Source organism: Tachysurus fulvidraco, chromosome 5 (assembly GCF_022655615.1).
Source record: "Tachysurus fulvidraco isolate hzauxx_2018 chromosome 5, HZAU_PFXX_2.0, whole genome shotgun sequence".
Taxonomy (NCBI): Eukaryota; Metazoa; Chordata; class Actinopteri; order Siluriformes; family Bagridae; genus Tachysurus; species Tachysurus fulvidraco.
In genome coordinates this window covers 17,960,613-18,104,791 of record NC_062522.1, presented here as the reverse complement: position 1 = coordinate 18,104,791, position 144,179 = coordinate 17,960,613, and the positions used below count along the sequence as shown (strand labels likewise).

The window sequence follows — 144,179 nt, the reverse complement described above, 5'->3', positions numbered from 1 at the left end:
CCCTTATTTCCTGAATGACTGCCCCTGTAAATAAATTAAAAAATATATGGATAAAATCTCTCTACATCTGCCATATCATCCTGTAGGTGCTGCTTGAAATGTAAACATCCGAGAAATTTGGTCACAGAGCTCTTTTATCAACCTGATGGGAGGTGATTTTCTGTAAGCAGACGGGCAATCTGCACATCATCAGTCAAGGGTAGGTTGCTGAGGAGCTGGAAGATACATGCAGTCCCCACAGCCACAAGTTGAGTCACTGCATCAATAACTTTAATGCTCTGAGCACAGAAGCAACGTTCACAGCCTCACGTCTTTAATTGACACAATCTAATTTCAGATGCGCCAGCTGATGAGTGTTCAATTCTCAGGCGTGCACAGCAAGCCTGCATCTTCTTTCAGAAAAATAGTTTCAACATTTTCCATTCGATTACAAACAGGAACACAGTGAGTTTATAAAGCTGTGAAATGAATAGGTGATATATTTGCAATCAAAAAATTTCGCCTCCATTCCCCCATAAGTGGAAAACTTAATACACACTCAATATATGGTGCAAATGTTTGTATCTGGTTCTACAATTCTTTTCGTTTCACACACATTTCAAGCAAATATGATCTCAACCAGTCTAATAAAGATTAGTCAGGCACAGCCTAGGGAAAATTATGCTGTGATTTCCATATTCGTGTTAAATTCACAAATAATAGAACCAGCATGCCGTCACCTCTTTACAACATCTCATTATGTTTTTTATGTATAGGTCATTGTGATTACCAGAAGGTCTGTTAATAAGTGCAGTGTGTGTACAGTGTAATAAAAATGTTGCTTGTTATTGATATGCTTATTCCATTTGAATCATGGCTAATAAGTAGAAAGAAATGCATTGTAATGCAATGTTTCACTGTCAAATGTAGCCTGAAGATAAACAGTTTTTGTTTTTCATAGGTTATGATGTTTGAGCTTTAGGCAGCTGGCCAGGGGAGGCAGCTTTGGAAAGCATAATGCAATCTATTGGTTTAAATATGAAGCAAAAACATGCATAAACACACAAACACCTCTATCACAGGCATTCAATTCAATGGCAGACACTGCTAATATGAGGAGAACTGGAAATAGAGCAGAACATTGGCCATGATTTTAATTCAGAAACCAGGGAACAAAAAAGGTCCGTCTACTGTAGCTATCTGGTACAGTTAAATCAATCAACTGTGTGTAATGTTAGTCTTAGAAAATTTTCTAAGCACAAGCACATTAATAAAAACATCTATACATATAGAAATGAACACTTTCTAGGAAAATGGAATTTTATAAAAAAACTCTGCATTATTGCTATTTATTGTAAACAAGATTCCACAGCAACCTTGCAACAGATCCTCGATCCAGCCATAAGAATGATTTCGATATGTTATTCTTTGTCATAGGGATTCCTAAAGGCTACCTGGAAAGAAAATATATAACAGAGTAAGTATGAAGAATTGTACAAAAGTGTTCATTTTGTGAAAAAGTGTTAATGTTGACTGTTGGGCTTCTCATGTATATATATATATATATATATATATATACATATATATATATATATATATATATATATATATATATATATATATATATATATATATATATATGAGAAGAATGATAAACATAATAAAGTATTCCAGTTCATTTATAGAAAATAATAACGTTCTTGGAATGTTGCTAAACCAAACCACCTTGAATGTTATATTGTACACAAATATACAATACAATTGTATAAATATGAGCACTTTGTCAAATCGTCATAGCATGAATTCAGCAAGATGTTAAATACATTCCTATAAGATTGCATCATGCAATTCCTGCAGATTTTACAGATGCACTTTTATAATGCGAATCTTCCTTTCAACTTGTGGTCCAACTTCTGGGTTTTCATACCACTGATATGCTGGTGACACTCATTCTTTCCTTCCCTCCCTCCAGCACTGCTGTTTCTGCTCAGCTCTCAGAATGTCTTGCAGACATCTCATCATGGAAGGCTGCCCATACAGTAAAATGTAATCCCAGCAAAACTGAATTGCTGTCCATCCCAAGTAATTTATCCCTATATGTCAGGATGTTGTGATCTCCCGACCACTCACTGAACTCACGTTTGCTCACTGATTTTTTGGTCCCTTGTCATTTCAAAACAGGAGTACTGCTACATGTTCTGGCAGGTCTACCTCGGAGTGCTATTTGACCTCTTCAACTGACCCAGAATGTATCTGTGTGACCTGGTTTCAACTTTCCTAAGTTCTCCCACACCACCCATTGTTATCTCCCCCATTGAGTTCCTGTAGCTGCCCACATTAGATATAAAACACTAATGCTTGCCTATAAAGCCAGGAATGGATCAGCACCCTCTTACCTCAAAGCATTTATCACTCTACACACTGCACCATGCTACCTACAAGAATCTAGTACTGCTTGACTGGTCCCACCATCTCTCAGGGTACACAGAAGCTTAAAAATTCTACTCTGTTCTGGAAAAAGAAACAATTGCACAAATGTGCTCACCCCTGTTACTTTGTTAAAGCACCTTTTTTTTTGTAATGCACCACTCAGAGTCTACCAACATTGCACACCATGACTGGGCAATATTATTCCACTCTTCCTTGGATAAATGCTTCAGATCTATCCAATTGTGAGAGGAGCTCCTGTGCACAGTTCATTCACTCCACAGGTTGTCAAAAGCATTTGGCTTGGCTCTGACAAAACATGGACCTTCTTCTTCTGAGGAAAAGCAGCCCCATATCATGACACTGCTCACACTGTACTTCAACATGTATAGTGATAATATGATGTTCTTTGGGTGATAAATTTAGTATTGAATCAAACATATCTTTATAAATTGTGCCCGAAAAAATCTACCTTGGGTAGACCTCATTAGACCATAACATATTATGACACATGTTTTGGGATGATTTGGGCTGTTTTTTGGATGTTTTTTTTTCATGTGCTTCTAGCCACTCTACCCCAGGTGCCTAAGAGCTTCTTGTCACATGCATGGAGTGAGCAGATATTTCTGCAGCTACTTTACTGTTGCTATTGGTCTCTTGGCAGCCTCCCAAACAAAAAAAAAATGTTTTTTTGTTGCCCTTTATTTAGCGGTAAATTATTTTTGAGGTATTTCCTGTTCTTTGTAATGTCACTATGATGGCCCATTTTCTCCACTTGTTGATTATCTTCACAGTGTTTCATTCAACAAAAGAACATTATTTCAATAGTACTTTTATACTCCTATCCTGACGGATATCTTTCAACAATGAGATCTTATAAGTGGTTTGTAAGCTCTTTGTTGACCATGACTGAATGAAACCAAGAAAATCATTACTTTTTAAAAAAAATAAAAACAAATGTACAGTTTTGTTTGTAAAGGCTTCTTATGTCTGTGGAACAACAAAACCATTGTATTGCTATTTTCTTTATCATTATTTATCAGAATCCTGCAATTTAACAGGGGTATAGAGTGTTTAGTTCAGTCTGACACTGACTTTCTAATACAAGTCCTGCCAGAAACACATAAGAGGGTAGTTAATAAGACAAAAATGTTAGAATTGTATTTATAGATTGCAGGATCATTGGGTAGAATTGGACACTTTTATTTCAGCCAATTAGGTAAGAGCTTCACTTGCAAATCCCCATTATCAAGTCCATGCAATTATCACAGAAACTTTAACCAGCAGTGAGTAGAGAAATCATACCAGCTGAAAGATTCTGAAAAGTTTTGCATTAAGATCCTTTCAAGAACAATAGATTACAAAATTGAAAACAACTTTACCAAGTTAGAGGATGAGTGACAGTTTAGAGGCACTAAGAATAACCATAAGGTATACTTTTTTCCATCTTATAACAGTAAGTCTAAGATTGCATTATTACATTGCATAAGACCTTTTTTTTCCCCACAGACAATGTGATACTGGACAATTGGAAGGGCATCTAGAATAGACATGGAAACAGAACCAAACATTTTGTAATGAACTTTTGTCACAATACTTCCACAATTATAAGAACTAGAGACATCATAAAGTACAAAAAGCAGATTTTGAGAATTCAGTTCATAGAGTCATTGCAGAATGCCATAAATTCCACTGGGTGAATAGCTAAATGAACTATTACATAAAATGCCCTTATTACCTATGAACACTGATAATTTATTTGGCTTGTAAAGGTAATCAATAATGCTAAAAATTCATAAACTTTTCTATCATGTCTTTCTATCATAAAGTTTCTATCATGCATAACAAAGAGTAGATATTTCTCTTTACTGTCCTTACTGCCTGCACTGTCTGCCTTTGCATTTCCCCCTGTCCAGGCCCACAGAGAGCCACCTTACTTCTGCCAAGAAACAACACCCCTGTTAATGAATTTCTAAGACTTCAAATCTACCGGCTCAAATAAATCATCATAAAACTGCATCTCAGGCCTGTCATTTCCCAAAGTGTTGCAGAGACTTGTGGGAGTGTGAAGGGGCCTCGGCCATCACATGACTCAGTGAAGCAGAGCTGACAGAGAGAAGCATGAAGGAAGGCTGCAGGCCCAATGGGAGAGCTGCAACAAACGTTTCAAAATGGATTCATATCGGCTTTTGCTGCAAAAGAGCTTTCATTCAGCCAAATGCCCATGACAGCGGCACACATGTGAATGAGCACTAGATGTTGTTTGGTATGCAGAAGATTTGCATTATCCTTTTTCTTCAACAGAATACACCTGGGTGTCAAGATCATAGGAATTTGAGTTTCTGAATGCGTAACTTAGTTAAGTAGCTCAGTGAGAGGACCGGATTCCCATCCCCTTGAGAATTAATGCAGTTAGATTTTCAGCTTCTGCATAATTCGAAGGTAAATCTGCAAGTCATCAGAAACTCTGAGCATCAACATAAGCTGCATTTGGCCATCTTGATGCAGTTTGGAAGCTATTGATCTTTAGCTCATTGAAATATTCATATCCCCTACAAAGCTCTGAGCTGTTATTACAGTTCAGTTCTACAGCCTTTTTTTAGAGGGAGAATGAGAGGCTTTTGCAATTCTTTTCACACTTTTGACATTCCTCTCTCCAGCTGAGACAGATGCACAAATATTTCATAGCCTTGACACCATTTTCATGTTATTGATTTTCCGATGCAGCATCAATTATTCACATTGATGACACAAGGTGAAATAAATAGTGGCCTCTTGAATTCAAAGCATTAGCTAGTCTTTCGTTTCACAAAATAATATATAAAACCCTTCTCAGGAAATTCCACTGAACTAGGAGATGACGACCGTTTCATTTTTAAAAACATGCCTTTAATGATGCCATAAAGGTAAAAGCAATAGATTTTTATTTAAACACATTGTTTCATCTCTCAAAAGCAGATATCCAAATATTATTATAGTATGTTCTTGTTCTAGAGAAGTAATAGGATTCTTTTGAAGATGTTTTCTTTCTTTTTTCTTTTTCTTTCTTTCTTTCTTTCTTTCTTTCTTTCTTTCTTTCTTTCTTTCTTTCTTTCTTTCTTTCTTTTTTATAATCTCTCTATTTCTATTTAAGTGTGTCTCTCTGTCTGTCTCTTTAAAGAAAAGAAAACACTATTTTGTTTGAACAGTGAAGTGAAATATAGAGTAAAAATGTCTTATTTATCAAATGGGCTAAAACGGTGCTGCATGCATTCGGTAGCGTTCTCAGTCTTTCAACTTTTGGCGCAGGATGTGGGTTGTCTCGCTGTTACAGTAAAAATGCTGCATCCTCTTGACAGTTATTTCTGCAAGGCTTAAGGCACATACTTCCTATTTTCATCTTCAGAGCAGGGTAACTGAGCTATAACCAATAAATGACTGAAATAGGAAACTTTAGCAGTACACCATATTTAACACCACACCTGCACCAATGATTATTTTTACTCATGCATGGACCCCTAATGAGTAATGTAATTAGACAACAATTGCAGTTTAAACTTCTGATTTAACAAAAGACATATAAGTAAAGACAGAATGGAGAAGAAGGAGCAAAAGAGCCTCTCACACCTCCCAGCATACATCATGAACCTTTTCCCAGGCTGATCAAGCTGTTGAGCCTCTCTGCTCTAGGAGTCCTTTGATATGTGAGCTGGTTAGTCCTAGCTGCTCCTTAGGCCGCCATGTCTTCATCCTCCCATCCAGGTGCCCTTTTATTAACCTTTGACTCTCTGCAGCTCTCTGTTTGAAGAAGCTGGCATTATACTGGCTTATCACCCTGGCTACAGAAGAGCCTGTGTTGCTTTTTCTCAGCCATGTCTCGAAACGTGCTTTGAGTGTTAGCAGAGTCTGTGTTATGAAGCACTTCTCTGCAAGCTCATAAATTTTGTGATAAGATGCTGCATAATATGGACTGTATAAATGAAGCATCAGTCATTTGCATTGCTTACATTTTTAGTTTTCAAAACTAAGAAGTATCTGTAGATTTTGCATTAGCTATTAAGTAGATGCTTTGTTGTCATCAAATCTGGAATTACAACCTCCTGAGACATGGGAGAAACAAGAACAGTGAGAGTCTACAGTCATTCTTGGATCATATGGATCACTTTTAGTGCTGCTGCTGACTTTGTCCACCCTTTTTTTCCCTTTGTCACTAGACATCTCTCCTCTGTTATATAACAGCTACCAAAACAGAAGGTTAGGGCTAGAATGTGCCTACACTAAATACATGTAGCCAGCCACATACTTTCAAACTGCTGCTCATGCTGAGATGCATGGCAGCATAACACACTGAGATGAAAGTGCTATCTGACCTCTTCCAAATACATGAGCTCACAGATGCCCATGATTTGCTAGTGTTCTTTCAACATCTCCTAATGTGGCATCCAGATTTATTAGCACCTTTTATAAAAATGAGCAAAAATTGATAGAAAAAAGAAAAGCACATGCAATCCTGCAATATGGGATACTATGAGTTCAAAATTACACTGATAATGTATTGCTTTATCTAAACAGTACTTTTCATGCACTAACAGTTTCCTGCAAATCAGATTGCAAAATTAATGGCACTGTTATATTTTAAGACATACACTGAAGGCAGGCGTCAATGAGTAGCCAACAACATAATGGTTCAGCCAATACCGAAACAATTTGTTAGGGCACAGGTGGCACTCTTTGCCAATTCCAAACTGGCTTGCTTAATGTGGTTTCAGAGCTGAAAAGTATACAGCTTTTGTATGGATTTCCACCTTTACTGCTGATTCTGCCCACACTGTGCAAAATTAATTAATCTGACTACAGAGTCCTGTTTACAGCCTCAGAATGGCCTGCAAAGCCTTGGTTTCCACCACTCCTCTCAGATGCTTTAGATCTGTCCCAAATGGATGTAACAATTTGACACCCTAAACCAGGATACCTGTGAAGAACAGGCTACCTTTGGTGTGAAAAGCAAGAGGATGACTGTGACCTACAGTACATGTAAGTGACACATTTTAGCCTACTGGTGGGGCAGATTCTCTTCACCTATCATGAAATGTCACCATACAAAGAAACATACACGGACTGTGTCCTCCTCGTGAGCATTATTTACAATGGACTGACGAAGAATACTACTGTAGTCATGTATGCAGGGTACATTCAAAACCAGTGCAGAGGCAACAGGAACTCCGGGTTCAGGGAAATAGCATGCATATCAAATTACTACTATTTCCTGACTTTGTTGAAAGTCTCAGCAGCATGCATGCACACCAACAAGAAGTTTCCTGAGTGATTGTCATAATCCATGGCTTTAAAATAGTTTTCAATGAACCACAGTTACAGATATAACTAGCAGCTAGTTCCTTCTCTCAATTTATTTGCTATATGTTACTCGCTATTTTTGGTGCTACTATTACACTGTTAATACTTGTCATACTTGCTATAAGTCACACCAAGTCATGACAAGATGACAGCTTTATGCCAGCAAAGCGCCCCTTCCCTTGGGTTTTACATGTTCACTTCCTTATGTTCTATATCAGGAGACTCATCAGACGTGTACACTATTATTAATGTAAGCTCTTTTTCATTGTGTTATTCTTATGTCAGGATTGAACTTGGTTTTGATATGTACCTGCTTATCATTTTTGATGATTGGATTCTGTAACCTCCAGCACACAGAGCTTACACCAACTCAATAATCTCTGTTACACTATTTTTATAGATGTAATATTGCAGTTGTTCAAATATTACATCTAAATGTAGACACAATCAAGCCAGATGCAAGTTTGGTCATAAAGATATAATTAAACTGAAGAACCTGTTGTTGGTGTATGCCATTTCCTGATCAAATGTGTCAGCAATTTTGATAAACAACCACTGTGTTCTATTCAAGAGCAGAACCAAAACAAATTCAATATAACCTTTGTCAATCTGCCCCTTCCCCTGTTCTCTGACCTCCTCTGTAGCTCCACACACAAAGGGAATTACATTAGTTTGACTCACTGTGCTCATGTTCATAAATCAAATCCAACCTTGTAAGTGGAGCTCTCTCACTCACTTTCAAAATCTGTGCTCATTTTATAACAGCAAAGTTAATCAACAAGCTTATTAGGGCTCTCACTCGCTATTTAGAATTGCAGATTGTCTGGAGTCCTGGGGAATTCAAATAACTTTCCCCTCTGACCTGTCCACTACCTCGCTTCTTTCTTGAGCACCATCTCTCTCTAGCACAGTTATTTTTATTATTCTCATCCTTTAATTTTTTCCCCCAGTGATGTGAATGAATGATCCCTTTCAAAACAACAAGGAACATGAGTATGAGAAAAACCTTTTACCCAATGTATCATTATCAGATCATGCCCTGTAGACTAAATATGGTATGGGTGAGAATTGGCATAATAATATTAATATTGTTAATTCTATTTTTATTCTTTTGCCCTTCACAGTATTGTGACTGCACTGTAGTTCATTATCATACAAATTAGTGGATCATGAAAAGCCTGAATATTTCTCAGTAATAACAATTTACACTTTATTTGATTCCATGTTAAATTGAATTGTGAACTGTAAAGAACATGTTCAAAAAGTTTAATAGCTCTTTATTAGATATAGAATGAAGTACACATAACACAAAATATTGTTTAATTTTCAGTTCCCTTTTACCGTATATATGGTCTCCCTCTCCTCTACCTTCTGTCAAATTCACACATTCTCTCTCACAGAAATCTATAACTGCAATGTTTTTCTAATCGTGTTCACTGCAGGAGTTCAAAGAGGGTTGACAATGCATTTGTAATGAGTGCTCTTGCTAATCACATCATTACGTAGCATGTTTCAGAAAAGCCACTGGAGAAAATTCAGCTAAGTTCTTCAAAGCTGGGTGCTTAAGCATCCCACAATCCTCCTTGGGCGAACTGTTGTCTGGTCTGTTAAAACAGAATCCTTTCCAAAGGCTTTTGTTTACCGTACAACAAGAATTTGGAGAATACTGTGTGTTTCCATTTGAGATCAAAGGATGGTTGTCATGTTTTCTTGATGATGATGATAATGATGATGATGATGATGATGAGGACTAGATAAGATTAATAATAAAAAAATAAAAAGTGCACTTAGCATGAATACACTATGTAGGAAATATATGAAGATTAAGGTTATTGTTGGGGCAGGGTTAGAGTTCCAACCTTTTCTTACTACTGCATTCGCATGTAATCAAATTAAATCCAACCACATTAACCATAGTCATTCAAATTTGTAAGGATTTCTTCACACACACACACACGCATGCACGCATGCACGTACGCACACACACACACACACACACACACACACACACACACACACACACACACACACACACACACACACACACACACACACACACACACACACACAGATCATTCTGTCATAATAAGTGATATTTGTTTAAATGTCTAAGCAAGTGGATTTAAATAAGAAAGGAGTTCTGTCAATAAATGAGCTTTAATTACAGTAGCAGCAAACCTCTCTGATGTAACAGTGCATATCTTGTTCCTGTTCCTGCTGTGAGAACACAGGTTCAGACCAGCACTCTGTAGGAATATGCCTTGACACCAATTAACCTTGTATTCTGTGCCAGTGTCTATATAATGCTAAAATGACATGCTTGTTCAATGCAGTCTCACAGACAATGATTTTTGATATGCAAAAACAGCAATCACTCATAAAGCATGGTTTTATTATTATCACTTAGTATTTCACAGCATGTCTCTCTGTGTGTAGAAATGTAGAACATTAAACACACACACACACACACACACACACACACACACACACACACACACACACACACACACATACTGTATATATATATATATATATATATACATATATATATATATATATATATTTATATATATATATGTATATATATATATATATATACATATATATATATATATATACATATATATATATATATATATATATATATAATGTTTGCAATAGATTTATTATTTTTGTTAAATTGTTAAATAATAATAATAATAATTATTATTATTATTATTATCATTCATTTTAGCGTTGTTTGCAAACACTTTCTAAAATGTTCTTTTGTTAGCTTGATTAGGCTGTCTGTAAAAAAAAGTATATTAAAAAAACAACCACTCAACAGCACAAGTAAAGTTAAATCTTTTTCTGTGAATAATGGTTTCTTTATGAAACATTCTTGGGATCCAGGGCTTCCTTTACAGGATATTACAATCATAGTATTTTGGCATATGCCAATATCATAAGTGAAGCTTTCCAGTTGGAGGATCGTTTACTCTTTTCTTCTCACACCTTTCCAGTAAAATACACATTGGTGGGTGATGTAAAACATAGCAACTCAATGTGTCTTAAATCATTCATCATTTTGAGTTTTTGTGGTTTTGAGATTTAAGATTTAAACTCTAGTTAATTTGAAAAGCTTCAGCACAACAACCATTTGTTATTGTATGACGCTGACTAGTGAAATACCTTTCAGTGCAGTTGATCATACAAGGTATTTTTTTGTTCTTCTTTCTTTTCCCCAGCAATGTTATGCTCTTTTTATTATTCACATGGTGTAACAGGGCCTCTTTTTTCTCTTTTTGAATATTCTAGATTGTTATATGGGACACTGCCCCCTAGTGCAAACTCTCACTTTTATGTGCAGGTGTGACAGCTGGCAGACCCATCCGATCATTTGTGCATGATGCCTTGGTGTGATTTATGGCCACAGAGGTAAAAAGCCATAGACACCTACAAGTGCACACAAACAAGCATGCGTGTATCATGACAAAAGACAGTTAACTCTGTCCCTGAAGTCAGTTATGCAGTAAAATATATTGGAATGTGTCTATCAGATAGGATGAAGTGCTCCCGGTTCTCCTCTCTTACAGACTAGATTCAGCAACACTATTACCCCATACATCATGTGAAATTAGCAGCAGGGGCCACAGTCAGCCCAGACATTGGCACTTAATCTTGACTTTTTGGCAGACTGTTGCCATAACGGGTCAAATGACAGCCATTAATCAATTGTCCCTGGAGCCATGGGAGGGAGCATTTGAGTGGAAAGTTGGGGGGTGCATTGTGTTGCCAGTGTGTAGAAGGGATGAGGGCTGAGGGGGTTTGGAGGCATGAAAACAAAATGGAAGCTTCCCCTAGAAATAAGCCCACTCATAAACCCTAACCCGAGGAAACAATCCAGTCTATTTCATAAAAGATTAAACCTCTTAAAGAAGATGGATTGCCTCATTTTCTTTATTTAGCAGGCCTAATCCTACGTAGATTATGGAGAGACTACTTGAAGTTGGGAATTTGCAGTAAATTTGCAGGGTCTGGAGAACAGTTCATGTGGATAGAGATCGTCTTTACACAGTGCGGCACAAGAGGTTTATTTTGTTTATCATTCCTATTTTGCATAAATGGAAAGTTTGTATTATACAGATTGGTAACAAATTAAAGGAAAACCATAACAACATAAAGTGTCTCAGAAAGTTATTGTACCACAAGCCCCCAGGGCAAACTCAGTGCACCTTGGCATTGAGAATATTAGTCTCTGGAGCAGGACTGCAGGGATGGACACAATTCTTCCAACAGATTATTGCTCAATAGGTATTTGGTGCTAGTGGAGAGCGAATACAGAACAACTTTGTATTGATTTACAGTGACTCTTCCCTCTAAAGGGGACAAGTGGACTGAAACCATGCCAGCAAGATGCCTCCCAAAGCATAATAAGCAATAATTTTCCTGGTCCAATAAACATTTTCCTTTAACTTGTTACCCAAATTTTTTAAACAAAAATTTTTTGGTCCATAATTTACAGTATACTATATTTCTGATAAGCCAATATTCACCAAAACCATCACCCTTCTACACAGAGTGACACACGTTGATCTCTGTGTTTAGCCGTCCTGGTGGCTGTCAGGCTGTTGACGGACAGTTGCTGTCCCCTGAATGATTAAAGCATGGAGCCAAGTGAACTGTGATCTAGTGAACTTTATTTCTAGTGGCAGCTCAGACGTGCCTTGAATGCCTGTTGCAGTGGCCATCTTGAATCATGAGTCTGCATAGCACAGCAGCTGTCACTCCTACACATCAGTGTAGATGAGTTAAGGGTTCTACTTAGCATCAGTTTTACAGCAGAATTCTTTTATGATGTTTGTTAAAAGTCCCTTAGCAATATGTGCAATTTGAAGTCTGTGACTGCTACAGCAGAACAAAAGTCTTTTAGGGCCAGCTCTCTGCCTCTTCCCCACTGGCATTTTAGAAGAGGCATCAATACAGAGGAATCTGCAGTGCCTTTGTATACTGATAAAGAAGATGTCAATTGTGAGACTCCACCCCGTCTGTGAATAAATCCCTCCAGTCTGCTGGATTTTACTCCTAACTCCCTCAAAATCCTGCCCTGTGCAACATCACAAGAGAAACCATGCTGGGATATTACATAGTTCATTAGAGCCACACAGCACTGCTGTGCTCTCTCTCTCTCTCTCTCTCTCTCTCTCTCTCTCTCTCTCTCTCTCTCTCTCTCTCTCTCTCTCTCTCTCTCTCTCTCTCTCTCTCTCTCTCTCTCTCTCTCTCTCTCTCTCTCTCTCCACTTTTCACATTTGATATCTTAAGTGCAGCAAATTTAATCAGTCCCAAGGGAATTACTTCCAAACTTAAAGGTAAAGTTTTATACATTGATCAAACCAGGGCAAACCATTATCTAAAGTTTTAATGTATAATTTTTCATTCCACAGATGGCCAGTGTGAATCATTTCGAGTTAACAAAACAGAACGTTTTCATCAGTGATAATTACTTTCCTTGATAATTTTAATGAAAGCATCATAAAACAAGCAAACAGCATTACTAATGTATCACACATAAAGTTGCAAAAATACTTTTATTTACTGGCCCCTAAAAAAGATCATGAAATTGACAGGACATACGGCTAAGTACGGTGACCCATACTCATAATTTGTTCTCTGCGTTTAACCCATCCAAAGTGCACACACACAACAGTGAACACACACCCGGAGCACTGGGCAGCCATTTATGTTGCGGCGCCCGGGAGCAGTTGGGGGGGTTCGGTGCCTTGCTCAAGGGCACCTCAGTCGTGGCCGGCCCGAAACTCGAACCCCCAACCTTAGGGTTAGGAGTCAGACTCTCTAACCATTAGGCCACAACTTCTCCAAGAAGTAACAAAAGACCAAGCGTGTATTGTGTATTGTGCATAAATAATTACATATATTATTGTCATAAATGTAAGAAGAGAAAAACAGAGAGGAACCATGAACCTGATTGTGTATGTGGATGTCAAGCTGTAAGTGTTTGTGTGTTATGTCTTAGAAAGTACTATGTGACATTATGTGTATGTGAGAAAGACTGAAAGAGAAACACTAATTTGGAGGCCTTCAGCATTTGCTCACATGTTCCCTCCTGGGTTTGGATGCGTAGCATCTGGCAATTCATTGCTGGAGGAGGGAGGAGAGATGAGAAAGCTTTGATTCCTCCTCAGACCTACAGCAGATTGCAGGCTGTGTGTGTGTTGGGGGTATATAGCTCTGCCAAGCTCTCACAAGTAATGCATCTGAATATTTCTCCAGTACTGTGACAGGTACGCAGGGATGTGTTGGGTGGATGTAAAAACACTAAAAGGAAAATGAGAAAAAATGCTTACCGTGACATAATGTTGTGATTCCAGTGCAGACCGGTTGACAAATCGTCTGATGTATTTCCTAACATTTCTGGAGAAAATATGTCAGAATGAAAAAAAATTATACAAAATTTACAGTGCTTTCTAATACCATATTATTATTAATACAGCTATAAAAAACCAAAGGGAAAAAAACAGTTTAGTTAAATACTATTTTATTTGTATACAGTAGCACTTTGAAGAATATTGAGACAGTGGCAAGGCAAAACTCCCTAAGACAACACAAAAAAGGTTTAAGGCAAAGCAGACTACAGTAGAATGGTTACCCATACTCTGCTGGGTGACATTTAATGGGATTGTAATCTATCTTTAGAATGGACCATCATATAGAGAATAGGATTGGAGGAATCACATTAAATATGAATCTAAGCATAAGCATGGCACAGTTTCTATGATAACAGCAGGAGTTTCTTTGGAAGCTGAAAAGACACCAGGACAGCTCTAGAGTTTGAAAAAAGCCACAGTTATCTCAGCCACAGGTTGATAGATTCAACATATTAGGAATAAATATGCAATATAAAATCGGGGTGCTTTGTGATCAGAACTGTACATACTTGGCAAAGCCACTTAGTGCCCTGCCACTCCAGAGTTAAAAAAGGGCGGGTGTGAGTGGTTTCAGCCAAGCTATATACTATATAATTTTGTTACAGTTAGGTGATGCTGCTTATTTTTGTCTCTTAACCTGAAGTGAAGAGTGTTATTTTCATAAAATGGCAAAGAGGAAACTGCACTCCAGTGTGATCAAGATAACACATTAAGGAAGGAAAATGAAGATATCTAAATTAAACCGTTATGAACATCTTGACTGAATAATTCAGTGCAGAGCTCAGCTTGTATATTTGAAAAAAATGTTTAAACTATTGTAAGAGCTACAAAAGATAATGTCTAGATTCTGCTGTAAGCATTATTGGACATATAAACATTTTGGTCATATTTTAGTAGTTTTTCTGGAAAATAAAAAAGATGATTAAGGGGTCAGCAATTACTACAGCAGGAATAAATGAGCATATAAAACTAAAAGGGTGTTCCTCTATTAAAAAAAATGTAAATTTGTTTTTAAAAAAGGTCCTAATCCCATTCTTATTACAACAACACTGCTCTCACAGGGTAGTGTGAAATCAAAACAAAATTTAAAATGTCAGCTGGCTATAGCTTTTTCTGAAATAACTAGATTTTTGAGGATATCCTCAAATCTAGTATAGGACTCTGGTGAACTGAGAATACTAATTAGTGAGAATGAAGTAGCTCTTGATTAGCCCTTAGCCAGGACTGAGGTCTGAGGAAATGGCTTGTTGCCAGTCGTTGCATCCTCATATCTAACCTTGCCTCTGGTAAGAATGGCACAGGGGACAACAGCAGCTGCAGGAAGTCTCCATCTGTGTGATTAGATAAAACAAGAGAGGGTACAAGGGGGAAAAAGCACCCAGTGCCAAGACGGCTGAGCACAGGGTCCCAGACTGAGTGAATTTAATGAAGCCTGTCACTCAGAGCACCGTTTGCGCAGGCAAGGAAATCAGCAAGTGAAAAGCCCATCTGCTGACACTGAAAGATTGCATATGTCCTGTCACTGTGAAATGTTGAAACTTGTAATACATAGATAAAAATAAGTCTCCTCGCTCTCTGTATAATGCTGCACATAATAAATGAGTAGGTTAAGTAGCAATGCAAAATTAAATTATCCAACTAAAATTCAGATATTAGTGGCATGGTTAAATCCATAAGTCTGTTTATAAAAGGTCACCTTTTGCACTTTGCTCTTCTTTTTGCACTGCTCTGTTAAAGCACCTAGCAAGTCCCTTTATTGCTTACCTCTCTGCATTATTGAGATTATATAAAGTATAACACACTATCTTTCTGTCTCATAGAATTTCCACACTTTCTCGACAAACAGCAGGGCTTTGGCATCATACTATGCAAAGACAGGTCTGAGAAGAATTGCCCTTCTGTTTGCTAATTAATTAGCACTACTTTAAATCAGTTCATGCTAATCTCATAGCCGAATTTGTTTTCATTTTGGAGTCAATGGAAATTTGCTTAAAGGAATCTGACTCCCTCTTCCCCTGCACATTCAGACTGACTGTGAACGATTTGCTTGCCAGCATGACTTTAAACAATTTCTCTTAATTTTAAAGGGATTTTATAGGTTAAGCTGGGACCCGCTTAGTAATATATCTCCTGAGTTACCCAACAACATTCAGAAGACACTATTGGATTAGTGGAACCCCAAGTAAGATGATCAACTTGCTCAAATCATTACAGACACAAGACCTGTATTATGTATGTATCATAATTATTTGAATTGTTTCTAATTATTTCACTACAGTATTTGATGTAGCTGTGCCAGTAATAACAAAAACAGTAAATATCTGTTGATTGTGTGAATAATTTTTAGAGCAATGGATGGAAGTATTAAGCCGGTCAGTAGTTCCTAGAAAGATAAAAGCTAAATCTATGTTTCCTCTCACAGTTTTTATATACTTGAGTATTCCATTCGTTTCCGTGAACAAGAGAAGCTTTTTGTGTGTGGTTGTAGGGTTTGCTCGAGCTCACTTCATTTATTTAGCTGTGTCCTTTTTAGAGATAATATGACAAATAGCTGGAGATAAATTATATTTGACAGTTTTGTTTTCAAGTGTAAGTATCAATTTCCTACAGAGGCGGATATCAGCGAGCAAACCAACTGCACACACTTGGCATTCTAGAAAGTGATTACCAGCGCTTTCTCCGATAAAGCACTATATGCTTCACCCTTGCTTTGCTTTTTAGAATTATTTGCCAGTGATTTGTCATGTTGAGGGTGAATTACTACATACATTTACACTTTATAATCAATGGTGTCTTAATATTTCTTTTTATTACATGGCTTTAATAAAGAAACAAGATTATAACAGTAAACAGTGAATATTTAATCATATTCTGTGTAGTACAATAGTCTTGCTAGGAACCAGGGAAACTTAGTCAGGATGTTCTGCAAGGTTCTGTTCAAGTCCCAATTCATTTTCTACTCAATGCTAAAGTCATGAACAGGATACGGCCAGAGAATTATCCACCCAGTATTTATCATGATAAATGACAAAGTGCTAGCATCAATAAGAGACTGTGGTGAAACAATCTAATCAAGATTTAAAACTGTGAGCCTCATTAGTGTGGAGATTCATGAGCACACTAATGAGTTGCAGGTGAGATCAAGCCATGAATATCAATTACAGGTTTGTGTCACTTTTCTACAGGTAAGTCTAATCAGAAGGAACATGTTTAGCCTAACACTGACTACAGGTAGCTCAGACTGAGTGAATAACAAAATGGAGAATAACAAACATCCACAGAAATAATGTGCAATCATTTTTGAAAAATGCCTATGACAAAATGATGGGGCTTTTTGTAATCCCATTAAGACATTTGTTCATTCAGATTTAGTCTTCATTAGTCTTCATAAGGGTGGCAATGGGTCTGGCACATATCCAAGGAACACTGGATGAAACATGCGTAACTTCTTCACAGTTGGGATGGTAGTGTATTGCCTCACACACACACACGCACAAATACACTCATTCACACTAGCAACCAGATTAGCATAGTCAGTCATCTTGCATGACTGTTTTGGGAAGATGCGAAAAGCAGAGCAAACACACATTGAGACTGTGACACTAAGTATAACCTGAATTCAAGACAGAAGCAGGACCCTGGAGCAAATTATCTGAGATCTAATTCATAAGTACATGGTGCCCAGTGTTGGAGTGGGCTTTCATCCAGGGTGTATTTCCACTGCACACCTAATGACCAGGACAATGTGGTTACTGAAAGTAAGTGTTTGAGGATGTACATAATTACTAAAAAGAATAGTAAAAAGGTTTTAAAATGTAAAATATTTGAAAAGGTTCGTCTAGAAATTGTTGATGCTGCTCATTATTGATCAAATTTGCTCAAAAACAAATAAAACAAAACATTTATTCACTTTTTTAATTATCACCATCATTAATACAGTACCATCAACATTATGTGCATTTTGACACTGATCTGCCTATTTATTCTTTTTGATTATAGTTTATGTTCTTTCTCTTGCTTAAATGATTTTGAACATTTGTCATCGTAAAAAACACTGTGAAACCAGTTGGTTATTTTTTTATTATTCTGCTACAAGGCCAGACACTCACTTCACCTCCACACCATCCATTCCACCAATCCCTTCAAAGACATGCGACATTAATTAATATTCAATAATCAACTAAAAGCCAAACTGTATATTATTATTTTTCTCACTAATATGGTCACCTGACAATTCAAAGTACTCTTTTTTTTTTGCACCACACAGGACCCCCTCTGCTAACTGCACAGACCTTTAAACATAGCATGGAAGCTCTTTAAAGTTTAATAATGAATGTTAGACACAATGTCTACAACAGCATCTGTAAGGTTTTTCCTCCATGTTTACTTTTGGCCTCAGTAACACCCGATAACAAGTTTGGATCTGTCTGTACTATAACTCTATGATTTAAACTATACCAACTCTAAACTAGCTGAACAGGATCGAATAGTGATTTGCATCATGCAAATCTTAATGCACGCTTTCATACTGCACTGGTCACGATGGAATGCTAGCTTTTTATTTATACAGTATTTTATTCAGCTTGAAATTACAACAATAATTTTAAAGTATCAAATATTCATGGTATATTAAAGCAAAAGAAAATAGAAAAGTATTTTCCTAGTGAATTAATCTAAATTGAAGTAAATTTAATCTGTTTTTACCATCAGCCTGAGTCTCCTGTCATTATGGGTTTTTTTTTCACACCACCCTGTCTAGTTGACGGCTTCACCCGTGAATATATTAAACAACTAGTTGACTAGTGTATGAAAGCCCTAGTACAAACGATAGTAAACTTAACGTACATACAGTATGTGCCACATTATACATCACCATCTTATTATTAGTTAGCAGTAACTCAAAATTCTGGGTAAAAATATCTTAGACTAATATACCATTCCTGCTGCCAAGAGGCAACTAAATTCATTGTTTCCATAAATGAAAAAAATTCAAAACTCAGTTTAAAACAGCTACAGGTTACAAACTACAAACTTCAAAGCAGATAGCTAGTTGTTTTTGCATGCAAAATACATCTCCCTTCATTTAGGAGTCGATTAGCAAGCTAATGAATAGTAATGAACATTAGGGTCTGATATATTAATATTAATGATGTCAGTGAAATCTGGCTTTGAGTGCAAAAAATAATGCTGACTTTTTGGGTAAAAGGAAACTACAAAACTTATGATTCTGTATTTTATAGTACTACCGTAAACATACAGTATCTACTGTATTTCTAATTCTCTCTACTTTATAATTTAGTGAGTTTCCCACAGGAAAGAATAAAGGGTTTTCTTAGTAACCAGGATAACATCATGATTGCTTTGATTTGAAACATGAATGGTAGAAAGATAAAATTTATGCATATCTGCTATATGTATACAGTACCTAATTACCCCAATTTCTGTTATATAGTGGTAGACAGTGGTGAGACAGACAGACAAAAGCTTGCGAGGAGGACTGCATTTCCAAAAAAAACCCCAAAAATGTTAGGGTACAGGTGCTGGGCAACAAATAATCAACGAAAAACAACAATATGATATTGTGCATGACGAAGACCTGACGGTCGAAACGTTGCACCATTAAATTTATTGGAGCAGTTTATCAGTGTGCAAGCTTCTTCTGTTGTTTTTTTGTTGAGATAGACAGACATATAGATAGATAGATAGATAGATAGATAGATAGATAGATAGATAGATAGATAGATAGATAGATAGATAGATAGATAGATAGATAGATAGATAGATAGATAGGTAGATAGTGTGTTCTGTTTATGAATTCATGCTGCTCCATCTTTGTCACCGGAATATAGGATGCATTATTACATACATTGTTCCTATATGTGAAATGAAATTCTTCAGTAATGTATAATGAATGCACCTTATTGTATTGTTAGTTATGTAGCTTGTGCACTGTATACTTGATGTGAGAGAAATCCTGCTGATTGTCATGAAAGAGATAAAAGAAAAACCCTGGGCCAGTGTTGTTATTGTATATATAAAATTTGGAAATTCACTAAATAATGAGTCTATTTCAAGTTCATTTCAAACACTTTGAAGTTTCAGTTCAGTTAAATGAAAGCATAGCAGTCCCTGATTTCCAACCCAATGCTCTTAGCTTTGCTTTTCAGGTAAGCAAACATTGGCTAACTGGATTTTTGGCAGCGGGGCACTTTACCCTAGCATGGAAACCTTGCTAACCTTGCTTTGGTCTGTCACATCAGTCAGGATCTATTAACCTGCTATGAGATGTAAACTAAATCAAAATAGTGAGCATTGATTATTGGAAAATAAAATGTTGAATGAAATAAATGCGACCCATGAAAATGATCATTCTGCTCATTAGTTGCAATGTTTAGAAATCTCTTGTTTTACAGTAAAATAACTGAGGTGTCTATCACCATATTATTTGTAAAAACATTCTAAACCATGCCCTAGTTAAAGCACCAGTAATAAGCCACTTAGAATGGAAGTTACATAAAAAGCATTAACCAGTCACATATTTATTTTACTAAGTAAAAATAGAGCAGGAATATTCATTGCTACCATGTGGCTGGCTTTGCTAAGGGAAGGCCCAGCTCTCTAGGTATTCTGCAGAGTTGTGCAACACCTACACATGAAGGCATACTTAGGGCATGAACATACTGCAGGATGTGCTAGCTATTATGAGGTGCAAACCTGCGGTGAAAAACATCACATTCACTCTGCTCAAGAGGCTTTGAATCCACAGGGGAGGTTAGTAGATGAAATGTAATCTCACAGGTCAGTGTATGTATTCATATGTGTTTAAGTGTAAGCGTTAAAAAGATTAGGTAATGCTAAAATTTTGCTCTGAGCAGTAGCTTGGAATGTATATGTGATGATTTTAAACATATTTGTATAGCACTTTTAACAATTGACATTGTCTCAAAGCAGCTTTACAGAACATACACATAAAACAAAAGGTTAATATAAAGATTAATGTAAATATTAATATAATACAAAAATTCAAGATTAATATTAGATATATATAAATGTGTTTGTATTTATCCCCAATGAGTAAGTCTGAGGTGCCTGTGGCAAGGAAAAACTCCCTTGGATGGTAAAGGAAGAAACCTTGAGAGGAACCAGACTCAAGGGGGAACTCGTCCTCATTTGGGTGACCCTGGAGGTGTAACAATGTACAGTCTGACAATTGTATTGATGAGGAGGTTGTTGTCCTCAAAGATCACATGGAGTTGGCATCTCTTCCAAGTATGTCTTCATGAAGCAGGGCCCAGCTGGAGCTGGTAAATCTCTAGATGCCTCAGGAGCCTCACATGGTTGGCCTCATCTCAGTGAAGGTTCAAAATCTTCATGGCACGGAAGACAATCAGAGCTGGTACAATTTGTAGATGCCTCGGGATGGGTAGAAAGAGAGAAGCAGTGGAGCGGAATTAGCGTAGCTGCTGTTCATAATATTATCAAGCACTAGCTGATAATATGCATTTGTGCATTAAAATTTAAGGAAATATGGTCCACTTCAGCAGAGGAGCAATTTCAATCTATTACTACATAAAGGGCATTTGAGACCCACACAATATTAAAGGAAACTTTGAATGTAGAGCAAAGTCGATTCCCATTTTTTCAATTTTTTGAGCATCTCTTAGACTAGTCATTAGAATTCTACAACATGACCTGCCTCGTAGTTAACATGTCTCCAAGGTTAACATTTTTAATTCAAGACTGAGGGGTTCGGGAGAGCTGCTCCTTTGAAGTTTCTTGTATGAGTCAGAAGGGAAGCTGCAAGGCCACTGAAAGACCGTCTACAATATTGACATTAAAACTCAACACACAGAATGGTGCCGATTGAAATTTCATATGCCTCCCTTAGGGTGAAGAACAGAGTTGGGCAAGCAAGTGTGAGATGAATAATGAAACTCTATCTAACTATCTATCTATCTGCCTGTCTGTCTAATGATATACTTTTGTAGAAATCAATCAATCAATCTATCTATCTATCTATCTATCTATCTATCTATCTATCTATCTATCTATCTATCTATCTATCTATCTATCTATCTACAGTACTGTATATATATATGAGAGAGAGAGAGAGAGAGAGAGAGAGAGAGAGAGATAGATTGATTGATATCTACATTTCTATATATCCTCTATTTTGTCTATCTTCCTCTATTCTCATTATTTATTTAATGTGAAACACACATGTATGGCAAAGGTAATTTACTGTAATGAAATAGGTGTGTGGATAACCCCTCAAAGTACTATGCAATGGTTCTACAATGGTTCTCTTTAAAACGTGTTTTTAAAATAACTTAAAGGCTTAAAAATAAAATAAACTTCAAGATCTTAAATTATGAATTGAGCAATAGTATGGCTATTTTATGGCTATTTAAGGATACATGCTACTCATATGACTGCATTTCTGCACCCCTTTTGTCAGTCACACTTTATATAAAGATTCCAAATGGACTGCAGCTGAATGTACAGTAACAAGCTGCAGAATCTCACAGTGTGTTGCATCAGAAAGTCAAATTAACCGTCAAATTTAAAGCTGTAGCAGGCATCAAATTTCGAAAAGAGTTTTTTGTGGAGGAAAGTGTAAAATTCTGTTTAAACATTTGCTATGTTCTACATTCTATTGTTAATAAAATATCGACTCATGTTATTTGAAAATCTTTTAGTTTTCATTTTATTCAAATTTATAAAACGGCCCATTTCCAGAATTCGGGTTGTACCATGAATTCAGAAATTACGCTTATGCTCATATTTATAAGCTGCTTAAATGTTCCCGGTTACACAATTGCACTTAACTATATAATGAACATTTATAGAAAGGAAATTATTAATAATTGCACTATCCACACTCACCCAGATGAGGATAGGTTCCTTAAAGGTTTCTTCCTCATACCATCTCAGGAAGTTTCTCCTCATAATTTGAAATGTAAAAGTTTATAATTTATATTCTGAATTTTTTTTTATATATATATATATTTCTGTAAAGCCACTTTACGACAATCACCATAGTTCAAATTGCTTCAAATAAAATACATTTGTATTTGTGCAACACCTCTTGTCTTTTTAATGGCTGCTTTACTCTTTTTAGATGTCTGTTTATGCATGCAATTCACTTTCTATGCACATAAGCTATGAAATGTCAAATATGGTGAACAGATAAACAGATTTTGTTCTGCCAAGACAAACCAAATCATTGTTATCCTCTTTACTTGAGTCATTATTTTACCTGCAAACTGTCCTTACTTTGCCTCTAAAAGAGGCTATTTGTATGCCTGTTTGAAAATATCAATCCTTTTTCATTTTCCCTAACCTCCTTACCCTTTAGTGCCTTACACTCTTTCTTTCTCTCCCACTAATAGCACCTATATGGAACCCTTCTGAATTACCGGTCAGATCCATCGCATCTTCTGTATCCCTCCTTTTTGCATTGGCCACTCACGCTCCCATCTTGAAAGGTTAATAACCTGCTGAAATGTCAAGGGCACATCCAATATACCAGGGCCTTTGCATACTGGGGAAAATGATGCAAAATACACATGGCAATCAACATAATAAATCTTTGATTTAAGAAAATTTAGATAGAAGTGTTGAAATCTTGTTGACAGGAATGCAGCCTATATAATTATAAAAAAAAATAATGAGGATTAAAGATTGATGTTTTTTTTTTGACCTTCTACGTCATGTCTGTGGTTTGTTATGACAGGTGTGTTAGATTAATAAGTTAGTTAATGTTCTTCTTGAGCTTTTTGCTGGCAAAGAGGTGCTCTCGGTTTATAGCCAGCTGTTAGACTGTGACAGACTTAGAAAATATGTATGCAGAATGATATAGCTATATACAGAGTGATTATAGTGTGCGTGGGTTTAAACTGTGGAAGAGCTTGAGTGAAGATGAGTAGGGATTCTGCAACTCGTCCTTGAAATGGACCCATTGTCAAATTGTGATAGAAACTTGACATGTCTAACTTTGAGCATGACAATGTGTGGTGGAAATCTAGTATGACTTCAAGGTCTAGGATCTCTTTAGCTGATACCCAGTTACTATTCAGTCTACCACAATTAAGCACTACATCTTTGAGTTACACTGTTTGAAGAGTGAGTAGGCCAGGTTACAATCCATGTCCAACAAAGGAGAAAGTGCATCAATGGAGCTCCCGTTCATAGGGCACCAGACCTGTTGGATTACCCTAAAAAGGAATGGATAGAGGATGAACAAGTTCAGACAAGGTCACCTGACTAGTAGATGTGGGTTTCTTTCTCATCTGCTTGTTTCTTTAGTTGGTAAACAATACTTTATATTTGTGTGTGTGTGTGTGTGTGTGTGTGTGTGTGTGTGTGTGTGTGTGTGTGTGTGTGTGTGTGTGTGTGTGTGTGTGTGTGTGTGTGTGTGTGTGTTTTCCAAGATTTTTTCTTTGCTTTGCTTTATCCAGTCATCCACTGCAGAGCACATCTGTGGGAGAGTAATCCCAATGGGTTATGCATAAACTAGAAGGCACTGAAAGGGAGTCAGGACTGAGAAGGTATGGTTTATTGAATTTGTGCAATTTTTAAGAACACAAAAAAAAACTCATCTTTCTGATCTGGACAGATATGTACACATTTTCCAAGGCACTGATTAATTCTTTGCACTGGCCATTTGTGGATGATATCCTGAGGTTACGCTGACATTTCATGGAGCTTCACAATGAAAGATCTCATTACAATAGAATTAAATTTGTGATATCTTCTAGGATGGCTTCTATTCTAAAGACATTCTGAAAGAACCTTCTGAAAGACCATTCTGAAAGTTTTCTGTGGCTTCTAATGTGCGATTTCAGACTTCTGTATTGGTAGACTTTCTGATGTGATGTTGTAGACTGGAGGTCTTCTCCAGAGTGTGTGTGGTTTAGGGACATTTTGTGTGATGCTGAAAAGGTCCTGCTTTGGCTTGGCCCATTGGCTCCTGGGCTGTCAGGGGCAGCTGAGGCAGAGAGACTCTGCTTTACTGGCTGAGTTAATGATGTCGTTCATCTTGCTCAGGTTGGCTCTGTCTGTGCAGGTGCATCTTAGCATGAATTTTAGCTCTAGGCTGGTTCTCTTAAGATTTTCATGAGGCACATTACAATTCTGAAGGGTTAAGAGTTATACAAATGTATATCAAATACCAAGGTTGGGCATTTGAATTTATAAAAGTGCATGGTATGGGATTTTTTTTAAATTACATTTTTATTACAGTGGGAGTTTATACATAAATCCAGTGTGTTAAGCTCAGACTCTGTGAGTTAAACACAAAAAGTATATTAGGGTTTTATAATTCTATTTCCTGTTCATTTCCTGGTAGGCTCACAATCCTGTATACATGATGTAGTATTTCTTTATTTCTTTTAAATACAGTTTTCCATATAATCACAACATATTCTCACCATTAACTATGCAAAAGCAAATACCTCATAAATACAGTACATGGGTCTCAAAAACAGCTGGGTAATATGTTTTCTAGCAACAATTCTTAATTATAGAAAGCAAATAAAAAATACATTTCACTGTTAGTGAAATCATTTATTAAGAGATTGGTGTGATCATAACTAATCATGATTAGTTATTCAGCCTTTTCAATTTTCAATGAAAAAAAAATCCTGAAAAAAAAAAATTAAGAAAAAAATGAACCGTACTGCATATACATTGTCTCAGACTGCAATGCATCTAAGAATCCCAGCTTAGAAATCAGCATACCAACTCTTTTTCCTTTTTAATGATTAGGTATTTTCTTATTCTGTCAAATACCCAGAGATAATTTACAGGTTATGATAACTGTAATTAACTCTCTCTCTCATTTTCTACCGCTTTATCCGAACTATCTCGGGTCACGGGGAGCCTGTGCCTATCTCAGGCGTCATCGGGCATCAAGGCAGGATACACCCTGGATGGAGTGCCAACCCATCGCAGGGCACACACACTCTCATTCACTCACGCAATCACACACTACGGACAATTTTCCAGAGATGCCAATCAACCTACCATGCATGTCTTTGGACTGGGGGAGGAAACCGGAGTACCCGGAGGAAACCCTCGAGGCACGGGGAGAACATGCAAACTCCGCACACACAAGGCGGAGGCGGGAATCGAACCCGGACCCTGGAGGTGTGAGGCGAACGTGCTACCCACTAAGCCACTGTGCCCCCCCTCTGTAATTAACTATTGTATATAATTTTTCTTGAGTGAATACAAACAGATATAAATGTGCTGTCCCATGGGGAAAATCTTTGTTCAACCCATTCTTTTAAAGTTTAAACTGTAGCTACATTATTGTCTAACTAGTTTCTGAAACTGAGCTAATAGCCTGATAACAGACATAGAACATTGTTAAGCTTTATGGAATTGCTCTCAGAATAACAACTGATGGCATCCATCAGATCATTTTATTTAAAAAAAAAAACATATCAGTGAATGTTCTCTGTGTGATCAGAGATTGATCAAGAAGCTGATGGCAATCTGCCCCCTAATCTGTCACCAATAAATCACAATAATGTTGGAGTGTTTATGTAAATGAATTATATTGGTTACCTATAATTGAAGTAAATCAATAATGAAGGTACAGCATCAGAATACATAAGGTCTAATATACAATAACTCTGAACTTTATCATAATGTCTAAGGTATATGGTACACCAAATCTACACCTGTTTATGTGGTCTTTCTTTCTTTCTTTCTTTCTTTCTTTCTTTCTTTCTTTCTTTCTTTCTTTCTTTCTTTCTTTCTTTCTTTTTGCTCCATTCATTTCTGTCCACTTAATGTCTTTCACTGATTGACACCAAAAGTAATAGGGCATTTTATGACTTCAGCCAGTTGTTCCACCCACATACATCTGGCAGGTAATGACCCTGCTCCTGAGCCAGCCATTCCTTTTCTGGAGTTTATAAAGATGTCTCACTGAGATTGTGCTGAACTTGTGCTGAATCATGAAATCGCATTCAACATGTCTTGGACTGTCACTCAAGAATCATTTCCAGCCAAGTATTCTCATTTTATTGCATGGTCCTCTCCATATACACAGATCAATATCCATTTCAGCTCACATCGTCTCCTCCTGATAAGCATCAACCACACATACATACACAGCCAATGCTCCTGCTGAATTCAGTCATACCCCAATTGCTTTCATTGTGAGAGTTTCTTGTTAATAAGCAGATCTCACTGAGATTGCTAGTCTCAAGTGACATATGCTCAAGAGCAAGATGTGTTGAATGCTATGAAGGTTTCTGTTATTAATTCACCAAATGACTGCACAGCACAGATGAATTCTGCATGATAAATTGACATTTGTATCTAAAGGTGTGGGTAAACATATTTAAAGTTATTTGTTTATCTATTTTGTGCAGAAAACATGCTGTGGCAAATCTAATTTTTCTACCCATCCTCTCATTTCCATCTTTTTATTCACCTTGCTCCTGTGTAAAGATGTTTATCATTGTAGTCTCTCATATTGGTTCTGTTAATTATTTCTTACGCAGACAAGTCAACATTCCATAAATCATCAGGTGTGGTTAACTGATTACTGCACTGTGTTTAATATGCTTTCAGAGTTTTAATAATTGATGCATAATTAGTTGTGAGTTATTGTCATATACTGTGGGACTAACAGACTTTCGGTAATTATGCCCAGATGGAGCTTGTTGAGCAGTTGATGTTCATAGAGGGAATGTCGCGACAGAGAATTCAGGGGGGAAAAAAATCTTTTGCAGTAATCAGTAATAAAAGACAAATCTCTCCACACTACCTACAGTGTTGTCTGGAAGCCTAAGAAGTTTACATTCATATGCAGAGCAGAAAACAGTGGCAGTGCAAGCAACAGTAAACAGATATTGTTCATGTGTATGTGTATAGCTATTGCTACAAATAATTGGAATTTAATATTCTGCATTATCAGTGGTGATTTGTATGCAGTTATTCATGACAGGCATTCATTTGATTCAGCATCAACATACTGTTTAAGCTTGGTAGTTTTCTGAAGTTGACAGGCATATGAATCACGATAGCCTTTTGGCAGTGTGTACTTCTGTCTGTTGATTATCTTTCATTGGATCGCTAAACCTTCAATTTCTTGCCAAAATTGCCCTTAGGACCACACAACTATAATATCTTTGACTCACAGAGGAGGAACTGCTACAATGCTAAAGCTATTAATCAATAGCCAGAAAAACTTACATTGTGATTTTACCCTTTTACCCCTCTCTGTTTCTCTGTGTCTATCTTGTGTATTCTGATGTCTGCACTGCAAACAGATTTTTCTTCACCCCACAATTTCTGTTATGTGCAAATTAAAAGCTTTATTGTACTGAAATTAATTTAGATGCAAAGACACACTCCACTGCAGAAAGCAATGACATGACAATACACAGTTACCCAAGGATTACTGTATCTAAATGGGTTTGATTTACAAGTTCACATTAAACACATTATATCTGCTGTTAATTTCAAAACATTATTGCTTTGTTATTCAGCCTGTCAAAATGCTCTTGAATTATTTTTCTGATGTGTGTGTACTAAGGGAACAAACTCTGTATCAGATTAAAGGTGCCCTGTCAAATATTTTACTTCTATATTATTTCATGCATTGTTTGACAAGTGATTATTCACTGACAAGTGAATAAATAAAACTCACTTTAATTTGCTTGTGAAAAGCTTTAGAATTATTAGCCAAATTGTCTGGATATCTGATTCGACAATCTGAATAGAGCGTTATCATTAAGGTTTACGTATGTTTGTGTGTGTGTGTGTGTGTGTGTGTGTGTGTGTGTGTGTGTGTGTGTGTGTGTGTGTGTGTGTGTGTGTGTGTGTGTGTCTGTGTGTGTGTGTGTGTGTGTGTGTGTGTGTGTGTGTGTGTGTGTGTGTGTGTGTGTGTGTGTGTGTGTGTGCGTGTGTGTGTGTGTGTGTGTGTGTGTGTGTGTGTACTGAATGTGTTTGTTAAATTCAGTTAAAGTTTGAAAACTTTAATTGAAGGTTTGGTAATAAGTAGTGTGCGAATAATCAATAGACTATTACTAATCATTACTAATTTCAATTATATATAGTTTATTATGTTACTTAAGTTATGTTAACATTTTTGCTAACATAACATATCTTAACATAGAACTGTTCACACATTATTTTATCAGTATGTTTATTTGACAGGATAAATACACATCTTTATAACAAAAGTGTGTCATTTAATGGCAGATGTCCTTTCATTTTCATTTATTCTAATTACTCCTGTCAGGAAATGAAGATGATTGCTGTTGTAGGTGACAAGCAGACAATCTAAAGCTTGAAGCAAAGTCAGTGTCAGAAAAACAGTATGTAAACAGTATGTAGTGTTGGTAGTGATGAGTAATTAGTGATCTATTGATTTTGTACATGGCAATGCAGGGGAGTCCTTTGTATTTCGGTCCACGGTATAGAAATATTCTGCTATAGAATCTCACTTGCTTTTCCCTTTTTTCAAGCTTCTTTTTGATTTTAAGCTAAGTACCCTTTATCATATTAGTCAACCCCAAACCAGGCAACTGTAATTTTGTATGCCACACTCTCTAATACAGAAATTAAACACATGCATGACAATTATTCATAAGCTAGCAGTGTAATTTAGCTAAAAATTTCTCCCAGCAAGTGTCTGACTAGCATAATTTTCACTCTGTGAAGTTTTTAGGTACAGGGCAAGTTGTGATAGAATTAAAAGTTATAGAATTTGTATTGTATTTTGCACTGTTTTGCCATTGTTTCACATCCCTTTATATTCCTTATTCTGGAAAGATTGTCTTGACTCCTTTGAAGCTGATTAATAAGCCTAATAAAAGTAGTTCCTTCCAACATTTAAACCATGTGCCCAATGTGTGTGAGTAAGGATTTAAATAAGAATATCTCATGCAAAAGCATTGAAAGATTACCAAATTGATATATGACCTAGCATATTTGGCTTAAACAAACGAGAATTGTGGCTTAACCAAGTCAACATTTTTTTGATTTTTCTGTTTGTAGGATAAAATGACCGTTATAACATGCATTATGGTGACTGTTTTATCAACAGAATCATGAATTGACAGGGTTTATGTGTGGCCTAAACAATAAAAGCAATGTTGATTCAGAACACAAAAAAACAACAACATTTAACATGGTGTTGGATCTTGGAAAAGAAGAGATTATAACTAAATGACAAAGAGAACAGAGAGACCGAAAGAATTAAAAAAATGAAGAACAAGTTATCTTAACAATGATATTGAATCTTTTTTTCTAGCACTGTCTCCTGCCATTTTTAAAGTTAAACAACGATTCCATTTATACAGAGCCTATAAAAATGAAGTCAAACACTTCAAATAACGGTGATTTCATGTTTCTACACCAGCTAATCAATGAAGTCCTCTGGTTGGGTGTTAGTCATTGACATTGACATCACTGCAAACCCAGAGAAAAATGTAATTGCTTACAGCTTACAAACTATGGACTTCTTGCACATACCTGTATATATATATATATATATATATATATATATATATATATATATATATATATATATATATATATATATATATATATATATTCTTTTTTTAACAATAATTTACTGTTATAATTGTTTAGCTAAGAATCAGAAAATATTATCATTATATTTCTATTCATCTAGATAATTTCATGGTTCATCATATGATCATTTCTTTCTATACAGTAGGAGTATCCTCAGGGTACTGTTGATGAGAAAGGTAATGCTCCCAAACCCATTCTGCATTACAACTTCTGTCAAACACTTCCCACTTAATTGTTTTCATTGGGCAAATCAGTATTGGTGTGATTAATGTAATTAGGCTTCAATCAAAGCACTAAATTAAACTGAAGAACAAATCGTTGCATTGCTAAATGTTCCCCTTATAAAAACGGCTTAATTCATGATTGGGGAGTATTACACTAATGTATGTGTTAGAATTATGCTAGAATTAGGCTGTTCTGTGAAATCAATTCCAACCAAAACTACCATAAAACAAACCAGAGCCCTAATCTCAAGTGATTAAAAGTAGTTTTCACCCATTTTGGGTGGCCGAAGAGATTTCATAGGTGCACGTTATTATCGGGGTTTACATAAGATTGCAAGGGGTCCTGGGCCTGTAGCAGTAACAATGCAATTAGAAAAGCCCACGAGGGAGAGGAGAGGAAATCAGGGAGAGGCTGTCTTGTACCTGTAGTGTAATTAAGTATCTCTCTCTCTCTTTCTCTCTCTCTCTCTCTGGTAATATAAAAGAGTTAAGGGTGATGAGTCAGCTCTCTTCATTAGTACAGCAAGAAAATGTTGCTGTAGCTCGATCGTCCTACAGGAAGCTTCAGTCACGCCTCGCCTCTCTCTGTTTCAAGGAGTTCTACACTGTTGCTGTCCTCTGTGGCTTAACTCCATGGCTTGGCAGATTCCTGCTAATTGAGAGCTAATAAAACTCATGGATTGTTCACACAAAATAGTTTATATTGTTAATAAGGATAGTTCACCAAACCTGTCTGATTTCTTACTATTTATACACAGGTATCCTTAATTCCACATGTCCTAAATATGGAGAAAATAATTCATGTGAATGGATGTGTGCAGGATTCTGTTACTAAATACTCGGGCTACAATTAGCCATGTTCAAAATGCAGTGTTTATATTCAGAACTAGAAATGCAATATGAGGAGTATAATCTGTTGCATAGACAGATTATCCCTTATGGTTAGACTGCTGCTTACGATAAAATCATTAAAATGTGATAAATGCATAAGGCCAGCAATATTAAATGATCTACATTTTCAAGACCCACTAGAAATGTGGATACTATTGAAAGGACATCTCTGTTAATATCTCTTTTAAGAGCATCACACCATTTCCATTTTCACTGGTAATACATTTGCTTTGATACACACACAATAATGATAGTGGGCGCATTTGACCAGACAGGGAAGAATAATGGTTCTAGTTGTTGATAGGTTAAGACTATATTTTCTAATCTCACCTCTGCCCCACTCATCCACTCTCATTTTTTTCTCTATTTTCATGCTCAGGTGTTAATTGGCCATGGTGCGTGACAGTGATAGATTTTTGCAAGTGCAATTACTCAGACAAATTGCCCTTTAGAGGAGATGTAGATTGCTTAGCATTCCTGTGTCCTCTTAGATTTCAATCCCCAGCACTTTGATCATTAATAATAGTGCAAGGGGGAGACAATTTCACATGCCATTTAAGAACAGAATGCTTTCATTATACAGGAAATTTACTGCGGCAAGATTGTCCTCAAGCACTGATCAAGAAGAGCATCCAGTTGTGATTTTAAACATGACCAAAGAAGGGAATAACCTGTTTAGGATGTGCCAACATCTTTAATGTGACAGGCACATACAGCATAGCTCTACACGTCCATAAAACTCGTGATTTGTTTTGAGATTTTGCAGTGAATTTACAGTGTTTTTTTATATTGTGGATATAAAAAGATTTATATCTTCAGGATTTTCTGTCCATGTGGGTTTCTTCTCAACTCCAACTTCCAAATTTGTGGGTTTCTTCTCAACTCCAACTTCCAAATTCCTGATGGTAGGTGGTTACTAGCCTAAATTGCCATTAGGTGTGGTATATTGCTATTCCGTTCATGATAGGTTTTGGTTCTTTGGAAACTCTGATTTTTCGAAGTGTTTCTGAAGATGAACAAAGAAGATGATGACTTTACAGTTATTTAGCAAGAAAAGCTGTAAATTAGAACTGCAATGAATTGTAAATTAGGACTGTTGCTGTATATTTATATAGTATATAGTATATTTATATTTATTTAGCTTCATGAAGCTGTGTTCTTATTAAATGTGCTTATTCTGGACTAGAGGTTTCTCATTTATTTTGTTGTTTTTAGAACTTTAGAACTAAACAATTTATTAAAAAGTTACTGTACTGAAAAATCGATCTCACCAGCCTGTAGGGCACGCCTTCAGTGTCCCCGGTTTACAATAGCCATACATTGCTACAGTATCTGGACAGGATTGTTTGTCTTTGACACAACATTGATTCTAGGGGATTTAAAATACACCAAATGACCAAAGATCTTTTTGAATCTGTCCCTGTATAAAAACAAAACAAACTAAAAAAAACAGGTGGCATGAATGCTGGGCCTGTTTTCATTGTGCTAGTTAATCCTCTCTCCTAAATGTATTATCTGTAGGACTGAATGCGCTGATGACTTATTGACTCTTTTGGCATTATAAAAGCATTGGGTTCCATCTGGCAAGAGGTGTTTGCCATCGAATCAGACTTAATCCCTTTTTGCTTGCAGATATCTTAAACCCCCCCCAATCACTCTCTACCATTAGTTTCCCCTGTTCCCTCTCTCCCTTATTCCTTCTTTTTCTTTTATCCTTGCTGCATATTGTTGATGAGCTCCAAAGCACAGACAGACTTTTGATATTCTTGTATTTTACAAATGGTTTTATAGAAAATATGATTTTTTTTATCCTGCATGCAAAGGGGATAGGTCTATTTTTCATAACAATCGGCTGGTATAATCCATTTGCTCTGTCGTTTCTCTGTGTCTGTCTATCTGTGATTAGTGCAGTGAGCATCGTCTCTGCCTCTCTCTTCTGCAAATTTCTGTGGCAGTGGTAAATCACCTGTGTGTGTGTCATCACGTCTGCACATTAGTCATTAAATGGCAAGCAGTCAGTCCCACACTATTTCCCCTCAGATTAATGCAGACACACACCAATGCACAATCATTACAGCTGTTATTACCACAGAGCCATGTAACCGTATATGTAGATGTGAATGTGGCATGGAGTTATAATTCCCAGTGCCCTCTACATATTAAAAATAATTTGCATCTAGAAATAATAATCACACAAAATAATCAGACCATATTTTAACATTATAATTGTTATTAGAACATGCAATTCTTTTAGCAGATTATGACATATAGTGAAGATGTAGCACTTGGTCAAAGTGCCTGCTATTGAACAGAGAAAAGAAGATTGATTTGGTCATATTCATACTATGTGCAAGGATCAAGTACATTGGTGAAGTATTGTATACAAGTCTATACCTTTTTTGTAATATTTAAACCATGATTCTTGGGGCTAAATATGATAAAAATAGATTTCTGGTCATACTTGTTTGAGAGTAACTTATGTTTATGAGTACATACTGGCTTGTCATACAAAGTGAAATGTAAAAACTTCCTGATACCTTCCTAGTCTGAGCTGTTTTATGTTTTTAATTTTGTTATAATCTTCACCCCACCCCCCCAAGAATGTATATGATTCATTTGGAGCTATTGCACTTGGAAGTTCAAGGCCTTATGCTGTATCTGAAAAGTTTGCTGTCCCATCTTTCACAGCTTTGCCCCTTTGCATTCAGTTATAAGGCTATTGTCCCACAATCCATCTCCATAGCATTAGCCCTAGAATGCACTTTATCTGCATTATGGTCCTGGCAGACACTGTCCCTCTAGAGGTGCCGTAAATGCAATCTCCTCCACAGTAAAACTCTGTTTCCCAAGCTTTGTCCTCAAATGCAAAGGAATGAGTTTCCTTGGGCTTGAGGGCACTTGAAATGCTCTGATTGGGATCTAATGAAGCCATCAATTAGTTTGACAAAATTTCTGGACATCTCTTACCAAAAGGGCAGAGCTGGCTTGAGTTTTTTATTCCGTATTTGCATGAAATGAATTATTGCAGAGGCAATTAAAGACAGAGTCTAGGCACTGATTCAGGTCTTTTGTTTATTACTTGTGCAGTGTTTACTACTACTACTACTACTACTAATAATAATAATAATAATAATAATAATAATAATAATAATAATGGGGGGGGGGTGGCTTTGTGGTTAGCACGTTCGCCTCACACCTCCAGCGTTGGGGGTTCGATTCCCGCCTCCGCCTTATGTGTGTGGAGATTGCATGTTCTCCCCGAGTGAAAGAGAGTGTGTGTGTGTGTGCCCTGTGATGGGTTGGCACTCCATCCAGGGTGTATCCTGCCTTGATGCTCGATGACGCCTGAGATAGATACAGGCTCCCCTTGACCCAAGGTAATTCTATTAAGCGGTATTAATAATAATAATAATAATGATAATAATAATAATAATGATAATAATAATAATAATAATAATAATAATAATAATAATAATAATAATAATAATAATAATAATAATAATAATATTGCAACATGATCTTATGACCTTATAACGTGGAAAAGCACGTTTGTTTACATTATTGTAACTACACTGTTTAATATGAGAACTTGTGTCTCCAAAGTTTCCTGGATTCATTTCTTACAATGACCTTTCCAGCTGCCAGCTCAGATGTGGATCCTGTCCCTTGTCTCTAAACCTATCCAACACTCTGACATCCGGACTGCTTTGAACGTCTTCAGCATCTGAGTCTCCACTAGACAGCCCCAGTGGACCATGACATTTAAATAAAAGCTGGCATAATCCAGAGAAAATGCTAGGCTGTGAGCACACAGTCAAAATCAGATAGCATGTGGTAGGTAACACAGGAAATTAACCTCAACCTTTAAGTGCAAACCTTATTTTTATTCCAACAAATAGCAATAACCCTCTCCCATTTATGTTTATTTTTTCCCTAAAATTTACAGTGTTTACCAGATTTATTTATTTATTTATTTATTTCAACTGAATACCTTTGCTCATTTCTCTGCATGCTCTTTCCCTCTATTTAATTGTTTGACCTTTTTTTAAAACCTGAGTCTCTGTACCAGTGGCATACTGAGAAGAACAAGCAGAAATCATGTCAGATAAAGTGTGTGTGATAAAGGCTTGTGGCACCTTTGTCAGTTTAAAATAGAGACTATTATCATGTCTGCTCATTGGTAGAAAGTATTTTATGAATACTCCCTTGCTATCTACTGCGTACAGTAATACACAGTGAGGGAGAATAAGCAATATATCAGTACTGTTAACTACAAGAACCCCATTAAAATACTTATGGTTTCAGTCTCTAAGCAATATGCTGGTTCCCAGCACCCAAATGTGGACAATACATTAGAGCTCTGAATTTAAGCATTTGCTGATTTACGTATTTGAAAGCTGGTCCTGAAATATTGCAGCCTCTATGTGAGAATGGATGAATGAATGATGTGAAGTTACTGTGAGATAAACAAATGTCACACTGCAACCATCTTCATTGATTAGGTTTGCCACAGAGTGAAAGTAACCACATACTGCCACAGTGTTTGTAAGAGTTCCAGCACCACACTGGTCTTTCTGAATCTGCCATTGACTTGCAATCTCTGTCTCCCTCTCTGAAGTACCTGCACATCCCCTATTGTGCAGAAGACCGCTGTTTGCCATTCTAGATCTGTCCCTCCGTGAGTGTTGCCGACCAGGTAGCTAAACAAATAAAGAACAGACAAGGCTCAGGCAAACCCCCAGGACAACTTCTGTATTCATGTGACCTGGCCACCTCCAGCATGACACATTCCCAAAGGCTTTCGGCCCTATACACACCATTTGCTTTGGAATTTACTACCTCCTGTTCCTCTTTATTGTGTTGCTCATACAGGGTGGTATAGCAACAGATGTTACATTGAGTTTAAAATGGTGCAATTGTGAATAATTTATAACATAATAATAAGAATAATATACTGTATGGTGGCACAGCAGGTATTATTCAATCCAGAGCTTGAGTTACTGTCAATGTGTAATTTTCAATATATGCAAGAATTTCCTTTGTCTACTCTGACTACAATAATTTATTCACAAAACTATTACAAAGATACAACAGGTAGAAGTAATTACTTTGGTAAAAATTTCTCAAATATTTTAAATAAACTGAACATGAACTATAACATGTCTATCCCATGTTTTTGTTCTCCAGTCATGACCAGCACATATCTGAAAATTCAAATATGACATGTCATACCCATCAAATCTTGTATATTGATATACAGTACAGTATTTCTGTACAATGCAGTATTTCTGGACAAATGTCAATTCCCTTCATAAACCCTATAAACCACAGCTACTAGAGTGGATACACACATCAGTATAGCTAACATCTATTTAAATATTTTTTGCTCAATTCTATATTCAGAACAAAAATGCACTTTATTTCCCTAAGGATATTAAAGGAATGTTGATAACTATTGAATTTATTTATTTAATGCTGTTTTTATAGAAAACCTGTGGAATACACATATATATTTCTACATAAATGTATAGAAACAGTGGAATAAACAATTTAATTGTACACCTAAATACTGTATATGTTTTGTAAGTATGCAAATTACATACACAATTGGACAAACCTGATTTGCACAAATAAATATAAATGTTGAGGGGGACCAAAAAGCCATATCTGTTATTAGCTGTTTCTAGCACTGTTACAACTACTATTTATACAGAGACAACAGATTTTGTACCAGGAATCTCCCAGCCACTCTCCCAGGTTGTGGGTCACAGCCTATAATGCTCCTATTAAAGCTGGGTTCACTTTGGACTTAAACTTTCACATTTGTCCAAGTTGCTCCTTCAGCCCATCATACTTCTTGATGTCAGCCACTTCCTCTATCTGCCAATGATACATCCTATAGAAGAGTTTGGTCTTCCATGATATTTTCTAATCCACCTCATCACCCTGTCATGTTGCCTGAGGCACTCTCTTAGCAGTTAGCAGTTCATTCTGTGGGGCCATCTTCCAAAGTTGGTAGAGGATGCTCCATGTTTCATGCTAAATAATGGCTCTGACACTGACTAATCCTTGCCTTCAATTCATTGCTTGGGGTGCTGGACTTTTTGTGGAAACCCCTGTGAAGAGTGTTTGTGTCTTGAAATCAGTGTCATCTATTTCTACCTGTGACCAGCTTACTATTCCATCTGGGTATCTAATGCCTGGCATACATATTGATCGTTTGGATCTTATTCTGCCTAGCAGCTATTAGTTTTGTAAATTATTGAACCAAGATAAATCATGTCAAAACCTTTTCCACCTTTATTATGAAACTAAAACCTACATAAAGTGAAAAACACTAAGAATAATTCAGGGTAATAAAAGAAATGTATAATAACCTTTTTGCATAAGTGCACACACCCCTAAATGAATACTTAGATTTTTTTTCACAGCATTGAATCGTTGTGGCTAAGTGTCAATCAGTTGGCGCAACTTGACCTATAATTAATATTAAACTTAAATATATGTTTTTACAAAATCATTCATACAGACTGGGTATCTCCTGTGCACAGCCTTCTTCATTCACCCCACAGATTTTCAATTGGATTTAGATCTGCACTCCAGCTTGGCCATTCCAAAAATGTGATCTTTTTTGGTGAAGCCATTCCTCTGTTAATGTGGAAGCATATTTTGTGTCATTGTCATGCTGAAAGGTAAAAGTCCTTCATCTTAAGTGTTTAAGTAGGAGCTTTAAAGTTTTGAGCAAAAATTGACTAGCATTTGAAATTGTTCATTATCCCTTTATCCTCATTAATGCCCTAGTTCCAGCTAAAGAAAAGCAGCCCCAACGCATGATGCCGCCGCCTCCATGCTTCACTGTGGGGATTGTGTGCTTTTTGTGTTTGTTTGTTTTTTTTTGCACCACACATATCTTTTGGTTATTATGTCTCATCAGATAATAATATATTATTCCACATGTTTTTGGGAGACTGGGTTTTTTTTTTGTTTGTTTGCTTGTTTGCTTTCAAACTTTAGCCGGGCTAAAGTTTCACATGTTGTTGTTTTTTTTTTTTAATATAGCTTCCATCCATCAACTTAGTTATTATGATGCCTGAGAGGAGCTTCCATTTTGTTGAGAATTAGGTTATCTGTCAATATTTTAAAAGTGTTTTACTCTTTTGGATTCATCAAGATTAGGATTTTCCTGACCATGTTCACCATTCTGGGAAAGTGCCTGTTGCTACTCACTCATTTGTGATGGCAAGTTACAATGGAGTGTCATTGCTTTCTTCAGCCAGTAGGTGTGGCTCATGTCAGATCTCTCTTCTCAGAGTCCACTCTTACGTACAGTCACTTGGCTTTGGAGTTAGGTGATGCCTCTTTCTCACATATGTCCTTTCAGTATTGTCTTTCCTCTGGGTAGCCCTTTCTTTGTGCTGTTATTTCCTTTTAGCTGGGAGTGTACACTAGAAGGATCTTGTAGAGAAGAGAACATTTATTCTCTTGGACTCTGCTTCTCTGGTGTATCTCTTCAGGATAGCTAACGGAACTGTAAGTCTTTGCTTGTCTCTAGATCCTTACCTATGGACATCTTGTTGTACTTCTTATGAAATTTTGGTCCATTCATCTTTGCAAAATTGTTGTAATTCAGCCACATGGGAGTTTTTTAGCATGAACCACTTTTTAAGGTCATGCCATAACATCTCAATAGGACTCAGGTCAGGACTTTGACTAGGCCACTCCAAAGTCTTCATTTTGTTTTTCTTCAGCCATTCAGAGGTGGACTTGCTGGTGTGTTTTGGATCATTGTCCTACTGCAGAACTCAGGTTTGCTTCAGCTTGAGGTCACGAACAGATGGCTGCACAGCAGAATTCATGGTTCCATTTATCACAGCATGTCTTCCAGGTACTGTAGCAACAAAACAGCCCCAAACCATCACACTACCACCACATTTTAGTGCTGGTATGATGTTCTTTTCCTGAAATGCAGTTATACTTTTACACCAGATGTAATGGGACACACACCTTCCAAAAAGTTAAACATTTGTCTCATCAGTCTACAGAGTATTTTCCTAAAATTCTTGGGCATCATCAAGATGTTTTCTGGCAAATCTTTGTTATTTTTACTCAGCAGCAGTTTTTGTCTATGAACTCTGCCATGCAGTCCATTTTTGCTCAGTCTCTTAATTATGGTAGAGTCATGAACACCGACCTTAACTGAGGAAAGTAAGGGGTCTTTTGTGACATCTCAGATGACTCATCGCTGTGCTCTTGGGGTAATTCTGGTAGGTCCGCCACTCCTGGGAAGGTTCACCACTGTTCCATGTTTTTGCCATTTGTGGATAATGGCTCTCACTGTGGTTCGCTGGAGTCTCAAAGCTTTAGAAATTTCTTTACAACCTTTATCAGTCTGATAGATCTCAATTACTTTGTTTCTCATTTGTTCCTGAATTTCTTTGGATCTCAGCATGATGTGTAGCTTTTGAGTATCATTTGGTCTACTTCACATTGTCAGTCAGGTCTTATTTAAGTGATTTCTAGATTGCAAACAGGTGTGGCAGTTACCAGGCCTGGGTGTGGCTAAAGAAATTGAACTCAGGTGTGAAATACCACAGTAAAGTTATGTTTTAACGGAGGGTGCAAAGACTTTTTGGATTTTATTGTCCCTTAATAATAAAAACCTTCATTTAAAAACTGCATGTTGTGTTTATTTGTGTTATCTTTGATTAATATTTAAATTTGTTTGATAATCTGAAACATTAAAGTGTGACAAACATGCAAAAAAATAAAAAATCAGGAAGGGGCCAACACTTTTTCACACCACTGTAAGTGCAGTGTTTTTTAATGATATTTGTAGTGTTGATAGTTGATAGTTCCCCGACCAGGAATTGATCCCCAAATGCAAAAGCCACAGCACTATCCAGCTCCACACACACACACACACACGCACATGCACATGCACACGCACACACACACACACGCACACACACATACACACACACACACACACACAGCAAATCATGATTACCTCCTGAAGAATGACAGTAAACCTGAAAATGAAATTACACTTTTCTATGCAAACTTTTATTCGTTCTAAACTGATTTGTCATATCTTATATTGCTTGGCTGATAACAACTCACAATCATTATTGGATTTCATAATTCATAGGTTTAATTTTTGTAATTGAATACAATACATATCAACATTTAAACATGTTGGCTTGTCTGTGTGGGGGTTTACGTGTTCTCCCTATGTCTGCATTTACTGTATATATGTACTGTATTTAACACATACGTGAAAGAAAACAGGATACATAATAGGTGAATTCTAATAGCATTTGTATTAAACAGTCCAGTTGATGCTGATAATAGGCCTAATAGAGAGGAAGTGTATTCTGTTGTCCATGCCAACATGAACCCTAACCTTTCCTGTTCTTAGTAGAATTAGTGCTTGACCTCATTGGAAAAAGACTGCCTCAGATCTAGAGACTTAATCTTGCTAGGGCATTGGGAAAAATTCTTATGTTTATCTTCTTGATACTTTATTCCTCCAGCATAAAACCTTAACCCAAATATCCTGTACAATGAATTTTACATGGGCTTCAGTTTGACTTGTCAGCTAGTTTTCTTGTCTAATACAATCAGCATGAGGTTGTGAGTAAACTGGCCAAAAAAACACAAATTAATAATGCAACAGGAGTTTCCATAGCAAGGACTACATAAATATTGGCTGTTAAGACAAAGCTTTAAATTAACATTTCAAGACAGGCCTCCAGGTGGCAAAATAACAAATCTTGGGTCTCTGTCATTGAAACAGATGTTGGAAATGGAGACAATTGTTTTTATGTTCGTTATTGTGATGCACAGCCCTGGATACATGATGGCTAATTCTATTGTGAGAAGCAACCATGAACAGAATAAATGACACAGGTGAGGGCTGAGTGACAAAAAAGATTTGATATATACAAAAAAATCTACAGTACAGTAAATGTCAGAACAATAACAAAGATTTGTTGTGCCCAACAGCAGTATCGGACCTTACATTCACAGTTGAAGCATTTGGCGGATCCTCTTATCCAGAGTAACTCGAAGTGAAGTGTTTCTATTTATCAAGAACACATTGACAGGGATGTAAATGTATTCAATTCAATTCAATTCATGAATGTAAATGTAAACGGACAAGTACAAAACTCAGGTGATAGGATTACTATTAATCCAAAGCCATGTAAGAAATGAATTAATTCATTTGTTAATACACACTAGTTAATGATAATTAGCTAATAAAACAAAGAAAACACAAAAATACAAGTTCAAGACAACCTGGGAAACTCTTTGCATAATTTGATTTCCACACCTTTAATTACATCACACATAACATCGTTAGTTCTATTGTACATGAATAAAACATTTAGTTGATAAAGTGCATGCGTGTGTGTGTGTATGTGTGTGTGTATTTGCAGGATGAGCAGTGATTGCTCCTACATCTGCACCATACTTTTTGTTATTTTTTCTCTTAAAATAAAATGCTCTTGCATTCATGTATTTTTTTCCTCTTTTTTCTTTATAGCACCAAAAATACTTTCTGTGATGACATCATTTAATGTGTTGCTCATGTGTTTTTTGTAGATTTTACATCACACTTACATCTCTCACTCTCATTTACCTCCCACTGCAGTGACTGAATACGCCATAGTGGTTTTATGAATAATGTGCATCATAATATGGTGAATCATTGAAAGATAAAGTGGGATTTCAGTGGTTAACATTCTGTTAAGTCAATTAATATATCTTTGTAACACAATCAAAAAAAGATTGATTCACAGTATCTGGTATGTATAGTAAGAATACCCAACCCAGTCTCACGGAATACCCGTATAATAATAGGATTTTTGTCAGGTAGAATTTAAACACATAGCCAGTGATAACTTGGTTAAAGTGGATATTTTACCATTCTTACTATCAACTGTCACTATTAGCACAGCAGTCCTGTATTAATGTGAGGCTGTGCACTGTTGTGTTTAAACTTAATGTTTTGAAACCCAGGCTGTGTATAAATGCCAGCCATGCATAAATTTCCTTTGTGAATTAGAATTTTAGCATGACCCTGACCAGAAAAAGCAGTTACTGAAGATGAATGAATTTGAATTTTTCAATATGTAGGAGGTTATCTGGGTTTTTGGCTGATGCTAGACTATCATACAGAGTCCAAAGGACAGCAGCAATATAGTGCTTAAATGAGTTCCCTGGGGTTTTGTTAAATACCCTGACCCCAGGGTGAACACTCATCCCTGTAACAGAGGAATAATCTGATGCCACTGAGGGAGAGTCGAGGCTGAAACAGGAAGGTAATTGCTGTGCTAAGACACAGAATAAGTGAATAACCAAGTTACAATTAATAGGGTAATAGTAGCCGTGCGTGCAGACTGATGGATAAGTGCTTGCCACTGAAACTTATTCTTACAAGGGTTTTAACAGAATTAGCTGCCTTATTAAATATTATTCTTGTTCATGAGTTGCTATTTCCTAGACGCACTTCACATTCTTTCATTTAGTATAATGGAAATATGATTTTTCACTAGGCAATAAGGCAGAGTGTAGTAGTCCAATCACTTAACTACTGAGCTTCCACTTCTACAGTGGAAGCTCAGTGGTTAAGTTGTTGGACTACTGCTTGTAAAGCTGAGAGTTTGAAACCCAGGACCACAAAGCCACCACTGCTGACACCTTGAGCAAGGCCTACAGTATAACCCTCATTTGTATACATTGTAATGTTAGATAAATGTCTAAAAGTCGCTCTGGATAAGGGTGTCTGCCAAATACCAGAAATGTAAATGTATCCAGTAGGGGGCATTCATCTCATTTCAGAAAGCTAGTGATTTACATGATTAGAATGTTAAGGTGTTGATTATCCAATGTATGTCTTCCCACATACCTGAGAAATGAGCTAAGCACTTTGGCTTTGATGAGCTAAATCAGCTTTGTTTGCCATCTTTTCTTTACCATCAGTTGATAAATCAATTGATGGCCCTACAATTATATGATATGATAGCATTTCATAACAATTCATAGGCCTAATGTCATTCTGTGAGACATATCCAAAAAACAACAGACATTAAGCAAAATTTTCCCACCTCTGTGTAAAATAAAACAGTTTTATCTGAGAAGTGGCTTCAAGTAGTGCCATGGGTTGAATTAAACGATACAACAGATGACTCTGTGTAACGGTTTTAATATGATGACAAAACTGCATTATAGAAAAAAATAGGAGTGATACTGATAGTTGTGTATCATTCACATGAAGAGAGGATGAGAAAAATTAAAAACAGTACGCTATATGAGTATGGATATGAGTGAAATGTTTTTCTCATTTTTGGGCCTGCTTTTTGACAGATAAAAGAAGATTGTGTGCACTAATAGAGAGTTCCTTGGATAAAATGAACTGGGTGCTAAACGAACAGTGTGGATGGTCAAGCTGTACCATTATTCTACCATTAGGTTTGGATGAATGGAGGGCAAAGTTACCTAATGTTTGTACAGAAGGGGGTAATGTTTATGTCAGTATGTACAATGTAATTCTAACAAATCTTCTACTACTGCGATTGGTGATTATTTCTTTGTATATTCTGTGCACTTGACAGTCAAGCTGCTGCAATTTTACAAAAGAGTGGAGCAAAAAAAACACTGAAGTGAAACACGTGCCAACACCTTGAAGCATATCTGCACAGCTCATTTTCAGTGTTTTCTGTGTTTTATAGCCAACATACTTGATGTTAGAAACATTTTACAGCTGACCTACCAAAGGTTTCAGCAGGAAATGCTGACCATAGGAGAATATAAAGATGAACTCATGCTAGCTATCGGACAGGTCATGCTTTTTGATGGTGATAGCCAGCACAGCAAATATACTGTTTTCAAGGCTGATGATGAACAAAACTGATTTTCTGTGCAGTTTAATTTGAGAGATTGAAAACCGATATGGATCTTAAATGTAATGTATATATTTTTTAGTTTTTGATCCTTGAGACTCCTTTGAGAACTTCAAGACCTCTACAGTTTTGACAACACAATGAACAACACCATAGACCATAGGTCATAGACCACCTCCTGAGAACCACTAAAAAGTGCACTGCTGCTTATAGAAAAAAAGGGAATTGCTATTTTATTATTATAAGCTGTGGAATCGTCCATGTTTTCCTCAATCCAAGGTCATTTGTCAAATACTGTAAATGAAATATTCCAAGTAATATTAACATTCATGTAAACATTGCCAATGAGGGCACAACATTTCAGAGTAAATGGGTATGTGTTTTTAACTGGCATGAGAAGGCTACATGACTTTGCAGTGATTAAAATTGTGGGGGATTTAAGAAGGCTTGTACTACACTAGAAGCCCAGTTGGTTTGATTTTTATACTGTACATAGGACAATAACCTATATTATAAAGTGGTTCAATTGAATGGATAAAGAGAACTAACCATAGAGGTATGTCTGAATATTATTGTGTATACTTCTCTAACCATCTAATGTCAATGTAATTTACTAAAATGGAAATGCAGTACAAAAACCCTTACCACTTAGACTAATTGTTGCATGGCCCACTTTGATTAATTACTTCTTTTATCTAAAACAAGATGAATGTAGACTTTAATATTTCAGTAAATTAAATTGCACAGAGTTCATTGAGTTTGAATATAGTTCTTATGTTCTTTGCAAATTCGTGTTAAAATACAGTTTTGGTATGTTTTGGCAATTATTAGTCAATTTTTATTTTTATAAAAATAAAAATTCATAGTATAATTTTTAAGCAAAAAGGCATAAAAAAGTTAGATCAACAAGGAATTTATCGAAACTACATATAAAAAATTGACTAATAAAAAAACTAAAACAAAAAATAAATAAAAAATGTGTTCTTTTACTGAAGAATGTACATTTAATAAACAATATCTTCATCTTTTACATTAACTAAATATAATAGATTCATGAAACTACTTTATGGTTAATGTTCAGATAAATGTGATTATTTAGGAATGTAACAGTTAACATAGTTTATATCAACAATAGAGAACAGCTCTTGGGTTTTTGTTCGGTTTAAAAGCTCTTCTAGTTTTTGATTTTAGTTGAACTTTTCTTTTTTACTTGTTGTGTATTTTTTACTTTTAGGTCTCTGTTGGACTAAACACTGGTGTACTTCTTATCCATGGACTATACCCAATTTTATTGAAATAATGTAATTTTGATTACAAAAAAAATGCTTAATATATATGTTTATCTTCTGTTTAGTAATTTTCATTTATTCCATTTATTGCATGTCATATTTTTTGTTTTGTGTTGGAGCTTCATTTCAACTGTGTTTTGTTATTTTGTTTGTTTGTTTGTTTGTTTGATAGTTTGTTTGTTTTTAAACTTTATATATATCTCAGTCGAATGAAATTTTTGTTGACTTAATTCTAGAAAGCTTGTAATGTAAAATGTAAAGATTACATAAACATTCTGTAACAGAAGAAGAAAGGTTAATACACAGGTATGAAAGGTTCATTCTCAACTAGATTTTCTCAAAACTAGTGGCATATCCTAGTGCATGTTATCTCAACTAAATATTTCTTTTAGTGGTGATGATAATATCATCTTCATAATATCATCATCATTTTCATAGTGTGTTTGATAAACACTTATCACTTACTGTCAACAATTAATCCAAGATTTCCTTTCCAGAATGTAGTGGTAATAAGAGTGGTATTATTTTTAACCATAATAACCTGAAAATACATTCTCAGTATCTCTCCAAGCAACAGTCCTGAAAATTGTTTTTGCTTAGTCATGTCCTGCATTTACCACGTATTTTTACTTGTAAACAGAACCTATAAATATACTGTATATTTCCTGGTTTCATTTCATTCTTGGTCTTGCTAGTGTTAACAGAAATCATAACAGTGAGCCATGTGCTGTAATCCCTGACCAGCATTTTTGGAAATTGTAAATAAAGACTGCACTGGTACAGCTAACTCCCAGAGTAATGCATAATAAATCATAAATGCAGTGTGTTTGGCAAAAGTTAGCCCAACTATGTTTCAGGATGACAGTGCAAAAAAAGCATGGTCAATGAAGATATGGTTTGCCAATGCTGGAGTAAAATAATGTTGCCTGCATAGATCCCTGACCTCAACCCTACTGAACATTAAAATGGAATGATGACTGAGCCCCAGGCCGTCTTACTCAACATCAATACCTGACCTCACTATGGCTGAATGAGCACAAATCCCCTCAGCCACACTCCAAAATCTAGTAGAAAGCCTTGTGGAGGTTTTTATAACTGCAGGGGAAGCTAAAGCAGAAATGGGATATTCAAGAAGCACATGTGTAATGAATATGTCCATACTTTTATTCTTATAAGGCAAAGGACAACTAGTCACAGAGATCTGAACGAAAGTGTCAAATACATTCACATATAAGTCACTAAGGGATGAGAGAAGACAGGTAACCTGTAGTTTGGAGATCGCTTTAAGGTGTTCATGAGTTCCTCCTCATATGAAAAATAGAGGTGGAAAATGTATATAAAATGACATCTATATTTATTACATACATTACAGAGCTTTATTACGTTACAGAAGGTTTTGGCATGTTATGGAAGGAGTGGTGAAATGAAACTTGGTAATAGTGATCTAAGGAAGTATTTGTTAATGAAATATTTTCATTGCTCTCTAGAAACAGAAAACTGTTTGATCCTCGGTGTGGTGTGGATCAACCAAAAACCCAAAGTCAATGCCAGCTGTCAAAGATCCTGTGTCACATACACCACCAGATGGAGGCTGGGGTTGGGCGGTGGTGGCTGGTGCCTTCATCTCTATCGGTTTCGCGTTCGCCTTTCCAAAGTGCGTCACCGTGTTCTTCAGAGACATTGAATTGATCTTTAATGCCAGCACAAGCCAAGTCTCATGGATCTCATCCATCAATGCAGCCTTCATATATGCAGGAGGTGAAACATGAATTCTCTTTCTGTCCCTGATATTTCTTAAAGCAATTCTCCACTACACAACATTTACACCATTTGTCGCTAAGCATAAGTCGCTTATACAAAGTGACTGTTGTTTTTTTTAGTGAACTTTATTTTATTTCATTTTTAATACAACTGAGCCTAAACTAAACAACTGAGCTTAAGGGCCTTGCTCAGGGGCCCAGCAATGGCAGCATGATGGACCTGGGATTTCAGCTTGCAACCTTCTGATCGGTAGTCCAACACCATAACCATAGGCCATCCCCAACAACATAGTTCGCCATTGCACATCAACATATCTAAACCACCATTTAATAGTAAAATAAGCATGACAATGCAATGATACACTTTCACAGAGTAAGCCAATAAAAAAAGACATCGCATTTGTCAGTAGCAGTGCCCATACCCTATTCTGGTTATATTATATTCTGATTTTTATGAAAATAGGAGAAAATTACTTCAATTCATAGTGAAAATACAGAGGATTTTGAGTGCAAACCTTTTCAGACAATGTTTAAAAATGTTTAAGCTCGACTGGTTCCACCATCTCTCAGGCTACGAGGCAAGTATACTACAAGACTCTTCTCTGTACTGGCACCAAGGTGGTGGAATGAACTTCCCATAGAGGTCCGGACAGCCGAGTCACTGGCTATTTTCAAGCGGCGGTTGAAGACCTACTTATTCAGGAAGCACTTCAACTAGCACTTCTTTCCTTATCCTTTGCATTTAAAAAAAAAAAAAAAAAAAAAAAAAAAAAAAAAAAAAAAAAAAAAAACCTTTGACACTTTTTCATTGTAACTTTGAACAAATGTTTTAAACTCATGGTATCTTAAGTATGTAACCTAGTGAACCAGCATTAATGTATTCAGTGTTAGAGATTTAAGCACTTATGTACGTCGCTCTGGATAAGGGCGTCTGCCAAATGCTGTAAATGTAAAAAACACACAAAAGCAGCCATGCAGGGCACTAGAAAACACATCAAGCATCATTAATTTACATTACTTAATTTTATCCTATTCAGAATGCATCCCAAGTTAATAGGTTTAAAACAGTGAGAAACTTTGGCAGGCAATGCAATAGCCTACTGTACTGTATAGTACAGAAGAGTACAAACCTGCAGCAGTTTTATCTCTTTTTAATCCAGATTGTGAAAGAAGCATTGCCTCTAGCTACCTCACATTGCCTTTTATTTCCCTTTTGGCTAGTCTCTTTTCGATAGATCTTTGTATTAACTACAGAAGGAACAATAAATATCTAATATGTTGAAAAATGAAAGACCATATGATGGACATAAAGAAATACTCCAAACACTACCAGGATTTGAATCAGTTCTAGCTATAAAAGCTTCTAAAGCTTGGAACTACAATGCCATGTGCAGTTCATATCCATTTTACCAATCAATCAAACAATGATGAATCTGTTGTAAATTGTTTTGATCCCAGCTCAGTGATAATGTTCAATAAGTCAAAAGCGAAGCATTACAGACATTTTTTCCAAAAATACTGCATCTGGATTACAACCTGTAGCTTTTGGATGCCTGGATACTTAAGTGTTATCAAATTTGAAGCTCTAGTCAATTGCTTTTAGGCTTTATTTTTGGCTCAGAGTGAGTAGTTCATGTTTTTATTATGTCATCAAAGCAAGGACAAAATGGCTTCCTCCTGGAGACTTAATGGGCCAAATAGTTCAATTAAATTAACTTTTATTTTTCACAGCATTTTTAACCATAAACAGGCCAGAGACAACAGTGACAAAAAAAATCCTGAGATGACATGGAAGAGATGTGCCTCAAAAGGGAAGCCATTCTATTCTGTGAGATACCAGAATAGTTTTCTCTTTAATGAATGCCTTTCCTTATCTTATTGTATACCTATCAAATTGTTTAATCACTACACTTCCCTATCTTATTATCCACAGGTCCAATTAGCAGTATCCTGGTGAATAAGTATGGCGGTCGTCCCGTAATGATACTAGGTGGTTTTCTCTCTGGAGCTGGACTCATTGCTTCATCTTTCTGCAACACAGTGGAGGCTTTGTATCTCTTTATAGGTGTGATAGGAGGTGAGAAAGAAACATATTTCACCTAATAATTTAAAAATGAAACGGTATCTTATTATCATATTATAAAGGGGAAACTTGTCTGGTTATGATGTCTTAACAGGTCTGGGACTGGCGTTCAATCTCAATCCAGCCCTTATAATGATTAGCAGATATTTTTACAAAAAAAGGCCATTTGCTAATGGTATTGCCATGGCTGGCACCCCAGTAATTATGTCAATTTTAGCTCCTCTGAACAATTGGCTTTATGACCAGTTTGGTTGGAGGGGTAGCTTCCTAATCCTAGGTGGGCTTCTGCTTAACTGTTGTGTAGCTGGATCTCTCATGAGACCTATTGGGCCAAAATCCAGACCTGCTGTGAAGGAAGTTAGTGCTAATGGAGACAAGAAGACAACAATGCAGATTATCAACAGTTTCATTGATCTGTCTCTCTTCAAACATCGTGGATTTCTCCTCTACCTCATAGGCAATATTGTGCTGTTTGGTGGTATTTTTACTCCTCTGGTATTCCTCAGTAATTATGCCAAGACAAAGAATATTTCAAATGATAAGGCTGCATCATTGCTTTCAGTACTTGCCTTTGTGGACATGGTGGTGCGACCATCCATGGGAACAGTTGCCAACACCAAGTGGGTTCGACCCAGGATACAGTATTTCTTTGCAGCTTCCATCCTGTTTAATGGTGTATGCCACTTGCTTGCCCCCTTTGCAATGGATTATTTAGGATTTGTGATCTATTCAGCTTTCTTTGGGTTTGGGTTTGGGTGGCTGAGTTCTGTGCTGTTTGAGACCCTGATGGACTTGGTGGGAGCCCAGCGTTTCTCCAGTGCTGTGGGCATAGTCACCATCTTGGAGAGTGTACCAGTGTTACTTGCCCCACCTATGCTAGGTAAGTCTGAAATTTAGATTTATTTTATGCTATTTGTGCAACAGTACAGTGCAATCCTAAACATCAAAGACAAGCATTTGTAGATTATTTTATAATTAATATAACATGCTTTAAATGTTTACCTTTCTAATTATATTATTATACTGAATAAAGCAGACTAATGTAAATATCTAATATATGTTCACTGACAGGAAAATTTAATGACATCTACCATGATTACAAATACACTTACATATCCTGTGGAATTATCCTGTTGGCTGCAAGCATGTTCCTCTTCATTGGCATGGGCATTAACTATAGGCTGCTGGATAAGGAAACAAAGGAGGCAGCTCGAAAATCACCCATCGAAGGAAAAGAGGAAGAATCCAAAATAGACACTGCAAACTAAGGAAACACCTAATGATACTGAAAAAGGAGATTCTGTATGTCTACAATAAGCAGTCTTGTTCTTGATTGACAAGCATAGCAAAATTAATTTAATGAAAATGTATACAATTTGTAATCAACTGTGTGCAACAATGTGTCTAAATATAAGGTGGATTTAAAATAAACTGATTAAATGATTGATTATTAATTTTAAATCATAAATGTGGCAAGACAAATCAGGGAGATTATCACACTGAAAACAAAAAAGAGAGAAAAAAGAAAAGCAGCTCTGTGATCTTCTCTCTAATTTTTGTTTAACATGAAGAAATTCATAATAAACAAGAAATTTCTGTGTCGCAAAACAATTGATTTTTCCACTAAAGTATAATATCCCACTATAATGTTCTTAGTATTTACTTCATTTTTACCTATTTGATCATTTAGATAATTCAGGAGATTCATGTATTCAGATTTGTCAGTGGTACATGGATTAAAATGTGACCAGAGAATTGTTTATACTGAATCCGTTTGGATTATTTTTTGGGATGTTTATTTTTTTAGTTTCATTAAAGACTTTATCATTAATTATTTGTATTATTATACAATGATGACTGATTAAACAACACAAAAGATTGCATTTGAGTAAAAATTATTGCATCCATCATGATCGCTAAATGTGAAATAGGAAAATGTATCTCTATTTTAAAATGTATTGTTCCAAATGAGACATAGTATCCTGCAACAAGAGACAAACAAATAGAAAGGTACCACAGATAAATAAGGCTTTAAAATCTTTTCGTTCTTCATCTGCAAGGTATGGAGATGTTTACACTCATCTAGTGTATATGAGCTACTCATTTCAGAAGCATTTTCAGCTGCTATTCCACTTACCCGTGTGCTTTATGCCATGCATTAGACGACAGAATATTCTCTCAAACACCAATTGCTTGGCATATCTACGAGCAATCATATTAAACATCTTAAAATTAAACTCAAACCTCAGCATAAAGCACAGCACAAGGAATGTATTGATAGCATCACAGAATAGCAACCACACACTAGCTGGGCATGGGGGAAAATGTCCAAAGACAAATCTAGTTCAGTGAAAATAACAGCTTTTCTCCCATTATATTGTTCTTAACGATCTGCTACTGTTGTAGAATGAGCGCTATTGATATTGAAAAATCTAAGTTTGTTACTAACACCTGTACAGAAGTTATTTTCTGAATCTACTCTATTTCATAGCAGCCCTACTTAAGCCAAGCTTACTAATGTAGATAAGCAATGCATTTAACTTAAAGCAAGAAAGCAAGAAAGCTACTACAGTATGTTCCAAGATGTCTGCAGAAATGTGTTTAAAATCATAGGCATGTGTGTGAACCTTTTTATGCACACTACCTATAAAAAGGAAACATAATCAGGGCTAAATAAAATATGCCTATTAATTTGTTTAATAATAAATATGTTATTCATTTGGTATCAGACAAAAATCTACTCATACTCAAGATGTACTTATCTGAAAAATTTATATCAAGGCATCCCAAATGTTTTCTGACTGTACAAAGTGCTATAGACACAATAACACTAAGAAACTTACCCCTAAAATATAAGCTTTAATTGAAGTTCATTTATTCTTAATTAAGTAACAATATACACTCACTGGTCATAATAGAAACAGCTGTACACCTGCACAGTCATGTAAATATTGAATCAGCCAATCATGTGGCAGCGATGCAAAGCATAAAATCATGCAGATACAGATACAGAGGTTTGCAAATATGTGAATCGTGAAATGTTAATTCAGTAATTTTAATTTACAGAGTTTTAGTTTCATTTAATTAAACTAGCAACTATCATTCACTGGTTTCACATGGGATTTGACAATAAATAAATGCTTTACCTATTCAGCAAGAATAAACTCAGTCAGTCCAGAATCCTTTTAATTTTTCTTTCCTAGTATAACTTTTTACAATTACAGCATTTGGCAGATGCCTTTATCCAGAGCAACATACAAAAGTGCTTTTAAGTCTTTATTGATGAATACAAGAAAACTGGTGTTTTTCTAGGTTACAAACTTAGGACACCATCAATCTAAACTGTTCAGTTTTTAAACTGTAATTGAGAGAGGTGGGTCTTTACCAGTGGTTTGAAGCCAGTGACTCAGCTGTTCGAACATCTAGGGGAAGTTTATTCCACCACCTTGGTGCCAGAACAGAAAAGAGCCTTGCTGCATACCTACCTCTCACCCTGAGAGATGGTGGGACCAGTCAAGAAGTGCTAGTAGATCTGAGGGAGCGAGGACAAATTCATTTGCAGAGGACAAATTCATAGGTATACCTGCAAGCAGTGAGCAGCAGTAGTACAGTCTTGAAATGACAAGAGACTGAACAAGTACCTGGGCAGCCTGTGTGGACAAAAATGGCTGATTCCTTCTGTAGTGAAGAAACTGACGTGGGTGTGTCACATTAGCAACAAGTGCGAGGAAAAATACAGTTGACTATACATGGTTACCCCAAGGTTGAGAGCTGTGACTGAAAGGGAGATCAGATTGTTGTGCAGGGATATTCCACAATCCTGACATGGGGATGAATCACTTGGGATGATCAGCAGTTCAGTTTTGCTGAGATTGTTTCAACTGATGAGCTGTCATTCAAGATATGTTCGTCAGGCATGCTGAGATCTAAGCAGAAGCCATGGTATCTGAGGGCAAAAAGGAGAATAAGAGTTGAGATTTATCAGCATAGCAGTGGTAAGAGAACCCATGTGAGGAAATAACTTCACCAAGAGAGTGAGTATACAAAGAGAAAAGAAGAGGACCACGTACTGAGCCCTGTGGGGCACCAGTGGAGATGTCACTTCCCTCCATGTTACATAATATGAGCAAGCATCGTGGTAGGAAGCAAACCATTGCCATGCTGATCCGCCAATTCCAAGACTCCTGAGAGTGGACAAGTGGTCTTGTGGTTGACTGTATCAAACACCAGTGAAAGGTCGAGGAGGATGGGGACAGATGCCAGCATGGCTGATCTAGCGGCATGTAGTTTCTCAGAGACAACCAAAAGGGCAATCTTTGTGGAATGTGCTGCTTTGAAACCAGACTGGTTGGGATCTTTGAGGTTGTTCTGTGAGAGATATAGACAGACAGTTGATTATACACAAAGCTTTCAAGAATTTTTAAAGAGAAGAGAAAAGTAATACTGTTCTGTAGTCATTGATGTCTTATAGATCTCAAGCAGGTTTTTTTTTAGGATGGGAATAACCCTTTCTCTCTTGAACGTAGTTGGTCTCATGACCAGATATTAGGGATCCATTGATAATTGTTCTGATGAAGGGAAGAAGGTCTTGTGAGATGGTTTGGAGAATAGTGGAAGGGAGTGGATCCAGTGGGCAGGTGGTAGGATTGTAAGACTGGATGAGTTGCAAGCTCTCTTCTGCTGCAACGGTTGAGAATGCCATACACACAGCTGATTGACTGCTAGTTCTTGTCTGTTTCTATGAGTAATAGAACAGATCTGTTAATAGATACAAATAAAAATCAAAAAATAGTCAGGAATGTTTTTCCCTCTATAATATCTTTTAGATAGCTAGTTACTGTATAGTTAGTAGGCTAATTCATGTCTGTTGGACAGTGAGATTGCATCAGAGTGGCTCAAAGATTTTGTTGTTTAACATGGTAATCAATAATTATGTCACATTAAAATGCAAACATTTTTATTCTGCTAACACTTATATAAAACTGAGGAAACTGCATGTGTGGATTTGATGCTTCCTGACATGAGATTTAATTTACAAGGTAAAGAACAACACAGCACAATCATTACTAAATACTTTTCAACAGCTAACAATAGCATTTTTGTACCACAATCTTACATCCAGCAACTTAAATATAGGGTGTGTTAAGCCAAACAGCTATTTTCACTAATGTATTACATTAAAGAAAAATTGATATGAGAATAGATAGATACATATGCATACATTTTTTACACAAACATACAAATATATATGTAAAACTAATATATAAATTATTATATAAATAAAATGTGTAAACCTGTAGTTAAAGCAAGTAGACAAGTAAGTACACATAAAAAGTAAATACAGATGAAAAAACTGTACTAAGTCACTTCTCAGTACAGTATGTTTCCACCCTGCCATACCTGGTAGTTGTTGAACAGTCTACTGGCAAGGGGGCAAAAGAGATCCTTAGTATTGTAGTGGAGCATGACAGAGGCTGCAGTCTGCCACTGAACACACTCCTCTGCCTGGTGAAAATGCTGTGCAGAGGATAGTGGGTGTTGTCCAGGATTTTTTTGCAGCTTTCTCCCCAGCACTAGAGCAGCACATACTACGTGACATGACACGAGTGCATGAAAAGACACAAGCCTGTTTGCATTTTATGAGCTCAAAGGCTGGCTAGGACTGTTTTGAAACCACAAGCAGAAATACAAAATAAACCCTGTCATGTACTGTATATCTGCAGAAAAAAACCTGTACAACGCAGCAGACTGTATTGAGCACTGGTGTACTCAGTCAGAAGAGAAGTATTTCTCTCTCTCTCTCTCTCTCTCTCTCTCTCTCTCTCTCTCTCTCTCTCTCTCTCTCTCTCTTCTTTTCCTCTCTAGTTCTCTCTCTCTTCTCTTTTTTTTATCTTAGCTCAATAGTGAAAGAAGAACTCTATTTTCTTTAAATATTTTGATATTTACCGTATTTTCTCCCATCCAGGTCATTAGTCACTTGCCTCCCATTACCTAGTGCTCCTTCATTAAATGACAACCGGGGAGAAGGAAGCCTACTACACTCACTGTTTTGTTCTTTTGTTGTCCCAAGAATAGATAGTACATAGATAAACAACGGTCAAGGCTTAAAATTCAGCAGCAATAAAAATGTGAACTATGCAACAATAAATAACAGAGAGCAAATAGGATTTGCAACTATATAACTTGAGATTGTATGTTAATTCTGTTGAAATACCTTGAGTAAAATTTGCATCATATACTGTATAACTGGAATTGCAGCAGACTGATGTTATGTTTATCATCTTAAGGCCTCTTGTCCATGTCATTTTGGCTGAAATTGGCAATTTGGTATTTTGCCAGTCCTCACAAGGTGAAACTGATTAAGCTTGTCATTGTTATCAGGGCTATGTGTCATGTGTCCAGTTAAGCGCACAAAGGAACACCAAAATCTCTCTCCCTCTCTCTCTCTCTCTCTCTCTCTCTCTCTCTCTCTCTCTCTCTCTCTCTCTCTCTCTCATACACACACACACACACACACACACACACACTTTTTATTCTCTCCAGGCAGAATGCACAACTACTCTGTTTAATGAGATGTTATCAATTGAATGTATACTGTATATGGAGTTACTAGTGACAAGTGACCAAATTTAATTAAAAACAAATAGTTATAAGGTCAAACAAAATATCTTTTATTATATTGTTATGAACAATTACATTATTTGACAATTCCATGCTGTCATGGCAGTTTGCAGATCACATGTAAGATATTAGTGCTGGATTGCTTAATGACCTGAGGAATGTACAAATGATTAGGAAAATATTCATGCATTTGAGGGTTGGGGGAAACAATAAGCAAAGTAGAGACGTGCTGAATATCACAGACATGGGAACAGGAACACGTCATTAACAGTGAATATAGAGCAAGCATACTGTAGTTCCATGCTAACGTTCAGAAGATCCCAGAAAAAATATTTCCTGTCACTTTAAAGCTTTATGTTGATAACAATGAACTGCTAAATGAGGAATCTCAGTAGTAAGTGTTTATTTTTTCAGGTGCTCTACACAGAGATACAGTATCTTAGATCTCTTTGCATGGGGCTGCCTCTACAATGAAGCGGCCAAACAAACTAAGTGACTAATGGGAATGTGTCTCCTCCTCTCTCATTCTGCAAGAATCACCCAGCTTCCTCAGATGAAGGAAAGAGGGTCTGGTTAGGTGTGGTTCATACAGTTAAATACTACATTAATAATACAAAAGTAAACATTTGCAGTTTATTTCTAAGCCTTGAACACAATGAAATCAAAGAAGCACTCCTGCTTTGAAAGTCATGAGAGAATGTGAGGCAAGTTGTGTTTTCCATTAGAACACAATTGTGTTGGACCAATATGGGGTATTTATGTTTAATAAACCTTTACTTAAAGAGCAGTGTTGTATGCCAATTTGATAGAAGCATACAATACATTTTGTTAGTAGTGCAATTCAATCGCTAGTTAGTGTACTAGTTTAGAATCAGCAGCTTTTTCCTTCAGCAGCATGTCTTTATTGATATTCTTTACACATGGGTGGCAAGCAGCAGGACTGTGTAGTGTCTGCCTCATAACATTTCCAGATCATGTTTGTTTTGTCTGGGCTGACCTGTATAAGCAAAATGTTCTTGCTCAGCATCTTTGTCCATCAGTGGCTCTCTCAGAAAAGCAAAAGATGAATGTTGTACTTTTTTATTGGATAGGGACTGTCAGCACATTCACAATGTAGGTTATTTGCCACTAGAGATGTTTTTTTATTCATGATGCAAGCATTCAGTCTGCCTTCTAGATAGGTGAAAATCCCTGCCTCTGTCATGTAGATATCACCAATTTAATCATATTAAATCATAAATTTGTACTTACGTTTTTATATATTGAGAAAAATCACTTTTAGTTATGAGTCTTGCCACCAGATGCTATCTCTTGCTTTGAATCCTTTAGTATTTAGCTTACCTGAGGATCACCTGTAGGTTATCTATAGGTTAGTGAACACCTGGCCATTACACAATTATATATAATCATATATAATTTGCATATGTTACACTTAATATAATTCAAACTCATGCTAGTTTAATCTTAATTATAAACCTAAACTACCCAGCTAATCATGTTTTCCCTACAATGAATGCATATAGAGGGAGTTACATTATGTATGTTTAGAGCAAAGCTGAGAAATCACCACTTAGTGATGCATACTAATATTATGAAAATCTTCTTTACAGAAAACTTTACCCAAAATAACTACTTTACAAAATTAAGATTCGAAATATATGAGTTGTTTTTTTTAAACATCTTTTGACATGTTTGTTCATTTTTACTTTGCTTAACACTTTCATATATTACCCATAATGCCATAGGACGACCTGTTGACAGAAGTGTTTGTGGGGTTTATCTCTTGACACATCTCCACATAAAGAGATTCTGCATCTGCATCAAATACCGCCATTGCATTCTGAAACTTTGAGCCTAGTGTCTTCTGTCTCCACTATTTTCTATGCTGAAATTTTTTATTTGAATGTCATTGAATGCTAATGGAAAATGGTGAGTGATAAAATAAGCTCTTGCTCCTTTGATTTGAGGAGCCATCTGCACAACCTGAGCATTTCTCAATGGGTTTAAGTCATTTAAAATTGCTTGCTGCTTTAGAAGTGTGCCTCTGTGACATAAACATGGTACACAACATTTAGCTTATCACAGGATTAATAAATGGTGCAAACAAGCCACAAATATTTCAGTATAAATTTAATTAATGTGTTTCAGTGTGGATGATTCCTTTACATTAACTTTTATCCTGTCCAGGTAACATAAAATTGATTGGAGGCCTAATACTGCCCTATATTTTGCAAACTTAATGAATGAGTTAATATTAGAACTTGAGTCCCATTGAACGAGAACTGAGGGATAAGAATTTTGAGCAAAGGACAAAAAGGTGGAGAGAGGGGACACAAGTGGGCAGTCCAGTAAACTTTGTGCAGCCAATAGGATTTTGTTTTCACCTCTGTGTTTTCACCTCAAGAGACAATAAGAGCAGCACTGATCTCATTCTGGCATTGTAAATTGAATCTGGGCCTGGCTTCTTACATCATTAAGACCTGTGGTGCTTGTGATACCTTTTAGTTCAGTTGTGTGTCAGTGCCTTCAGTGTACTGATTACCACTGAATACAAAAGCATCGCCGACTTGTATTGTGGACAACTGGTGTGCTTTGGAGTTGTTTTTCTTCTGAAGGGGTGTTGAGTGGTGTTCAAAAGGTAGGAGCTCTGTCTAATAAATATGTGACCTGTGAGAGTGAATTCTCTGAATAATACAGCTGGCATGTCATGTCTGAAAACATTTGTAAATCTTCATCATCTGTAAATCCATTCAGATATGCTATATTAAATGTGCAGGTCTTGATTTGCTAATTTGCTAATGAACATAATAATAAATATGTTGTATTATGAAATCATATTGAAGAGATAGGAACTTTTAAAAACTATTATAATTAAGATCTTAGAAAATCTTTGTAGTGAGCATGGATTAATTGGATGTGGTGTTATGAAGACTCATGGATTTTGTGTGTAAGATTTTTAATTAACATAGTCCTAATCTCTCCTCACAGACACCCAACTGTCTTTTAGTGCAGATATCACCATGCCGCTTGCAGTTGGTGGCCCTGTGGGTTACACTCCTCCAGAGGGGGGATGGGGTTGGGCAGTTGTGGTTGGTGCCTTCATCTCTATTGGTTTCTCCTATGCTTTCCCAAAGTCCATCACTGTGTTCTTCAAAGAGATTGAAGTAATCTTTCAAGCCAGCAGTAGCCAGGTCTCCTGGATCTCATCCATCATGCTAGCTGTCATGTATGGTGCAGGTGAGACTACATGGTGCATTAAAATATATTGAAGGTCTTACTTTTCTGCTTATATGAAGCATTCATTCTGGGTTCTCTTTATCTTTTGATTCGCAGTCAGTTTAGGACACCATGCAATACACATATGTTGTTTCTACTGTACATTTTGTAACTTCTAAGCTTATTAAGCAATTCTGAAGTGAGAGAGAGTCTGCAGTGACAAAGCAGATCAAACTGAAAGATTTTAAGTACACGGAGTCTCTAAGAACCACTGCGGTTAAACCACTGTCTTAATGGCTAAGGTTTAGAAACAGCTGGAACATCACTGGTTACATGTTGAGTCAGAGGCAGCAGAACCAATTGCAACCTAAATCTAATAAATATTTGATCTCTGCCTCATTATAATTAATTGCATTAGTTATTTTCAATTACAATTATTCAGAAGTAGTTATACACATCATCAATAAGAAGCATTAGTGAGGTTAGATACTGATCAAGGAGGCCTGGGGCACAGTTAATCTCAAAGGTGCTCAGTGGGTCAGGGCTCCACTGGCAAACTATGTCTTCATGAAGCTTGCTTTGTGCATGGGGCATTATCGTGCTGGAATAGGTTTAGACCCCTTGGTTACCCTCAAAGCGAAATTATAATGTTACAGCATGCTTCCAACGTTTTGACAATAGTTTGGGAAAGACCCGCTTATCACTGTGATGGTAAGGTGTCCACAAACCTTTGGCTATATAGTCTTGAGCTCATTTGGTTGGACTGAAAATTAGGATGATAAGCATAGAGCTAGCGCTATGAGACTCCACACATTTTTGTTTTATCAAGCATATCAGCATCTGTATAACTTTAGTATACATTGATTCTTTAAAAACTTAACTACTCCCAACACAAATTTTCATTCATTTCATCTTAGAGCACAAGTCTGTTTAATATTGTAATCCTCTTCACGTGTCTTTTACTTTGATTTACATAATCCTTTATCCCAGATGGGACAAAGTTGTTCCTAGCTGTCTTTTACTAAGCTTTGTATCAACACCTCTCTTAGCCCACTGATCTGATCGGTGAGGGCATGACACAGATAATGAAGCTTTCAATACACTCCATTATCTGAAATGGTCTAAATGGCATGGGTTGAGTACAAGATGAGCTTTAAACATTACTACTCTGTGAGACAGAGCTCTGAATGGGCAACTCTATCTGCCTCTAGAGCCTGTGTTCTCAGTCAGCCTTTTATTTCAAGAGCAAGGGTTTCAGATGTTTTCCTTAGAGAGAGATCAGGGGATGAGATGCTTCCGTCTGCAGTAGCACAGAGCTGAGATTGTCTAATACAGTAAAGAAGATGAGCACTGTTAAATGATGTCAGAGCAACTATAGGGGACCAAATTGCTTTTGTATAAATAGCATAATCTAAACTACTCTATTCTGGCTAACCAATTTAAATGTTAAACTTCGGCACATTCGACACTATGCTAAATCTGCATTCTATGAGCAGTTGATGAATTGGATATTGTACGTGTTTGACCATTAATTGGACACAACATGATGTTAGTTGTAACTTTTGTCACTTTTTTAAATCCTGAAGTACCAGTTTGACTTATGCGTTGTTGTTGTTTTTTTATTCAATGTAATAAATTTTATTTATGCACACTGTCGTACCCAGCTGACAATTTCTCTAATATTTTTTGCTGTTAAATATTTATTATTTAAAAAGTGTAAGCATTAGTATTAGCATCTGTGTTACTAAAATTTGAACTTTTTATTCAATATTTGTTAATGTTTATTTAGGATTATATCTGTTTAGGATATGTCAAGCATTTTTATAATAAATACATTTTCAGTTTCTCCATATAGTGATGAATGCAATTTGTTGTGTTTGTTACAAATACATTCAATACATATGATTAACTAAGTTTGGCAATATGCCAAATGGCAGTAAAACTGATAAGACACCCAAACTTTAATTAACCATATAAGATCACATGAATACAGTGAGCAAGCGCTAGTAGATTTAACCTCTATTAACCCACACTGCCACACTGGACAAAGAAGAACAGACCAAAAGCAGAAACATGGCAAGTTTTATGATATTTCTTTACATTTGATTATGACATTGTTACAGAAATCAAGTAAACAATATTGAGCCATGGTGAATAAACAATTTGATGCTGTTTGTTATATTTATTATACCTTCCTTATTCAGTCACACTAGCAACCTGCTTAACTCGCTAGTAGTCTTACATGAGCTTTACATAATTTACATTTTATGGAACAATTATTATATATAATTTAGAAGTGAATACTGCCTTTTATTTGCCCTATTATATTACACTACATATGAGCAAACTTGTAAGATTTTTCTTAGTGAATTAAGGTTTACTTTTATTGGCCATGGGAAGTTATTCATCCAGGAATATGACTGGGTGGCACATTGGGTGGAACATTCATAAAAAGAATGTCCAATGATAAAATGCCAAACAATATATCAAAATACCTAAAATACACCCTGGTTTCTTATACTGATGCGATGAAGCTCTCCAGTGTATTGACTAAATCTTGTCTTTGGCTTCAGAACAACCCTTTTCCTTACACATAGTAAACATCTGTGCACTTTGACTTTTTTGCTGTATACCTAGACAGCCATTCAGCAATAACTGTCAGATTGTGTTTGTGTCTGTTTAACACTGTGGTGTTAGAGCATAACAGGCAGAAGTATATTTCATTTTTTTTCTTTCTCGCATTTTGATAGGCCTAACCAGTCAAAGTCAGTTTGCTAAGAGAAAAAGACACCCTGATATGTATGTACAATTTTCGCACGTATCTCCGTTGAATTCAAATGCAAGCAGTTGATCCAAATACTGATCAGACTATAAAAACAAACTGTTAAACTGACAATCACTCATTTTAATTTGTCACTAATTTTTCTGAAGCCTTTTTTTTTTTGCTTCAATATTGCTTTGTTCATTTGACATCTTCAAGGAAATAGCCAGTTCAAAGTCAGTTATACAGCCAGTTCATGATCGGTGTGTATTTCCCGTTTTAACCGTACTTATGCTGAAGTGTTGTTCATATCTGATTCCACTTCACAGTCATTATAAAGCAAATGCAACCTGCTTTGCAGTACAATAATTGCTAATCAGCAGGAAATTGAAGGCTTAAAATGTAGGGAACACTGATTCTGATATAACTTACAAGGCTGCATTTCTGCATTAGATTAGTGTAAGCATGTAATCTTTCAGAGGTTTGATGTAGGAATTGGTTGGCTCTAGTTGTATTAGGTGGATTATAAAAAGTACAAATAGAACAGTCCATTGTACATTTTGTAATTCTTCCTCTTGCAATCCACTTATAACAATTGTGTCATATTTTCTAAAACCGGTCAGAATTCCTTTTTAGGTGACTATTTCCAAGATTTTCTTATAATTAAACAAGCTGTATTTGTTACTGGGTCTTTAACCTGTTATCATGATGATAACAGATGAAGTCTTCATATGTGAAGTAAGACATATCACGCATTTCCATATAATGTAGAAAACTGCTAATAACTATAAGAAAAATAATGTCAACTGCTTGACACTGACTAACCCTTATCTGTACTGTATATTTTATGCAGTGTGTTCATTAGCTTAACGGCAATGTAAATACTAGTTTTTGGCATGATCACTAAGAAAAATTCATATATGTTAGTGGTGAATCTGTAGCCAAGATCCTGCTACATCCTAACTAGTGTTCATACCAAATGATTATTAATAGATACAACATTACAAGCATGTTTGTATCCTTTGAAAGGCTATACAATGAAAGATGTTCTTTCTCATAACAAGGAGCAGCTGAACATTTAGCCATTTCTGCCCAACCCACACACACAAACACACATCCACTGCTTCAATAGCTCTGCTACAGACTGCAGTAATAGCACTCCTTATCACCACTGTAATAGCCAAGCTGATAATAGGCAGTAAATGCAGGTGTTTATATGTAATGTTCTGACATCACAGTCATGTACAAAGGTCAGAAAAATATCCACAAAATGTATTTTGAAACATGATACATGAAAAAAAATGTAAAGGCATTAATATAAGCTACAAAATGATAAAATTAAAATGCATCAAAATGAAGTATATTATTTTATAGTATTTTGAAAATACAGAAACACGTTTGCAAAAGTTTTGTAAAGGATAAGTATTATCACTTCAGTCAATTTAGCAGTAGTCGTAAACAGTATGTTGTTTTGATTTTAACACATGAACTTAGTGATTCCATCAAAATTTTGTTTATATTTGTTTGTCCTGTACACCTTCTACAATACAAGCCAGGTAGTTTTAAATCTTTTGAAAGTAGGTCTGGTTTTATTCTTTGCTTTGTCCCTGTTGGGCAGACTGCATAGGCAGAAACAACAAAGGGTTTCTTTCTGTTATAAGAATCCTTAAGCATCCAAAGAACCCAAGTAGTATATTACTGCATTAACAATATAATAATAGTTGTAAGACTTCACAACATTTCAAATTGCTTTATGATTAATGCCAATTAGTATGCCACCTATTGATGTTTGAAGCTATCAGTAATTTAGGTAAACAGGGCAAAGTTGCAGGTTAGTGATAGCTACAGGAAAAACAGAATATTTCAAATTCTCCTGCTGCATATGGAAGAATATTAAAGCAACAGTGCCCTCTAATGTCTAAACTCTAGTCTATATTAGATTTTATCCACATTAATGCATTTTCTTTTAGCAACTGCAGTTGATTTTGCACAATTTTGTTGATTTGTGCAACTGCAATTTGCAAATCATTTTCAAAATAAGATTATGACCCCCTGGAGGCCCTGTTATGCTGTAGGAGATTTTTCTGGCATGGCTTGGTCTACTTGTCTACTTAAAGGAAAGAGTCAATGCAAATCAATACACAGTTATTCTGGCTAATTCATTGTGATAAAACATTTCTATCTTGACAGAAGCTTTCTACTTCAAGATGTCCCTATCCACGCTAAATATTTTTAACAGGTGTCAACTCAGTTGAAAAGATATAAGAGGCATTACTAAGATTTCATTACTACCAAAATGAAAAAAAAAAAAAAAACTAAAATTACGGGTAAGATATTTTGGAAGTTCCAAAACATCATGTCAATGTATACTAAAGCTGTTCTGATGGTTATTAAGTGACTTTATTAAGATCCTTTATGTTGGTTTGACTTACAATTTGTTACCTGTATCTGTATAAATGAAACTGAAGAATAAATTTAAATACAATTTTTCATTATTCACAGGTCCAATTAGCAGTATTCTGGTGAATAAGTATGGCAGTCGTCCAATCATGATAGCAGGGGGCTGCCTGTCAGGAGCTGGACTCATTGCTGCATCTTTCTGCAACACAGTGGGGGGATTGTATTTCTTTGTGGGTATTGTAGGAGGTGGGTTACTATAAATATGCATGTGACTGATGTTGAATGTAATAGAGTTATAAAGGGAATGGTGTAACTTTATTTGAATATTTATGTTCTTTATTGTTTAAATTACAGGTTTAGGACTTGCGTTCAATCTCAATCCAGCCCTCACTATGATTGGCAAATACTTCTACAAAAGGAGGCCGATTGCAAATGGCATTGCCATGGCCGGCAGTCCTGTGCTTCTATCCACTTTAGCTCCTATGAACAGTTGGCTTTTTGACAAGTTTGGTTGGAGGGGTAGCTTCCTAATCCTGGGTGGGCTTTTGCTCAACTGTTGTGTAGCTGGATCACTCATGAGGCCTATTGGGCCAAAACCCAGACCTGCTGTGAAGGAGGTTAGTGCTAATAGAGAGAAGAAGACAGTGATGAAGATTATCAACAGTTTCATTGATCTGTCTCTCTTCAAACACCGTGGATTCATCCTCTACCTCATAGGCAACATTATCATGTTCTTTGGCCTTTTCACCCCACTAGTTTTCCTCAGTAATTTTGCCAAAAGTAGGGATATAGCAAAGGATAAAGCAGCGTTTTTACTTTCAGTACTGGCCTTTGTGGACATGGTGGTGCGGCCATCCATGGGAACAGTGGCCAACACCAAGTGGGTCAGACCGAGGATACAGTATTTCTTTGCCGCCTCAGTTCTATTTAATGGTGTATGCCATATTCTTGCACCTCTTTCAGTTGATTATCTAGGGTTTGTTATCTATTCTATCTTCTTTGGGTTTGGGTTCGGGTGGCTGAGCTGTGTGCTTTTTGAAACCCTGATGGACTTGGTAGGAATTCAGCGCTTCTCCAGTGCTGTGGGCCTGGTCACCATTGTGGAATGTGGACCAGTTTTACTTAGCCCTCCATTGCTCGGTGAGTAGAGCAGAGATTCTCTGATATTTTTATGCATATATTTCTAATATATACACTGCTATTTTCTCAGCAGATTATTATCTTATTTAGATTATAATCTAAAGCATTTCACCTACTAAGCTGTGTATTTATGCAGTAATTGTATTTTCATTGACAGGAAAATTTAATGACATCTACCATGACTACAAGTACACTTACATAACCTGTGGAATATTCCTGATGGTTGCAAGCGTGTTCCTTTTTATCTGCATGGGCATTAACTATAGGCTACTGGATAAGGAAGCAAAGGAGGAAGCTAGAAAATCTCAGCTAAAAGGAAAAGAGGAAGAATCCACCATAGACATTGCAGACAAGGAGACAGCTGCTGGACAGAGAGAAAACAGAGACAATAAAACAGCAGAAGATACTGTGTGACTTCCCCTATCCAGACATGATTGTGCACTTTTGCGGGACTATATATGTCATGCTTTTGGCATAGTTGTATAATTATTATTATTATTATTGTGCAATATTTTTATGCCTAAATATATCGACGAGAGGACACAATACAGTGTGTTTCCATGCATTAAAACATGTTAGTGATGTTAATGTTTGACTTTATTTTAACTGAAACAAAGTTTTCATTTGTATCATAGTCCAAACTAATCTAAACATATGTGGTATTTATAAGGGTATTACAATAGCAAGCACTAATAAAATAATATTTCAAATGTCTTTTTTATTTTTTATTTTCCAATAATGGAACAACTCGTGTGGCCTGCAAAGAGACCTGGGCTCAACAGCATTGAACACCTTTGCACCTCTACACCAAATATCAGTGCCTGGTCACACTAATGTGCTTGTGGTAAAAGAACAAAACCATACAACCATTCTCCACCATCTAGCTGAAGGAAACACACATACACATGCATTAGTGCCACATTAGTCACTGTTATTAACTGCTTTCTTATGTCTTTCCTGTCATCTTATTATGATTAACTTGTTGCTCATCTAATCTACCTTTATCTACCTGTCAGGTTAGCTTTTTGTTCCTTGGTCAATTTAGCAACTCTTAAAATTGACAAAGGAACCAAACAGTTATGGTATAAATGGATAAAACAGGTAGATAAAGGTATATTAGTTAAACATACATTTCGCTTGGAAAGTACATGGAAACAGATAAGTTTTTATAAGTTAATTACATTTTCTTGAAGTCTTAAACTGTAATTTGTGTGATTTAGACACATCTGGCAACCCCGTGAACGTGCATTATATTACAACCAGCACGCGCATCAGAAGTATAAATTCAGTTGAAAACCGTTAGGGTCCTTACTGAGGTGCTCGCAGAGATACGACTAATAAGCAGGTAATTAATCAAGTAAGTCTGAAAAATCGTGATTTAAAAGGTAAATAAACATTCATTCGCTCTAAAACAGTCAAGTTTTACAGTTTGAAAAGTTTCAGTAACATGCTAGCTCAAAAAACACGCTAATATTGTGCAAACCTTGGCTAATAATTCACCTCATATTCCGTACAACTGACAAAATTACGAGTTTTGGGAGCTTTCTGAGAGCTACTATTTCCCAGACCAAACCCGAAAGTGAGTCAGCTATAATAAATTCTTACATATGCGTCTTGAGTTATATTTCAGCTTGTAATTACTTACATTTGTCAAATTAATCGCTTCTGTCCATTCTAGTAATCGAGTTGATGCTCAACATTAAAACTGCTCACGTTATTCAATATTAAGCATGAAGAATCTATGTAATGTCCTCTTATGTAACGTTTGTCACTTGATTAAATACTAAAATTGACTTAAAACTAAATTGGTCCGATGGCAAATTCGATATCAAGTTCAGCTTGATATAGGAGAATGGTATTCTGTAGACTATAATTAACTTTTTAGTAAAAATGTGTGATCTCATACAGGCTGCAATGTTTATTCAGGCAAAATAAAAATTCATCTTCACTAGCCACTTTATCCTCAGTGGTTCGAGAGCCTTTTTTAGGAAAAATGATCATGAGATGGAAACAAAACCTGTATGAAACACCAGTCCACTCACACATTCAAACCCAGAAACAATTTACTAATTCACTTACTTTGTTATTGGAGGTGGGGTGAAGGGTTTGGGGCACTGTACTGCCCTCAATATGCATTTTGATTAAAACAAATTTGGACCCGATGTTTTGAAAAGAATCAGGGGAACTGTTGTCTCATCAGTATGAGTATTCACACGAGTGAATCAAAATTACAGAAAAGTAAGTACATATGAGTCTTTACTGGTAGTAATTTAAAAAAAGTAACCTTTGCTAGCAATTATGCAAATTCAACCACAAAAAAAAAATAGCTTAAATTGCTAGTTTTTATTGTAAATTTAAAAAAACACTGCATTCAGACATTTTAGGCCACAATGATGAAAAAATCGTGAAGAGACTGTTTAATCAAAGAATCAAAGAGTGTATTATTTCATCCATTTCAGTATTGTGTTCAGTTGACCCTTTTCTGTTTTAACTGCCATTACCCCCATCAGACCAGTTTAGGAAACCAAACACATAGACACCATGAAATCATACAAACTGAGGGTGGGGAGCCATTAGCGGTTTTTGATTTTAATTATATAGTCGCATCAGCGTACAAGATCACTTTTCCCATAACTTAAAATGTAACAAAATATATATTGATTTAGCATCATCATTGACCTCTTTGCTGTGTCTAAAATGGAATTGTACTGTATAGGCACATCCTGAAATTATGAAAGTGCTTGTTTGCTTTTCAAGAAACCTGCCATTAGACGGACAGCTAGCTAATCCTTTTTGCATTATGTTACAGCATGGAAAGAGCATTTAACTTTAAACTGTTAGTGCCTCCTAGACACAGGCTAGGCCAGGTGTCAGCCGTTAAGCCTCAAGATACTGGGCTGAATGAAGATAACAGTAGCTTAATGACACCAGTTACGGTGAGTAGAAATAATAGTTGGAAGTTCAAAAATTTCTGTTTTACTGTAGATGAAGATATTAACTGGTGTGTGTATTTTTTCTTTAGAGTTTTAATAAATGTTTTGAAAAAGAGATTATTTCAAACAGTAAGATGGTGTTGCCTACAGAGTCCCCAAGACCAGTTAAAGGTGAAAATGGGCTTTTCATGTAGAGACATGATTTAAATTTTCTTTAAAAAATTAAATAAATAAAATTAAAAAACATTTTAGTTAAAGTTAAATTATTTCGATGTGTATGAAATGTTCCTTGATATAATATTTCAAGTTCTCTATTTTAAAGAGATCACAAAGATGAATGCTGTGATGCCAATAGAGAAAGAAGGGGTGAGTGACTTCATATTTCATATTTGTCAATAGTTCACATGTGAGTATTGATTTTATTAATTCCTACGGTATGTTTTGCCAGCCATCGTTGAGATCTAGTCAGCTATATTCCAAACTTTTTGAAGAGGCTGAAAAAATAAAAGCTTGGAAATTGAAAATGGACTATGATATCTTACAAAAAGATAGAAATCTTCAGGAAAATAGAAGGACAATTGAAACACAACGCAAAGCCATTCAAGAACTTCAGGTAAATATGGCTAAATAGACAAATAGCTAAAATCTGATTTTCTGTCATATTTTTTATCATTAGGAAGGGCTACATTTTTATGTGTTGTTAATTCTAAGTATTCAGGACATGTGACTCAGCCTGAACAGTCAAAATCAAGTTTCTTTTTTGTTTTATCATGCATACAATTAATCAGAAGATGCACACAGAATTTGAATTGCACGCTCCATCCTTTTTTTTAAATGGTGTAGTTTGTGCTGAATTTGTGACTGGCCACTGGGATGTGTTCTGTTGTAGGTCTGTTTCAGATTGTTCCTGGTATTTGTATCATTTCTATGGTTTCAAGGGCATAAAAACTATATTTAAATGTCTATATTTAAATGTCTATATTTAAATCTAATATTCAAGTAGTTTTTGGTTAGTCACAAATCAGACCTGTGCTGATTTCACCCTTTTTTTAGTTATTTATTCAAACATATTTGTATTTTACTTTAAATAACTTATGCTTTTGTTACAGTTTGAAAATGAGAGTCTCAGCATGAAATTAGAGGAACAATTAAATAAAAATGAAGATATGAGGAATAAGTATGTATAGCATATATTTTTAACTTAATAACTGATTATTAAATATAGTAAATTAATTTGTAATTTGTGTTCTTTTTGCAGAAATAATGCAACAAGAAATTTATGCAACATTTTGAAGGACACTTTTGAAAGATCCGTTGAGAAAATGAGCCTGTGTAAGTGACATTGTAGAAGTCTGTTACATCCAGTAGGTCATTGACTTACTTAAGTGTGTAATTATAAATGCTATTTTTTCCTATGTTAAAACAATAAATGTAATTTTCTTTAGTTGAAGGAGAAAGAGAAGAAACCCATGGCCTCTTCTTGCAAAACCATGAAACCATTCAGGTGAATTATTTTTCATAGTAATAAAAACAGTTGAAGACTGAAAGGACGTGACATGTGATTTTCAAAAATGGCATTTAAAATGGTAGTGTGTTATTGTGCTTGTCAATATTATTGTGGTGGTCTGAAAAAAGAATTGCATGTTGCTATGGCTGGATACTGATAAACAGGTTTGAATAGGCTTTGAAACTTTTTACTTTTTGATTTCAACATATTTAAAGTTATATAACTTGTAGTAAATGGATGTGTGTATATATATATATAGTAGGTACAACCTGTAGCTTTTCAGAATGTCATGCAGTAAAAAAAATGGTCGATTAAATATTTGGTTGTTTCTTCTTTCAGAGGATGATTGGTGCCTTTGAAAGTCTCCGGCTGCAAGCAGAGTCTGACCAACTAGAAATGTTAAAAGGTAAACAATTAGAGGAGATCCCTTTTGAGGGAACTTGATGCTGCATCAAAGTTGACACTATGGGAATGCTTCTGAACCCCCGCTATATTACAGAGGAGGACACACACTCTCATTGTGTTATTTGTTTGGGAGATGAGCATGCCCGGTCGGCTTTAAAGGGAGCCGGCTGCATGCTTTGCGAGAGGTAACCTAGCCAATGTATCTTCTAGCCAAGCGTCTGTGCCTCTTTGTTCAGGTCCTGTGTCTGCTGAAGCAGCGTGATGGCTTTGATGATGGGGCTTGCTGGTAGAATTTGCAGAAGCGGAGCAAGAGATGGGTCATTCCCTTTCTCTTGCCCTCTGCCCTGATCTGTCAGTTTTGGTTTCGGGAGCTTGCATGGTGATTTCTCCCAATCCAGAAGAAAGTATATAGCTGGCTACGTCAGGTTCTGAGGAGCTCAGTGTAGGCAAGGAAGGGCTTGCTTCTTCTGATCTGCCAACCCAATCAGTGGTGTTTGAGGAGCTCTTTGAGAAGGTCATGCATGCTGTGTCTAAATTGAATTTGCTCTGAAGGGATGTTAGTGGCATCCGATCTAATCTAGACGACCGCTTTCTGGCTTCAGGCCACATGCCAAATTCAGGCAGGCAGCTGCTGTTTTCTCAGACCTCCATGACAAGGTATTGACATCCTGGGGGAACCTCGATTCAGCCCATCTCTTTTCTCCTGCCACTTTTCATTTTTTGACCATTGCAAGGCTTTAAATACGGCCATGTATAGGGTTGAAGAGAAAGTTGTGAAGTATTCCCTACACTGCTTGCATGCAGGAAGCCTGTGCATCTTTCTAAGCTGTGTTGAGCCACCTCATCCCTAAGGTAAGGCATACAGTACATGGCAGCAGGCCAAACAGGCTGACCTGTTAAAAGAGTTCAACTGAGGGGGGATTGAACCCCGGTATCAGATTTCCACCAAGCCACAGATCTTGCAACAAAGTAGATGGCCCAAGCCATAGGCCATTCAATGTCTGTACTAGTTGCCACGGAGAGGCACCTCTGGCTTAATTTAACAGGGATCAAGGACAGGGTTAGGTCCTTTCTACTGGATGCCCTGATTTGAAGGGCCTATTCAGTGTCGCAGTCTTGGTGCTGATGTCAACAGGCACCAGAAGGTGAAACGTTAGTGGGCGAAATTCTGGCCTGGGCGGCCTGGGCCGTCTTCTAGCAGCACTTTTCTGCCTCCTAGTTCACTCACAGTGGAGATAAGGGTGTTGCGGGTCGAGCCTCCTGTGAAAGGCTAGGGAGGCTGGTCAGTGTGTCCAGGCCCAGACCCATAAGGTAAGAGAGGACCTTTGGTCTTTCATCTCTGCCAGGCGGGCTAAAAAGGAATCCTGATTCCCTAGAACTAGGGTTCCTAGGAGTGTCCTTTCCAGGGCAGCTTTCCCTACTTCTCGACCCAAAGCCTCTGGCATTTCAGGGGTCAGTGGGGTCTGACAGGTGTGTCTCTTTTGGTTCTTCGTGTTCGTCCTAGAGTTTAATTTCCTCTTGCTTCTGAGCAAAGGGGAGATAGAACATGTTCACCTCCCAGATTGGGACTCCTACTTTTACAGCCGATATTTTGTTGTTCCCTAGAGAGATGAGGGGCTGCGGCCTGTTTTGTACCTGCGGGCTTTGTACCTTTCTGAACTTCCTGCAAGTTCAAGATGCTCATGCTCGGACTGGTTTGTGACAATAGACTTTAAAGACGCCTATTTTTACTTTTTTTTTACAGAGTACAGGAAGTTTCTCGACCCCTGGTCTACTCCTATCACCATGCACATTTACTAAGTGCATGGACACTGCCCTGGTGCTGTGTCTCTACAGTGCATCCATTTACTGGATTACCTGGACAAAGGCTATGGTGACCAGTCATTGATGATACCTCTCTAGGCCTCAGGTTGAACCCAGAGGAGTGTGTGCTTTCTCCATCTCAGAGAACCAGCTTTCTGGGGTAGTTTCCCCATAATGCAGGCACATCTATGTCCCTCTAGGGTGCAGACCTGCCAACCTTTACGCATTTTGTGTAGCAGATACGCATTTAGACATCAAAGTATGCTGCTATGATTTGTCACTTCAAAATACGCATTGTAAAAAACCATTGATGCCTTTGAGTTCAACTGTCTGTGCATTTGCGCACCAGGCAATGCACCTATGGGTGTAACCACATTGGGCAGCAACCTGGGAAAATAATAATTTGACCAATCATAGTGCCAGTTTAAAACTCTTCAACGCTACAAGCAGAGAGCCGTCAAAACGAATGTGGTTTTCATCTGTCTCTGTCTGTCTTCAATTCTTCTTACAATGACTGTTTTTTACAAGTGAGGACTTAATGTTTCAAAGGTAAATGGCCAGAATTGTGAATTTCATCCATTTTAATAAGCCTGCCGAACCACAGGCGTCGTTAGACTCCTTTACTTGGGCATGTGCCCAAGTGTCCGGTGTTGTGCCTTAAGTTTAAGTTTTACGCACAGATCAAGTTTTACATTATTTGCCAGTATTTATATAGGAAACGTAAGTCATGCCTGTAAACGCATTGTATTCGTACTTTAACGGAAAAGACAAACTGGTGCGAGCACGCAGAAATCAATATCCGTGAGCATCTGTGTATCCCTTTTATAGCACGCAGTCATGCTATAACATGACGAAACTAATGTAATCTTTTAAATATCAATCGTATTCTGACTCCATTGTTACTGGCTCCTGTAGGTCACATCTGATGGACATCAGATTTTTTTTTTGTTGTGAAAAGCAGGGAAATAGAAGCAGAAAGTGATGAGGGAGGTATTATTATATGATCAGCCAGTCAAAATCATAGTGAAGTCTAGAGTCTTGCATTATTGCTGAGAAAATTAACACATGTATGTGTTGTCAGATGTTTAGTTCATTAGATCTAATTTATGGCAATACATAAAGAGTTATTAAAATAGTTTTTATGTTGCCTTTTCAATAAAAGAGTTCTTCATGGTCTACTTGTATGATGAATAACTAGATATGGTGGTGAGTGAAAACTATGTGATAAGTAAAAAGTTGTGTTGAGTGAGCATGTGAACTTAATCAACACTGACCAGCAAATGTGCCAGACCTCGCGCCGCGTCGCTGAAGAAAAAATTTTTTCCAAGGTTGGCAGGTCTGTAGGGTGGTTTCCATCTTGTCAGCAGTGAAAGCTATTCAGCTAGGGCAAAGCCTGTCTGTCTGAAAGATGCAGAATGTGATCGGCGTCGTGGCAGAAGTAGCCAAGAAGTTATCCCTTTGAGTCTGCTTCACATGAAGCCATTCCAGCTCTGGCTCAGTGGTGTAGGTTTTCATCCCATCAGGCTTCCCTTCAGCTTTCTACTTATCAGGAAAAGACCCTGGTTCCTGACCTTGGGTCCCATTCTATGGGCGTGTCATTTTTGCAAGACTCTTTTGATGGAAGCCTCACTTTCGGGCTGGTGAGCGGACTTGGACAGCCACCTCGCACAGGTTCTTTGGGAGAGCTCTTATCTCTCATGGCACATAAATTGTCTGAAGATTCTTGCATTCTAGCAGTGCAGTACTTTCTCCCACACCTCAGTGGCTACCATGTGCTAGTGCACATAGACAGCATTGCTGTGGTTTCCAATATCAATCATCAGGGCTGTCTGTGTAGGTTTGCGCAGCAGATTCTGCTCTAGGTGTAGACTAGTTTTCTTTCACTAAGAACAATTTTTATCCAAGGATATGTAAATGGGGATGCAGACTTTCTGTTGTGGCAGGTGCTGAGGCCTGGGGAGTGGCATCTCCACCACTAAGGTGGAGGTTAATGGTGTACCATTTCTGCAAACCACGACCACTGGGCCTCCTTGAGTAGGCACCGCCTGGTCTCACCTTCACTTCCCTCAAAAGAGTGGAAGATCTGCAGGCTCTGTCAGTCACCGTCGCTCAGATAAATAGAAGGTAGAGCAATATGACATAGATGGCCTTATATGTACGTATTCACTTTGTCACCCATCCTTTCCAAGCCATTGGCCATTGGCATGTGTGCACACAGAGCTTAAGGCAAATTTCCTCAAAGAAGCATTCCCATAGCATCAGCCTTGACAAAGGATCTCGTTCCTTTCTCAGGGAACCGATTCATACGTAACCTGGTGTAGTTATATAAGATCTAAGAAATTGTGATAAATTTAAAATATAAGGACATGCACTATTGTATAGATGTTACATAATAAAAATGCATTTGATGTTTATTTGCACACAGCTAAAGAGGGCCTTAAACAGTTTGAGGAGCTTAAAGTGAAATTTGAGAGTGACTACCACATGAAAGAAGAGAAGGTAAGTGCACCTGTTCACTGTATTGGACAGTATTTTATTACTGTGTAGAAATTTTTGATTATATTTTAATATTTTTTTCTGATAGTTGGCAAAAGTTAATTAGTTCTTTATAGCTCCAAATGAGATCAAGTCAAAAGCTTGATCATATTTTAAACCAATGCATCCTTTTGTGTTGCAATATAAACATGACATCATCAATAAATGCTTCAGGCCAGGCCTACAGTCCCCTATAAAACTATCGGATATATGCATTTACAGCATTTGGCAGACACGATTATCAAAAGCAACTTAGAGTTTATCTCATTATTTACTTAATTTTAAGGGATTTGCTTAGTGTTGGCAGCTTGATAGACCTGGGATTCAAATTTGCAACCTTCCAAGCAGTAATCCAACACCTTAACCACTAGACTACAACATTCTTCGCATTTTAGGTTATAGAATAAAACATGAAAATACCCTGACCTTATTTCAGGCTTTCAACCAAAAACCCATTCAAAAAACCAGTGACTTTTGGATGATGGAACTGGAAAAGCTAAAATTTAGGATTTAGGTTTCATTCCTGCAGCAGTCTGTGGGCAGTGAGAATCTCATACAGTAGATACCATATTTGTGCTGGTACAACTTGCACTAAATTCACAATGTGATGAAGTATTTGCAACAAATACACTGTCAAGCAAGCAGCTGTGGTGTTTGTTTATAGCCTGTGAAAATTTTCAAGAATCATGAACAAGAGCTTATTTTCTGCAGTAATCCCAAACCGAATAGATTCTGCAGCACTCTATTGCGGAAAGGTGCAAAATTCCAGGACACAGTTTTTTAATACAAATTTTGTTTTAAATGTGTAGTTCATGACTTCTGCATTAAGGAGTCAATAAAAACCTATTAGATACCAAACATTACTTTTTTAACAAAAATATTAAATGTTACTAGAAAATGTTGGTATGACAGTAAAGAAAGCAGCATATTATGTACTATGCCTCTATCTCCACAAGAACTGTGCAGATTCTCTAAGATGCTCAGGAAAAACTTGGCTATTATTTTCCTTATAAAACTGCACTTGAGTGCACAAAGTGTATCTGAGATGACTCATGCATTTTAGAAAAACAAAAAAGAAAGGGTTGTTGATTTTGTTGTGTTTTGCTGTTTATCACTCAATACTTCGTGGCATTTTTAGCATGTGCTTAAGACTTTTGACTTTTGTATAATACTACACCCTTTTGTCTTAAATTTCATTTTATAAGTTTAAGACCACAACGAGTTTAATAATGCAGGCTGTAGTATCACCTCTTATGGTAAAATATAACTTTGTAGACTACTTTCAAAAGAACATTTCAGAGGATCTGCTTATCTGCTGAACTCATTATTACAGAAGAATTATTGTGCACATTAATTTGACTGGCATTTCCATAAAGGTTGTTAGATAAAATATGGTGTAGAGAGAAAAATGTTATGTCTGGAAGCATAGAAAAAAATTTTCATTGCTCCAAATTGGTGCAACAAAAAAGTGTTATGTGATTGGATGACCAAGGAAACAAGATAGTATGCTCTCTCCTTTGTCAGTCACTGTGACACTTGGGCATCTCTGAGCTCATGTTAACAGAAGAAGGCACATAGCACTTTCCAATGGAGTAGCGCTGCAACCCCTGCATTTAGTAATTTCTGCAACCTCTCTATGCCAGCAGCAGTAGCATCCAGCTTTTATGTTTTAAGTCTTATGAAAGAAAGGACTTTGTTTTGCATACCTTCCAAAAGTTTTGCTGGCATTGCAGTGATGTATAATTGTAGATTTAGAGATTTAGTAAGCCCAAAATGCAGCACGTTACAAGCGGGTTCATTAAAGTTGTGTTTGTTTTGATTGTTGTAATGCTTGTGGATATGGGCATTTTGGGAACGTTGGTATTTTTGTAGCCATTAATGGATCTATGAAGGTCAGCACACTTTTTCAATCATTTTATTTGTGCATTTTTTAATCGTACCAATGTTACTAAATGAAGAAATAATGTTCATAAGAGTTCCACCACAAACATTGTGGTTACCATAAAAAGAGAAATATACCTGTTTAACAAATGTTTCTTTTTCAGTTTGCTTACCTATTAACCACAAAAATGTTTTTTCATCACAATTATATCGATTTCACCAAGGTGCCAATCATTTTAAAAAGCTTCCTACGTACAGTACTCATTCTCACCTGTATACTGTAAATATGTGTAAAACAAAGAAACAAACACTTTCCGTCACTATCAAGCAGGAATATTCTTTTTCTAAACAACTGGCACTCCTGAATCTATTTTCCTTTTCTAATATAATCTAAAATTCTCTTACTCCTTTTTGAGTTCTCTTACTCTCCTGCCTGATCTCTCTTACACTGTGTAATCTGACTTTATCTTGAAAAAATGATTGAGTAATATGAAAGTATGAGCAAACATTTTTATCATATAATAGATTCAAGTGATCATGGAATCAGTATACTGTCTATCACTGAGTAATGTAATGCCCCTTCAATTTCAAAACGTCCATATTAATTGACATTTATAGTTCCCTGGTGAACAAAATTTCACATATATCATTTAAATACAAAACCAACTTTTATCTCTTTTTTTTAATTTGTTTAGCACACCACTAGATTTTATATTTATAAATCAAAATAAATATCTCATGTGGTGTTTTATTTGTGGTGCTAATGCCCCTACACATAAGCTCTTCTCTAAAGAAAACTAACATAGAAATAATTACAACGTATTAGGCAGCTCCAATGCTACCAATTTTCCCTATTTCTGAATAAGCATAAGCATTATGCTAACCATACTGTTTATACTATTATGTTTAGAGAATTACAGATTCCTATCTGTTTTTTGTGGTTGGGTGTTTGCATCACTGTTTTTGTGCTGAGCATCATAAAAAGCGATTACTTAAGCTGCCAAAGTGCATGAATCATATTTACATTTTCTTGGGACACAACACAAATTTTCCCATCGCTATTAGGCTTTGCCATTGTTTTTATTCAATGCTAATGATGACAGCACATTGAGGCATCAGTAGACAAGTGAAAAGTCACTGAAGTATAGGCAGCACAAGTAATTTCGGGATGTTGCTATGTGTTCAGTTTTGCACACAAGAAGTGTGAATCGTTCAAAATCGTTCTTTTTTTCCTTGTGTTCTGAAGCAAATCTCACACATTGACAATGTAATCTATGCATCTCATCAAAGTTTTAAGATCACATTTCACACTGTGCAATACAATGCTTCTTGCAAATTAAATTGAAATAACACAGACATGTTGTAAACTCAAATTCTATTGCTGGTTAAAAGCTGTGTCCATTAAAGTCTTACTGCAGACTATAGCATAATTTTACTTCTGTGAAAAGTGAAATGTAGAGTTAATTAAAACAGACAAAGATGAGTTATTTTTAAGATCTTTCCCGGACACATTGATTACAGACTTTTGATTAGAGAATTTGTTTATGAAGGTTTCTCTGCTTGAAGAACAACTAAGAGAAAAGGAAAGTCAGCATACAGAAATTTTACTCAAACTCCATGAGACTCAGAAAAACTTCAGTCAACTGCAGAATTCTGCAAGTATGTTTGGACAAAATTTTAATTGTTAGTGTAATTTTCTGTGTTTTAAATGTATTAAAGTATTAAATGTTTTGTAAACAAATTGGGATTCACTTATATAGACGAGCATCTTCACAATTGTAAAGAAGAACAAAATGAACTGAAGGAAAAACTGGAAAGAGAAGAAAAACTCAGGCAGGAGAGTGAGGTTTGTGCTCATGCTTAGAATATTTTAACATGTTTCATAGAATTAGTTTGCTTGTAGATGCTTGATTGTGCCTCGGGAATCATGTGTTTTCTATTATTTGTGATTTTCTGGGTTTTTTTTTTTTTTTTTTTAATTTATTTCTCCAGGAAAACCAAGTTTTGTTAGTTAACACACTTGAACAAGCCAAAGAGATGTATGAAAAGAACCTTCTGGAGAGAGATATCAAGCTTAAAGATATAAGTAATAGCAAAGAGCAACTGGCACTCCAAATTAAAGAGATACAATTGACCGCAGATTCATTACAATCCTCTTTAAAATCTGAGAAACAGAGGTAAATTGGCAGAGAACTGATTTACTCCATATTAGTAAAACTAAGAACAGTTGTAGCTGCAGAAAACATTAGTCTTCTCTTGTGATCTTTTAGTGATGACTCTTTTTCACAGGGCACAAGAACTTGAATCAGAGCTTAGCTCAGTGTCTCAGGATCTTTGTAACAGAAACAAAGAGCTAAGTATGTACATGTTGCATAGATAACAAACAAAATCCTTCTTGCCATCTTCCCTGCTAAAACAAGTATCATTACAGGAATACTAAAAGAAGTGAAAGTGGAGTGTGACAGCCAAATACAAGCTCTTACATTGGAAATGGTATGTGGTGTTCTCGCCAAATCATTTTTGTTTTCAGTAATAATTCATTAAGCTGATAATATATGTCCTTTTATATTAAAGGAGACAAAGGAAAATACCCTAAAGTCTTTTGACGAAAAGATAAAAGAAGATGAAGTAAAGATTCTTCAGCTGACCTTGGAATGTGAGGGAAAAGAAGCAGATATTAACACATTGAAGGTAATGATGCCTAGTCTTGTAAACCAATGGAAAACAGGGTCTGTGGATTCTTCAGTTGATGAAAATTTGAGGAGGTGCTTAGTATATACCAAATTTTGCTTCACTATATTGATAATGTTGATTGTCACACATCTTAAGTCATAATAAGTTACTACTGCTGCAAATTTTTATTTTAACAATGCTCTCACACCCTTAGAACCAAAATGTTTCTCGAGTATGATCACCAGTATAGCTAAATTGTATAACATTTAGTTTATATATATTTAGTTTATAGTCTATGTGCTACCAAAAAAGCTGTTGAATGTGTTTTTTGTTTTATATTAACACAAATACAAAAGGATTTGCTACCAATACTGCACATGTATCCTGGTCTTGTTCGTTCACACCAAATATCCCTCCCACTCATAGCAAAAGGATAGATTACTGTTACTTTTTCAATATGGCAAACATATAATTTATACATTGAAAATGAAAATTGTATTTGCATTTTAATTTTAACAGCAAATTTAGGTCCATCAAAATGTAAATGCAAATATATATTCATATTAAAAATTCATATTTTCATATTAGGCATTAAATGCAAATACATGTTTGAATTAACAATTTAAATTTTATTCTGGAAAATGCTAACGTAATTTAGTAGAGAAATATTGTGAGCTTTGTATTTTATTTGTTTCAACAGGAAAAATTAGATTTTGCTGCATTTGAAAACAAAAAAATGATTGCTACCTTGGAAGAGGCTGTAAATGAGCAAACACTGCTGAAGGAGCATTGTCTTTTGAAAGAGGTAGAATTTAAAGCCTATTCTAAATATACATGTCAGAAGCAACACTATCTTTGTAGGGTCACATTCCAAATTGAATCCATAGAGCCACTTACAGTTATTCCTTTAGCATACACACCACAAATTAGGCTTCATTAAAATTGGTGACAGTCAATATGCAGAAAGCTTAACACAGCAAAGTCTGAGCTTGACAGTACTGTGATATCTCTTACCCAGGACAGATTGCAAAAGATTGAGGAGCAATTATCAGAAGCACTGAAGAAAGAGAGCGAATCAACTAATAATATTGAAAGACTGCAAAATGATATCAGCCAATTCAAGTAAGGAAGCGAAATTTTTACCACTTTGATCTATAACCATAACTGTAAATTGGGGCATGCATAGAAGACTTCATAACAACTTTATAGCAACATATAAGCATGACTACTAAGCAATTAATGACTGATGACGGAAACATTATCACAATTTACTACATGTTATGACTGCCGATAGCTCCCTCTGACAGTGAAGTTGACCTTGATCACAAGAGGATGGGCTTATGGCTCTTTGTTAATGAGCTTAGTGACTTCAAGGTGATCTATTAGAAATGTATTATACACAATGATCCATTTAAGAAAGTGCTTGGTAACACCTCAGCATTGAGGACACTATTATAATAGTGATAAAATGGTGTTGTGCAAAGGTCAGCTTCTCAACTATAATTGTAAAGGAGTACCAAAGCATGTTCTCATACCCAGTATGGAAAAAAATTGGGTATTGATCCATTCATACTGTATCTGCCTATCCGAAGCACCAGTAATTTACTTCAGGTCTCCTGAGTTCTCTAGGCCAAATGCTGCCAAGTTCATTACACCTAACCATTAGCAAAAATTATTTATTTTTAATTTTAGTAGCCCAAAAAATATTTTTATTACAAATCTACTAAAAGAAATGTTGAATTAAAACATCATGTTTTTGATAACACCAAAATGTTACATATAGTTTTAACTCCTCATTTCTTTTCTCTCCATTCAAAAACCACTGCACTGAACACTAGGCAAACAGTTTACAATTTTACATTTTGGGGAGTTTGGAGAGATTTAAAACTGCAAATATGCAAGTAAGAACATAAACCCAGGCTTTTGGAATGTAAAGTGTCAAATGTGAGATTATAAATACCCAGGATTAATTATTAACCCTGAGTAAAGTATGAGCAGTGTGACTTGTGAAATAAAATAAACCAGGGTTTTGTTCTCCAGGGGTTTACTATGACCTTGTTTTACTATTTAAAATATGAAAAGCCTTTTGTTCATATATGTAGTTACACAAACATATAATATGTATGATATGTATAATGACATCTTTATATAGGGATAGGTATGATGATCTACTGGAGAGATTTAACCAGCTTCTTCTTGAAAAGAACACTGAACAACATGAGGACAGTGATCCAAAGGGCAAGGTTTGTGAACTTTGTCTTAAAATGTCTTAAATTAAGACTGGTGATTTGTATTCTATTACAATTAAAGCATTCAATAAACACTTAATATTTTCTACTATCATATACAGCAAATGAAAGTAACTTTGGAAAAAATGAAAATTGAAGTAGAGAAACTTGAGGTGGAGAAACAACAATTACAGTAAGTAATACTACTTGATACATGATAGAACTTTTAATAATTTTGATAGAATAATTTAAATAATACATTATAGAAGTGTAAAATTTTCATTATTTTGGAAAAATGGCAGAGGTTTCAGTTGCCTATCCTGAAATAATGACTGGGTGCCTTTAAAGCAAATGAATGAGGAGTAGCTGGCAATGAGTGTGATTAAAAAGAAAGCTGTTGCAGCAGTGCAACAGTGCAGTGAAATGCAGAATTTAGTTAAGTACAGCTGCCTTGCATATAGAAACAGACTCTAGAAGGTTCTAAACAATTAGCTCATCCTGGTGGAGAGTTCAGCTAACTTAATAACAATAATGATCAATAATCAATGAAAAATGTATTTAACAGAAAATCAGAAAACGGTATAAAACAATAAAAACAGTATCTGTAAATATTATATAATATAATAATTAATTAGTAAGCATATCAAAGTATCTGCTCTGGCAGATGAAAATACACCAGCCCTGGGTTTAGTAAAAGCTCAGCTGACCTGCCTGCTCTAGGCACCCTGCTGGTCTAAGCACTGGTCTCTGGCCAACTGTTTGTGTATTTGGGGGCAACATAAAAGACCACACTGACTAATAAGAGGTCAGCAGTTTGGATTAAGGGAGTGCTTTAGCAAGTGAATTGTTAGCTGAACAGCACTAAGAAGAGTGGAGATGATTATCTATCTTTGCCAGATTTTATAGGCTGAATGTTCCTTCATTACAGCTTATTTTCTGTGTGTGTAGGTGATTATCACCCTTAGTTGAGAGCAACATCAAAATCTTAATAGTAATGTTATAGAACATTAATGCCAGACTACCTGGGTCCCTCGATCTGTCAAGGATAGCCAGTGGACAAGTGTGAAATATCTGAGACCATTTATTGGCAAGACACATGCTCATGAATATGATCTTTGCCATTAGTACTCAGCAAGGAAATGAGCAAACAGGAAAGCTCCAGTAGTTACTAACACAACTGCTTTTGTCACAGAACCACCATCATAAACAACATTCCAAAACCTTTCATTGTTCTCCTAATATTAGCTCAATATAAGCAAAAAATAGATTATGCCAGAGTTAAGTTACAATGTCACATTAAATGGTTTTGTTTTGTTTTGTTTTGTTAATGGTATACAGAAAGCAGTTGGAGGTACTAAATGCAAAAATTGAGACGCAACACCAAGAGAATGAGAATATCCAGGAACTGTTAAAAGAAGCTGTAAGTAAAACTGAATTTTTCAGTATAGGTAGCAAAGTGCAGCTGCTATGGAGGCTATAAAGATCCCATATCTGTTTTGTTTGACTGCCACTTGTTTTGAATAGAATTTAATTGCATATAAAGAGTGTTCAATCCTGCTGTATACACTTAACAATTCAAAAGACATTTCTCTACATTTATGCAGAGTAAAAGCTCACAGAATAGGCTGGCAAAGAAGGAAAGACAAGTCAAAGCACTGGAACTAAAGGTGAAATTATCTGATATTTCTAGCAAATTATATTTTTGAGATATTCAATTCTGGCAAGAACATTTAATGTTGCATTTAATTGGCATAACATTGATCATTTAAAACAGTTCTCCTAGTCCTGTACATATTTAATTTTAACTTAACTGATGATTGACCAAATGTAATTAACTATTAAGGCTATAGGATATCAGATTTTGATATTTATTCATTTCTAGTAGATCTATGCTATTCTAATTTTTTAAGGTGAATTGTGCTGTGTTTTTCCTTCACCATATGCAATAATTGTATGGTGTAATGTCATTCTGATTAGTATGGCAGTATCTGAATTGAAACATATATCCATAGTAGTTAGGGAAAATCGTTGTCTTAAAATTGATTTGTGCATGCAGGGATATATGTGTTCATTTGTGGATATAAATGTAAACTCCTGAATATGAAAATATTCTGTGAGTTCTGGCTCAAAAGTCCAGACACTGAGATAACTATTACTTTATACACAAAAGAAGTTCTACTACACACTGACAGGCAATAGCAAACACTCAATCATGGGCACAAAAAAAATGCAACAAGATTGAGAGATTTAAAATTATTTTCTAAAAAGTTTCAGATATGATGAAGTTTAATCAGAATTTTGTGCTGAAGATGATAGGTATTTATTTCTTCACTTAAATTGTAAGCTAGTAAACTATAATTTCCCAGGGTATTCTAGCAGTAAGATTACAGCAGAAAAAACAGTTCCCCTGCAACTAGGTTTTGTATTTTCACAACAGACGGTATTTTCAGAGACCTGACAGCCACAGTGATGTGCAAAAAATGTGTTGTTTTTTTCTTTTTCTTTTTGTTTGTTTGTTCATTCTATATAATGGGTAGTTATTTATGTACTTTCAAATGCATGTTCTTGTATTAAATAGGGTGTTGAACAATTTTTTGTTTTATTCTGCCTCTCTTCTGTGATTCTTTTCAGTTGTCAAAACTTAAAACAAAGCAGGAGGCCAAAGCCAAGACTCAAGATGAAAATCTGAAAGAAGTACATAATGTTTCCTATGTAATGTGTACAGTTTTATTTGCAGTGTTTTTCTTTAAATAAGTGTTTTAATTTTATGCATTAATTTATTTAACTTTCTATAATATGCAGATATTGTTTCTTTTCACTCACTTGTTTATAACACAATTGACCCCATTGACTTTGTTGTTTATAATAAAAGATAGCCCAATTAAAAGAGGAATCACAAAAGCTGAAACACTACCACCAGGAGGAATATAAGAGAATATGTTCTGAGCTGGAAAAAAAATCAGCTTCTGAGGCTGAGCTAATACTGGAGGTGAAATTCTTTGCCTTTTTTACATACCTTTACCTGGTACTGATGATTCTTTCTAAGGGTGGCTATAGTGTAGCACATTTCAACTTTACATTTTAAAATGTATAAAATGACTTAGAGAACCATTTTGTTTAAGCTTAACACTGCTGTTTAGAACCCTTTTTTGGTTTATGCAGGTGCAGAAATGGAAGCAAGGATCACTGGAAGCAACAAAGAGTAAGGAAGACATTGAAATCAAATTCCAACAAAAGATAGCTGACATGGTTGCTTTGATGGAAAGACATAAGGTGAATATTATTTTATTATGATTACCATAATTAATGTTAAAATTACAGCAAATTTATGACAAATTCTTCTTGGCTTTCCTGATAGCATGAATATGACAAAATGGTGGAAGAGAAGGATGCAGAACTGAATGAGAAACGAATGCGAGAAGCAGAAGTTAATGCTAATAAAACTTCATTGGTAAATTTTTAATTGTTTTTCTTGGATTTAAATTCAAAATTGAATTATTTTCTTACTATATATAGTTGGATCCAGGTCACTTAAGAGAATATAGGAGTTACTACACCGAGTTACACATATGTAACTTACTGCATCATGGCTGACACTGTGGGAGAGCCCATTGTGGAAGCGGTTTCAGAAGCCGTGTGAAATCGCGCAAATCTGTTAGCTGAGGAGGTCATGAGACAAACCAGCAAGACAATATAAGGGCATCTGCATCACGTTAATCCAGTTTCGACTTAACTGAAGGAAGTGCAATTGGATGCCCAGAGTGTGGCAAGAGAAACAGCCACAACTCGTTTCATTCTCAGGGAATGAATATAACCCAGTGTAGTTCCCTTTCAAAAGACTCACCATTGCATCATGGCTGATGCTATGGGAACGCCAATACCAACGCCCCCACACGCCAGGAGATGTCTATCCCAGAGGTTGTAAAAAAGGCACAAACGAAGCAGTAGGGGAGCACCACTAGCCCTGTAAGACCCAGGAGTGGTTATCGAACCCGATATGGGTGTGTGGAAAGGAAAACCCGCCACAGCACAAATATCCTGGAGGGAAAGGCCTCTAGCCATTGTGCTGGACAAGGTGATACCCCTAGTGGAGTGAGCCTTAATCTCTAGAGGTGAAGCCAACATCTGACACGTGACTCACAGCAATGGCTGTCACATATACTTCAATGTACCGGGTGATCGGCCCTCAAAGAGGCGTGTCTGCAAGATCAGTATTCACAGGGCAGTGAACTAAATCCTGACGGCACAGAGAAATCTGGTCTATGCCTTGGGCAAGATCTGGTGCGCCAACATGAACAGAGGGCACAAATACAGAGTGCCCAAATGATTAATGTAGGGGACCACCAATGGTAGCCCCTGAGCTTTGGTGGAAAAGTATTTCAGCATTAGAAACATGGCCCCATTTTCAGGCAATCTGTGTGCCACGAGAGACAGGAACCCTCCCAAATGCCATGGGCTAAGACCGCTCCTGAACCTGAGAGAGAAGCGTCAATTAAAAGAATCTTGTGATGATGATGCCCTAAGAGTGGGACGTTAGGTGAGAAATCGGGGTCTGTCCACATAAGAAGGATATGAAGCTCATGACGCATAACCCTTGTGACCCTGAAGGTGAAAAATCCCTTGAAACGGTCTCATGTGTAGGAGACCCAAAGGAAAAGCTTCAGTTGCTACCATTATGAGCTGAGCCAGATGCCCTTTAAGGCAGAAAGGCTGGAATCCCCTCGAGTTGGAAATAGACGTGCCTGCATCGTGGTTGAAGGTGGTTCTCTGAGAGGTAGAAAGCACATTTTTCCCTGATGAGTCCCTCGACTGAGTCAAGATGAGCCAGAAGTTAGGTAGCGGTCAAGCTTTTCATTAGGCTAATCTAAAATAAGCTTAGCAACAGCGTATATAATCACATCCAGGTGCACTTTGAACACCACAGAATGGAATGCCATTTTGACTGCTGCTTGCTCATTGTTGCCCACATTGAGATCGTCAGAGTCCTTTCCATTTCTGCTAACTCAACTTGCGACCTCCATGACTGACGTGCTGCCTTAAAAGACGTGCCTCATAGTCTTTATATATATCTTCTTTTGCCCTAGTGCCCATAATATGCTGTGTAATAATGAGCTGTTACATAATGAGCAGAAAATTGACATCAGTGAAAATGAAACACCCAGAAAAAAAGTAGTAGTGTTTTTTTAATCCACTGTAGCAATTAAGTTATGCTCATATTCCTCCTGCAAAACATTTTATAGGAGCTGGAGCTATCCTACCTGCAGGTTGAAAATGTACAATTAAAACAACAGCTTGATGAAATCAAAATGGAAAAGGTAAGTCTGGTTTTTGTATTGTTTTGTAATAAATATATTTATATAGAGTTTTAAAAAATAATGTGGATATTTCAGGAAAAGCTGCAGCAGCAAGTAGAAGAAATTACCAAGATGCAGACATCTCAGAAGGATATTTACAAAAAGAAAGAGGTTCATCTTCTTTTGAATGCAGTAAAACAATTGATGTGTTGTATTTGTTTTATTATATCCAATCAGATAAAGCCTGACCTATATTTTCTTATTTGTCTTACATAAGGAGTGTCTAAAACAAGAAATGATTGCCTTAAGGAAGCAACTTGAATATCTTGAAAAAGACAAGGCTCAGAAGGTGTTCTGTTCATTCATTTAAAGCACTGGTAATAGAGTATTGAAACATCAAATTTTTTGAAAATTATTTAAAAAAAATTTTTTGCAGCTGTCTGAGGCTGCTTCCAACAGAAAACGCTCTAAAACAACAGATGTTGGTGCCATCAAGAAATCAACCCGTGTCTTTTCCAAGAACACAGGAATTGAAACTCCATTAAGAAAAGACCCAGCAACACCTTTTGTTAGTATTTATTCAGTATTTAGATTGATTGTGGTGATTAATCTAGTCGAGTTAATGTGGTATCTCTATACATAACATGTAATCTTTTTAATAACAGAGATTAGATGACAGTCTTAAGACACCATCTTGGACTTTGGGAACAAAAACTGGAACAACATCTCGAATAAGGGTACGTATATATCTACTCTTTTTGTCTGAAGTAAAAAAAGAATGATTAAGTGAGTGTATTTTCTGTTCCAGTCTTTCAGAATACGCACCCCACCTTCAACAGAGAAATCAGCACCATGGAAGCAAAACACCCTGGAGCTGGATCCCAAATCTGACAGCTCAGAGCAAAATGATGTACTGGTAAATTATTCTGTAATGCTGTTTAATTTACCTTCACTCTACGAACCATTTTTTGCTTTAAAACAGGGGTGTCAAACTCAAATTCACATTGGGCCAAAATATAAAACTGAGATAAAGTCACGGGCCAAACTGAATATTTATTGAAAAACAAACTTTAGTTTTGCTTAAATACAGGATTTGGAACAACCAGAGCTTGATATTACAAACACATAAGAAATAAGAGCTTGATATTAAAAATACATAAGAGATTCTGCAATCTCTGCTGCCACAATAAAGCTTTACAGCCTTTACAGCAGCTTCACTTTTTGATTGTGCTTTCATGCTTTCTGCCAGGAAACCAGAGTTTTTTCATCTCCTCTGCCTTCTGGAGCTTCTGCTTTGCGTGCAGGTCCTTATACTTCTCATAATGTTTTTTTCATAGTGTCTTCTGATGTTATATTCTTTCGTTACAGACACGTTAGCTCCGTTAGCATACAAGACAAACAGGTCTGTCCTTTATATTCGTGAACAGATAATCTGCCTCCCACCGGTCTTGAAAGCTCCTATTGTCCTATTGTTGATGTGACTGTAGCATGGTTGACTGTCAACAGAGAATGAGGTGCGCTTGCTGTTCGTGACTACGTGTCAATACAATGGCAAGGCATTCTGGGATTTGTAGTATTAGCGGAGCATGCGGCTAGCCAGCTGTAATGCACATTTTATATGATCTCGCGGGCCAAATATAATTAGAGTTTGACACCCCTGCCTTAAAGGAACAGTGAATAGGTTTCGCATCGGTTTGATTTGTATTTCTTTTTCCCTTTTTATGTTTTGGCAGAATATGTCTACAGTCATTAACAATCAAACAAAAGATTCTGGAACAGAGTGCCTGGGCTTATTCAAGGTTTGGTATATACATATGACATATAAGGCTTTTCTCAGAGTAACTGTGATGCTACAAAACTTTATTTATAGGTACAGAGAACTGCTGTTTATAAGTCTCCAGGAGCAGCAATAAAACTGGCAGCTATGAAGAGGATGCGGGATGCAGGTTGGACTACCATTACCAGTTCAGACAAGAAAAAGAAAAAAGTCACTGAAAAAATATTTGCTTAACCACTTATATATCAATAAACAGAATCAGTTAGACTCTAGAATTGTTATTGATTCACCTGTTCATTTTAATTTGAGAACATATTTTTAAATATTTTTTATTTATAGAAATATAATTATATTAAATATATTTTCATGGTATGTTTTCCTTAATTTGTTTGCTTATGTGTGTTCAATTGCAAAAGATTTAGAAATTTCAATTTTGAAATATTATTCCTTGTTACTGTTCCACAGTGTTGTTTCACTTATTATTCTTTAAATAAATTAAACATTTTCAAGCATGTTTTGAGTTTTACAAGAATGTAACTAAGGCTGTTGATTAGTTTTATTAAAAGTTTAAAAGGTGGTGGGCTCTTGTAAATGTTCTGTTGCTGGGTCCTCACTCAAAAATCCTTCTGAATTGTGTGTGTCTGTAAATTTCTGGACTTCATTCAGTGTGGATTTGTAGATCTGAGTTCCATCAGTTCCAGACCTCCTGAAATCACTAGTGTTTCATTTGTTATTTTTTTACTGCCCACCTACGAGTACAGGTACTCATAAAAAAAATAAAAAAATTAATTGTTAAAAAAAAAAAATTTTGGTTTTTATTTTTTACGTGTCAATATACTGTAGCAGTTGAACACACAAAAGTCTCTTGAAGAGATTACACTTAATAAAATGGACAGGAATGTTTCTGAATGAGGATCTAAAAAGAAATAATTTGCTAGTATCTAAATGACTTATAACCCTGGCAGTTATATTCATCCATTGATGTGTGCCTGCCAGTTATACAACCTAATATGGCACTGTAATTTTGCTTTACCTCATTTGATTCCTTTGTTTGGCAAGTTTTTACATGGTCTTTATTACTTCTACACATAGAAGTTTCCTGATTCTTTTTAGAACACCACCCATTTAAATGATTAGTGATAAAAGCTTCTATGGCACTATGGGTGTAACTCTAAACTAAAAAAAAATGTACCATTGTTGTTCTTGATTTTATTTAACTTACATTGAAATACTATTTAGCAGTAAAGTTTTACCAAATAATAAAAGCACAAAATACTCATGTAGTGATTATTATTTTCCCCATATAGTGAGCTCTATGTATTTTCCACTATGTTAAGGATGTGTTGTGTAGGCTTCCCATGCTCTTCCCTGTTTTTCATTGTGTAGGTGTGGTCAGATGTTTGAGTGGTTTCATTGTGTATCCTCAGCAGAGGTTGCCATTTTAATTATTAATGCACAGCACACTGTTTTAATTGTATCATTACAAAAAATTATACAGTCTCTTTATTCTTTCATTTATCTGCTGTAACTGCTTTATCTTTATCAGGTGGATCTGGAGCATAAAGAAGTACTGCATCCGTCAACCACACGGGGTGTGTGTGTGTGTCTCTCTCTCTCTCTCTCTCTCTCTCTCTCTCTCTCTCTCTCTCTCTCTCTCTCTCTCTCTCTCACAAACACACAATACCAATGATTGCCCCACCATGCTGCCTACAATCTTTGTATTGCAAATAATACTTAATAATCATTATAATTAATCATATTTTAATTGACAAATCAATAATAATAATAATAATAATAATAAATAGACTCTCAAAATGTCAACTATAAAAAGATGGTTGTGAATAGTAGACATGTTATAACAATGGAATACAAAACTGGAATTAAGTAATTGATTATCTGTTTAAAAAATAACTAGTATACTAGTTAAGTTGGTTCTGTGTTTCAAGCAGTACTCAACCTGTAGCCAGTACTGTCATTACAGTATCATGAATAGAGTCATACTAATGTGGTGACAGAAAAATAGTTTAGAACTTGGTTATCTTGTCACTGTCCTTTAGTTTCTGATTGATGTCAATGAATTGAGGATTGTCCACGCCATACAGATGCTCTGGCCCTGCCTTCTCAACCATGACTGTTGCAGGGTTCTGTTGAGAAATTCAGACAAATTGTATGTTTCTTAAGGTCAAAAAATAAGCAAATACCTGAAAGACATAGAGTTGTGCTCAAAAGTTTGCATACCCTAAAAGAAATTGTTAAACATTTTTAAAATATTACTGATAATGGAAACATTTTTTTCCTATTTAAGTATAGTGGTCACATGAAGTCATTAATTATCACATAGTTGTTTGACTCCATTTTAAAACCTAATGATAACTGAAATCACCTAAACAACCCTGATCAGAAGTTTACATTATCCTTGAATGTTTGGCCACATTATAAACACACAGGCTGATACACAGGGGTTTAAATGGCTATTAAAGGGAAGTTTCCGCACCTGTGACTCATTGTAATTGCTTTATATCGTAATTAGTGTCTGTACATAAATAGTCAGTGAGTTTCTCAGCTCATGGATACTGCACCATGGGGAAGACAAAAAAACTGCTAATGGACCTACGAATTAAGGGAGAGCTTTATAAAGCAGGAAAAGGGTATAAGAAGATCTCTCGACACTTGAAAATGCCAGTCAGTACTGTTCAAACTCTGATAAAGAGGTGGAAAATTAGAGGGTCTGTTGGTACTAAGCCACGGTCAGGTAGAAAGAAGAAGAATTGTTTAGGATGCAATGAAAAACCCATAAACACTGCGAGAGACATACAGGCTGCTCTGGAAAAAAAAAGTGGTGTTGTTTTTTCATGGAGCACAATAAGGAGGAACTTAAACACAAATGACCTGTATGGTCGAGTTGCAGGAGATAGTCGTTACTGTGCCCATTCCACAAAAAGGCCCGACTTCAGTAAACCTCTTATATTTTGGGGCTGTGAGAGCTCCAGTGGCACAGGGAAGTTAGTAAAAATTGATGGCAAGATGAATACAGCATTTTATCAGAAAATACTGTACTGACAGACAATTTGCATTCTACAGCATGAACGTGCGCATGGGACGCACAACATAATGATCCGAAGCAAAAGGTAAGCCCTCCAATGGCTACAGCATAAAGAATGTTCTTTAGGCCATCACAGTCTCCTGACCTCAATATCATTATGCCACTTTAGGGAGATCTCAAACATGCAGTTTGGGCAAGACAATCAAATAATGTACAGGAGGCATTTTGCCAAGAAGAATGGGCAGCTATACAACCTGAGAGAATTAAGGACCATAATTAATGCTAAAGGGTCGATGCACTATTACGAACTAAAGGTATTCCTTTTTGAGCAAAACTGTATAAATGTACACATGACAACGTCCGTACGTTGGACTTTAATAAACAAGCAATTTTCTATTCAGTTTGGAATTTTTATTTTTATTTTTAGCTGTATACTTCATATTAACAACTGTCTTATGATGTTGTCCTATGTGAAATGAAAATATGTACATTTAAAGAATTGGGAAAAGATAAAATGTGTCTTCTAACTTACTGAAGATTTGAAAGTACAATTTCACACAGAAATATAAAAGTATAGTAAAGAAAAGAAAAATGGGACAGCTGGGTTTAAACCAATTTTAAACATGCACTTTTTTTTTTTTAGAGATTACTTGGCATTAAGACTTGCTTTGCTCTGGCCACCTAAGATAGTTCTACATGGATCATCAAACAGAAAACACAGAGTAACTATATTTACAGACTCCACTAAAAAAAAATCTATGACAAGCTTTAGCTATAAGAACATTCCAATTTGATCTAAAATAAACATATTAATATGCAGTGATATGTAATTTATATTATAATATAGTATAATTCCAATAATTATCATTTAAAAATAATATAGTTTCAATATCATACACTGCATTAGACATACAAAGTAAGAAGCTTTACCTCAGTGTCTGTTCTTCTGCAGCCAAAGCAGATGAGGTCTTCTTTCCTAACAAACATATCTGGGTTTATCTTCTCTTGTTTACAGCCACCTATAATAAGACAGCAGGGTTTGCAATCCACTTCGTTATATTGGATGTTCAGATCTCATCTCACTGGTACTTGAAGTACAAGAAATTATTAATCTCACCTGTGATGGCACTGACAATTAGCCCAGTGATCATAGTCACCAGCATGGCAACAGGGCAGAAGTACAGGTAGGACAAAGAGTACCAGGAATCAGCGAGAGCTGGTCTCACAATGCTGAATGATAAACAAGAGGTACATTTTTTGCAATTTCACATTGCACAGGTTATTGCAAAAGAAGTGATATAAGGATGCTGTTGTATCAAATTTATTCATAAAAATATAGAAATTCATCTGTTTCTGATAGAAAGCAGATAATAAATTTCCCAGTGGTGCCTTGTGGTTGACAGACCCTGGAGGAAAAGAATTCTTGCCTTGTGGTTGGTAGGGCTGTACTTGTCCATGCTGCCAATGTAGTGGTTATGTTTGTGTCTCCAGCATCACATCCTGCCACGCTGAGGGGAAGTGGTTTGGTCTTAATTGGTAAAGGAGGATACAACTGAGCACCAATGCCCACCCACAGGGTTATAATTAGGCCGGTTATTAATCCAGTCAGGCTGCCCTGAATACAGAGAGATTCAATGAACATAACACTCTTTAATAGGATTAAACAAATTATGATCATGATACATGGTACAAAAATAACTAGGCTGCCAAAAGATACCAATAATAAATACGTTGGAAAAAGACATTACTTTTTACGGTTAAAATTCAGCAATTCAGTGCCGAATTAAAATATCTGAAAAAATACGTCAGAAATATGTTGCGTAAGTCACAGATTGAAGTTTTACACAATGTGACTTACAATGGAGTTTGCAGAACGGAAAAACATGCCCAGCAGGAAAATCCCCAACAAAGGTCCACTGATCATACCAAATACAGACAAGGCAGCCTGTGGGAGGAATTCACCCAAATCAAACAGCATGTCATGACAAATATCATACAGCAAGGGGTGCTGTTTAATATACAGTGAACGCCACATAACACACTCAGAACTAGGATTATAGCTGAGGTTCTCAGCTCCAATCCTATTGCTCATTGCTCTGTAGACTTTCAGGCTATTGAATATAAGCTTTAGCTGGTGTGTCAGGGAGAAATGCAGATTAGTAGGGCTCTAGGTTTGGAGTTGAAAGCCCCTGAACTTAGAATATAGCTATAGTAAAATGTATTAAACACATTTGATAATAAAAAGGTAAAATAGTCTACATTGTGTTTTACCTGCAATATACTTCCCATCAAAGAGGCAACCGCTGCCATAGCAATGCACAAAGCTCCAAATAAAACACCTAGAAATTTAATGGGAAAAAAAATCATTTACATACATGAAATCATAAACAATAAATATTTTATTGTCGATCAAACATTAATGAAGCAAAAAGCACCGTGACTAGTGTAAATGTATAACTTAAATTTGATAAAATATGAACTACAGCAGGAACAGTTGACAGAACATGAAATTCTACCATTTAATGGCTGCCTAAATGCCACAGGTGAAATACAAAAGAAAGATTTATATCCCTGTAAGTAATGGTATCATTCTTGTGAGAAGTCACATGGCTAAATTTGGATGAAAAGATATAAAAGTTAGATCTAAAAGTAAGGTAAATGTTTATACCTTATTTAGGGCTTTATTCATGTAAAATCAATTAAATTCTAACCATACTGCCCTCACTCAAGTGTTACACTTTAAGCTTTAACCACTAGCAGGTTGGTTTAATAGACATGGTTCCTTGGACAATATTCTGAGGTCATTTTGTTTAGCATTCCTGTGCTCTGTATTATGTTGAAGGGAGAGTTCATTAAAGGGCACTGTTTGCTAACTATTCATGAATTCCTTTATGTGAATTGGGTTGAGTAAAAGATTATGATGTTCTTACTTGTACATGTAGTACCAGTCCTGTCTGACACTCTTATCTTTGTACACTTTGTCAAGAAACTTTTTCTTAACTTTATTTCTTAACTTTAGGCCTTAACTTTTTTCCTTGAAGTTTTTATGATAGCAGGAACAGTCTTATTTTGTTTTACATTTTGTATAATTTATGAAATTCTATGGAAACTTACTCATGCCCATGTTAATCCATGACAACTTCTTTTCATTCAAATTGGGCCATATAGGTTTCACAAAGTCTTCCACTGTGACGGCCACTAGAGCATTAATACTGGATGACACCGTACTGAGACGTAAAAGCAAAATAATTAACTACTGTACTGACCAGAACAATGAACTGAAATGTATATTGTTTGAATGGAGAGTGAATGGAGGTGTTTTTTCCCTTACCTTAATGTCCCACTGTATGCAGCTGCTACAAACAAACCAGGAAGGCCTGGAAATTCTGCTAGAATGTCCATTACTAGATATGGAAGAAGCTACACACATACACATACACACGTATATATAAAAATCAGGCTTACTTTATTGGAAACAAATTAACTCATTATTTTCAACACTATAGTTTAGTGAGCATCACCTGGTCTGCAGAACCAACATCTTTGTTAGTGAAAGGATCGCAGTCTTTATATATAGAGTACATGGTAAGGCCAGAAAATATTGCCAGACTCACAGTAATCCACAACCCCACCATATTTACATACAACGACCTAAATACAGCAGCAGAACAAATGAAAGCGCTTATATGAGATCTCACTATTTTTAACAAATTTACTCTTGGTATTTGAATGCATACTCACATTTTGGCATGGGTTAAAGTTTTACAGGAGATATAGCGCTGCACTTGTGACTGGTTAATGGCATACATTGACACCCACATCAAACTACCCCCAACAACAATGGTCCAAAAACTGTGGCGTCTCAGGGGATCTGGATCAAAACTAAAGAGACAATTGTTAATATTTAAAAAATAACAACTGAATTGAGAGACATCAGTAGCAGTCTAAGATTTGCACCTAAGTGTATACTTAACAAAACAGCCCACATTGTTTGACATACAAACCATTCCTTCAGTTAATTTATAACACTTCTCAAGCCAATGACTTACCTAAAAGCATCTAAGCGCCCTCCATTGTAGTTATCTTCCCAAATTTTTCCCAAGCCTCCCTGAAGCACGGCCCCACGAGCGATAACTGCTATAAACCCAGCCAGCATAATGACCATCTGGAACACATCTGTCCATATTACTGCCTTGAGGCCTCCCTGTTAGGAAGAGCAGAGAGCTGCATGTTACACAGCACTCTATTCACTCACGCATTCATATCACATGACAATATATCCTCACTGCTTTTACAACCTTTTGGAAGTTGCTTCATCCAATACAGGAGACAAGAAAGATTTCAATTAATCATTTAAAGCTGTTTAGATACAGTAGAAACATGTGAATAAATGCCTGGGTTGACTTTTGATCAATTAACTGTGGATAATTCAAACTGAAATAATCTTGAGTAAGGATGCATTTTAGATGAACTATGAAAAGATATTTTTGGTGGTTGTTGATAACAATACTACTAACAAAATATGTAACTTACTTAGCACAAAGCACAGGCTTATGAAAGGGCATCATGGAACATTTCATTAGGTTTGTTTATGTGGGTTGTTGGCTGTTTGAGCTGCCAAATATAAACTATTCATACTGAATTCAATGTTAGGCATGTCTCCAAGGCTCAGTGCCCAATGACTTAAAGTTTCTCTGAGAATTCTGTGCAATCTCATATCTGCCACCCCTGCATTATCAATCGCAGATACGATCTACATGCCATAATTTTCTTTATTGTATTTCTAAATGTTATCTGATTTTATTAGTACAAATATGAATATGATTGGTATGGATGGTGATGATATATATGAAAGAGCATGATACAGGGCAGATAAACAATACAATTATCAGCATCCCTGTTCCTGACACCAAATAACTTACCAGGGTGCAATAGATGATACAGACGATGCCTGTGGCCACCAGCACTCCCCAAAGGTCCAGGCCAGTAACTACAAGACAAGCAAAGACCACTGTACTATAGTACAGTATACACATTCTATTTCATAACTTCAAAACCTATTTAAGATGCCTAAGTCATAACATTTTATATACAATTAATATTTTTATTTTTCCATAACAAGAGTCATTTGTAACCATGTCATTCAAAACTTGTATCGAACTCGAAACTCATGATAAAACATTCGGGAAATATGGCTCTTGTACTTTGTATTTATGTTTTAATAAATGCCTTTATTGATGTCAGCCATTGTAAATTTACATTTGAAATTTTTGATAGTGTGTATTCATTATATAAACTGTTATTCCTTTTTTTTTTTCAAATGATGCAAAATCTTATTTTATTTAAAATGTTCTTGTGATATTTGTTATTTGCAACAATCCTTACTCTGATTGAGGGCCAGTGCTGGGGCATAGATAACCATGCCTGTGTACAAAGCCTAGACAGAGGAACAGACATTAGATAATTAGCCACCGATTTTTTTTATTTATGACTATATTTATTACTTTGGAAAGCAGTGCATCAAGTGATTACATGATGGAAAACAATTTGCGCACATGGATTTTTTCCATTACAATACAAACACAATTAGGTTATTAAAATGTGTGTTACCATTAAATAAATGAACACTCAGCTTACTGTCTGGATTATGTACATGGTTGTTCCAATCACTCGAATAGCTTTATTAAAGCGCAGCTCCAAGTACTGAAAAACAAAATGGTTTTAAAATCAGTTATGAAACACTCACATACTGTAACCAATTTATAACTTTATGACATAAATGACATGAAATATTTTAATTTACTTTTTAAAAAACCTTGAACACTGAACAGTCTTTTAAAAATAGGAGACTATCAGATTTGTAAAAGAGCATGTAGTGAAATAAAATTATTTAAATATGCACTATTTTAACATAATGTACTGTAGAATCTTACTTTTGTAGTTATTTCAATTCGCATCATTTTTGACCAAAATGAGTCAAAAAAGGCAAATAAATAGTACTTTTACTGATGTAATTACCCCAATAAACTCTGTCTATGTGTTCACTTCATTTTTCCTATTCAGCCAGCTCTCTTACCTCATATGTACTGGTGATGCCGAGACGATAGAACAGAGGCACAAAGATCTCTGCAGTGATGCTGGACATGATGGTGTAGGAGAAGGCAAAGAGCCAGAATGCTGTGCCATATCTATAGGCTTCCGCAGGAGTACCAATCACTGTTATCCCAGACATGAAACTAGCCGTGAGGGACATGGCGACTGGCACTGCTGTCATCCGACGGCCACCAAGTAAGAATTCAGCACTGCTGTTATCTTTGCGGCCTCGGAAAGCTTGAAAGAGCCCAACGCCAGCAGCTACCAAGATCAGCCCAGCAAACACCACATAGTCCCAGACTGAGAATGTAGCTGTTGGACCTCCGCCACCAGCCATGGTCGGTAATAACACAATGAAGGCACACGTTCACTTCTTTAACAAAATTCAATCCACTTGTTTTAGCTTTCTATACACAATCTCAGTGTCATATGTTACAGATTTACCAGGTGCTGTTTGTTGGTCTGTTGTAAAGTGACCTTTTAATAGACATTTTACACAAAATCCATAAAAGTCATCTGTAACGTTCCTCTTACTTAGCTCACTTAGGCTCTCGTTTTTAGGTAAATTGATCTGAAGCTGCTCCCTTCATTCATGTAGAGGAAAGAATAAGTGATAGCATGCTGTCCTTCAGACGAAACTACAGAATAAACAATGGTTAATGATCACTGAGTCTCAAAGATATCCTTGTCACACACGACTCTATTCGATTGTTAAATACAGCTTTTATAACAGGTTCATAAAGTGGGTTTGACTGATGTAGAGGACGGTGAATGTTTATCAATCTCAGCACAATGTTCAAAAGATAACATTTTTTGTGTGAGAACATGCTGGATACTTGACCAGGCTGTTCTTTTTATGACTCGTAAACCACAAAAATGCTCTTACACAGATCAAGGTCACACATTAATTAGCACACATTTTTTCTTTTATCATTTATTTCAGCTATTTATACTAGTTTGTTTTAAAAGCAAACTGAATAAGAGAGATTAATTACATTTGAAGATGATCCACTATAATTCTGTTTAATTCTTCATTTACAGTATTGGGATTGTGTGACATTTTCCTTATTATTATCACTATTGAATTATCCAATAATATAGGCAGTTTTTATTACTATTATAATATTACTGTTATAACATAATATATGAAAACATCTCAGTCGGTACACTTCTTTGTCAACTGCTCTGCAATGAATATTCAATGAATACAAACCAAACTTCACCACTTTAAGAATAACTAATTTTGGAAAAACATTAAACTTCTTTATGTTCCTTAGAAATGTGGTTAAGCTGCAATTTTAGTAACTCAGTTGCTCACCGGTGTATATTTCAAATTTCCTAGAAGTGAAGCTTTTCCCTTAAGTGGATACCACGTATAGTTAGTGACCCATGACCTCATCTCCCTCTTTTGCTCCCCTCAGTTCCCCCTCACTTGCTTCTACTACATTCAGTAAAAGTCCCCACCTCTGAAGTAGTCTTTTTAGTTTTTTTGTTTGTTCGTTTGTTTGCTTTGGCTTTATAATTTCCCAATAGCATGGTGTTAGAATTATATTCAGTTTCGTTTAACTTTCTGTTAGATCAAAACAATGATGTATAATTAGTCATGAACATTTTTCTGTAGTGTGTAACTTTTGTTTCCTGTTCTGGTACATATGCAATATACAAAATATAGAACATATACACTATATTTTATTTTATCATTCTGTTTTGTCAACCTTAGGCATATTGTGTATATCTGGAATTATTATTGAGATCAATTACACATAATGAAATGATAACTGTCTGTGACACATTTTTGTAGGAGGAAAAATATGTTTTTGAGGTCCTGTATCATTTGTATAATTTCACATTATACATTCAGCTAAAGTATGTAACTGCTATAACAGACTGATTAATGAGAATAATGACATCGTGTCTAAGGTCTATTACTATTATTAAAATTGAAGGCCAATTCTGACAAAGAAACATCTATTAATTTGAGCTGTACTTTGAATATGAGCATAGCGACAAGCACCAGCAGGCCTATAGCATGGTCTAGAGGTAGTGAGTGCAGCTGGGTTGAGGACGAGGCAATGGTTTTATGAATGTTGTGCTATGGGTGATCTGCAGATAAGGAGACAGTGGGATTAGGTAGGAAAAAGGGATCAATATAAAAGCAGAATCCTCACAGAGTAAATAGGAGTCTGGCAGCCACTATATGCAGGTAAGGAAAATTCTGAGCTTTTGGTTTTAGGTTATACAAGTGTATTGGACTTATAAGTAATAATATGAATTTATAGTTTAAGAAATATTTATTCAGAAATCATATTCAGAAAAATATTCAGCCTTTCATGACACTTTTTCAAGAAATGAAGTACTCAAAAACATTTTTATGTGTTAATTTGCCTCAACAGTTAAAAACCTGTGAAATTATTATGTACATCATACATTGCTTCTCTTTTCTAAACCTGAACTGTAACCATTATTTTATTTCTGGTGTGCCCAATCTTCTGACTTTAGCTTGTCAAGAGACACGATGTTTGCTCCTGTGTTCGTGGCTGGAATTTTAGGCCATCTTGTTGGATCAGCTGTACCTATGTGTGTCCCAACAGAATACACTCTCTATGTTGAGAAACAAGAATGTAACTACTGTGTGGCCATCAACACCACAATATGCATGGGCTTCTGTTTTTCGAGGGTAAGATACCTGTTGTTTAATGTTTAACTCAGTGTGATTGTGAGTGAGCAAACTAGTTAGTGACCACAGTAAAATATAGTAAAAATACTTATCAGTAAATGCCAGGCCTTGTGTTACATAAGTAGAGCCTAATAGAGTTCCCCAGAAAAGTATGATGTTACAAAAAAGCTGAACAAGATGAATAAGATAATCTTTTTTGAGCTGCTGCATGAAACTGATTCCAAAGAAATTAAGAATGAACAGGGTTTTTTCAAGCAGTTTTATTTCTACTTTTCATTTCACACTTACCTTCATAATAATAGTAAATAAATAAATAAATAAATAAATAAATAAATAAATACTTCATTCAAACTGGACAGAATGTGGTGTTTATACTGGATACAGTTTTCCTAGTTTATTTTGAAATCAACATTTCCGTTCATTTGGATGTTAGTTACTGGCAACACACAATATATCAGTGAACATAGGGAAGTGGGAAATTTTCACTTTGTTGTAACCATGTGATAACTATAGAGAGAAGAGTGTGTGTGTGTGTGTGTGTGTGTGTGTGTGTGTGTGTGTGTGTGTGTGTGTGTGTGTGTGTGTGTGTGTGTGTGTGTGTGTGTGTGTGAGAGAGAGAGAGAGAGAGAGAGAGAGAGAGAGAGAGAGAGAGAGAGAGCGTTTATAGGAACGCTCATCAGTAAGGCTTATCAGTAAGAGATATGCAATTTCAGACAGATAAAAAAAAAGCATGAGGGTGTTAGTGATAAGACGACAGAGATACAATTTTTCTCTAAATGTCTATATGAAATGTGTGATATGTATGATACTGCTGAATCCAGGGTATGTGTAATGTAGAATTTATGTAGCACTTATTTTTATGTAGCATTTTTGATCAAGAAGTAATTTAATGTCTTAATTATTCTGTGTTGCATTACAGGTCAACAACTTTCTGTGTTTTTTATTTCTTGTTCTTGTCTCAGGACAGTAATATGAAAGAACTGGTAGGACATCGTTTTCTATTCCAGAGGAGCTGCACCTATCAGGACATGGAGTATCGTACAACAGTTTTGCCTGGCTGTGCTCTTCATGCTGATTCTTACTTCACCTATCCAATTGCTCTCAGCTGCCATTGCAGCATGTGTAACACACACAGTGAAGAGTGTGCCCACAAAACCAGATTCAGTTCAGCCAAATGCTCCAAACCAGTCCGACATTTGTATCCCAGTCCCAGGGAGATTGATTACATCTAATCCAGCTTCTGTGATACTTTTGATATTAGCTTTATTTCAGTGTCAGATTGGACACTTGATGACTTTGTTTTGACCTGATCTGTACATGTAATAAAAACTACACATGTAATAAAAACCTGTCTGCAGCCAACAGTGGAACTGTTTTGTTTGCTCAGCTGCTGAACATTTATTGCAGTAGTATTCCATGACAGGCCATGTTATGACCACCAATCTGGTCATCCTAAAGACTTTAATGAGTGTTTGCTTACTAGCATTAAGGCTAGGACGTTACTGTAATGTGTCATGTGTCATTGCCTTCTCATTCAAGCAACACTGACTACAATTATGAATCACTTAAAGGAATCAAGGTCAAAGCTAAAAATGTTGCCTGCTTATTATAAACAAAATGAAACTGATAACATTGTAAGATTACTGTAAATAAAATTAAACAAGTTATAAGCTTAGGAAACCATTAACAATGGCTAAGAAATGTTACTATTATTTCTACACTATAATACACAAAGACCTGACCTCAGCCTTTTATCGGATTTGGCAGACATTTTACATTTACAGCATTTGGCAGATACCCTTTTTTTCCAGAACAACGTACATTTTATACAACTGATCAATTGAGAGTTAAGGGCCTTACTCAGGGGTGATAAAACGTGTGTAAATGTGTTTAAACGTTTATAAACGTTACTTGAATGTGTAAAACTGTAAGAATTACGTTCAAGTGCCCTTCAAATGGCAGTTCTTGAAGCCCCGGTATGGAGAGCCCCTTGGGGAAATATGTCATGATGGCGCTAGCTTGGATTACAGACTAATAATTACGAGAAGATAATAACGGGGTGAAGACTGCTATTTTGAGATTGCTGGAGAGCGCTATCAAGTCTAAGCACACAGAGGACTCGTCGTGACTATTCCCTAATTACATAACCCCGGCATGAGTAAAACTCCTATGACTAGCTACAGGTCACATGCTACAGGTCACAAGCAACCTGAACAAGGGAGACAGTGACACAGAATTCTATCACTTTCTGACACTGATTGGTGTTCTCGTCTCGATAAGCCCTACATTTTTCCTTAAAACATACAATACGCTCTCCCCCCTATAGTTTATGCCAATTTTACAAGCATGCTGTAACGCTTAGAAGGCTTCTTCTGTAATCTTAAGATTTTAGAATCAGACCAACTTTCACTGCACATCAATGGATGGGAAAGGCTCCAGGAATTTTGCTAGTTTACTATGAAGCATAGTTTCTAACATAGTTTATTGGGGGGAAATACAATACAGCTTCTGTGCTTTTTTGACCAGCACGTATCCAAAACTATAAACTATAAAAAGTGCCTTGTCAAAATTTATTTAAGGGTAGAGGAACATTCATTCATTCATTCATTCATTTTCTACCGCTTATCCGAACTTCTCGGGTCACGGGGAGCCTGTGCCTATCTCATGGCATCGGGCATTAGGCAGGATACACCCTGGACGAAGTGCCAACCCATCGCAGGGCACACACACTCTCAAGCAGAGGAACATCACGCAAGTAAAAATATGCAAGAGACTAACTACATTATCTGTAATTTTAACACATATACCGAATATCTGCCTCAATTTGACATACAACAGAAAATAAATTGAGTTTCCTTCTTATCCTGTAAGAAGTCAAATATTTTGGTAACACACTATATCAACACATGCCATTTAAAGAAACAACTTAATTAGTAAAAGACACTTTATGCATTAGTTTAATGGTTCTTGTACTTAAAAAGGTACACACACACACACACACACACACACACACACACACACACACACACACACACACACACACACACACACACACACACACACACATTCCAGACAACGCCCATCCCAGATCCTGAATATCATTAATATCTCGGAAACCTTACATAAAAATACTATAAAAGCAATTACAAAATTACAGTGCTGATATTAACCAAAATCGGTTTTACATTACACTAATTAATAACACCGATATTGTAAAACATTAAAACCATTGCAGTGAAATTTGACACCACGCTGCTATTGCAGCCAACGCTTTGTAGTCTAAACGTTTCTGATTGGTTAAGAAGTCATGACGTAAACTCTCCGGCTCCTCCTCCTCCTTCCTTAAATACCAATGGAAATTTCCAGCGAACTCATTCATTCAAATTCTCTCACACTGTACTGCACGGAAGTCAGACGTTTAGGCGCCTTTTTATATTTTACTAAAGTCAGTGGTTTACAGTCGCTTTAAAGGGTAAGTTTTCTATTTTTTTCCACCAAACAAAATTTAGGGACACGATTTTCCTGAAAATTGTTGTTGTTAAAATCCTTCTTTTTGATTTAAAGTTGATTAGCTTCTTAGCTAACGTGTTAGCATAAAGGCTAATCGTTCACATTTATCGTTTCCATGAAGCCGGATAATATTATTCGGCAGTGTTTGTGTAATTTCGCGTGCACAAGCCCTCCTAGACGGTTACAAATCGTTTTTGAGTGTTTCTCAGGTAATTTGAATGACTCGACGGCGTAGGTAAATGCTTCCTGTTTGCTGGCTGACAGCCGTTGGCCTGTGAGGTCAGTTATAGGCGCCTTGTGTCGCCTGCAGGCAAAAGGGTGTTGTCTATTTGAGAAATATTTTGTTAAATAAATAGCGTGCGTTTTGTTTGGGGCTTTTTATGTTGTCTTATTTCATCGCTGTAACTTATAAACCCTTGGATTTATGCATTATTTAAAAGTGTATATAGTAAAAAAAAAAAAGTGTATATTTAACGGCTTAAGGAACTGAAGCTGTATTGGATTTGTTTCGTGTGTCGAGTGACTGTCGATCATATAACTACAATCAGCTCATAATGATGAACGAGGCTGTATCTATTTCCAGCTGGCCATAGATTCCTTTGCACAGCCTTCCTGTCATTCATCACGCGGTTAGTTTAGCTGTGTGAGTGAGAGTATTTACCAACACGGTTTAATGATCAATTCTCCTGTCTAATTTCAGGTCCACCCACGTTTCAGAAGAAATCAAGCAATTCAGTAGCATCTATCTACCAGTTATCCTCTTTACCGATAGTTCATCATGTCTAAGCAGCAGATCAGGTATGTGGGTTTTTTTTTTCCCCCAGCATGCCATGACTTGTATTTTAAGCACCGCTGTGTTTGATCATGTGATTTGTTTGACTTCTGCTTCTTTTCTGCTCAGCCTTCCAGCCAAGTTCATCAATGGTGGTATTGCTGGACTTGTTGGTGTCACTTGTGTATTCCCCATTGACCTAGCTAAGACTCGACTCCAGAACCAGAGACCGGGACAACAGGTCTACAAAAACATGTAAGCAAACATATATCTCTTGGTTTTTCTTGTTATTCCAGTTTATGTACCTGTTTTAGGCTGTGGCCCTCTTCTCCCCCATGGTGAGGACGCTGTTGCCATGGGGCCACATAATCTCATATTCAGGATCTATTTTAGCTACTCCCTGTTGTCCAATGACCGATGACTTTGTGTTTTAGCCCCGAGTATTGGAATGTGTAGAAGCTTTTGAAGAGTCATGTATATTGTCATTTGTATGAGGGTAAGCATGACCATGTTGGGACTTGGATTACTGAATACAGTTGTTTGACCTAGTTTTCTTTCTTTTCTTAGGATGGATTGTTTAGTCAAAACTGTGCGATCCGAGGGGTATTTTGGCATGTACAGAGGTAAGAGTAATTCTATATTGAATGTTTCATTATGTGGCTTATTCTAACAAATGATTGTGGATGTTAAACTATGAGCATATGTCTTCTACTCTGACATTTAAGCTGTGCTTGAATTCACTTGCCTGTGGTTCATGACCACAGAACTGGTTAACTAGATATGCTACAAGCATTAGTTAGCATTAGGGGGAAAAATAACTTTCACAGTGGTTGGTAAGATGGATCTATTTAGCGAGTATGCATGCATCTTTGTAAATGTACAAGCCACAGTTGTACAGTGGCTACCTAGTAAATGTGCTGCACTTAATTACCAGTTAATTTGTAGACTTATCATCTACATTGACACAAAACCTATTGGAATTTTCTTTCTTTTTTTTTTTTTTTACATGGTAGTTCTGGAATAAACTGAACTGTAGGTAACAGAACTTTGAGCATAATAGCCCATGTTTATATTGGGTTGCCGCTTGATGTGAGGAATGCTGTTTGTTTGCATCTGTGTTTTTTCATGTTACAGACATGGGTCCCCCCTGGGATAGTGAAGGCTAGCCGATTAAGGCGCAGCCACGCTGGAGGCAAATCATTTATCATGGTTCTGTCCACTCTGCTCTATTACAATTAGGCACAATGTGTTTTTTTTGTTTTGTTTTGTTTTTTTGTTTTTTTAAATTGTTGTTGAATAATATTAGTTCCTTTTTGTTTTCTTCATAGCCTCTGAATTTCTGTAGACTTTCATTTTGTCTATTACTAACTCTTTGGGCATGTACTGTAAAATTACATGCCTCTCTAACCATCTTTATCACTTTTCAGTTACTTTTGGTGTTCTACACTTCTCACCCATGACTATACATTATCCCTTGCATTTTAAGAGGGATATTGAAATGGAAACTATTTTCTTACTCTTCCTTTATGCCTGCATTTTACTCTACTCATAACACACTCTCCTCTTCTTCTTCTTCTTCTTCTTCTTCTTCTTTTTTTTTTGTAATTTTGTTTTTATTTACTTTTTTAATGCCAAAAAATAATTTTAATTGTATTAATCTCTATTTTTATTTATACAAAGTATGGTTCTGTCTTTGGTATGATGGTGGTGGGGAATGGGAGCTCTGTGAAATGCAATGAAATCTTGCTACTGTTTTTGGCTAATCTGCTGTGTTTTTGTCTTTTAGGTGCTGCAGTTAATCTTGCTCTCGTCACACCTGAAAAGGCCATCAAGCTGGCAGCCAATGACCTCTTTCGTCAACACCTTTCCAAAGATGGGTATGTAATGCTTTAGAAAATTTTCTATAGTATTTATTTTATATTGTAAATATTTATTATTCTTATTTATTTTTGAATAAATAAGCTAAGCTTGACTTCTTCTATTTACAAAAAACTTGCTGTGTTACAGGAAGGGTTTGTCGGTGTTTAAAGAAATGTTAGCAGGTTGTGGTGCAGGCATGTGCCAAGTCATCATTACTACTCCTATGGAGATGCTGAAAATTCAGCTACAAGATGCTGGAAGACTAGGTAAGCTATACACTTACCTTTGCTCATGTCATTTAAGTCATTAGCTGTTTTTTCAGCTTGGACAGTACCCCATATAGGTCTGCCTATGTATAATATCCTGTATTCTATGGTGTATGGAAGATTAGTGTAAAATAAATTAGAATTTATTTGTAATAATCGTGTTCTGCTTGCAGCTGCCCAGCAGAGAATGCCTGGTATCCTGGCTCCCAGTAAGCTGGCTCAAACAAACACATTGCTGAGCCGATCCTATAACGTCATGCCGAGCTCTGCTGCTCAATCCATCTCTGCAACGCAAATTGCTAAAGAGCTGCTACACACCAAGGGCATCCAAGGTTTATATAAAGGGCTGGGAGCAACACTCATGAGGTAAGCACGTGTGTGTACTAGATGTACATTTTAGTACGTGGTTTTAAAAATCTCTCAATTTATCAGCACTGTGTCATTTTGATAGTTATCTTCTTTTTGCCTTCAGAGATGTGCCGTTCTCTGTTGTCTACTTTCCTCTTTTTGCTAACATTAACCGTTTGGGTAAGCGCTCTGGAGATGATGTGGTGCCATTCTATTGGTCGTTCATGGCTGGCTGTCTAGCTGGTTCGACTGCTGCAGTGGCGGTTAACCCATGTGATGGTGAGTAAGATTTTTTTTTTTTTTTTTTTGTGGGTTTCTATTTCCTTCTTCTATACAAGCTCATTTCCTGTTTGTATGTTCCAGTGATAAAAACCAGACTTCAATCTTTGAGCAAAGGCACTAATGAGGAGACCTACAATGGAGTGGTTGACTGTGTGAGGTAATGCTTCTAATTTTCACTTGTTCATTTGGCACTGGTTTGTATTTGGAGACCATTAACAGAACTTTCTATGTTAAAGTGACAAATTAACTTGAATATCATTGTAAAGATCATTGATCAATTCTGCTAATTTTAAACTTGAAAAATGTTGACTTCCTCTTAGACTCAAGGTTTTAGAAAGGGAAATTGTTTTTGTGCCATCTGTAATGCTTGTTTTGCTGTCTGATTGCAGCTCCTTGTACTAGTTTAATTAGCTGTGGCTGACTCTTGTTTTGCTTTTGTTTTTATAGCAAGATCATGAAGAAAGAAGGACCTGCTGCTTTCCTGAAGGGGGCGGGCTGCAGGGCACTTGTCATTGCACCTCTTTTTGGCATTGCTCAAGTTATGTATTTTGTTGGAGTTGGTGAATTCATTCTGAGCCAAAGGTCATTTAACCTCCTGTCTCCTTAAGCATGCCTGAACTGCTGCAAATGAACCTGTTCTGGGGACATAAGACACAATCAAACATAAATACTAGTTAGATTGACAGCTCTGCTGTTTTGTTTCCTGAGGCAGTTTCTGACCTAACTGCACTTCCTGTCTGGTCTGCTCACTCAACTGTGTCCGCGGCCAACATTTTGCACTTGTAAGGGCTTCTGCAGGAGGTGAGATGGTGCTCAACATCCTTCTAGAAGGATCTGTGATTCCCCTCAGTGAGGGAGGATGGTGTCACTATCAAGGCACTATCACCAAATTGACTTCCTTTTTGTGTAGTGTCTGTTTTGTCAGTCATTTATTTTTGTGTTTTGATGAATTGATGCATCATTGTACTAATGGTAACTATTGGTCATCTCCCCATCCCCACATACATTTTATAAATTATGACAATTGTTCTGTACAATTTTGTGGATCAGATGAATCATGTATGGTTTTTAGACAATAAGTGCTGAACAAGGCATGTGCTGTGGCTAACTATTCGTGATGGAGATAACTGTACCCGAAGCAAACCAAAACACACTAGTTCTACTCCTTTTAATCACTAAAGTGACCTACACATGTTAGGGGTTTTTTTTTTTTTTTGGTTGGTTGGTTTTCTTCCTCCTTTTCACCCTTCCCTGTAGGTAATGTTGTGCTGCCATTATGGTAAATAGTTATCATGTTGGAGGAAAAAGTAACAAACCATGGTGCAAATGCCACGGCACATTCTCTGGAACACATTAAAGTAAATAACGTGGAAATGCAGCATACCATAATGATTCTGATTCTACAGAATGTGTAACTATAAAGTAGGTAGTATTACTAGAATAATGTGCCGGTGTGTTTTACATTCATTAGATGAATTGTTCTGTTGAATTTTTCAGAATGGCCCAGAGGGTAAGGTATGGTTTAGTGTAAACTGTATACCTTATAAATTATGCAGTGTGGGACTTTTTTTTAAGTATTATTCAGCATAAACCACAACGTTTGCTCCAAAAGTTTCATTTTGACTATCATTTCAAAATAAAAGTTCAATGTGTACTGTGATATTTACAAACCACTTTCAAATAAACTTGATGTAGTCAAGAGAAGGCTTTTGATCATTTTATTTTTTTTTTGTAGCAGTTCATATTTAAAAATTTGTACAAAAACACATGCCATGAAATTTGTGATTATTTGTTGTGCTTTAGACATCAGTCAAACTCAATACTACCCTGTATGAAGTATTAACCAAGAAGTTCAAAATGTTCTGTGAGAAATATATGCAACTAAATATTTTTAAATTTCACATTCATAGCATAGGTAGGAAAGGCCTGTGCCATACTGAATGTGTGGTTAAATACACAATGAGGGATCAGTTACCCCAGTTTGTGCTCATTTAAATAAAGAATTGATAGTATGATTACTCACACAAAGCTGAGTTTAATGATTCATGTATATTTATCTATGAAAAAGGGGGCAGTGCTGATGCATTCATGATTGAACACATTACAATAAAGGACTGAATGTTTACCAGGGCAATGGATTTTCATACTGCACATACAAGCAACATTGCAGTTTTCTATCACAACACTCAATACTGTGCTGTTGCAGTCATCTCTGAATCCTGATTTTGAAATACCACAGCATAAACTTCAGATAGGAACATAAACCAATCACAAACTGCCTAAAAGTTTACAAAACCTAAATACATGACTACAGCTAATATAGAATACATTTGCACACCAAATAACATTCCAAGGCATCAACCGAAAGCAAGCAGTACACACATTTACAATTCCAGTCCTTGTAATGCATAGTAGTAAATGGGGGAAAGGAAAAAAAAACATTACAAAGCAGAGAAGTTTAGGCAATGTCTAAACTCATACAAATCAGGTTGTAATCATAACTCATCTGCTTAATAACTAAATAATATAAGGGAGTGTTAATTTAGTCACACTTTCAACCAATACAGTGGTGAATCATTACAGACAAATACAATTAAACAAAGAATGAAAACAGAATTAGAAAGCTACAACATCTTACATTACTCTATGTTGAGCCTTATGTTGAGGTTGGCTCAGTGAGGTCAGGACAAGGGATTCAGGACAGATGCATGAAGGAAACCTGTGAGCATCTATATGACTTCCCTGTTGCTCCGAATACCACAACATAGAACCATACTGAAGATCATTTCAATTACCTGTACACAAAAACCATAATATGTTAGAATAACGCTCATTGCATGCCACACACCATTAAAACTACAGTATATTCAGGCAGTTCCATGTACGCACCATGATTCCTGCAATGCCAATACAAACATATCCAATGATGAAAAGTCTCTCATTGAAAAAATCCTGTATGGCTTGGTTGCAGTCCTGAGAAAAATAAAATATTGGTTAAGATATTTCTTAAGGTTAAAAGTTTCTTTCTTAATTAAATATGTTCCTCTGATTTCCAGATCAGGCCCTGAGAGAGTGCTATAACACTGTTCATTATGAAGTGACACACGGAGACTGAAGATTGATGTCTGTCCAGCTGATACAAATAAATAAATAAATAAATTCTAGCTCTTTTGTGCCCCAGTTTTAAGGGATCAAGTAACATAAAACACTTCACCATCTGTTCTCTCTATGTTTAACCTCCATACATGCTTCTACCATCCTCTGGGTTCTGTGCTGAGCTTCTTTTCATTTCATATCCCAGTACTCACTGTCTCAATACCTAATCATGGTCAACGCTGCCATCTGCTGGAGTTTATGACAGCTAATTTATATTAGCTATTATATAAGAGAACCTGAAGGAAACCCAAGTGGACATAGGGAGAACATAAGAAGCTCCACAGCAACATTCACCTGAGGTCATAATCAAAGTTGGGACCCTGGAGTCGTCAGGTGGTAATGAAAGGTTCAAACATTGATTCAAATGTTTTGTTTTTTTTAAATTTCTAATTGTAAGATCCACAAAAATATTTTATGGCAAAGCAAGCTCACTTCATCAGTTGGAAAAAATGGAAAAAGCATTTCAAGCATTATCTGATAAAAAAAAATGGCTACTTGCCTATATTAAACAATGTCTCAGTACTTTTGCAAAAGTTTTGCATAACTTTTAAATAAATAAAAATAAGTTATAAGAAATATATATTTTTCTTTCATGAATTTAAACATAATGATAGCATCTGATGGTACAATTTAATATTTATTAAATGGATTTCTACATACTGATAAAAATGCAACAAGCATAACATCATAAAACTGTACCTTGGCATTTACAGGGCATGGAAAGCTCCCAGAATCTGAGCTACAGCATTCAAGCTATAAAAGACAAACACAAAGAATGCAGCGAGTAATCCTGAAGTAAAGACAGCTACAGTAGTAGTTTAGGAATAAATGATAGACATACAATATCATGGTAATTGTGGTAGATTGTGGTGCTGTTGTTCTTGACAGAGGTATTGTAGAAGTTTTGAACCTCCTTGATAATCTGAAAAGTTTAAGACAGAGCATCAATTTATGGCGTTACAGATCATTAGCACTTATACTTACAGCACTGTTGAGTTGAAGAAATTACCTCATCTTTGTTCAAGAAGCCATAAACTCCTGCAGCCACTTCTGTAGCAAAAATGATCAGTACACAGGAAAAGAACTAAAAAACAGACAAGAGCTAATTTTAGTTTACTGTACGTTGTTACCCTAATTCTTTCCAAATGTGATCATATGCCAATTCCCCTGTGCTAGCTAACTCTTACCATATAGGGTCGGAAATTTACTTCTAAACACATGTAGCCAACAGTACATTCTACATCACAGGGCACATAACACACTTACAACTCACATCAAGAAACACACTATTTTCCATTGCATACTCAATGTCACAGCCAGCCAAGATTGTCTAGTGGCTCAAGTGTTTAGTGACTGACAGAGGAATCTCACCCTCACTAATCTCATCCAGACAACACAGACAATTTTGCATCTCAGACTTCCAGCCACGTTTGCATAAATTAAAAAAAAAAAACATTTCTGCATTGCAAAGTTTAGACTGGTTGAGGTCAGTGGAGCGGTACAAGGCTCTTACCCACCAGTCCCAGTAGACACTGCGACTCCCTCACGGCTCCACAGCAACCAAAGAAACCCACGAGCATCATTATTCCTCCTGCTCCAATCAAAATATACACAGCTGGAAGCAGAAAAGAGAGACAAGGTAGCTGGAAACCTTACAGTATTACATTTACAAGAGTTTCTTAAAATTTCCTTTCCGTACATCCATTTGTGCAATTCAAAATCTCACCAGAAGTCGGCAGCAATAGAACATTTCTACATGTTCTGTGCATGTTTATGCTACAATGGACTAGCGTATATTTCAGTTTGGGATGGGTGACAGGGCAAAAATATTATTTGCTGAAAATTGATAGCAATATTGCCCGAAAAACTATGTATGAAAAAATGCAATGTAAAATATTTATTTATGATATTCATTTGAGACAGTCCAAGACCAGTCAGACTGCATCCAAATTCAACCTTGGTGTGGCCAGCTCATAAATGTCAAAATATTCATATAACTATGAAAAACCTCATTTTAAAAAGGGCCTAATTTTAGTTAATACTTTGTACTGATATTTCCTCTCTTGGAACATTTCATCCATGAAATATTCAAATGTTTAAAAAAAGGTAAAAACCAAAAGGTGATGAGAAATTTAAAAAGAGGAACAAAAACATCTGGCTATCTTACAAAATGACAAATTATATTCCATTATAAATAGGCACATAATGTGGTGATGTCTGTCTGTAAAAATGGATATCTTTTTTCAACTTGAATGACAGGAAGGCAGAATGAGTTTCAGTTTAAGTTTTGCATAAATAAACCTTTTCACCGGGGACCATAAAGTGCACAAGTATAGTAGCAGCAGTGCGTCTGTTGATCTAAACCATGCTACAGACTGCTGGTGTAGGTAAAACAGGGATCCTCACAGCAAAGGCAACACAAAGCAAACAAAAATAGTCAAAGGCCCTTATCAACCCAGCCAAAGACACAGAGCAACATAAACCAGTCTTTGTGTACACAATACACTCGATTAATACGGTCAACACAAGCTTCTCCTTTGAGTACAGCCACACCCTTATATCCTAGAGAGTTTCCTAATCTATTCGCATTTCCAATATCTTCCAGCTCCCGACACACCTCTGAACACAGGCTTCAGAGCAGAATCAGCTTGTTGCAACTAATTACAGGGGTCAAATTTTAGACAAATGAAATCTTAAAAATTACAATAGCAAAATTACCAAAAACAAATTTTCTTCAATTGATTATTTTAATTACTGCATTTATTAAATATTTAAATATTTCATTTGGAAGCATTATATTTCGTTCATTGTTCAAGTCATTCAATAACCAAACCTGCTGCACATTATCCCCTCTGCCGTGACCAAATCCTGCCCATAGCAACAATTCTCTCTTGAGGACACTTAAGGACTGCTTTGAAGACACCGTTGCTAGGATGGCATCATCTCTATAAATACAACCCCTTGCCATCATCTGCATAGAATTTCAGCCTGACATCAACCATAATTAGTGATGAAAATCCAAACTAAGGAGTGTGAAATGCACACAAGTTTTTCAACCTTGGTGAAAATGTTTTCCAACAAATCAAGCAAGAACAGTAAAAACATCTCAGCTGGAGGTATATGAAAGAGACAAGGTCATTTTCTCTACATTAGCTGGCTGCCGAGAAAGGGCTTCATCACCTTCACTCCCTAGTCTAATTAAAAAACTCAGGGGAGGAGCTGAGCTGTTGTTTTGCTTTAGACATGACGAAGGAGAGCAAAATGAGTCCACTGTGAGCATAAAAGCTGAAAACATCAGGCCTTAGCTCCTCACTTCAGTTCCTGACTGCCACAGGGATAGAAAACTTGGCACTAGAAGCAGCCACCATCTAAACACTGCTGACAGAATTCAGATAAACAGTTCTGCACTGCACATAGCCAGAACAATTTATGATGGTTCTTTTTTCAATACTCAAATGTGGTAGGAATTACCTGCGAGTCCTTCAAAAAAAGTATAAATATTAGTGGGTGTCAGTAACATGACACCTTTGTATATTTTAATAGCACAATGAGCTCCATAGCAAACAGGTGACCAAATGGAAAAACACCTGGGAGGAATGTTGCGTCATCATGCAAGACCTTTCAAGTTTGTCTTGACAGAGTCAGTTCTTGGTAACTTATCCACCAACTGAAAACTTATGCCGCAAACTATGCCAATGCAATATCAGAATCATGTTTATTGGCCAAGTGTGTTGACACACACAAGGAATTTGGTTCCAGCTGTTCTAGTATCTACTAGTTCATAAGAATAAAGTCATACATTATTACATGTCATTTTATTTGGAGAAATAAAGCTAGAAATATGATGATTAACATTATCAGTCATATTGTTTTAATGGTTACAAAATAAATGTTCTATAATTTGCTATTAATTAAAAAATGATGCGTCAAACAGCCATGAAGTTGTAGCATTTCCATCTAATTATCATCAGTAGTGGCTTGTCCTGGATCTGGTTTCACATCTCAATATTATTTTTGTCAGCCTGATTTGTACAGAATACAGAAGTGAATCTGCCATCCGCAGCCTACAACAAGCCTGTCTCTATATTCAGATATCATAAAGACTTGTGAACATAAAACTAGTCTAAAACAACCTCTTTTCAACTTGAAAACTAATAGACCACAGATCAAGATTTATGAGGTAAGTGGATGGAGGTCCACAGCCCCATGGCCCAAGCTCAGCAGTCCTCTGTTCCTCTGAGAGAGTGCCAAGGAGAGTCAATAAGAAAATGAACCCATTGTAACTCACAAGGCACCGCTATGTGTAATGTCCTTTGAGAAATACCCTTTAGCCATTATCCGGATTTATAAGTGTCCCATTCATCATGCTTGAGCCCAGTATTGACCCCCTTTATTCCCCATTAAAGCAGCTCTGCCATACAGTAAAACAGTCCTGTCATTATATATGCATCATTTCTCAGATTCAGCAGCGGGTCATGATGAATCTGCTAAGCAAAATCTGGCCCTTTAAGCCAAGTGTGAACAAGTGTGCCTGTGTGTGTGTGTGTGTGTGTGTGTGTGTGTGTGCGTGGTGCCATGCCATGGACTGGCATCCTATCCAGGGTGTCAGTAAATCTGGTAGCCTACTGCACCTCATTTGGCTTTCTGAAAGTTGAAGGCTGTTCAAAAAAGCCAAAAATCAACAGGAGTGAGTTGTAGTAAGATGGCATTAACAGGTACAGATGAAAAGGTAGAGTTAGTTCTTGTTTGTGCTTTTTGGACACGCATAGATTTTGTAGTTAATCTGAAGATAGGGGCCAGTGCATGATACAAAAAAAGACAACTGAAATGTAATCATCATGAAGCCGGTCTGCAAAATGTTGGTATCAGTGACCTCTTTAGTCAACACTGTTTCACCCCAGTGAAAGTCTAGTCAGTAATGGAAGACATTTTCACGTGTGATTCAGTAGATTTCTACAACTGTAATGGGGTGCAGCTCCTTGTTCTCTGATAACTATACTGGCAACATGATGTTATACTGTAACTCATTTGAGAAACAACGAGGTGCCATGTGAGCTGACAACAAGGTTGAATTTGGATATCTTGGCCCATTTTAAAATTTATCTCTCATTCTTAGCTAATAAACTGGCATGCTCAATAAAATCCCTTAATTCCCACTTGGTCCCATGAAATCATAGTTACACAATATACTTCGCTGTTATTGCGTTATATCAGAACATTCTATTTCATTCAGCATAAGGTTTTGATTAGAAAAATCTTTCATGTAAAAGTTGTATGGTACTCACCAAAAAAGAAGGTTTCTGGAGCTTCATCGCCTCTCAGTAATGAAGCTGTACTAGTATCAAACCTTAGCCATAGTCCCACTGCGAACACCAAAGAACCAGACAGCTGGACACAAAAAAAGAGAAATGTTTATGGCTATTAGTTTGCAGATTGTATTATCTATCTTCCTTCTGACACCATTTATTAGACAAAATACGTATATTTGAAATGGTTAAGTAAAATAAAAAGATGGTCATCCCTACTACCAACAGGACACCTCAATCAGAGACAGACTAAAAAAAAACACCTAAAATATCTTAATCTAGTGTCAATATTGGGATTATATTTCCTACCATTTATGGCAGTGTCATATCATACAAAAAAATGTGGACAAACAATCTGTCAATTGCATGAGTAAATGCTAGCTAGCAAGACTATCTAGTTAACATCAACTTACACCATACCTGTATTGACATATTACAATAAACAATATGCAGTAAAGCTGGATGTAATGGAGCAACATGTAATGGATGACATGATATTTTGTACTAATTTCCTGTGAGATGAGATTAACAGTATTCCCAAATCTCAGTGACCTCTTTAGCAGGATAATGAACCATGCGACACTCCAAGAATTGTAAAGCAATGGTTTGAGGAATATGACAAAGCATTCATGGAGTTGACTTGGATTCAAAATTCTCCAGATCTCAGTCTGATCGAGCATCTGTAGTATGTGCTGGACAAATAAGTCTATGCCATTGAGGTCACGTAAAACTTGCAGGATTTAAATGATCTGCTGCTAAGGTTTTGGTGCCAGATACCACAACACACCTTCAGAGGTCTTGTGGAGTCCCGGCCTAAAAAGGTCAGAGCTGTTATATCAACAGAAAGGGGGACCTATAGAATATTACACAAGTGGGTTTAATGTAATGGCTTATCTGTGTATACACAGCACACACAATTAGAGTGATGAACATATGTGCATCTGATCTTTCATGCTGTTTTCTAATAATTTAGTCATGTAGCAGTAGGGCAATGCATAAAATCATGCAAATACTGGCCAAGACCATCGGTTTGTGCAATCCTCAATCTAGCCCATCTGGCACCAACAACCATGTCATTGTTAAAATCACAGAAATCTGCAATAGAAAAGATAAGTGCAATGTTGTCTAAACAAAATGAAACCTAATATTATTGCAGTATTTACTAATGACAAGCAGTTAAATTACATTTACATTCAAAACTCTTAGTTCTCCATCAACCTCTTAAAAGTTCTTTAGTCATACAAATCCTGATGTGGGGACTGCAAAAAGATTTTTGTTAAATGTTTTCTGGCTCTAGTAGAACGGTAAAATGTTCTACGCACTATATTTGTTTTGTCAGTCTGTGGGAAGTTTTTTAAACACATTTTCTTAACCTAAATGCACTTGGACATTGTCTGCAGTGCTTCAAAACATAGCCTGCCTTATAATGTCAGTGAAATGGATTCGGCTTTAGACTGTTGTTTGACCTAATATGCTAATTCTGTGTTCCTAAAAGCCTGATAGGACACCAAACACCAAGAATACCATTTTGATAATTCCTCACGGAGTACAACTCAATTACTATTACACTCAGCAAGGTGTAGCATTCCGAGTAAATGGGAAACCTCTCATAAGGTCATCCTGCCACTCCTCCACTGTCATCATCAACAGGCAGGCTGTGCCAGTCTCACAGAACTCTGCTGTCACTCCCGCTGGAACTCTCCAACCCTGGCAGTCACCCCACCATGCTACTATGCCAAACAGCCAAGACAACAGTTCACTTCTCTACCATACATATTTCAAGACAAAGGCATTGCTGTCTATTGTTTAGACGTCAATAGAGATAACCAATCACCCCAACAAAATCCTCCATTACAGCATTCTTACACTGACCATTTGCGCAAATCCAACACAACCCCTTCATTAGTTTGATGATAAAATCATCAAGCCAGAGAAAACAGAAGGAGCAGAAACTGAACAACGTATTTCTCCGAAATATATTGCACTGATCCATACAGTAAATATTAGCCTCAAACTGTAAAAATAAACCCTACTAATATACATAACTGAACAATTATTCTTCAATAACTTTTTCTTAATGTGTATGTAACCATGTAATGAAATGGTCAGTCAGGAGTCCTGATCAAATAACGAACTCAACTCTCAAAAATCCTTGGCAACATTGTTTTTGCTAAGAAACCCACTAACTGGAAGAGACTTGAAGAGTGGACCAAGGTCATACCAGAGCAAGTGAGAAACTAGTGATGTCCTGTGGCTGTCACTCAAACAAGGGCCTCTACTTTACACATCCTACTATTTGTTGTAGTGCCTTGGTTATTTTGTAAAACCTGCAATTTTGAGCAATGAAGACTTTACATCTCTATTGTATATTTACACACACACACACACACACACACACACACACACGTGCGCATGTGCACACACTAAAATAGTACATGGAAAAGCAATGCCTGAACCTGAACTGAACCATGAAGTTTCCATTAGTCATAAGCAAAATAAAAGCTATTTTTTTCTTGCTGTATCATAACAGTCCACAATTGGGTAAATCACCTACTGTATTGCAGCAATACACTACTTCATATGTATTGACTAGGTGACTGTTGGCTAAACATTAAGATTTGTAACTGACACCACAAAACAGTCAAATCGAAGGGAGATTCCGATTGGTTCTGAAACCAAAACTACAAAGAACACTTCCTTTTAGAAGGTTTTTTTAGCTGATTGTTTAAAAAATGTCAAAAAGCCAAACCCTAATATTTTATAAGCTTATATCCTTGGGATATTTACAAAAATCACACAGGAATATTCCCAAATGATACACGATAAATGAACAATAAATGAACAAATTTTTAGAACAAATCTGTATTTAACAGAAGACACACAAATCCTAAATGATTGATAACTATCATTAATTACATTTCCATTTTAAAGCTATAAGAAAAGTACATCTTTAACAGACATTAATAAATTATAGGCTGCTTTTTCTTTCTCTTTTAATCATGTAATCTTCAGTCTTAAATCATTTAAACTTTTAAAATTTAATTAATGTTCAGTGAGGTGCAGTTAAGCCATTTCGGTTGCATGATAATATATTTATAGGTGTGAACATTTATTTTTGTAATTTTTTTAAAAAGACCCATTTGTGGGAACTGGCTGACTGTGAAGACACCTACTGTAGGAAATGTCACAATAAATTGACAGCCACTCATCAGGCAGGAAATTGTGCAAATAGACCGAAAATAGATGTTTTTTCTTTGTTATATGGTTTATTCTTTGTCATAATGAATAAGCAAGAAAACTGTGAAGAAGCTCAGAGGAGGTCTTCATAAAGGTGCCTCACTGAGCTGGATTAATCCTCTGTGCTGTTTTCACTTCATTCCAGTACTATTTGAATTGCACCAAAGTCGGTTGAAATTCAGCATTGGTTATTTTGCAGTGTTGTGAAGAATTAAAAAAAAAATCATTAAAAAAAGTCAATAAACACTCAGAACATTCTGATTTTTGACAGAATACTGTATATACTACAAATATAAACAAAATTGGTTACAAATTTCAAACAATTTGAACAGATACACAATCACATATCTTCTGTTACCAAACAAACAGGACTCCAATCAGCACACTGGGCTCAAAATCTGTTACTATTATTATTATTATTATTATTATTATTATTATTATTATTATTATTACTACACCTAATAGGAGGGTGAAATGAAGAGAAAATTATTTTTATGCTGCTTACAAACCTAAAATATCCCCTTGCTTAATTAACTAGATGAAAGAGAGCTATGTGAATGTGATAAAGACTGACATGGACAGTGCCATGAGGCTGTTAGCGTGGTGTAAATACACCTGTCATGTCTAACCTCATTGCCCTCTTTATTCCTTCTCAAATGGATTAGGCGTGAAAAACTCACCCAAAATATGAAGTTGAAGAAGAAAAGCAGGTATTTCACGCATTTCGTGCATCCTTGCACTTTGCTCATTTTGCAGGTGTTTGCCTCGTGTGTCCTCTGTTTCGAATCTCAGGGTTAATGTCCAACTCGCGAGAGAAGATATGGGGAAATTTCACTGAGCCACGCTTTGTAAGCCCCGCCCCACTGCTCGCCCACGCCCACGTGTCGTTCATCCACACACACACACACACACACACACACACACACACACACACACACACACACACACACACACACACACACACACACACACACACACACACACACACCACGTGCGGCTCCATTAGGGCTTCGAGTTAAACGTTAGACACAATGGAAACTTAACGTTTTTCTTTGCATCCAGTTTATATCGTCATTCATTTCCTATTTTGTTATTTATTTATTATTTATGTCCTATACTGTTATTTATGTCTTATTTATGTCATATGGTGTTAATTATGTCTTATTTATGTCCTATAGTGTTAATTATGTCTTATTTATTTCCTATAATGGTTATGTCTGTACTTTTGAGAGTCACAAACAGCTGGGAAAAAAATTCCTTGTGTGTGTCAACATCAAAACACTTGGCCATTAAACCTGATTCTGATTCTGATTCTGATTCTATCAAGTACAAACAAATGGTTCACTTTTAGTTATACAGTTACTAAATGTAACTCTGCTTAGATATCCGGATCGTCAGACTTCTCATGTGTTGTTGTCTGTCCAGCAGTAGAAAGACACTACAAATAGCACAGCTGCATGAGGTCATTAGAATATCTACTACAAAGTAGGTCTCTGTGAGACGGTGATGGATACCATTACTGAAATGGCCAATTAATGTACACTGTGGGTGTATCTAATAAAATAGCTAAAATTTTAAAAAGTATATGGTTCATACATCGACAAACCATGCCATTAAAACCCTGACAAATGAAGTGAATATCAATGATTACCTTCTTGCATTTGTACATATGATGGTATATTTTAGGCAGCAAGTGCACACTCAGTTCTCATAGCGGATGTGTTGGAAGCTTGTAAAATAGGCAAGCATAAGGATCTGTGACTTTGACAAGGGCCTAATTGTGATGGCTAGAAGTCTGGGTCAGAGAATCTCCAAAACAGCAGGTTCTGTGGGGTGTTCCGAGTATGCAGTGGTTAGTGCCTACCAAAAGTGGTCCAAGGAAGCAGCAGCAGCCTTTCACTCATGCTCATAGAGAGGGAAGGCTAACCTGTGAGAGGAACTACTGTAGCAGATAAAAAGTTTAATGCTGGCTATGATATAAAAGTGCACAAACTCACAGCTTGCTGTGTTTGGGACTATGTAGCCACACAAGTACCCATGCTGACCTCTGTCCATTGTAACATGTTGCAATTGCAGAAGGTAGCATAATTAGCGGAATGTTTTCATGTGGATGGTCAATGCATCACTTACTAATGTAAGAGATAGCATCAGCATCGCAGTGAGATGCACTGGCCAATGTTCTGTTTGGAAAACGTGGATCTTGTGGCATTCAAGTGGATGTTAATTTAACATGCACCACCAACATTAACATGGTTGCAGACCAACACCCCTTTGTGGTGAAGGTATACTCTAATGGCAGTAGCCTCTTTCAGCATGATAATGTGAAACATGGATTAAGGAAGAACATGACAAAGAGTTCAGGGTCTTGAAATGGCCTCCAAATTCTTCAAATGTCAATCCAACTGTGGGATGTGCAGGACAAAAAAGTCCAATCCATGAAAGCTCCACCATGAACCTTACAGAACTAAAGGATCTGCTGCTACCTTGGTACCAGATACCAGAAAAAAACATCAGAGGTCTTGTGGAGTTGTGGAGTAGTTTTGGCAGGGCCCTTCTGTACACAATATTAGGCAGGTGGTTTTAATGATTTTGGCTGATGGATATTTAAAAGTAAAATATTATCATGGGTGGCAAGTTTTTGTTAATTTATGGCAGTGGGTTAATGTAAGTTACATATGGGCTGCACATGTGGCTTATTACTCATTAACACGTCAGTCAAGAATAGGAATCTGAAGCCCCTTAACAGCAATTGAGCTGCCCCACAATATTGCCACAATCTTTATGCAAATTATGTTTCCCATACGATAATATCCTGACAAATAATGTCCTGACAAATTGGCATTAATTATTTGATGTGGCTTTTGAGTGAAAAAAAAGTTGGACTTGGTCTTGCGCTGCATAACCCGAAAGATAATGTCTATTCAGATCTATGATCTGCTGCTCAAGTGCAATTGCAAGCAGATCATGGATGGTCTGAATGGTCATTCTCCTTCAGGATATACTTTAAAGAGAAAAATTCATTGTTCACCCAGTTATGGCTTTTCCAGGCAGCTAGGAAATTGTCAGTTTCTGAAATAATTCAGTCAGTCTGTCTGGCACCAACAACGCTGCCATGACCAAAGTCACTTGTTTTAATCACCCTTTTCCTATTCAGATGTTTGATGTACTGTATGTGAACATTAACTGACATGCCCATGGTTGGATAATTACAGGAATGAGCTGATGTCCAGATGTTCCTTATATAGTTACAAAACAAAACAAAACAAAAAAGGTTACATGCATTTATTTCCTTTTATAATCAAATGCCAAGAGCTCTTAATTTTAATTAAATCTGAGTAACAAGCCAAACACAATACTTAAGTGCTTCTGAGTCTACTGAGGCTGTGGGATATGAAACCAATAATTAAAAATATTGAATATATCTTGCACAGGCCAACTTAATGTGCCTTAATTATTCTTGCTTGACAGCTGCTAGAACACGGAATAAGAACACACACACACACACACACACACACACACACACACACACACACACACACACACACACACACACACACACACACCACTTTAACATGCTTTTAATGTCTTTAATCCCAGAGAACATGTATCATGTGTCAGCGGTTTACCTCAGATACAGAACTATTCTTATTCTCTCTCACTCATTTTCTACCACTTATCCGAACTACCTTGGGAAACGGGGAACAAAATCTTGGAAACAAAATAATATGACCAACTTTGTTACATTTTCTATAATAAGAATAGTTCTGTATCTGAGGTAAACCGCTGACATGATACATGTTCTCTGGGATTAAAGACATTAAAAGCATATTAAAGTATGGAATAAAAACACTGTCAATAATAATGGTACGTAATTCAAAGCATTTGTGTGTAAATTTTAATTTTGCGGAGTTGGATCCCAAAATTTACGGCCACGACAGTTTACAGATACGAGATTTTGCGTGTTTGTTCAAATACAACTCCAAAATGTACGACTATGACAGTTTACACACACAACGCTTGTTTTCACAACACCTCTTTTTCACACACGAAAACGGTCTGCGAAACAACTGTCAAAAATACGTCATCACGTTCACAGGCATTACTATCCGAGGGAAGATGGATCGATTCCACGAAGTGCGCATGCGCCCCACCCTCTTTTAAACCACTGGTGCCGAAATGGTGGATCAGCAGCCAAGTGCTCACTCATCGTCTCAGGTAAGTTGGTTTTCCCTTCCAAATTCGGCCATGTTTAAGGGTTAGTTATCACTAATAACAGAGAGGAGTAATATTACAGAGATAGGTTAACTATAGTAAGTAAGATTAGCTCTCAGAGTAAGGTTACATTAGGTGCTTAAAGAATACAGCTGTTTAGGAGGTCATCACTGCATGTAGCGTGATGAGATAGGCCTACATAAAAGACACACACACACACACACACACACACACACACACACACACACACCCCTAGCCATTTCCTGCTGCACTGACTGCCCATTTGACTTGGACCTTCTTTCTTGTGCTGACTGTCCACTGATATTGGACTGGTTCCCCATTTTCTGATGTCCAACACTTAAGGTGTTGGTCAACATCGACACCAGATTCTGGGCTGAGTGCAAGATGTCACCTAATGGAACGTGATAAACAATAAAATGTGACTTTAACACTTAAGCAGTGAACACATTACATGACCTGTGTATTCCAGTGCATGTACACAGCTGTTAGTAAGTTAACACTTAAAATTACTAATTCTTTTATGTAGGGCTATCTCATCACGCTACAGACTGCAGTGATGACCTCCTAAACAGCTGTATTCTTTAAGCACCTAATGTAACCTTACTCTGAGAGCTAATCTTACTTACTATAGTTAACCTGTCTCTGTAATATTACTCCTCTCTGTTATTAGTGATAACTAACCCTTAAACATGTCCGAATTTGGAAGGAAAAACCAACTTACCTGAGACGATGAGCAGTGTTGTAATGTAACGGAGTAAAAATACTCTGTTACTGTACTTAAGTAGAAATGTCACGTATCTGTACTTTACTTCGCTATTTAAATTTATGTCAACTTTCACTTTTACTCCACTACATTTCCTAGATAACGTCTGTGAACGTGATGACGTATTTTTGACAGTTGTTTCGCAGACCGTTTTCGTGTGTGAAAAAGAGGTGTTGTGAAAACAAGCGTTGTGTGTGTAAACTGTCATAGTCGTACATTTTGGAGTTGTATTTGAACAAACACGCAAAATCTCGTATCTGTAAACTGTCGTGGCCGTAAATTTTGGGATCCAACTCCGCAAAATTAAAATTTACACACAAATGCTTTGAATTACGTACCATTATTATTGACAGTGACAAAATTGACTCTTTCCTTAGGAGTAAGTCGCCCCCTAGTGGTTTAGAGTGTCAGGTGCTCTTCACAGATTATGAACCCAATGAAGCATGAATTTTTTATAAGCTGTTATTTATTTATTTATTTTTTTTACCTTTAAAGACATTAATGTGAAGGTGAAGAAAGAAAAATGACTTTCTTTTTTTTTTAAGAAACTGCAACATAACATATTTTATTCCTCTATCAATGTTCATGTTTCTAATAAAAATAATCATTAACATTCTTTGATTTTTTTTAGCTGCAGTCAAAAAAAATTGTGATTTCCAAGCACCAATTTTCTAATTTCCTTGCAATGTCCTTATTAAATGTAATGTTTTTGAATATAATTTTAATTTCATTAAATCGTACGGGAAACATAATTTCATTATTTTTGTATATTATTTTTAAGTAATATGAAGGGACGATTCAAATGCACAGTACAACTATTTTTTTTTTTTTTTTTCAGAATCAATTCCCATCTAACAGATAAATTTGCTGAAGCAGCATTAGGGGGCGATGCTGTGCCTTCATAAATGTTCACTGTTTTCCATTTCAAAAGCGTCATGTTAGCAGTCCAGTTCTTTCCAGGTTCTGTAAGATTTTCTAAAAATGGTATATTGTTACCATACCTCTAATAGAGTCATGTGATTATAACTGAATCCTCAAATCATATTAAACTTATTACCCTTTCCTGGAGACTGATTTGATCTTTTCATGTGGCAGATGTGGATCCTATAAACAGTTACACCTTAGATTGTTCATTTTGTAAAAAGTAAATAAGAATAAAGAAATTACATTCCTAATCAAGTCATTGAAGGCTCTTGTGTAATCTCTCACACCCCTCATCCCCCAGTGAGACTGTGATTAGTACTGTTTTGATCTGCAATGCATGGTGACAAAAGAACAGGAAATCCTGTGCCTAATGCTCATTCATCAAAGAATATTATTCATGCTGCCATCAAAGAGAATCAGCAATGGGTTTGAAGCTGCATGTCGGTGCAATCTCTTCTAAACTGACTATTGGTTGATTTAAAATTGTGTGTGTGTGTGTGTGTGTGTGTGTGTGTGTGTGTGTGTGTGAGAGAGAGAGAGAGAGAGATAGAGAGAGAAAGGGAGAATGTGGAGACCTATGCGGGCATGGTGGAAGGCTTTGTTTAAAATATCATGGTAACCCTGGCCCGTGGCATGACCCTGCCAATCACAGAACACAAACAAGAGTTGACTAAGTATGTCATTTGTAATCTGTAATCCTATCGGTTATGTCTCTGAGTAAAAATGATCTGTGATCTTTGACATTAGATATCCAAGTAGTAAGATTCCAGGTCCTCAGGCATGACCTCATCATTAGGCCATGGTCCTGACTTTTGACATGACGTCTTCCTGAGTACTTCAACATGGCACATGCCATATCGATGCAAAGATCCGTTTTTTTTTTAAACAACCAAATCAAAACAAGATAAAATGGCTGATGGGATACTGATTGTGATGTTTGGATTTTTCGTTGATTTTAAAAACAATGTCCTAGACAGCTTGATTTGGCAGGTCAGTTCATTCCTGAAACTTCTTTGTCTCTTTGCTCTACTGAGCCATGGAAGAAAAAAATAAAATTTCAATAAATCTCCATGTGTTCCTCCCTCATGCTTGAAAGAAATATACCATCTGGAGCAGGGTGTGAAGTAGAGCAGACCATATTGATTCTGAGTCGTTTAACATGCGTTGTTCATATTTTAAGGCAGCATAAAACACAGATTTTTACACATGGTGCCATGAATAGATACTCAACTCATAGGGTTTTAATTAAACTAATATAAAAAAAACATTTTGAAATGGAAAGCATATAACTCTAACTGTCTCTCATTTAATAAATCTCATTGTTAGACCCACAATACACAGAAAAATAATAATGTTCCAAATTTAATAAATAACAATAACAATAACAAAATATGCATAACACATGCAGTCATCATAGACAAGCATTTTTGTTCTCTACAATCTCTGTAGTCAGTATATCAACTAAGCATGTCCATCAAGAAAAATAATAGGATACTAATGTTGTGCTACAGATGTCATCATATGGCTTGATACAGACTTCCATAAGGCCATAAAATGATTGATAGTAATAAGGCATATGAAATGAATGCCTTGTTCATAAACTTTTTATTGATTAATTTATTTGATGGAATGGTTTTTTTTATTATTATTACTGGGTTTGGAATATCACACATATAATATGATCAACATAAAAGTCAACCTTTATATGACAGACTGTCATTGTCTCCACGACTTGCGGCTGAGCACACACACGCAGGCTACGTTGATCCTAATAAGTCTCCAGGCCACCAGGTTCTTAAAAGAAGTCAATGCTCTTACAAATGTGTGCGAGTCGGTGCAGTATGAGTTCCAGTGGCGCACATCAATCCCCAGACACCCAGAGCCCCCAGTTCTTGCACCGCTGCACACTGTTTCAAAGAAATACTGCTTTTTTTTGACGTCATTGATGTTGACGTCAGGCAGCACGGTTACCTCGTTTCCTGAGATGTCTGTTGCTTTTGTCTTATTACCCACCCAGAAGCTGACGCTCTCACACACCGAGTACACGCCACGACTCTGTGGCTGTCCTGCTCGCCTCTTTGTCCTGTCCTTTGAACCCTGATGTTCTGTAGGCTCTGAATCAGGGGGTAGTTCACTGAAAAGCACGCGAGGCGACCGGTAGCGCCTCTTGTTGAAGAGTTTGGGGTCCACTCTGGGTGTGGAGTCAACTGTCTGCTCATGCTTGCTGTCCTGTGGGCAGATATCGCCCGCTCGCAGTGCCAAATTGTGGCTGCAGAACAGGAGCAGCAGGGCTAACATGGACCACTGCATGGGCAAACCAGGACCTGGAGGGGAAATATAACCACAATTAAAATAATAGTATATTAGATACACTGTAATTACTACAGGTGTTATCGTATATTGGTATAACTGTTTAGCAGGATAAGCTAATGTGAAGTAGTTACTGTATATAGCATTTAATCTTGAGTATACTTTCTTGTGCCTTCTTGAATTTGTGAGATTAAACATGTATTGCTGTGACCATTAATCTGTCTGTTAATAATTAAATTCTTTGTAATATATCAGGATGATCTGTTTTTGTGTAATACAGATAAAGGTCTTAATATTTATCAATTTACTGCAATAAACAGATGCAAGACAGTAAAACACAGCATTTAAATTTCTTTACAAATATAAACTATGAATTGAATCTTAAATCTCAAAAACATAATGCTTTTTAATTGTTATGCGACACAACAGTGATTGACAACAAAATATAAGGGCAGGTCAATAAAAAAGGAATAGAAATCATAGATTTTTTTTAAAGATTTCACTATTAGATTTCATTTAAATTGTAGGTTTGTTTACAACCTCAGTAAGTGGTATGCTCACATCAGTGGTACAGTATGTTCACCTTGACTTATAGATATGAATGATATAGTCTGTGAATGGTTTGATTTTGTTAGAAGACAGATAAAAGATATAAAATGTAGAAAAATCACGGGTTCACTTTCCAGCATATGCTCTAGTCAGTCGACCCTGTTGTTAAAAATAAACGTCACAAAAGGCTATAATCAGGTGTGAGACAGCTATGCACTACTGTCAGCTTTACATTAAACAAAAGTAAGAATACGCCTCTCAAAAAATGACATAAAAATAGCATTTTCTCTTTTAATCATGTGATATACAGAAAAGACTGATATTAAATTAGATGGTTTTCATCCTATTCTGTATTTCCTAGTGTTTGCCTTATACAGTACCATTTGACCAAAAAGTTTACAATTCACAGAATATTCTTTTCATCTATAATTCAATTCAATTCAAGTTTATTCGGATAGCGCTTTTAACAAATGACATTGTCTCAAAGCAGCGACTCAGGCGACTATAACTACCTATAATTTGAAGAAGGGCACAGTCTGAAATTAAAAGTATGTTTTTCAGGAAAATTAAACTGTATACCTGTGAGACGTGTCCGGGTGAACTCGTCTTTCCTGTCTGAGCTCAGGGGGAGTACTGGGTGTTCATCATGGTCTGATCAGTTAGTGTTGTGTCATTAGCTCCAACAAGCTCTCTGCTTCTGAAAGACAAAAAGCCCAATTAGCTAAATATCAGAGCAATTCTAAAATTCAGGATTCTCCACTTTTCATTCATTTATTCCTCTTCAGTAACCACATTTTTCAGGTCTGGGTCAGCGAGCCTCCAGAGCCTATCCCAGAAATCCTGGGGACAAGGTAGGGAATATCTAAAAAAATCTAAAACACACACTAGCCAAATAACACAAAATTGCTGTAGTCATTTGAAACATAAATCGCAATGCTCACACTGTTGTTACACTCCAGCAACTATTACTTAAACTAGTTCAGCTCCATCACCACAGGCAGTTTTATCAGTCTAATGTCACGTATGCAGAGCATGAACAGTGGTTTTCCTTCCATTGTTAATGTAAGGTAGCTTATTCGTGTGTCTGCATTTGTGGCTTTGCTTAGTTGGTCTAAAAAACCTTAGGTGCTGATCTAGCACTCATTAACTGGATTGCAGTCTAGTTAAATCTAGCGAAAGCATTCTGTCTAGCAGGGCCACCAATGGTCATGGCGACACGTAGAACCTAGAGGATTCAATAATCACCCTACAAAACCACAGCCCATTTTCATACAGTTTCCCACTGGCACACCTTTCAAAAGGGAAATGTGAACCCCTTAAGTCACAACCACACACACACAAACCACACACACACATTCTTATCTGCAATCATAGGCCTGTGAAAGCCACCGCCTGGAGGAAAACCCTCCATGAGCATTCTTGTGTGAAAAACACATGGATAAATTGTGGCTTCGTGTTGGCTCTGAACCGACAGCCTATGACACCCAGCACCGGCCTTCACAGCACACATTCAATATCATGGGCTCCAACATTTATTTTTTAATCTCACCCACTATATATCATCTCTTATTCATAGCCCTGCAAGATGCTAAGATCCTTTCCTAAAGTGTGGCACCAGGGAAAATGTTTACCACTGGATGGTGAAAAGTACATCTGAAAGAAAGCATACAACATACCATTTTGCCTCATGTCGCAATATTTCAGAAAATTACTAGGAACTGCTAGTTCGGATTCCTGAAACATGAATCTTACAATAAATTCTAATCCTATTCTGCTACAACGAGTACATCACAAATAATTATGGAGCTTCTCTAGCTTTGCACAAATCACATGGTACCAAAACATGTACCCAAAGATTTCTAAAGTAAAGCCTGACCTTATGCTCCCTCCTTACTGAATCTATTCATTATTGTTGGTGGAAAAGCAAGTCTAAAATTGCATATGTATACATACACATACATCACATATTTGCAAACAATTATTTATGTGGAAAGCATTTGATAAGGTCCTGGGTGCATGGAATTGAATTTTAATCTGCTCTACGTTTGTACCTAGAATAGATAAGAATAATCTTGTCATTTAAAGCATAGGACAGTTTGGGGTGCAGTATTTACTAAAATACCAATCATTTTTTCAGTTCTATATACTATATACAGTTCTATATGGAGCATTTATATGAGTGTCAAGAATTTTAACAGTTCAGCTGAAGCCAGATAGTAGTTCAAAGCAGTATGCAGTTTTTCCCACACACCTGTGATACATCTCAGAAAGTTGACAAGCGGTAAACTGCCATGGGAAGTCTTGTCATTCTGGAATGTGCAGGACAACTTCCCCTGTCAGGCAGACAGGTCAGAGGTGTTGTGCATCTGTCTGCATGTCTGTGTGTGGTCTGCCTGCATTAATACAGGTCCGGTACCAGTCAAAAACTGGGAGAAAATGTTGATGTACGAATATACACATGTTTCTAATTTTTTTGTGGAAGTAAGATAAGATAAGAAAAGTAAGTAAATAAGACATAATGAGAAATGATGATGATTAATAAATTCAAATTTCTATATCTACAGATTTCAATTAATACGCTGATCAATAACCTTTTAATAAATTAAATATTGAAAATATTTTCAACATGTGGAACAAGAAACTGCACTTCCAAACCATTAGCGGCATTTCCAGAAATAATAAAACCAATGCTCACAAATTTTTCAACTTGATGATTAAGGTGTACCTCAGAGACTTTACCTCAGCAAAAATGCAAGTATTCAACTGTATACTGAAAGCATAGTCCCAAACCACAAGGAAATTATCAGCTGCTATAGACCATCCCTGAGATTCCACTAAGACCATAGACTGTGTTCATAACCAGCCATAATACCAACACAGGGGTGTATGTGAAACTTCATATGTGTCTGTTATACAATATAATGCAAATCTGAAGAGTAAGGCAAAACAAGATGTAACTGTGGTTATTCCAATAACTTACGAAGAAGAAGTTGCAGTGCAGTAGTTTCCAGAGAAAGAGACTATACATGAGATTACATTTTGTAGGACACAGGGAAAAATGAGCAAGTAATTTATGAAATGTACATTTGCTGTGGTATTTTTAACACCTGTACACCTATTCATTCACTAAACATCGCAATTATTAGCCAATCATGTGTCAGCAGTGCAATGTATAAAATCATGTAGATACAGGCTTGTGGCTTTAGGTGAAGTTCACATCAACCATCAGAGAGAGGGGGGAACCTGATCTCGGTGATTTTGACTGTAGCGTGACTGTCGGTGCCAGGCAGGCTGGTTTGAATATTTCTCTAACTGATGATCTGGATATTTCACACACAACTGTTTACTCAGAGTACACCTTGTTGTTTAGAGAGATCAGTGGAGAATGACCAGACTGGTTTGAGCAGACAGAAAGGCTACAGTAACTCAGATAACCAATCTGTACAATTGTGATGAGCAGAAAAGCATCTCAGAATGTACAACATGTCAAACCTTGAGGCAGATGGGAAACAACATGGGGTACTCTTTTCACCAAAGCCTGTTCTGACGAATCTCAATTTCTGCTGAGGCACATACTGTAGATGGTAGCATGAGAATGCCAATATAACGAATGCTTGGACCCAACCTGTTTTATGTCAATAGTCCAGGATAATGAATGTAGTGTAATGGTGTGGACAATGCTTTCTTGGCACATTTTGAACCTGTCAATAATCACTTGAACGCCATAGACTTTTTGAGTATTTTTCCTGACCATGTGCCACAATTTACCTTCTTAACAAATCATGAAAGTCCAACTGAAAAAATCTTTAGGAATTGTGTGATACAATCATGTCAACGTGGAACAGAATCTCAAAGGAATATTTCCAACATCTTGTAAATTCATGCCTCAAAGAAGGCTTTTGAGAGCAACGGAGGTCCTTCCCAGTATTAGCATAGTGTTCCTAATAAATTGTTCCTATATGTATATCTATGCCTTTCTAAGGTACAACAGAACTTAATTCCATTCTGAAAGCCTGATTACAAATATATGCTTAAGTAATATTTTGCTTGAGTGCAGGAGAATTCTGGGAAATGTATACTTGTTCACAGACAGGTAAGCTTGTAATAAATAGGTCTAAATTCATAAAGAAGCATTTCAAGACAAAAAGGCATTCCAAACGGATCGGTGCTTCAGGCCATGTGCTTTAAAGGAAACTTTGCTTCGTCTGCCAGCTAGCTACAGCTTGCTAGGAATCCGGGAACTAAGACAACCATTTTGCCTTTGGCCATTGTTTTGCGTTAACAGTCTACAGAGGATAATCGCATGCAATTCAGACCAACTGTCAACTTTTCTTTCTGTTTCCATGACAGCCTTTATGTTTGTAATACTTAAAATGTCTAATATGACTAAAAGCTCAATTACAATAGGGAATCTATTATAATTGGTAGCAATCAGTCATCGTGTAAAGATTCAAACCATATGTCTTGGACGTGATTACCAGAATCCGAACGTCCAGGTAGAATTGACAATTAAATTCAGGAATGCGGCAGGATTGTTCATCCAAATTCGAGTCTTTAGAGGTCAAACATTTTCTCTGTTATAACAAATTTATTAGGTTATGTCCTTTTGCTTAAGGAGAGTAATTAATTAATTAATTAATTAATTAATTAATGTGGAAAAAAGACCTACACTATCAAATGGTACTTTGTCCTGCATTGTAGGTCAGTACAGGTGTTAATACCACAGTGTCCTTTATGTTCTTACATACTGTATATTGTAAACTCAAGTTGTAGGTGGTCAACCTACAGCATGGGCTTAAAATGCTGTTCTGAAACATTTAACATAGGATTAGTAATTATTTACATTTAAAATGCAAAATAGACAATTTGTTTCTCTGCTCAATTATTTGTCCAGTGATAATCATGACTTCCAATTCCCAACTACTGTCTGTATCTCCATCCTTTCACACACCACCAGGCAATCTGGAATATTCTGCCTTGGAGACACATGAAGCACAACACCAAATCTTTTCACATAGCTTAACAACTTCTGTTAACATATCCTAAGGCAGACAAACAAACATGAAAAGAAGCCTGACTGAACAATTCTGTGTGGATGAGCTGGCAGATATCCAGAAATAGATTGATACCGTGAGCTGGTAACTAAACCATTATTCCCACCCAGAAAGTACTGTAATGTCTTGCACCTCTGGCCATGAAAGTCCAAGAAATCATCAAGAATTACACTTTGGTCCTAGTGATATGCCTCATACGCAAGAAATCAGAGCTTCCAAATGTTTTCTGCCAACTAAAAAAAACATTCTTGGCAACATTCAAAGGTTGCGTGGATGTCTTTATACCCTTCGGATTTACAATATCACGTTTAAGCCAAAACTTTTAAACCAAAGTGTATTTGAATGAAAATAGCACTTGCATGTTTGAAAGACACAGAGTCACATGTGCATCGTCACAAACTGACAGAAACATTATTTTTGACAGCCCAGCTTGGAAAATCCTTCCATTGTGAAATCCAGGCATCAGGCCATGACATCACTTAATCTCATTTTTAAGAATACTTCTCTAAAAGCACTAACCTTGGCCAAAACACTCTAGCAAAACAAGACATTTACACTTTTTCAGAATTTATGGAAGCTAAACCGTGACATTACAAGCCAGAATGGTTGTAGATGCCATTTAAAAAAAAAACAAACTGAATATATCTATATGTAAGTGCAAATTCCCTTAGGAATATCTGTGCCAACATTCTCATCCTCTCAGACCTGAAAACATGCTCCATGCTGAGGTACATGAAGAGGAATGCTCTGTCAGGCAAAGACCATAAATTATGCCTACTGCATTCAATATCAGCAAAATTTCAGTATGTTTTGGATCCAGTGGACGTTTTAGATGTCTCGACAAGAATATGCACTTGATTTAGTATATCTGACTTCCAACAAATATCCTGGTTAGTTTAGTCAAATTGTTATGATCTACTGTGAAGGTACTGTACAAACAATACCAAACTTTGTTCTATGCAATGAAAAGTCTGATCTGAAATCACTTGAATTCAGGACACAGCTATAGAACCACAACCAACTTTTCAAATGTAGTAATGATTCTTCATATGAATGGATTTTCTGATTAGCAGCAGTAATGAGGAATTCACTGTAAACCACTTTCATTTTGCTTGATCCACTATGTCTGATTTCACCATGCTCCTCAGTGCTGGAATGTATTCTCAGCTTTGTTCAATTTCAGCCTAAGCCAGATGGGGTACCAAAAGAGGTTTAGGGCTTAGCTGCCTACAATCCTGATACTACACCATTAGCAAACACTTGTCCTGGGGCACTGTGGTTAAAAGTCTTTACTCTCGTTGTTTTCCCCATACTACTTTGTCCCAGATGTTAAGATTTGCATTATGCATTATAGCAGCTGTATGCATTTGTTAATTGGAGGAGAGGGCACATGTACATCTATAATACACTTACCAACTATAATACATTTCCCTGGTGTGGGAAATACAAAACAGCAGCTAATATAAGCAAATACAATGCATATCTGCCATCTATTAATATACTATGGTTTCATATTTTATATGTTCATGTAAACTGATCACATAAATTATTCTATTGGTGACACGACAGATACACAAATCTACAAATATTTAATCTTTCTACTGACTATTGATTTTAATTATAATATTGCTAAACTTTTGATACAGCATGTGGAAAAATCTAATTCATATGAGAGGGAGTATCACATGACTGACAAGGAATTGATAGCAATTGATAATAATATTCCCCTTATTCCCCTAATGCCTCTTATTAGATAAACAAGGGAAAACTAACCAGCACTGCAGAAAACAGAAAAAGAAGACTTCTGGCTGTAACCCAAGTCTTAGATAAAGGCCTCTAACATATTCTAACAGTTTACAGAACAGTGGAAAAAGGATGTGCGAGAGAGGATCTCAGGGGGAAACACCTGCATCTCTTGAACTTATTTCAGAGGGAAAATGGTAAATATTTTAGACAATTTATATAAAATTTTTTGATTTACAGCTGTACAGGAACAAGGTGCATACCTTCAGGGTCGTATTTATTTCATAGCTTTTGAATTGAAGCCACATGTTGGCACATAATTCTCCCTATAGCTGGTATCTTCAGACAGAACATGAGACAGAATTTACTCTGCTATGTCATACATCGGTGCAACAATTGCTCGCCATCTGCAGAGGTACATCCAATTTGGCATAAATTTGGCATACATTTTTTTTTAAGTGTTCTCAGAATCATTAATATGCTGCCAACTCAGCAGTTTGCTTTAGTCTGAAACTTGATAATTGACTCTCAGTCCTTGGACAGAGTTTATTTTCTTAACATGGCTCCTGGGCCACATATTTGTTTTCTCTAGTTTCTCTTTTTATCCTTTGAGTAATCCCCAGCTCTGAAGGGGAGCCCTGGGGTCAACACAGCAAACCTACTTAGGTCTGTTGTCATAACTCTGTAAAATTGTTGAAATGGATTAGTGCTACAGTACTAAAAGGTTCCTGTTCATCGAATTCAGGACACAGCTATAGAACTACCACAACTTTTTAAATGTAGTAATGTTTCTTTATACAAATGAAATGGAATGGTGTGTCATGGAATGTGGGGGCCGTAGCACATTAATTGATGTAAAATTAGCAGCTAATTGACAATGGCTTCTAAATATGCACCATTTGAGTTTTGTTTAATTTAGACAAGTCTAAATAAGTAAGTTTAATAAACTTTTTAACTGAGAGTAAAAGTCTATTAATTGCCCTGTTGTGTATACATGAGTCAATAGGAATTTACTAAATGTCTGGAAAATATCAGTGCTTGACCTGTGTGCCAGTGAGATAAGCAGAGATATCACCTTAACTAAACAACAGGTCAAAACTTAAGAAATGTTTGCATTAGTAAAAGTACCTGATATTGTGTCTTTGAAAGCCTAAATTAATTTTACAAATAATCTTTTGTTAACACTGCTGTACATTTTTCCTTTTTTAGTCCATGAAAGGATCCAGAAACCTGTATATTCAAAACCATACAAATGCTCTTGGTAAACATGTCAACAAGTATCGTTAGCAGCTCCGCTTCACGGCTTGCATGTGTGATCCAGGTTTGTAATGAGATGTAATGGCTCATATTCATAAATAGATAATGAATGATTGAGGCGTGACAGAGGCGTAACTGAGATAAAGCTCACCGTGTTATAAAAGTTGGTGATGATGACAAGCAATGTGATGACAGTCTGCCTGGAGTATGATCATATGTTAGATAAGAAAAGCAAATTTCTTCTGCTGCCAATCTTACATCCTTGCTACTATATGGCTTGAGGTAATATGAGTCATGTGCATAGTGTGTGTGTATGTGTGTGTGTGTGTGTGTGTGTGTTGTTGGCCAAAAATTTGAATGCAAGGAAAAATGTTTTTATACTCCCTAAATTCAAATAAGCAAATGGGATGATTTGTTGAATACCACTGCTAGCAATGTCAAAGATTAACAAGATCACAATGAAAAATTAGATATACTACCATTTAAAAGGATAAGGACATATCAACATTATGTATGTTCAAGTGGAAAATATGCAGAATCCAAATATCATTCCCAACACACACACACACACACACACACACAAACTCCCCAATGTACAGTAACTTGCTACTTAATGACAATCCATTCAAGAAATATGAATGTGAAGAATTGTTAGAGTATTACTGATTAAAGTCAAATGATTTAAGAAAAAAACCCATAATCAAATATATCACAACCAATAATCACATACAAATTCATAAGCAGTTGACACTGATAACAAACGACCCTTACAGAGTGTAAAGTTAGTTAGAAAACAGTGGCTCAAACCTCAAATGTGTTTCTTCCAGTATTCAACAATTCTTGTCAGTTCCTTTCTGACACTTTCCATAGGTCTGTATGTAAGCTGTTTACATTCCAGTGTTCTGGAGCTCCCAGATTGCCACATAATCCGAAATTCCAGATCAGGAAAACCAAATTCTTCTATCATCCAGTGCCATACAGCTCTGTAGTGGCTGAGAACCAGATTGCTGTGAAAGTTTGAGTAAGAGTCTCTGTCTAAGTGCCTCCTCTGTGTAGGGAATACCCTTGGTCCTAGTGCCTGACAATTTGTTATTGTTCTCATTATTCAGCTCTGTCTCACACAAAATTTCATAGGAATTCTAACGAGGGACATTTAGCCTGTCTCGTCTGTAACCTTCCATCTGTTGATGGAAAACTATAAACAGTGCAGATGTTAGCTTCTTGAAATAGCTCAAGTCCTAAATTACACAGACAAACGGATAATAGCAATTACTAGCATTCCATTCATGACTTAAGTCCTCACAAACTCTGTTAATGTGCTGCAGGCCTTCACTGTTCCCAGTCACTTGAGAAAAAAAGGTGGGTGACAAATTAAAGAAAGAAAAAACCCAACACAATGTGTATAGTAGGCTGCTGGACCATCACATGTCTCCAGAACAGCTTCAATGCAACTTGGCTTAAATTCTACAAGTCTCTGGAAATGTACACAGTTCTTTCAAAAGGCATTCCATTAGTTGGTCATTTGTCCAACACATCTGTCCAAAGTCTCCCGGCAATCTATTCCATATTTTTAGAATAAGTCTAATATAGTTGAATTTCTCCTGGCATAGGAAAACCTGATGACATTTACAGGTTTCTGCTTAATGAGCACTTCTTTACTGTCATGTCATTCATTCTACGTTCCAAAACTCTCACAAAGATACAGGCAGAACGTTAACTCAATGTCAAATGCTTCTAAAACCATGCACTATTGAAAACATATGTGCTGGTACTGCACGGATTACCAAAGTATGTGAAATTTTGAAGAGAAATTGAAACAGGCTCTGTAGAGATACATAAATATTTCTACAGATGAATCCATGGCTAGTCTAAGACATTGCTTCTACTTTGCAGAGGTGAATTCTGCTTTTAAAATGTGAGTTGTTCCAGAGCTTTCCTGGATTACACACAGCAGGTGTCCAAAAAGATTACAAAGTCAGAACACCAATTTGATGGAAATAAACCATCTTTCAATAAGCTGTGGCTTAATTTGGCACCATGGCCGATTGAAGAGTGCTATACTGAAAAAGTAGTCTCATTTTATATAAAATTCTGTTATGAACTTTCTCACTCATGACAGATAATTAACACTGGACAATTTGCATTCCTGGGGTATGGAAACATATTTATACTGGGCTGTGACCAAAAAATATTTCCTGAATTAAGTGCTTGCCAGTGGTAAATATCAGTGTCAGAAACATTTTTAATAACAGAACTGTGATGAAACATGGATGTCACAACTGTAGATGATAAACACAAGTTATTTAGTGCATATTTTAAACTGAGTGTATTTTACTGTTTATGTCAGTAACTATTTTTGAAGATTATACAGATCACACTGTATTAGACAGAAGCAAATACAACTGTTCGTATTAAAACTGTTGTATTGAAATAAAGCTAAAAGCCATAAGCTTGCCTTTCATAGAGTGTATGCCATAAAAGCTGAAATATAGTGGTGTACTTGAATTATGGTTAAGACTGACATATTGATTTGAAAGGACTTAATAAAATGAAGAATCAATTTACAGGTAACTAGAACATTAATAGGGCAGCATTGTGACACAGGGGTAGTGCTGCCACCTCACATTTCCAGGGCCCTAGTTCAATACCGGGTTCAGTGTCTGTGTGGAGATCCCGAGCATGTTTCTCTGTCCCATTCCTCTACACGTGAGTAGCATGATTAGCTAAATAAATATTAATTGTCCCAGCTCTGACACACTCTCTCTCTCTCTCTCTCTCTCTCTCTCTCTCTCTCTCTCTCTCTCTCTCTCTCTCTCTCTCTCTCTCTCTGTGTGTGTGTGTGTGTGTGTGTGTGTGTGTGTGTGTGTGTGTGTGTGTGTGTGTGTGTGTGTGTGTGTGTGTGTGTGTGTGTGTGTGTGTGTGTGCATCCAGAGTTCATTACCACTATGTCCAGCATAAAGTGAAAACTGTAGATAAATGTATGAATGAATGATGAATAAAAGAACACCAACAGCGACGCTCATTGCTGCTGATATGTATATGAATGCAGGTGACCATGTTTTTTAAATTTGTTATTATTATCTTCCAGGGTCCAGTTTCAAAGTTTTCTTCTAGCATGTTATTTTATTGTAAGTGATTTTATTCACATTTTTGTCGTCAAACAGAAACTGTGCTGAAACAGATATGGTCGTATACCTCTCTGCTCACATATGCTAATTTAAAGAGTTTCTGTAAAATTCTATTTATTTCGTTTAAGGGAATGATATTTTTAAGGGAGCTATATTTTATATAGCTATAGTTACTGAATGAAATGAAATTAAGTATGCTAATATTTTTCCTATAATTGTTTATGCAAAGTTTCAGGGATACCAACTTGCATTGCATTAATGAATAAGTGTGTTGTAGACCATCAAATTCCAAGTCATGTTGTTTTGTTTCTTGCTGATTTTGACATGTGGTCCTGTATTTTTGGATGTTGCAATGGAAAATAAAGTTTTTTTATTGATCAAAGAATGAGCTACATGTTTTTCTTTTAAATAGAGAATACTACACATTAAAAAATTGTTTGGGTGTATTTTGTACCTGCACTGTCTCTTTGAGTCTTTGATCTCTGGTTTTAATACTGGAAAGATGACTGCCTTTTTACATTTAAGGAGGCATAAATAGATGAATAATGCTTGTGTTAACCATATACTGTTTCCACATGACATTGCCAAATCTTGTTTAAGACTCCTTTGTTCAATTTATTCAGCATACTATAGGCCTTCTTTCCTTCTTCTATTGAATTCAAAACCTGCAAACACAGGCCTAGATGTCTTACCTTTATTTAAGCCTATTGCAAATAGATTGTATAAAAGGGTTTTGATCTATAATTAGGGATTTGCAGCAGTCTGTTTTAAACTAATTCATCAAGGTGGATAAATCAAAATCGGAAAAGCTTGGATAAGGAACCTTGGCTACAACCATCATAGTAGCACAGATTCTGGGATTTGATTCCTTCTGTCTGATTGCCTGTAAAACACTTTTCATGGGCTGAAGAACTGCTTCAATGCCCCATGGGCTCCCATCTATCATGACTGACAGGTACCTATAGACACACCGCAGGGAAACAGGTAACTAGAGAAGGAACATAACTCAAAGACAAAACACTTTTCATCACCAACAATGAAGTCAGTTGGACAGACACGACTCAGATGAGGTCTGTGGTGGCCACTGTGGGTGTTCATCTGATGTATTGCTTATTTCAATCAAACTAATACTGCAATGGAATATATATTCTATATATATATTCCATTGCAATATTAGTTTGATATACATATATATATATATATATATATATATATATATATATACATATATATATATATATATATATATATATATATAAATATTGCATATCACCCAAGACATGTAACAAGGAAGAATTTGCATTACCACAAACGTTATATAAGTATTAGTTTAATATTGCAGTAGCCAGAACCCTTAAACAAGCCTGACATTCCCTTGCTCTCTGTTTGCTCCTGCTTAATGTGATCAAGAGAAAACTGGTCTGCCTTCTGCAAACCTTGTCTGATTGCCGACATATTGCTTTAAGTACAACCAGATTTTGGAAAGGACACAGTCTGTTTGCACTTATAAGGCTCAGAAGAAAAGAATTATGTGATCATTTAAAGGTAGCTTTATACTCATAAACAAGCAGATCCAGTGTTTTAAATGTTTTGCTTTTAAATATAAAATCAATTGAACTGAAAATTGGATAAATAAAAAATATGTCTAATAAGCTTTCAGAATATACAGTAGTTTACAGCAAAGCAGGTAAAACAGAGCCTTGATTCTCTTTAATGACCCATATCAGTATAAGAGTATTATAAACCAATAAAAATGCATCCCAAAGGGAAGGAAAGGGGGAAATATCCGCTTATAGACCCATTCAACATTTTGACAATACTGTTTCCGAATAGTAAAAGCTATTTCATTTAGGCTGGAACTATGCCCAAACACTTTGTATGGGTTTAGTAAAGTTGTTTAAAATCTAAGCTTAAGAACTCCACTTAGATTCTACAGCATGCTGCCAAGTGTCTTAGACTAAAAATTCTTACATACACTGTGAGTGGTGTAGATATGTTCAGAGTAGTCATGAAAGCTAAGTGAACTTCCTCTAAGATTTTCTCCATGCTATATAGTTTGAGTCACTCTTTCACCTTTGTCCTTTTCCTAGACAATATCTGTGTTGTGTCAGTTCTAAAAGCCATTTTTCTCACTGGGTTAGAAAGGATAATAAATAAAAAAGAGAAAATTCCGGATGTTCTATGTTCTTATGAAGGCAGACAACTTCCCTTTTTAAGACATATAATCTTTGTCAACATTTAGGTATTTTACAGCTTTAGGTATTTAAATCTTAGCTATAAACACCTAGTCTAAGGAATTCCTGTCACTGGTAATTCATAGATGTACTGAGCAATCCAATAAAGGGCTTTATTTTCATGCCAGTAGCAAGCTCTGCAAATATTCTGTATGAAAAGAATGCTTGTCTTATATTATGGAATGAGTGAGACAGAAATTTCTTTAGTGTGAACAATTTCCTTGCCTTTTTTCAGTCCCAAATGAATTGAAGGCATAGTTAGAGATTCATAGTAAAGATTTCTTAAATACAGTTGGCCTTTGGAAGGCATTTATTGCAGAATAAAGGATTTGCTTATGACATACTGTCAAAGTATGGCATCTAGGAAGTCTGTTTAAAATCCTTTTGTTCAGTGTTTTCAGTGCAAGCTTTATTTTCTTGTGCTATTGAACCCAAAGTTTCCACACAGAGGTAAAGAAATCTCAGCTTCATTTATACTGATTGTAAATGTTTTCTTATTAAACAGATGTGTACTTCATGCAATTACAATTATTTAATTTTTTCTACCTTGTTTGGAATTTAATTTGTATTTTTGGCTGTTGTAGTAAATGGCTGTTGTATCTACTCAATTTGTTTTAGGTTAATCATTCATACAATGATGTGACCTGCAATTACTGATGGTCACCATCATCAAAAGGGTTTTTGCATGTTTAGAAGATTTAATGAGAGTTCTTTGAATCAGTGTGTATGTTGATAAAAGGCTTTTGCCTCTGAATTTGCTATTTGCTATTAGTCTTGAACATTAGTTAATGGAATCCGTACCGATTCACATGGAAGAGAACAGCACATGGAGTGTAATGCTCATCTGACAGACACCAGTGTAGACCTGCCTGAATACAAATCAGCTTAGTACACACAAACATGTGCAGGTGTTGTGACATATCAGTGACACAGGTGCACAGACACACATACACACACACAAAATCTCAAATACACTGCACACACAGCCTCTCTCTCTCTCTCTCTCTCTCTCTCTCTCTCTCTCTCTCTCTCTCTCTCAGATACACACACCTGCATGTATTGTCATGTATCATTTACATAAGCTTTTCATTCAGGAGAGCGATGTTGCAGTTCAGCTTGATAGTATTATTCAACCCCTTTTTATCTTTTCTCTGCAGATTGCCCTTCTGGGCATGTGACAGTACAAAATAGAGAGGGTCTTAAATGAAAAGGAAGAAAGATGAACCGAGAGGTAAGCAGAAGGAATTAAAAACACAGTATTGCCCCACCCGTTTCATCAGTTTTACCCTTTGAGCTGTCAGATATTTTAATTTTTCTAGATGTTCTATAGGTTTTCCAGCAGGCTATGAACATCTGCCAACATATGTCATCATCTTTTACAGTGAGGTCTATTAGTCCATAACAGCAGTGTTTAATGACATGTGCTTCAGTCTGTTGACACCTGATAAATAGGGCAATCAATAAATCAAGTCAAATTGGATATGAGTGTTACAGAGAGAGGTTGGAATTAAAAGCCCTTTCAGCAAACGAAAAGACTTACACATTTCAGAAAGATGAATAATATATTGAGTATAACCTAATGGTAAATTAATTGCTAGTATATATCAAATAAAATGAGCTGAAAGACATTTATTCCTGGCTGCTAAGAAATATTGAGCTTTTTGTCAACCAGCCACAAAATGAACAGCTTTTATAGTTCTTAGATTCAGGTGAAGGATCAACCACAAAACAAATTTATCAAAGCAAATTATATCAAAATCTATGTGTAAAATTGAGTAAGACTGACTTCTGATTTGGTATAAAAAAAAAGTTAGTGTGAAAATCAATCTGACTTGCAAGTGTGATGGCCCCTTCCATTGCAGGGTTGGTAGAACACACACACACACACACACACACACACACACACACACACACACACACACACACACACACACACACACACGCACACGCACACGCACACGCACACAAACACACACACACACACACACACACACACACACACACACACACACACACACACACACACACACACACACACACACACACACACACACACACACACACACACACTATTATAATCGCCACTGACTGTGTGGCCAACCCTTTACACCCACCCCAAAACAGCCTCGGCAGATCAAGTGACCCCTTTCACCTTTGAAACCTAAGAAGTGATGAAAAGAACTGCCATCTCTTCGGACACACAAAGGCATTGCCTATAATGCAGAACATGACCCTAGCAGAATACAATGAGTGTCATATACTACATCATTATTTGATCTCATTCAACAAAAGTACAAAAAAGTATTTATTAAATAGTCCAGTGATGTGTCTCATCTGTTATGATGGACATAATCTTTGAGGTACTCAAAACCCCCAGTGG

The 144,179-nt window shown here is 36.4% G+C and overlaps 8 protein-coding genes and 1 long non-coding RNA gene across 21 annotated transcripts; 5 read left to right on the top strand and 4 right to left on the bottom strand.

The window, feature by feature from the left end:
* Positions 1-45,178: 45,178 nt before the first annotated feature.
* On the top strand, positions 45,179-51,483 carry LOC113643116 (monocarboxylate transporter 1-like). Its single transcript, XM_027147180.2, has 5 exons — positions 45,179-45,304; positions 47,525-47,795; positions 49,731-49,874; positions 49,975-50,760; positions 50,952-51,483. Exons 2-5 carry the CDS (start codon positions 47,582-47,584, stop codon positions 51,146-51,148), a joined length of 1,341 nt encoding a protein of 446 aa, XP_027002981.1. The 5' UTR covers positions 45,179-45,304; positions 47,525-47,581; the 3' UTR covers positions 51,149-51,483.
* A 1,250-nt stretch (positions 51,484-52,733) lies between these two features.
* Positions 52,734-55,643, bottom strand: LOC113643188. 3 transcript variants are annotated; one of them, XR_003440724.2, is made up of 4 exons: positions 55,281-55,643; positions 53,951-54,618; positions 53,522-53,826; positions 52,734-53,412 (listed from the first exon to the last, which is right to left on the bottom strand). It is a non-coding gene; the product is annotated as an uncharacterized LOC113643188 (long non-coding RNA). The 3 variants fall into 3 exon arrangements; XR_007140512.1 differs by having other exon boundaries at positions 52,734-53,826; positions 53,951-54,638; XR_007140511.1 differs by having other exon boundaries at positions 52,734-53,826.
* Positions 55,644-58,929: 3,286 nt separating this feature from the next.
* Positions 58,930-66,732, top strand: slc16a1a (solute carrier family 16 member 1a). Of its 2 annotated transcripts, XM_027146996.2 has the most exons (5): positions 58,930-59,139; positions 59,490-59,738; positions 64,981-65,124; positions 65,233-66,018; positions 66,176-66,732. In XM_027146996.2, exons 2-5 carry the CDS (start codon positions 59,522-59,524, stop codon positions 66,430-66,432), a joined length of 1,404 nt encoding a protein of 467 aa, XP_027002797.1. In that variant the 5' UTR covers positions 58,930-59,139; positions 59,490-59,521; the 3' UTR covers positions 66,433-66,732. The 2 variants fall into 2 exon arrangements, with proteins under 2 accessions (XP_027002797.1, XP_047669076.1); XM_047813120.1 differs by lacking the exons at positions 58,930-59,139; positions 59,490-59,738 and adding an exon at positions 61,585-61,793.
* A 506-nt stretch (positions 66,733-67,238) lies between these two features.
* Positions 67,239-90,091, top strand: sycp1 (synaptonemal complex protein 1). Of its 6 annotated transcripts, none has more exons than XM_047813134.1 (34): positions 67,239-67,363; positions 68,828-68,954; positions 69,041-69,122; positions 69,274-69,317; positions 69,400-69,564; positions 70,061-70,128; positions 70,210-70,283; positions 70,397-70,455; positions 70,798-70,864; positions 75,092-75,165; positions 78,633-78,741; positions 78,843-78,928; positions 79,075-79,259; positions 79,372-79,439; positions 79,514-79,575; positions 79,657-79,773; positions 80,456-80,560; positions 80,774-80,877; positions 81,908-81,998; positions 82,106-82,176; positions 83,322-83,403; positions 83,588-83,650; positions 84,615-84,677; positions 84,856-84,972; positions 85,146-85,256; positions 85,342-85,434; positions 87,224-87,298; positions 87,374-87,448; positions 87,555-87,626; positions 87,714-87,845; positions 87,943-88,014; positions 88,086-88,193; positions 89,011-89,076; positions 89,148-90,091. In XM_047813134.1, the coding sequence occupies exons 2-34, from the start codon at positions 68,829-68,831 to the stop codon at positions 89,286-89,288; spliced, it is 3,027 nt and encodes a 1,008-aa protein (XP_047669090.1). In that variant the 5' UTR covers positions 67,239-67,363; position 68,828; the 3' UTR covers positions 89,289-90,091. The 6 variants fall into 6 exon arrangements, with proteins under 6 accessions (XP_047669090.1, XP_047669089.1, XP_047669087.1 ...); XM_047813133.1 differs by having other exon boundaries at positions 84,615-84,695; positions 88,086-88,187; XM_047813131.1 differs by having other exon boundaries at positions 84,615-84,695.
* A 707-nt stretch (positions 90,092-90,798) lies between these two features.
* slc5a8l (solute carrier family 5 member 8, like) lies at positions 90,799-98,891 on the bottom strand. The gene is made up of 15 exons (XM_027146995.2): positions 98,174-98,891; positions 97,735-97,800; positions 97,483-97,534; positions 97,020-97,087; positions 96,147-96,301; positions 95,839-95,979; positions 95,619-95,748; positions 95,429-95,517; positions 95,212-95,324; positions 94,369-94,436; positions 93,956-94,042; positions 93,525-93,712; positions 93,215-93,327; positions 93,028-93,116; positions 90,799-91,198 (listed from the first exon to the last, which is right to left on the bottom strand). Exons 1-15 carry the CDS (start codon positions 98,525-98,527, stop codon positions 91,079-91,081), a joined length of 1,833 nt encoding a protein of 610 aa, XP_027002796.1. The 5' UTR covers positions 98,528-98,891; the 3' UTR covers positions 90,799-91,078.
* Positions 98,892-100,169: 1,278 nt separating this feature from the next.
* On the top strand, positions 100,170-102,229 carry tshba (thyroid stimulating hormone subunit beta a). Of its 2 annotated transcripts, XM_027147189.2 has the most exons (3): positions 100,170-100,393; positions 100,690-100,867; positions 101,830-102,229. In XM_027147189.2, exons 2-3 carry the CDS (start codon positions 100,706-100,708, stop codon positions 102,097-102,099), a joined length of 432 nt encoding a protein of 143 aa, XP_027002990.1. In that variant the 5' UTR covers positions 100,170-100,393; positions 100,690-100,705; the 3' UTR covers positions 102,100-102,229. The 2 variants fall into 2 exon arrangements, with proteins under 2 accessions (XP_027002990.1, XP_027002991.2); XM_027147190.2 differs by lacking the exons at positions 100,170-100,393; positions 100,690-100,867 and adding an exon at positions 101,502-101,689 and having other exon boundaries at positions 101,787-102,229.
* A 1,975-nt stretch (positions 102,230-104,204) lies between these two features.
* Positions 104,205-109,472, top strand: slc25a55a (solute carrier family 25 member 55a). 3 transcript variants are annotated; one of them, XM_027146650.2, is made up of 10 exons: positions 104,205-104,339; positions 105,078-105,175; positions 105,279-105,404; positions 105,717-105,772; positions 106,936-107,026; positions 107,157-107,275; positions 107,449-107,641; positions 107,748-107,902; positions 107,987-108,062; positions 108,353-109,472. In XM_027146650.2, exons 2-10 carry the CDS (start codon positions 105,156-105,158, stop codon positions 108,510-108,512), a joined length of 996 nt encoding a protein of 331 aa, XP_027002451.1. In that variant the 5' UTR covers positions 104,205-104,339; positions 105,078-105,155; the 3' UTR covers positions 108,513-109,472. The 3 variants fall into 3 exon arrangements, with proteins under 3 accessions (XP_027002451.1, XP_047669094.1, XP_027002453.1); XM_047813138.1 differs by lacking the exon at positions 104,205-104,339 and adding an exon at positions 104,633-104,656; XM_027146652.2 differs by lacking the exons at positions 104,205-104,339; positions 105,078-105,175 and having other exon boundaries at positions 105,319-105,404; positions 106,284-107,026.
* Positions 109,473-109,609: 137 nt separating this feature from the next.
* Positions 109,610-120,466, bottom strand: tspan2a (tetraspanin 2a). Its single transcript, XM_027146653.2, has 8 exons — positions 120,285-120,466; positions 116,347-116,449; positions 112,579-112,676; positions 112,071-112,145; positions 111,903-111,983; positions 111,761-111,814; positions 110,795-110,878; positions 109,610-110,700 (listed from the first exon to the last, which is right to left on the bottom strand). The coding sequence occupies exons 1-8, from the start codon at positions 120,351-120,353 to the stop codon at positions 110,635-110,637; spliced, it is 630 nt and encodes a 209-aa protein (XP_027002454.1). The 5' UTR covers positions 120,354-120,466; the 3' UTR covers positions 109,610-110,634.
* A 6,404-nt stretch (positions 120,467-126,870) lies between these two features.
* ngfb (nerve growth factor b (beta polypeptide)) lies at positions 126,871-137,717 on the bottom strand. 2 transcript variants are annotated; one of them, XM_027146414.2, is made up of 3 exons: positions 137,245-137,717; positions 128,963-129,080; positions 126,871-127,848 (listed from the first exon to the last, which is right to left on the bottom strand). In XM_027146414.2, exon 3 carries the CDS (start codon positions 127,832-127,834, stop codon positions 127,241-127,243), a length of 594 nt encoding a protein of 197 aa, XP_027002215.1. In that variant the 5' UTR covers positions 127,835-127,848; positions 128,963-129,080; positions 137,245-137,717; the 3' UTR covers positions 126,871-127,240. The 2 variants fall into 2 exon arrangements, with proteins under 2 accessions (XP_027002215.1, XP_027002216.1); XM_027146415.2 differs by having other exon boundaries at positions 128,963-129,077.
* Between the last annotated feature and the right edge of the window lie 6,462 nt (positions 137,718-144,179).

Excerpts from the sequence above, each read along its gene's own strand:
- tshba (XM_027147189.2), top strand. The coding sequence starts at position 100,706 with ATGTTTGCTCCTGTGTTCGTGGCTGGAATTTTAGGCCATCTTGTTGGA. Across the intron at positions 100,868-101,829 it reads TGGGCTTCTGTTTTTCGAGG|GACAGTAATATGAAAGAACT; the intron begins GTAAGATACCTG and ends TTCTTGTCTCAG.
- slc25a55a (XM_027146650.2), top strand. The coding sequence starts at position 105,156 with ATGTCTAAGCAGCAGATCAG. Across the intron at positions 105,773-106,935 it reads GTATTTTGGCATGTACAGAG|GTGCTGCAGTTAATCTTGCT; the intron begins GTAAGAGTAATT and ends TTTGTCTTTTAG. Across the intron at positions 108,063-108,352 it reads GGAGTGGTTGACTGTGTGAG|CAAGATCATGAAGAAAGAAG; the intron begins GTAATGCTTCTA and ends TTGTTTTTATAG.
- sycp1 (XM_047813131.1), top strand. The coding sequence starts at position 68,829 with ATGGAAAGAGCATTTAACTTTAAACTGTTAGTGCCTCCTAGACACAGG. Across the intron at positions 69,123-69,273 it reads GTCCCCAAGACCAGTTAAAG|AGATCACAAAGATGAATGCT; the intron begins GTGAAAATGGGC and ends TCTATTTTAAAG. Across the intron at positions 87,299-87,373 it reads ATGAAATCAAAATGGAAAAG|GAAAAGCTGCAGCAGCAAGT; the intron begins GTAAGTCTGGTT and ends TGGATATTTCAG.
- slc5a8l (XM_027146995.2), bottom strand. The coding sequence starts at position 98,527 with ATGGCTGGTGGCGGAGGTCCAACAGCTACATTCTCAGTCTGGGACTAT. Across the intron at positions 97,535-97,734 it reads CCATGTACATAATCCAGACA|GCTTTGTACACAGGCATGGT; the intron begins GTAAGCTGAGTG and ends TCCTCTGTCTAG. Across the intron at positions 97,088-97,482 it reads AGCACTGGCCCTCAATCAGA|TTACTGGCCTGGACCTTTGG; the intron begins GTAAGGATTGTT and ends CTTGTCTTGTAG.
- ngfb (XM_027146414.2), bottom strand. The coding sequence starts at position 127,834 with ATGCAGTGGTCCATGTTAGCCCTGCTGCTCCTGTTCTGCAGCCACAAT.
- tspan2a (XM_027146653.2), bottom strand. The coding sequence starts at position 120,353 with ATGAGCAAAGTGCAAGGATGCACGAAATGCGTGAAATACCTGCTTTTC. Across the intron at positions 112,677-116,346 it reads TCCAGAAACCTTCTTTTTTG|CTGTGTATATTTTGATTGGA; the intron begins GTGAGTACCATA and ends TTCTGCTTCCAG. Across the intron at positions 111,984-112,070 it reads GCTTCTTGAACAAAGATGAG|ATTATCAAGGAGGTTCAAAA; the intron begins GTAATTTCTTCA and ends TAAACTTTTCAG.
- slc16a1a (XM_027146996.2), top strand. The coding sequence starts at position 59,522 with ATGCCGCTTGCAGTTGGTGGCCCTGTGGGTTACACTCCTCCAGAGGGG. Across the intron at positions 59,739-64,980 it reads AGCTGTCATGTATGGTGCAG|GTCCAATTAGCAGTATTCTG; the intron begins GTGAGACTACAT and ends CATTATTCACAG. Across the intron at positions 65,125-65,232 it reads CTTTGTGGGTATTGTAGGAG|GTTTAGGACTTGCGTTCAAT; the intron begins GTGGGTTACTAT and ends TTTAAATTACAG.
- LOC113643116 (XM_027147180.2), top strand. The coding sequence starts at position 47,582 with ATGCCAGCTGTCAAAGATCCTGTGTCACATACACCACCAGATGGAGGC. Across the intron at positions 47,796-49,730 it reads AGCCTTCATATATGCAGGAG|GTCCAATTAGCAGTATCCTG; the intron begins GTGAAACATGAA and ends TATTATCCACAG. Across the intron at positions 50,761-50,951 it reads ACTTGCCCCACCTATGCTAG|GAAAATTTAATGACATCTAC; the intron begins GTAAGTCTGAAA and ends GTTCACTGACAG.